Source organism: Perna viridis, chromosome 4, assembly GCF_037379345.1.
Source record: "Perna viridis isolate PV_CMFRI_1.1 ecotype Kerala chromosome 4, ASM3737934v1, whole genome shotgun sequence".
Classification (NCBI taxonomy): Eukaryota; Metazoa; Mollusca; class Bivalvia; order Mytilida; family Mytilidae; genus Perna; species Perna viridis.
In genome coordinates this window covers 34,364,956-34,491,265 of record NC_142448.1, presented here as the reverse complement: position 1 = coordinate 34,491,265, position 126,310 = coordinate 34,364,956, and the positions used below count along the sequence as shown (strand labels likewise).

General features: G+C 32.5%; 2 protein-coding genes across 5 annotated transcripts; both read left to right on the top strand.

Annotated features, from left to right (window-relative positions):
• Nucleotides 1-22,540: 22,540 nt before the first annotated feature.
• LOC148619860 (phosphatidate cytidylyltransferase 2-like) lies at nucleotides 22,541-53,381 on the top strand. Of its 4 annotated transcripts, none has more exons than XM_088580216.1 (11): nucleotides 22,541-22,710; nucleotides 28,227-28,387; nucleotides 32,028-32,124; nucleotides 32,875-33,051; nucleotides 34,071-34,190; nucleotides 34,681-34,763; nucleotides 35,554-35,710; nucleotides 37,059-37,211; nucleotides 40,974-41,108; nucleotides 42,833-42,936; nucleotides 45,317-53,381. In XM_088580216.1, exons 1-11 carry the CDS (start codon nucleotides 22,657-22,659, stop codon nucleotides 45,447-45,449), a joined length of 1,374 nt encoding a protein of 457 aa, XP_088436342.1. In that variant the 5' UTR covers nucleotides 22,541-22,656; the 3' UTR covers nucleotides 45,450-53,381. The 4 variants fall into 4 exon arrangements, with proteins under 4 accessions (XP_088436342.1, XP_088436343.1, XP_088436341.1 ...); XM_088580217.1 differs by lacking the exon at nucleotides 22,541-22,710 and adding an exon at nucleotides 22,757-22,906; XM_088580215.1 differs by lacking the exon at nucleotides 22,541-22,710 and adding an exon at nucleotides 22,932-23,070 and having other exon boundaries at nucleotides 37,059-37,208.
• A 3,526-nt stretch (nucleotides 53,382-56,907) lies between these two features.
• LOC148619859 (calcium uniporter protein, mitochondrial-like) lies at nucleotides 56,908-125,975 on the top strand. The gene is made up of 7 exons (XM_088580210.1): nucleotides 56,908-57,048; nucleotides 68,424-68,478; nucleotides 88,280-88,450; nucleotides 115,892-115,999; nucleotides 119,460-119,620; nucleotides 120,771-120,974; nucleotides 122,492-125,975. Exons 1-7 carry the CDS (start codon nucleotides 56,956-56,958, stop codon nucleotides 122,690-122,692), a joined length of 993 nt encoding a protein of 330 aa, XP_088436336.1. The 5' UTR covers nucleotides 56,908-56,955; the 3' UTR covers nucleotides 122,693-125,975.
• Nucleotides 125,976-126,310: the final 335 nt, after the last annotated feature.

Below are 126,310 nucleotides of genomic sequence, written 5' to 3'. Positions count from 1 at the left end.
CGGACTCCACTAAAAACTGGGAGCATGGACCAGGTGTACCGGTTGGTAAAACATCAAATGAAAAACACAAGCGGCCGAAAAGTGGCCCCTTGGCACTGAACGTAGTATAAAAAAAAGTGGCCCCAAAGTGGCCCGCGGCACAGAGATGGTTAAGGCTTAATGGCCGCAAAGTTGCTTGCTATTCGAGAGGAACCCAGAGGAACTATTTCAAAACTATGGAGAAGTTCAACGTCGCAAAGGCTTCGAAGTCAGACACGCACAGCGAAGCTATTTTGTAGTCGCTTCAACAAAAGAGAAATATTCTACTGTACATCAACGAGAAAATTGTAGATGCAGTTTCTGAAGATGAAGTAGTTGAGGTAATTCAAATTTGATTTGAGTACATGCTTGATTTAGATCCTATGATACAAAAAATACAAAAAGTTTTTTTTTCCTCAGCATCGTCAGAGTCAAGTTCTAATACACATCATCGTCCGTCATCTAAGTGAACTACGTGTAGCTACAAGTTGCAAAAACTTACTCTTCCTACATTCGACGAACAGATATTGACGTGGCAGTCATTTTGGATCAGCCGTTCACATAAACCCTTCACTCACCGATGTCCAAAAATTTTGTTATTTGAGAGCACAGTTGTCAGACCCAGCACAACAAACTATTATAGACGATTTGCTCTATCCAATGGAGGATACCAGGAGGTTATTCGTTTAATAACTGAGCGTTACGGACAAGCGCATACGATTACAAATACCCTAATACAAGCTCTAGTAGATATGCCAGCATCAAAAACCATGTTAACAGCATACGGTATTTTTTTACGATAAATTAGGAACTTAAATCAGAATTTAAAAGCACACGGTATACCAACTGATGCTTTCGGGGCATTACTCATTCAAATAATGCTCGGGAAGTTACCAGTAGAGGTTAAAATGAACTTAACACTGCTGAATGTTAGTGATTTGTGAAATTAAGTAACATTAAGAAAATGCATTATAAAAGAAGTACTGAAACAGTCCTGAAACCGGGGAGCCCATACAACCACAGAATAAGTTGGTCTCGTACTCGACTCAAGGTACAAAGGAAATGATGCCACCGTTATGAAGTACATCATCATGTAAAGACGCCAAACATCGTTTGAAAGACAGATCTTGTGTGTTTTGTGGAGAAGTACATGACCCGTCGCACAGCACAACCATAGTACAAAACGACCAATGACTATCTATAGTAGATAACAGGAGACTTTGTCAAAATTGTTTTAATACTCATCAAATAGAAACTTGCAGATCCAAATTCAATTGCTGCCACTGCAACCAGAGACATCATAGCAGTTTATGTATAAACAGTTTAACCCTTTGAGTGCCAAGGCTTTCCCTTTATTTTGCCAAGGAAGAATTTGAAGATTCAAATTCAACTGTCCTACTTATGACGTCGATAATAACCTAACGTCACAAGAAAGAGCACAACGGCAGGGTGATCGAACGCAGAAAGAAATAGACATAAAACAGACGTTCGTTCGCAGTGGAATAGTTCAATGAATAAGATAACGCAATATCTTATGTTTAGTAATGTCTGTGTAATGTATAGCTAATGCGTTCATTCTTTTGTTGTGATAAGTCAGTATTTTCATTTTATATTAACTTTTTGCACCCAGAGTATGTTGAGAATATATATAGCTACACAACGTGAGGACATGTACATCTACGTTATTTTCACGTATTGTTGCGTTTATGTATGTGACGTTTATTACGCTTTTCCATTCGCAATTCAAACATTGACACGTTAACTTCGTTCTTTCCTTTTCGCTTCTACAACTATGAACAAAAAGTTAGTAAATAGGAAAAACAATCCGAACTATATTTGTATTTGCGAAAGGGACAAACGCAGCCCGGTTTAAATTATCCTGCGAAGCTTCCATCGTGAAACAATACAGATACAATCCATTATTCGGATAGACGTGGGGTAAAGTGGTATTAAAAATAAAAATCCATGGTTTTTTCATGTTTTCCTTTCCTCTGCTCGGGACGCGACATTTCACGAGTAACTCTGCAGGGTTTCTAGAAATGGAGAGGACGCTTACCGTACCGGTGCACCTGGTCCATATTTTTTAGCCCGGGTTGTTCATTTTCTTTTCCTTAATTACTGTGTGAGTTTTATGTTGATTATTTAGTGATCTTTGTTGTTTGTGTCTATTTCCCTTGTCTAATCGTTGCCTTTGAATTGTTACCTTTCAAGTCCTGGCTCCTTTGATTTCCCAAATATACTCTTATTAATTTTGTAAGAGCGAGATGATTTTTTTTTTGGTTTGATTATCTTTGATGATAATTTCTCTCGAACTGTTTACATAATTGAACAACATACTTAGTTTAAATATAATATTTAATCATAACAAAACATAACATTAATATGCTAAATATGATATATAGGAAACAGTCTAAAAATACTCTTTAAAAATGTCCTTTTGTAACTGTTCTTTTATTCTTTCTTCTTACTAAAAAATAAGGACATCATTCTTGAGAGAAGCCCTCGTGGAGACGGACATGTGCATTCGGATTTCTTTTCAATCGCGTCATCCGTGCCAATCAGTTCTGTCGCAAATTGTTCTAGTGAGGTCCTAGTTCGAAAAGCCTTTCGGAACGTCGTCACATCTCTTCACTTTTTCGGCATGCTCCGGTTGCTCTGGTTTAGAACAGGATCTTCCGCTAGTAACTTTCTCTTCTGTTGTTCTTACCGATTTTCCGACGCTGAAACTCATTGTACACAGGTATGCTTTTTCAAAGGAAAATTAAAATAAGATGATTTCTTGAATAACCAAGTATTTTGTTCAGGAGCATTTATCCCCCAGTCTCCCCACTCCATGTTATTATAGTACCATTTGCCGTGTATATCTTTTGCCACCTTTGCGCCTAAAGGTGTTTTTAATGCCCCCCTTTTCAACTGAAAGTATGGGGCATGCCGTTTTACTCTCGTCGGACCGTACACCCTGCAAGTTTTCGCACGATAATTCATAAACGCTCGCATCAATTAAATTGAAACTTTGATAAAGTGTATATATCTATATCCGTAATGTTAAGATTACTTTGTTTTTTTTTTAAATTCTATTTAAATGAAACTTTTTAAAGTGTAGATCCTTTTCCCAAATTCTTCATATGAAAAGTAAAATTAAAATATTTTCATCTATATCATAATATGGAACGCCTAAACTGTCTGATGAGATACACGTTTATTTATGTGTTGTCAGTTTTATATTACTTGTTGTAGTTTTATAATTACATGTGGTCATTTTGTGTTTACATTATGTAGGAACATCATTACATTATGTCGTTTTGTTATAACATTCTGCCATTTTGTCTTTACATTCAGTCATGTTATTGAAAACGTATATTTACGTTATGTGGATTTATCTTTACGCGCAGTGGTTTTTTTAAAACGTGAGGTCGTTTCGTCTTTACGTTATGTCTATCTCTAAATACTTTATGTTCATCTTTCCTTTCTTTACGTGCAGTGATTTCTTCTTTAAGTGATGTGGTTTCTTCTTCACGTGATGTGGACAAAAATGTAATGATGACGTGTCACCCGGAACTTCTCGATCGTGTAAACTTCAAATCAGACGGTAAAAGGCTAAATAGACGTCACAAAGTGCTGGACGAAATAAACTTGGGAAGTCTATCCATTAACTTGTACAAAATGAAAGAGTAATTCATCGGTGTAAAATGTCAAGAAAATGCAATTGGCCATTAACTACTTCCAATGAACAAGCCACAGTAATTTGTTTTTGTGGTGAAAAGTGAAAAAATGAAGAAAAATCTAATATATACTTACGATTTCACTTTATTTTTTTCACTCCCCCCCCCCCCAGTTAAACGTCAAATTACTGTGTACAAGCGCTCCTGTTTTACACGGGTTTTGAAAGGGAGTACATAGAATTACAAAGCATCGACATGCATCAAGATTCCAACAACAGCTAGCGAAAACTACAAGCGAAAACTACAAAGGAAAGTGAGTCAAGATCAACACACTCAAACATCATAGCCACCCATACCCGGTTCAAACTCAAGCATTTTTGTATTTTGTTGCTACTTTTTATACCTTGTTGAGACCAAAATTATTTTTTATGTTTTTTTTTATCCTTCGAATTTCACCTTTTTTTCTACATAACGAAGTAAATTTACATATGTTTAAATTAACACGTATCCCAATGTCTCAGCTTTACAATGGTACCCAAGAATGTTGCGGTAACGCTTAAAGTATTGGAGTAAAATGAATGAAAAAAATGTACCCCTGCTCCACAGAAAAATCGCTTAAATTGACATATTTTTCAATGTCAAAACACCTAGAGTATTTATTCTTTAGTAAAAAAAAATGGCTTATTTGGTATTTCCTGTTCAGTATTATCACAAATAATACTTCTGAGTTCTTTTGATGAATTTTGGCGATTTTCATAGTTAGAATTTATCAAAAATGCAAAAAAAAAAATGGATTTTCGATTTTTCCGTAAAAAGACATATAAAATCAACTCTACAAGTTATTGCTCGACTAAAATATCTCAAATTTGAGTTCATTCGATAGATAATTTAATTTTTACACCAACCAACCACAAAAAACTAATTTTCAAGCAAAATTTCATAAAATGTTAAAAATATTACCCAACCCCTAGAAAACTGGTCTCAGCATCAAACAGAATTCTCATTCACAGCATAATGACAATGTAGAACTCATAATTTAGGCATTCACAATTAGGATAATGATGTACTCAACATATCTGACCAATTCAGGCGCTTAGATTTTCCTTTTCGTGTGGCAGTTGCTATAAAATCGAAAAAAGGGAATTTTCAGAATTTCAGAATTTCTTCTATATCACCGGCTATTGTCATTTTTTTTTTCATAATACCGTAGTTGAAACAAGTTTAAACAAGATTTCGTGTTATACGGTATCTTAATACAGTGTCTTAGCATACAAATGGGACTAAGTTATAAATATTTGAACTTTTCCAAGTGAATTTATGTGGAAAATGACTACCCCTACCCATGACAATAATACCTAAATATGAACTGAAATGTTAATTTTTGACATATAAACAGTGTACAATAAACGTATTGGGTACTATTGTTTTAATTATCGGTTTATCCAACAAAATATATCTTCTCATTTTAGGCGCATATTTTTCAGTTTCAATGTGACAATAATCAGTTTTTCATAAAAAGGGAATTTTCGGAATTACATTTTTTCTTCCATTACACCTATAATTTGCAACATTTTTCAGAATACCGTACTCCAAACAAGCTTTTGTATATTCAAATATAATTACAATGTGGTTTGTATATTGTGTCTTAGCTATCTAATGAGCCCGAGTAATAAATATTTGAATTTTTCCAAGTCCAATTAGGTGAAAAATTGCAACTCCTACCCATGAAAAAAGTACCTCAACATGAACTATAATGTTACTTTTTTGCATATAATCGATGTAAAAAAACAATTTGGGTACCAGTGTTTTAATTATCGATGTATTCAACATACCCGCTCATTTTGGGCGCGTATTTTTCATTTTCAATATGACAATGAGTTTTTCATAAACATGGGAATTATCGGAATTTCATACTATCTTCCATTTCACCTGCAATTGGCATTTTTTTTCAAGTACCCTATTTCAAATAAGCTTTTGCATATCTAAACACATCTATTAAGCATCTAGGCTTCCTATTGAGCCAAAGCATGCACACGTAAACGTATTCTAGGCCATTTAGATGAAAGAATGTGTACCCCATACTCACTAAATTCTCCGTGAATACCCACAATTCGTATGCGATAGATTAGCATTTTTAAATGGTATTGGATACTGTAGTTGCTTCTTTGAAACCTTATATGTATAAAAATAATGATAGTAAACAAAATCAAATCATATTAAAACTGTGATATTTTAAACAAAAATATACAGTTTACGTGCGAAAAAACGTGATAATCTGTTTTCTTTAATTTACCTTTATATCAATTTAGATCGAAGATCGGAATTGATATAGCAGTCGCCAGAGCCTTTAGACTTGTAAAGCCTGATAGCATCCGCAATTATCGTACTCTACCGCAGAAAATAGTCCCTTAGGCATATCCCACTAAGGTTCAAATGCAGATAGTTAGGTCCACTTTATAGGTACTTCTAATATATAAAATTTGATTATATATTTTACGCCAATAAACAAACCCAACTAACTGCGAACTAAATATGCTGATTAATTTGGTTTGTATTAACCACGATCCAATTGAAAAATAGTTCACCCCTATACTCTTTTCACTACCTGTTCATTTCTATGCATTTACCCGAATAAACCAGTCGTTCAATGTCGATACATTCAGGTTGCCTATTCATTTATAGAAGCATCAAAAAACATCAGATGCTTAGCTAGAAATGAAAACCCTGCGATTTTATAAATAGTCATCAATCATATATTTTGAAATATAAAGATAAATGCTGAGCTGAGTACCAACTGGAAGAGCTGTCTTCAGATATTTCATGCAGGCCCTGGTGGATAAAAGGGGCAGTGCTTACGATCAAGAAATGTGTATAAATAAAGGGGTTTCAGGCTATAATTTGCCACTTATCTTTTGTCCATTTTTTTTACAAAAAGGTGGCATGAATTCTAGTCATAATGGCACTTGGTCAAAATGGCACCTGGTTAAAATCGCGCTTGGTCAAAACGGTACCTGTATATAGTTAAATCGGCACCCATCATAAATGTATGGTTAATCATATAATGATATAAACACAAATCCTCTAATATAATTAATAGTCTTCATGGTATTTTTTTTTTTAGGTTTTTATTATTTTGGATAGATACAAAATTAAAGTCTATTTGCAAGACATATCATGCATTAATTGGGATGAAAAATGTTTTATAATTTCACCTGAATATTTTTTTCTTTTACAATATAAATATGTTCACACACTTTATTTATCATTTTCACTGAATTATTTATAAAAATGGGAAAATATATAACGCAATAAAAATACTCTGTGAATTTAAATGAAATACCCCCCAAAAATAAGGTGTGAATTATATCACAAATAAAAACTAGATAAAAATACAGAAGTGAATATCACATTTATTACTTTGTAAATAATCTTATAAAACTTATAAATTTTACAAAAGTAATGTGGATATCAGGACATATCAAGATGGTAATTGAAGTAGTGAAACCATCTAATTAAATAATCAGAATAATACCTGTATCACCTATTAGACATGCATAGCCATAAATTAAAGGTAATTAGAAAAGCCATAAACCATAATCCAATTCCCAAACTAATTTGCTTAATGAATTTGCAATCAAAACTTGAATGATATTTCATTTTCTTAATTAAATTAGCTCTTTAAAATAAATAATTAATAAATAAATAATAAAAAATATTTTATTGGTAATATTTATGACTAAATATGTGTGTGTATGTGAATCCATATAAAATAAACATTTATTCTATCATTGGTCATTTTTTTCAGCTACACTTCAGTTGATTGTGTTCATTGCTTGTTCTGTTTATTCTATACAGCATTTAACAAGATAAGAAATGTCATGATCAGTCATTTTTTTTCATTAAAAAAAAATTAACCAAATAAGTGCCATTTTAACTATTTACACACGTGCCATTTTGACCAAGTGCCATTTTAACTAGCACTCGGTAGCATGACCCCCAAAACCATCCTGACGTATTTTTATTACGATTACCGCCTCGTGACATCAGAAGCCCTGATCTGACAAATAAAAATGAAACTTTGCATAGACGATGCCATAGAAATTTCGATTGTGCATTTCTCTTGAATTGTGTCATTTTTTTTTGTCTGTTGTTATTGGTTTTTGCAAATTTATAATCATTCTATGTGGCTATTTTGGCCATGTGTATCTTATTGTAATAGAGATGTAGGTGCTCCATGGCCCTAAAAGTGCATGGCAAATGTTTCCTGCACTAACCACGATTGGTTAAAACATATTAAAAGACTTTATCGTTAATGTTAATGTATGAGTCTCTGAAACTAGGTGCCCAGAAACTAAGTGCATTTACAAATAGGCGTCTATGGACTAACTTTTAGAACTTGAATATAAAGGTTATCAACCGAGAAATGTAGCTAGTTTAGAAGAACATGTATCTAAGGATAATATGATTTATTTCGATGTTTGTGGCTTAATTTTGAATGACTTAACAGACAGTTTCGACCTGGAGGTCAATAAATTGAATATATTTCGACCTGAAAATTTAAAGACTGTGAATGGCCAACTAGTAGTGTGTAGTTCAAAAATGTACTATGTCGGAGAACTTTGAGTACATTCATCTAGGTGCTCCATGGAAACCGCTATAGAACTTGAATGTTACGCAAAGTGGCGCACTGCTACGATGCATCATGAATTTTGGCGTGTGTGTGCGTGTGATTTTTAAATGTCATTTGTAAAGAATGGTGAAATTAAAAATAAAAGCAAAGAGTTCAATATTAACCATTTATAACAATAAGCTTGTGTTATGATACACTTGAATTCGATCCTCGTACTTTCCAGTTATCCCATATTTTGCAATTTGACGATTATTTGAGGTGTAAAAATTCAAACGATCGATATAAAATGATTCAGTACATGAGTACTTCGATTTAACATTTTGTTGTCTTCGGGACAATTAAAGCATATTTGCTTGACAATATGATTGATACAATAAGATCTTCATAATAAATGCCAGACATTGTGCACAGTTCGTGTATGCTATAGACACATTGGGGCAGATTTTAGTGGGAAGGTGTTACCATTCTTTCGTCCAAATGGTCTGGAATACGTTTATTCGTGCATTGCATTTGGCTCCCCATTTTATGAACAACTCATTACTGTCACTTTGAAACTGAAAAATACATGAAATGAGAAGATATGTTGAATACATCGACATAAAAACATAAGTACCCAACATGTCTTTCTTACATCAATTATATGCCAAAATGAACATATTGGTTCATGTTGAGGTATTCTTTTCATGGTTGTGGTGGCAATTTTTTTCTTTTTTTCTTTTTCTTCTTCTTCTCTTTTTTTTTTTTTTTTTTTTTTTGGACTTGGAAACGTTTAAATATTTGTTACTCGGGCTCATTAGAAAGCTACGATACTATATAATCGTATTTGAATATCCAAAATCTTGTTTGAAGTACGGTATTTTGGGAAACAGATGTCAATTATAGGTGAAATGGAAGAAAATATGAAATTCCGAAAATTCCTTTTTTTATGTAAAACTCATAATTGACATATTGAAACTAAAAAATACGCACCTAAAATGAGAGGATATGTTGGCTATATCGATAATTAAAACAATAGTACCAAACATGTCTATTGTATACCGTTTATATGTCAAAAATTAACATTTTAGTTCAAGTTGAGGTATTTTTTTCATGAGATGAGGTGGCAATTTTTCACCTAACTTGACTTGGAAAATTTAAGTATTCATTGCTTGGGCTCATTTGGAATCTAAGACACTATATTAATGTACTCTATCACACAAAAACTTGTTTAATCAACAATATTCTGAAGAAAAAAGAAAGAAATAACGGGTGATATAGAAGAAATTCTGAAAATTCCCATTTTTTTTTCGATTTTATAGTAATTGTCACACCAAAAGGAATATATAAGCGCCTGAATTGATCAGTTATGTTTAGTACATCATTATCTTAATTATGAATGCCTGAAATATGAGTTTTACTGTGGTGGTATGCTGTGAATGAGAATTCTGTCTGATACTTAGACCAATTATCTAGGGGTAGGGGTAATATTTTTAACATGTTATGAAAATTCTTTCATGAATTTTTTTTTTGTGGTTTATTAATGTAAAAAATTAAATCACCAATCGAATGAACCCAAATTTGAGACATTTTAGTTGAGCAGTAACTTGTAGAGTTGAATTTTTGTCTTTTACCGAAAAATCGAAAATCCCATATTTCGCATTTTTGGATAAATTCTGGCTACGAAAATCGCTAAAATTTATCAAAAGAACTCAGATGTATTAATTTTGATAATATTAAACAGAAAATACCAAATAAGCTAGTTTTTTAACTAAAGAATAATAATATAGGGGTTTTGACATTGAAAAATATGTCAATTTATCAATTTAAGCGATTTTTCTGTGGATCAGGGGTACATTGTTTTCATTTCACTCCAAAACCCTAAGTTTTACCGCCACTTTCTTGGTACCATTGTAAAGCTGAAAACATTAGGCTATATACTGATTTGTACGTATGTAAATTTACTTTGTTGTGTAGAAAAAAAATGAAAGTTCGAAGAATAAAAAAACCTAACAAAATTAATTTCTGTCTCAATAAGGTATAAAAAGTAGCCGAAAATACAAAAATGCTTGAGTTTTTTGTTGTTTTTTTTTTTTTTGCGACAAAATGATTCGTAAATAGGAGGTATAAGGAAAGCTGAAAATCATATTTTGGTTGAGAGGGGGTGCACGAGTGTTCTCTCAGCCAACGTACTATTTGTATACCATTCAGGAACATCTGGCACCACTTCTGTTTTTGTGGGAGTTGATTATTGTTTGAACCAAGTATTGGGTGGGTATGATGTTTGAGTGTGTTTATCTTGACTCACTTTCCTTTGTAGTTTTGGCTGTTGGAATATTGATGCATGTCGATGCTTTGTAATTCTATGTACTCCCTTTCAAAACCCGTGTAAAACAGGAGCGCTTGTACACAGTAATTTGACGTTTAACTGGGGGGGAGTGAAAAAAATAAAGTGAAATCGTAAGTATATATTAGATTTTTCTTCATTTTTTCACTTTTCACCACTAAAACTTCAAATTACTGTGGCTTGTTCATTGGAAGTAGTTAATGGCCAATTGCATTTTCTTTACATTTTCCGCCGATAAATTACCCTTTCATTTTGTACAATGAAGTTAATGGATAGACTACCCAAGTTTATTTCGTCCAGCACTTTTTTAATCGGCGTTGTGACGTCTATTTAGCCTTTTACGGTCTGATTTGAAGTTTACACGATCGAAAAAGTCCGGGGTGACACGTCATCATGACATTTTTGTCCACATCACGTAAGAAGAAATCACTGTACGTAAAGAAAAGAAAGATGAACATAAAGTATTTAGAGATCGACATAACGTAAAGACGAAACGACCTCACGTTATAAAAAAAACCACTGCGCGTAAAGATAAATCCACATTACGTAAATATATGTTGACATAACGTAATCAAAAAACGACAGAACGTAAAGACGAAATGGCAGAATGTTAAGACAAAACGACGTAATTTTTTGGTGTTCCTATTTAATGTAAACACAAAATGACCACATGTAATTATAAAACCACAGCAAGTAATATAAAACTGACAACACATAAATAAACGTGTTTCTCATCAGACAGTTTAGGCGTTCCATATATGTGTATGAGTCTTTTTTTTCTCTGAGCTAGTGCATATGTTTATGGACGATTGATAGAAAATATACTCATCTACTCAGCAGTTTAGCAGCTCTGTGAAAAGTGTGTTATTTATTGTATTGCCTAAAGTCAATGGACATATCTTTTATGTGTAGATGGTTGGGGCATCATCTACATGATCTATGTCTCTAAACACTCGAAGATGGTTTAACTTTCTACGGCAGTCCTACTTTTAGTGTTTTAGTTTTAAAGTAGCTGTCTTTGTAAGAATCATGCAAAATCTGAAAAATGTGATACACCCCAAAACAGGCTACAAATTTTTATTATTGTAATAAAGTTGTTTTTGGATCTATGCTATGAAACGTGTAATTATTCATTCAAATCTGCCTGCTCTTAGGAGATAAGCAATATTGAAAATCCAATAAATTCTATTGTATTTGAGGGTCATTTACAGAGTTATTTCCCTTAATTTTGAAATCTACAGTGCATTCAATATAATTTTTATCTGCTATGAATACGGGTTGTATGAAAAACTGAATGTTAATTTCTGTTTACTATGGCAATTCAAACAAGATATGAAAAATAAAAATATTTAGGCTTTTTACCCATGAATCACATTTTGTATAATTGTTTGTGTGTGTGTGTGTGTGTGTTTTTTTTTTTTTTTTTTTTTTTTTTCGCCGAATTCTATTTGCTTATATTTTCATTCAGAAAAATACATGTTCACGTACACTACTGTGCTCGCTTGCTTTTTTGATAGTATACTTGTTTGGTTTGCAGTTGCGTATCCAGGGGTTGTAAGGGGTTAACAACCCTCTATTGAAAAATTTGTCATTTTCACTTGTAAAATTGACAAAAGAAGAGGTTTTCATAGAACCTAAATCGCTCACCTGGCAAACAATGCCCTGTTAACTAAGTAAATAGAGGTACCATGCTTTGTTGCCATATGTGTGACAAAAATTGATGAATGTTGTAAGTTCAACTGAGTACCAAAGGCACTGTAAAATGTTGGAAATGCCTTTAAAGTGTTTTAGAACCTCACGCCCTGTTATTCCACCGGGTCTGAGGAGGCAATAGCACTATATACATTTGCTGAAAAAGAACATAAAATGAAGTTTAACCATGGCTACGGCCAGGTGAGCTAAAAATGGTAAATAATGTTCTAGCACCACCTTTTTTCTCAGCATCCCTGGCTGGCACCCTCCATTTACATTTTCTGAATCCGCGTCTGGTTAGTTTTGGGTTGGGTCGCCTTTTTTTAAGTTATCATTATTTTTTTCTGTTTCTGTTTTAGTATTTGAACTTACTGACCTTTTTGTTCATAAGTAGTTGGATTTATTTTTCCTGGAAAACGACTCCGATCGATTTGCATTGGAAAATGTCTTCCTTTACCATGAACTCATCGATAGTTATAGTTTATCCAACATCACGAGAACAGAGATTTGTTCATATTGTGTCATCGAATTATTTTTTTTTTTTTTTTTTTTGGGGGGGGGGGAGGTTTAAGTCGTTAGTATTGTTAACGACTTCTTGCACTCTTAATTTCAAAACATTATATTCGCATATAATTTGCCTATATATTTATACGCCACGTTATGCTGCAGATCTGTGCCGTGTTTACCGTTCTAGATTCATACGATATATAATATACCTCTTAAATATCATACACGTATGTTCTACGTGTGTTTCTTGCTTGTGTGAGAACGAGAAGTTTAGATGAAATGATCGGTTAGCATTGAACATTACCCAGTTTCCGATTCAGGCACAGGGGCTCGTTACAAGACTATATAGGTCGAAATAGTATGCAGGGCCCGATATCTATGAATATTCTCTACTAGTTGTTTAATCTGGTTCCTAATATGGTTCCCTGGTCAATATCATAAGCGACCCAAAGATCACCACAACGTACCTCTATTAAAAATATTATACAAATGTCTATATGCATTTATTTTTCCTTGTATGATTGATTGATTGTTGGGGTCTAACACCCGAGCACCAACTTTTGCTTGTGTGAGGACGGGAAGTTTACATTAAAGGATGAAATGATCGGTTAGCATTGAACTTTACCCAGCTTCCGACTCAAACACAGGGGCTCGTTGTAATTGACAAAATATAGGTCATTTATATTACCAGTACCCCGATATCTATGTATAGCCATTGCCAATTGTTTAATCTGGTTCCTGGTAATTGAAAACATTCCGGTCTGCACGGTTACGAAAGAGTACGCTATCATATCAAGGGAACCAAGATTTTAGCGGAAGTCACCTGAATTTAGAGTACATCGCATTCGTCTCATTTAGTATGTTGAAAGTAGGCCAAAATCCGTGAAAGAGAATATTTGACGGGTGTCTTCCTCGAATGCCAACATTTGATATGTGACCTATTCCTCGAATGCCATCAAAAATATTTCAATAGATGTTTTTACAAGAATAATAGCTGTTTTTATAACTATTTACCTACAAAAATTAATTAGTAAATCATATTTTTCACCTTTTTTTTTATTAAAAAAACTTATTATTTTTTATATTTTTTTTATGTTTTTGTGCAATAAAAGTTTGAAAAAAAATTAATTAATATGCATTTCATTTTCATAGCTATATTCATCTGCAAAAACTATTCAGTATTTTTATATATATTTTTATTAAATAAGTTTATTTTTGTATTTCTATGCTATAAAATATTTAAAAATTAAAATAAATAAAAATACATGAAATTTAATGATAAATGTCTTTTTCAAGTCCAGACAAAATCAAAGATATTGATTGAAACAATTAACTGAATCTAATCAGTAAATAATAAATTTTTGAACACAAGGAAAAAATACAGAAAATACTTTTCTTCTTTGATCATAAGGGAAAAAATACATAGTATATACATACAAAATATTTTCAACTTGGACCATAAGGGAAAAAAATACAAGGTATATACATACAAAATATTTCAACTTGGACCATAAGGAAAAAAATACAAGGTATATACATACAAAATATTTCAACATGGACCATAAGGATCAATACTAGGAGAAGGAAAAATTCAACTTGGACTACACATAAAATAATCTCTTCAATTCAATTTCGAACACAAGAAAAATGCACAAAATCAGACATGAAATATCACGAAATTACAGTCTTTTCCAGAAAAATATTTATCTACCTGTCATTTATCTGTCTGTCTAAATAGTGTGATTGTTTTTATAAACATTCACTCTTGTTTTTATAACAATTTGTACCTATTCCTCGACACAGTTCACAGACTATATTACCGAAAAGTGGGTCGAAGGACAGCCGCTCGCATCATGGAACCACTACGACAATAATGGTCCAAGAACTACCAACAATGTTGAGGGCTGGCACAGTAAAGTCAACAAACTTTGTCATCATGCACACCCCAATATTTTCCTAGCCATCAAATTGTTTCACAGCATACAGGCATCAAATGAGGCGAAGATTATTCAGATCAGATCAGGTGGTAAGCAGCGTGCCTCTAAAAGAAAATACAGACAAATGGAACACCGACTTCAAATTCTCAAAGAAAGATTTCAACGTGGAGAAATAACATTAATGGAATTTGCAGATAGTGCTTCTCACTTGGTTCACTTAGACTGAATAAACAATTTCACATTGTACTTGTAGTGCTCCTGTATGAACATATTTTTTTAAATGTAATAAATTAAATGTAATAACATGCAGACAATTTTTTTAAATGAATATAGTGCTGATTATAAAAAAATACCAAAAAAATATAAATATATATATATTTATTACTTTTTTCTATCAAACCCCTGCATATTGTAAAAAACCACAACAAATTGACACATTTACCTTGAATAATTATTATAGTCCCCATGGAAGAGGCCCCAATCAATTAAATAATTGCAGTAAAAACAATTGCAAAGTCTCACCTAGCCAACATGAATTTAATTACCTGTAGGTACCTGAAATACAAAATGTTGGCTAAGTGAGAAGACACCCCTCGAATGCCAACAAAATTTTACAGTTAAATTGTCGGAAGATCAAAGGATGTTGGCATTCGAGGAATAAACCATTTGACAATTAGCGATTTGAAGACTTCAGTCTTTTATTTTTTTAGTATGTACATTTCAATTTGCCGCGTTTATATCTATGGGGTTCACTTTAACTCCCTAAACACAGCCTCATTTTGAAATACAAAGTTCAAAAGTTCAAAGTCTTTTATTTTACCAATCATTGGCCCACAAGAGCATTGACAAAACAATATTAATGCACAGATACATTAATGTTGACAATAAGCAGATTTGTTTGTACTATCATGTGCAATTTTAAATCTTATCATCGAAACTTGTATGATAATGTACTTTTTGAGGCAGTAGAGAAATTAAACGGTTTTTAGCAGAAGAAGAGCTTATAAAATTATCAATTTAGTCGTTTATCTGCAAGATGCATCAAGGGACGATGCTTAGTGAAGTAAAATTGTTAATCATGCATTCCTTCTCGTACCTGATGTAGTCACTATCTAAAGTGTAACAGAATAAATCTGCTCAAATCTCTTAATATCAAATTTTCCTCGCATGTCATCAGCCATATAATATAACGAGAATGGAAATGGTGAAAATGTCAAAGCAGTGGCGGATACACAGGGGATTGCATGGGGGTTGTCACTCTTCCCTTTTATTGGAAAATTTGTCATTTTCATGTGTAAAAATTTACAAAAAAAATGACAAATAACGTCCTAGTATCCTCTCCTTTTCGGCTTTTCGGAGGAACCTCGGCTGGCACCCCTTTTCAAAGTGTCTGGATCCAGCCCTGCAAAGAGATTACTTCCCCACCGACTGGAAAATGTCAGGTCTAAAATGAACGACAAGGTAACTCTTTGAGATTGACAAGTCAGATGTTCAGAACATGTCAGTCACAATCTGAGGCCAAGCAAAGAGCAAAGGAATCAAGGCTAGGCTAGTAATGTTGTCCTTGGGTTGTGTTTTTTTCATTACCCTTCGAGTCCTGGTTATCTCGATTTCCATAACATATTTTTGTAAGAGAGGACCTAGTTTTGTTTGTTTGCTTTTTTTTAATTGTAGGTTAAGGATATCTTTTATGCTAATTTCTCCAGAGCTGTTTTCATAATGAAACAACACAATTAGTTTAAATATACAAATGTAATATTTAATCATAACAAAATACTCTAAACAGTAATACGCAGAACATAATTACATGAAACAGTCTCAAATTATTACTCATTTTAACCTAAATCGAACTAAAAAGGTCCTTGTTATTTTATAATTTCTTCTTCCCAAAAAAGAATGCTCTCAATCTTGAAAGAAGCCTTCGTGGAGACGAACATTTACATCCGGATGTCCTTTCAATGTCGTCATCCGTACTAATCAGGTATGTTGTAAAATGTTCCCCGATTGTGTTCCTAGTTTGGAAAGCCGTGGAAAGTAAACTTTTCGGAAAGTCGTCACATCTATTGACCTTTTCGGCATACTTATTGACTATGCTACATTCATTTTTCTCGTTTTTCTCTTCTACTGTCAATTCAGGTACGTCAGCTTGGTGTATACAAGTATTTACACCATTGTTTGTTATCTTTTCCTTGATATCAAACTGCTGCATTAGCATATCTTTCTCTCGTGTGGCATAGGTAGTTCTGCTAGTAACTATCTCTTCTGGTGTTCTCTCATATTTTCCCATGCCATTAACAGTAGTACGGTTTTTCATTGGAAAATTAAAATAAGGGGATTTCGGGTATAACCAAATACTTTGTTCGGGTGAATGCATCTCATGGTCTCCCCACTCCACGTTGTTGTAATACCATTTGTCGTATGTATCTTTTGCCACCATTGCTGATGTGTTCAAATCTTTCATGTTTTCGCTCTGCATATAAGTGCCTAGCCCCGACGTTCTGTTACCTACAGAATGCTTGTAGCCATTGACAACGACGAAACTGACGATGAATACTCCTATTGTGACGTCGCGCGACACACACTGGCTTTTGAGCCGATTGAATCTTTCATTTGCGCCGAATATTGATTTTTTAAACGGCCCTTAACTAAAAATTTGGAAGAATATTGTTTTACCATCATCCACCCGTTCGACCTCCTATCAAGTTTTCGCAAAAAAACCAAAACACTTGCAAAAATTAAATTGGAACTAATACAAAAGGTATACAGGTTACATACAGTTGATAGACGAAGCAAACGGAAGAGGTTTGGCACCGAGGGTAAGGGTCCATAACACGGGAGTGAAGAGGGCTGGATTTGTTTTAATTAGATGTTAAATGAACCTATATTGGACGAAAGACATGAATGATAATTTAAATTAATTCTCTTCGAATATTTTTTTTTAAATTAATCCAAGTGTGTTTTGTATCCCAAATATTGGAAGGAAATGCAATAAATGAACTTTTTGAAATGACCCTCCCCAAATATCGTCACAAGTATCCATAAGTGACTGTTCAAAGGTTTGAAGGTCAATGCAAGGCCGCCATCATTTGCATTTTACCCAAACAAATATGAGAATCATGAAATAAAGGAATAAAAATATTTTTGATCAGAATTCAGTCCATGGTTGCATTATGAATGTGATTCAACAACCAAACATTAAAATAGTCAATTGAATGGCAATTAAGCCGTTATTTGATATATAAGATATCTTATATAATTACATCTTTATTTAAGACTTTTCATATTCTAAATAAGATATATAATATATCGTATTAAATATCTTAATATAAGTTTGTATATAAGATATCTTAATTTTTATATCAGACGTCGTATTTTTGACAAACACTTTAGAAACTGTTATAATGCATATCATTTTGTACCATAGATCAAAATAGGTACAAGCATAGGTGTAGAAACGGTATATACCACCTCTAGTTCCCGCATTCTGATACAAGGGAGGGTGGATAGGGGATGGAGATTCGAGTGTTAATGGGACGGGAATCGTTGGTTGAAGGATGAGGAACGGTGGTGAAGGGAAAGGGGAATGGTTGTGGAGGGGCAAGGAAAGGTGGTTGAAGGTGCGTGGAACGGGGAGTGAAAAACTTCAAGGGCGAGAATTGGAAGTGTATGGGGTGGGAAGTGGGAGTAAAGGGGTAGTAAGCAGGAGTAAAGGGGTGGTAAGTGGGAGCAAAGGAGAGGGAAGTTGGAGTCAAGAGGCGAGAAGTGGGAGTTAGGGTGGCGGGAAGTATAGGAATAACAACCAAACCTGCCCATCCCCGCCATATGTATGTGTGTATATATATATGTGCGTGTGTGTGTGTGTGTGACTTTTGAAAGAGAGGGACTTGTAATTAAGTTTGATAATATATGCATATTCTGATAAATTTGTTTAATCTGAAGAACAGTAACATATCTTGGAAGAGAATTGCCTGTGGTGTAGTCTCTCGATCTGCATGCTTAAGAACTAGAAGTTACTGGTGATTATGCATGGACATTGGTAGCCCATCACGCACAACTGGAAAACTATCTATTAGATTCTGTGGGAGATTAAACTGAAGTACTAAACAACTGTTCAAAGATTCAAGCAAGTCTTCGAATCGTTTATAAATTTATCATCTGGTAGCAACAGAAGTTATTATATTTCAAGGACAATACCGATAATTTCATATGCCTAAATATATGCGTATACTTCACCTATTGCATCCAAAATTTTCTATTCTAAAAGACTATTTCAAAACCTCGAGATTGAGGACTTCAAGGCTAAACCACCTGCCTGTTCTTGCAAAAACCTTTCATTCAAATATGGTCCTTCCGGTCACTTCATTACTGAAGATTTAAGCATCATCGAAAATGAATCTCTGCGTAAGGTCCTTTCTTAAGGTCCAAAGTACCGTGAATTGGAATTATAACTTTAAAGTTCTTTTGGATGCTGTGGAGGACTAAGCAAGAAAATGGATAAAACGAGAACAATAAGACACTGATGCTCTTTCAGAGTGGGCAAAGGTTGTGAGGTCTTTAATTTTGAAACGAATGAAAGTTTTAAGTAGATCAGTGAGTGTCAATGCTACATCACTTTTCAAAAACCCCAATGTAGCAAAAGCATTGTCAACCATGACAAATATGTTGTCGTACCAGCAGACAAAGCCAAAAACAACATTTTTTTTTTGTCTGTAAAACGTATTACATACAATGTTTATTATCAGAGGTAGACGTAGAAAATAATAGCAGTGATAAGACCAATACTGCCACTACACTCTCCAAAGAAGAGATATTTGATAACCATTATTCTGTGCTATCCTCTTTTGGTCTCTCTACCAAAGACGATGATTGTGATTTACCGTCTATGTTTTGGATTCCCGAACTTCATAAGAATCCACATAAAAACGTAACATATCTGGATCTGCAAAATGTACCACCAAAATGCTTTCAAAAACTTATAACTTCTATACTCACAGCTGTCAAAGAAGGTCTCCAGTCATACCACAACATTTGTTACTCCCGTAGGGGTATTAATTCAATGTGGATCCTGAAAAATTCGAAAGATCTTTTGGAAACCCTCAATTCAAAATCAATATCAGAATATAATAGCATTAAAACCTATGATTTTTATAAAACTGTATACTTCTATTCCCCATACTCAGTTAAAATCCCGACCCAAAAAAACATTATACATCGTTGTTTCTCAAGAAAAGATGGTACACCTAAATACAAATACATAATTCTTGGTAATGATTCCTCATACTTTGTAAAAAATAATTCCAAATCATCTTCCAAATATAAAGAAGAAGATGTTTTTAAAATGCTGGAATTTTTGATCGACAAAATATTTGTCCAGTGTGGTAGCTGATCCAGAGGGCCCGTGGGGCCCGCCCCACTTAGAAAATTTCAATATTAAAAATTGTTGAAAAATTGTTCAAGATTTTAGGTTAAATATTTCAAAATTTTCTTTGGGGATATGCCCCACCCCCTAGCAAATTCGGATCATTTCGTGATTCTCACCGGTAATCCTGTCAAGAGTTCCCCCCCTTACCTAAAATTCTGGACAACAAACGGTCAGCATTCCAATGGGAACAAATTGTGCTCCTCTTCTTGCTGACCTATTCCTTCACTCTTTTGAGGCTGATCTTAAAGCTGATCTTATCCGAAGAAAAGAACATCGTTTAACCAGATCCTTTGATCTCAATTTTCGCTACACATATGACGTATTATCGTTAAACAATCTTAGTTTCTGGGATTTGATACATCGCATCTACCCCCAAAGAACTTGAGATAAAGGATAGTACACGCACTGTGAAATCAGCCTCATATTTTGACCTACACCTGGTCGATGGTAAAGGAACTTTACGACAAACGTGATGACTTTCCATTCAGTATTGTCAAGTTTCATTTCATCTATGGCAATATTCAGCACCTGCGTATGGAGTTTTCATATCATAACTCATACGTTTTGCAGGAGCTTGTCGTACCTACGCAAACTTTTTGTATCGCGCAAAACTAATTAAGCTTCTTGAACAGGGTTATGTTGATACAAGACTGTTCAGTCATCACTACAGATGTTTTATGGTCGTCATCATGAACTCGTGGATCGTTACGGTGAATCTATCTACACCATAAAAACTGACTTGTTTAACGTGTCAGTTTTCCTTTCCTGGTCAGAAAAATTTTGACTGGAGTAGAAAGATAGGGTTATACTGAAAAGGGATCCGAGAATATTCTTTGGCGACAAATTGATTCGTAAACGGGAAGTGTAAAGGTACCTAAAAATCACCATAAAGGTTTATTTGTTTGTTTGTTGGGGTTTAACGTGCGAGCAGCAATATTTCAGCTATATTCAGACGATCATCATGGACTAATCTGTTGTACCATGATAAAAATATATATTTAACCACATAGTTGTATATGTTATTTCACAGCATAAACATGGGGTGAATCAACTGGGTGAATTTTTCCCAAATCCATCCAGAAACATTAATGTGTGATATAAATTAGGGGCGCATCCAGGATTTGGGTTTGGGGGGAGGGGGCGTTAATTGAATTAAATGCCGTGCAAAGCAAGGCAAAACATATATTTGGGGTGAAACTTGTGGTGAATTTTTTTTTACCGATTTAAGGGGGGCGTACGCCCGGTACGCCAGTCATTGGATCCGCGCCTGTAAATGTCTCTTACATTTGTCTTGCATTAATATTTTAATACAATTACATTACTCATGATTCTACCTCATTGGTCATCATTTGATGTAGATATTTTTCTTATTATTATATTTTATTTTGCACATTTGCTTAGTTTCTGGTTGGCTGGGTGCCCTCTCTTCCGTGGTCGTAATTTTAAATAGTTGACTCTACAAAGGAGCCAATTTCAGGGGCGTAGCTAGGCCTGTTTTAGTTGTACGCAAAATTACGGCGAGGGGTCTAGGGGGGGGGGTCGCTCAAGGCCCCCAGTGAGTCCGGCAAGGCAAAGCCCTGAGGGAAACTCCTGAATTTTAACGATTTTGGAGTTAGTTTTTCAGAGCCTATACTACGTTCATGGTGTGCATATGTGATGAATAACCTTTATTTCATCTTTAAAATGTGTGTTTTTATTTTTGTTACTTTTTTTCCGAAAGTAGGCAACTGCGTATTATCGTTTTGGCTTCTTGATACTGCTATACAGGGACCATATAATACATTTTTATACGCTCATTTGCATAATTTGTTTAACGCGGCGATATAATGGTACCAGTATCGTATTGCATATCCCTGAGCAGGTGTACGTCAAAACATGGATGCTATAAAAATATAGTGCATTTTCTTTTTTGCCTCTCTACAAACTAATATTTTGTCAAAAGATATGAACAATGACTTATAAAATAGAGCAAACATCACACTGTAAGATGAAGAACTTTTTTAAAAGAAAATCTAACATAATATCATAAAAATGTTCCACTGAAAAGGTTGGTTTGGTGAGTGCAAAACGAAAGTGAAAGTAGGGAAAATGGCTATTTATAGTTTGAGACTACTTTTCTGTCCGATCTTCGTGGACTCACCCTATTTTCTTTGCGGGAAATTATTTTTTCACATGTCCTTAGAAATGCTACATAAGTGAAAGTTTTATTGAATCAATTTACATATTTTTTTAAAAATCCTAAAAATATGCACTTCACTATAGAAGTCTATGGGAAAATTAATACGATACTGAGACCTAATCTTTCTTCTTTAAAGGGAGGTAACTATGCTTTTAAGCTGATCAAAGTCCAATCTCATTACAAACGATATTTACTCGAGACTAGCAGATGATATGCACATAACTAAGTAAAAAGACACTTTTGATCACAATTTTGTGGTTACAGGGACCCGTAGAAACCTCAAAAGATGTCTGAAATAAGGCAAAGGGTTAAAGAAAATGAGAATAATGACTTGAACCAGGTGAGAGAATTACGCACACTCGATTTAAACATAACGTCCCAAAACATGACACCTAGCATTTTAAAATCAAAACATTGGCCGTTTGCGTGTATTTATTGTTTGTATTCGATGTTTATGAGGAAAAGTAGGAGCTTCTGGTGTAAGAAGTGATTGGAATCCATTGAGATTATGGGATCTTGCTTTACATTTACAATTTGTAGGCACATTATCTGAGGTTCAATTGGTATTACATGTACATGTACAATGTACACACTGGTGCCAGTTGTTGGCTGTAACGGAAACATAGCTATGTTTCATCATGTACATGATGTCATTTTGTTGCTTAAGGATATAGCATTTGGTTTTTTGCTTGTAAACATGGTATGAATTTGATACAACTTTTTAAGTAATAGGTGCTTGTTTTCAGCCTTTGGTCGGACAACTGATGCACAATTTACGTGTAATTTTCAAGTAAACTTTGCCTTAATTAGTTCATGCAATAAATGAGTGGCATTACATTAGTTGTTCCTGTCTAAGTTGCTACATACATTAGAATGTACACATCCTCAAACATGTACATTGTACACTTTCTTTTAAGCCCCTGCACAAATTATAACCTGTATTAAAATTTACATGTGCATGTTCATATTCTAAAGACATTATACATGTACATGTACATCATAACTTTTATTTTCACTAATGAAGTTACCAGTGTCAAAGAAAATACTGATTAATGTTTTATATTTCTAATAAAACATCAGTTAGTATTGATAATAACTGTATACATGTACATCTTAACTACATTTTTATTCTGGTTATACTGGTATATGTATGGAAGTTGTTTGACTAGTCCAAAATAGATTTTAAAAATAAAAATCATTAAATATTATTTAAAAAAAAAAAATTTTAGATTTAACAAACATGCTTAAAGTTTTGTTATAATATTTTTCAAAATGAAATATATTTCATTTGCTTGTCTACATTAGAAAAGTTTGCCAAAATTTGTACATACATGTACATTCTGCATCTCCTTTTAAAATATTAGAGTGTGCTATATAAATCTCTAACAACAAGCCCAAGCTAAAAAAAAATTAATAAACTTACATAGCAGTCATTGACATGTTAACCAAATTCTACAACCACACCAGCATTTTTACCAGCCATGGCTGTTGTGCTGGTATCTATTTCCAAGACTGTAATAAACCATAACTTTAATTTACAGAACAATCCTAAATGCTATTTATATGCATTGGTTTTTATTTTGTTGAGAATAAATGGATATAATGAAACAGTCACTATCACATTTTGGATGAGTGTTTGGTCTTAGATTTTATCTATTGAAATATCAATGTTCTACTGTTTACATACATGTATCAAGGAAATTAGTGTTGATTTGTCTAAACAATGTACATGCATGTACATTTCAATGTGACAAGGCATACCCAGTAGATAAACCAGTTTTCAATCAGTGTCATTTCCATCTGTCTCGTGAATTATCTTCAAGTAGAGATCCATTTACATGCAAATAAAAGTCAGGTCCTGCAGTACATGTTACTGTGTTAAGTTAATACTTAATAAAATGTCAACTTTGTCCTGCTGAAATTACATATTGTGTTTTCATGGCCAGTTAGAAACAAAAACAATGCACTTCATAATACAGATCCTGATTTGTGATGAAAGATAAAATTATATGAAAAAATGTGTTTTAAATGGTCTTAAAACTTTCTCTCCAAAGTCTGTATCACACCCTGCCTGGTTCTTACATGGATACATACTTAAAGTATAACAAGAACAGCTGTCTTCAGTGTCATAAGTATGTTTTGATTGTGTATAAAATGATCAGATCTATGATATAATTCTTGATGTTAATTATTCAGATCTTCAAATCAATATTCATAAAATTCTTACGGTTAATCACATTTTTACATGTTTCTATTGTTAGTATTTTCAAAATGCTATGCTCCAAGTATGGACAGTTAATTCTTAATTGGCAGTATATGTTTGTACATTTTTTTTTGTATACATGTAGCTACATGTATAACACCTTCATATACCTAATTTTTGACATGCAGTGTCTGATTTAATTAGCTATTACACAAATTAGATTCCTTAAATAGCTTGATTATTACAAATACATGTATTGTATAATTTACAGGTACATGTATACAACTTAATTATCTTGGTAAACTAAAATTCATCTGCAAGATTTTACTTGTAATTCAAATAGATTAAGTATTAAATATCTCATGTATATAAATAGCCTATAAACAAATAACTATAAATAGCTTATTACAGGGTGCCAGCTAAACATTTTCCACATATACATGATACAGATCATGCTACTAATGTATTTTTAGAAGTGATAGCCAACATTCAACTTATGGGGTATTTTTTTAAATTAAATTCATATACCTGTGTAACACAACTTTGTGTAGACAAAATACATGCAGTTTATTTATGCATGTACTACTATGAAAACAATGGTGTTTAAAAATAAAATGAAATAATTCCTTTTTATCTAATATTGACCTTGACAAGCTAAAGCAATAATTCTTTTAACTTAGTGGTTTTTATATTTTATATCAAATCTAATGCCTTGTACCCAATGAGATGTTGAATCTTACAGCAAGTGTGTTAAGATTTTGGACTTTTGAACCTGTTTTAAATTTGGTATAAAATAAGGTGCAAAGGCAACAAAATAACCAACAAAATGGTTATAGTTCAACAATAATGTTCTATGATATGCTGAATCTCAGTGATCAAACTTGCTAAATGCAAGTTCTAGTAGAAATAAGCGCATTTCCCCTTGCTGAAATTTTACTTGTGGAATAGTCCTTTTTCATCTTTCCAACTTCAGCTTCATGTTTTAAGATTTTTAGCAAAGGGGAGTAACTTTGTACAAATTTGTCATCTGACAGACTGGTTTACTGTCAAATTGGAGCAATGGACAGCAGTAGACTTCAAATTCAAATATTCAATTTATTAGAGCCATGGTAAGTACTTGGATACTTTTAAATAACTTATTTCAAACCATTCAGGTACTGACCAAAGTGAAATAGTTTAAGTTTCCAAGAAAAATGTTTTCTGTTTTCCCTTTCCATCAATGAGACCGGCAACCAGGTTGTCTGGTGTTGGTGGGTTATGTCCCTTTTGAAAAACTTGCTAAAATGGCTTACATTCCGTAAACATGAAAAACAAATTTTCTACTTGTATTGTAAATTCAGTTCAGATAAAACCCAAGAAACTTAGATTTAGTGAATACAAATTTTCAGTACATGCAAAGTTATAATTAGTTAGGGAAAAGATTTATTAAATTCATTCCCTGTGAATAAAATCTTAGATGTTTCAGTTTAAGACCATTACAAGTATATGTGTACAATGTACATGTCCAGTTTAATATATTTTTTTAAAGTTTAACTACAAGCAGTGTACCACATTAATACAAAAAATAAGCATCCTAGTAAATAAAGGGGTAGGACACTTCTTAGCCTTTTAAGCATTGTACATGTAATGAATAACCAGTTTAAGTACATGTACATGTAAATGTCAATCAATGTGGCAGTATTTTAATGAGAAATTTAGATCTAGGAAAAACTCTAAAACGACAAAGATTTGATTCTGATGAACCTGAACTAACAAGACAAATTACTGATTCTATGGTTTATGTCATAATTGTCTAGCTTCTTTCTTGACCAAATCATCTTCAATTCGAAATCCGTTACGTAACATATTTAAACTACATTTCAAATCTAACTTGAAACCAGAACTGTCCGGAACTTTTTTACATAAATTACAGAGAGTTGCAACTTGAATTTCTAAGAATGTTTAATTATATTATATTTGTATCATGATACTGCTCTTGTTTCACAAACAAGTGCCTGAGCTTTTTCTAATAAATTTGTCTTGTCTTTTATTGGCAATAAATTAATCAGTAATTATCAGTATTATACATGTACATGTTGTCAATATCCTTTTATCTCCTGTTATAAATTTATTATACAATCTAACATACATGTATAGTTAAATATTTAGGATGTTTTCTGTTAGATTTTTAGCTCACCTGGCTATAGGCCATGTGAGCTATTGCCATCACTTGGCATCCTACATGTACATCATCGTCATCATTGTTAACAACTTTTCAAAACTCTTCTTCTCTGAAACTACTTGACCAATCAGAACCAAACTTGGTATGAATGTCACATAGGGTGTTCTGCAGAGAACTGATATGGTGATTTTTTGATCTGTTGAAAAACATGGCTGCTGTTACTAAAAATAGAACATAGGTGTCATACAGAAGTTTTTCGCATATACCTCCAAAATTGTAAGGTTTAGCCAAATTTTGACAGATTTTAAGTGTTCAGGATGATGAGATCTATCTATGGTCAAATTTTCATTTTAATCTTTGAAGCCATAATAGAATTATTGCTCTTTTTTAACATTTTTTCCTTATTTTTAATGTTATTTCCTTCAAAAATCTTATCCTCTGTAACTACTTAACCAGACTTGGTATGAATGTTCTTTGGGGTATCCTGCATAGCACTGATAATGAGATTTTTGATCCGTTGAAAAACATGGCCACCATTACTAAAAATAGAACATAGGGGTCAGACAAGTTTTTCGCTTATACCTTACAAAATTCCTACAGGATGATAGTGTTCAGTATAATGAGATCTATCTAAAGTTTAGTTTTCATTTTAATCTTTGAAGCCATGGAGGTATTACCCTTTTTTAACATTTTCCTTATTTTTAATGTTATTTCTTTCAAAAAACTTATGCTCTGAAACTACTTAACCAATCAGAACCAAACTTGGTATGAATGTCCCTTCGGGTGTTCTTCATAGAACTGATTTGGTGATTTTTTTTTTATCTGTCGAAAAGGATGGCTACTTTTATTAAAAATAGAACATAGGGGTCAGATAGAAGTTTTTCGCAGATACCTTCAAAACCTTTAAATTTAGCCAAAGTCTAACAATTACTGAAATGATCCTCATTATAAGGCTGACAAAAATCTGCATTGAGTCTAAGTTATCAGATGAGTCCTTGTTAGAGTTATTGTCCTTGAAAGGTGAAAAAAGATGGGTTTTTTTTTTTTTTTACAGTTTTCAGCCAATATCTTGAAAACTATGATACTCTAACTCCTTATTAGAGTTATTGCCCTTGAAAATTTAACCAGGTGAACTATTCAGGCTCCTGGGAGCCTCTTGTTTGTACTCCAGCAACTAAAAGTTGGAGTTGTTTTACCCTCATCCATCCATCAGTCCCACATGTTTTAGTACAATAACTCAAAAGGGCTTTCACAAATTAAATTGAAACATTGAGAAAGTGTATATACCTACAGTGAGAAGTCCTACTTTTTTAAATCATTGTGAATTTTTTTGTCTGTCTAATGGTCTTCACCAAAACTAGACAGTCCAATCAATGGCTCAGTAAATTTACTTTCTCATGACATGAAATTTATTGCATAGATTATTTATTTATTCTATCACACAATCTGCTTTGACATGTAAATTGTATTATCATTATTATATATTTTAAAGCCTCCTCCCCAAACAAGTCAAGATCCCAGACACAGCAGTCCTGACTCAGAAGAGGATGAGCTACCACCAGGAGCTGACTTGAGCACCACCAGACAGATCTCTCAGGGAACAGACAAAACTACTGAGGCTTTGGATTCAGCATTGAAAGATCTCACTCCAAGGTATTCCAGGTTTAAAACTAATGTTAATCCTCTAGCCCGAGACTAGTATGGGATCATGGAAGCTTCTTTGGCTGTGGTGTGACTGGGTATTGGATTATCGCATGCTTCTTTCATCGTCAAACTCAAGGATCACTGGGGTAGAGCGGATGATTGTAAATATACCGTATATTTTTTGCCTATCCTAGCACATTTATTATTATATTTTTTGATAAAATGCTGCCATACTATCATTTCTTAATTGAGCACTATTAAAGTTTAAAAAAAAAAAAAAAAACTCCTATAAGTGTCAATAATTTAATGATTTTATCTACCTACCATATTTTTTATATGAAACCTTAAACAAACATGTTTTTTTTTCTTGGCCTTAAAACAGAATAATACCTATGTACAATGAAAAGGGGCAGTTGAGGCTTCCATGAATCGCGAACCATTCACTTGAATAAGCTACCAACTAAGTTATATATATTTGCTTCTGTTTGATTCATTTTTCATGTACTATTGTTATATACCTTCTCTATTACATGACGTAAATTATTACAAAATTATAATATGCACCTTTAATATTCCACTTCATTTGATACTGAGATTAACATGTAGTGAACAAAAGAGAGAAAAGGAAGAATTTTTTTAATGATAAATTAAAAAGCACAAAAACTCTCAAACATTAACTTCAACAAGAATAAGTATGATATAGTTTCATCTGTTTTCCCAGTCTATTTTTAGCTATCGATACCACCTAAACTTTTAGATCAAATCAGTAACTATTTTACCCATAACAATATCTTTTACAATATTTTGGTCAATATTTCGTATATCATATCAAATAAACCAGTTACAGTCATCCTGTTAGTAAATCTCCTGTTCTGTTACGTTCACCCCGTTATTAAATCTCTTGTTCTGTTATGGTCATCCTGTTAGTAAATCTCTTGTTCTGTTACGGTCATCCCGTTAGTAAATCTCTTGTTCTGTTTCAGTCATTCTGCCAATATTTTTACTTTGCAATTTCTCAGAAATCATTCATTTCACCCATATGCTTCTGCTTCAAATATCAAGAATTAATGAACGACTGACTATTCAGTGCCTGAAATGGCTGGTCACCCTCTCGCCAAATGTGACCAGTTTTGTATTAGGGCGACTAAAAGTTCCCAAAAGACATGAAGTTGTTAGCCCCCCAAAAAAAGTTCGGGCAACGGCTCCCTCATGCTAGAAAAAAATTTTTTAATTATCATCATTTTCTGTTTTTATTTTTTACTACTTCTGTTGAGAAAGGTAGATAACTTAGGTAAGTGATTAATTCATCTTAGCGTGACTCAAACCATATACAATGTGATTTCACCAACATTATTGTCTGACAAGGTGTGGATATATAATGACCTTCATGATTGGTTAATAGAAATACATTTGAGCAATAGCAACAAGTTAACAAATCAAATCCAAGGTTTATATTAAGGATGGGTGGAGACGGGCCTGAAAGAAGGCTGGAACTTTTTAAGAAGGCAAGGAGGCGGAGCTAAAAACAAACCATCAAAACTCTGAAATTGGGGTGTATAGGGCTATGTACAGAGAAGGACTTGTAGAAGAATGAACAAAATCTTAAAATGAAAATCTTTCTGGTGTTCTTACTTCTAGGATGTGTTAAGTGAGAATACTAAATTGGTTCAAGTACTTATTTGTTCCCTGTATTAATGCAATTTACCTTTGCTTGAATTGTCTTTGTAATTTGAATGATTATTCCTTATTTCATTTTCCCAACTTTCAACTCCTATAAATTATATCCTTTGAATATAGGCACTGCTATTTTTCATATTCATTTTGTAACTCAATAGACAACTTTATTAAAGAAAAACATTCTGACCCAAATGTCCATCCTCCATTCTGGGAATGACCGTACCGACTGTTACGGTCATCCACTTTACCTCAGTGAGGATAGGAAATTCTTCTTTATAGCAGTGGTCTGACTGGGTATTAACTTATCCCAGTGTGCTTGTTTCATGGTCAAACTCCAGGATAGGAATTGATTCTTTGGCATTTGTCTGACTGGGTAGTAAATTATCCCAATGTGCTAGTGCCATTGCCAAAATACAGTATAGGAAATAGCTCTTAGGCAGTGGCCTGACTGGGTATTAGATTATCCTAATGTGCTAGTTTCATCGTCAAGCTTAGGATGGAAATTTTAATGCAGGAATTAATTGTATTTTTTTTTCTTTCTTAAAGGCAGATAAAAAAAATATTATGAGCTACCTTAAACATTTTGTTGGGAATGCAAATGTTCAAAATTTTTGGGCTGCACACCACCAAACCAATTAATGAGAGATGTACTTTTACCGTTACAATGTAGATGTTTGTAAATCGTTTGATGGGATTTCCTGTCAGGATGTGGTAAAATGTTTTAACATGTTACCATTAAATATATTAGTACATGTACTTTGCTGGGAGTAAAATGTTTATTTAGTACCAGTAACATGAAAAAAAGGCAAATTTTCCTTAAATAAATGTATTGCATTGCTTTTTTGGATAAAGGGCATTATTTATTTTTATTCCATATCAGAGAAGAATGATTTATTCTAATTGGTCAATACATGGTCATGTGGTATTCATTAACATATATTAAAATGTCAAGAGGGCATTACCACCAGATAATGCCCAGGGCAATACCACATAATTATGGCCGCTTCAGATTCTACAATAAAATGAACATAATAGTGGCTTATGTATTTGGCATTATGGATAATTTGACTGCCCTTGATATTGCCTACAACTTTGATAATATTCTCACCTGTGGCTCAGGGCATTATCAACATTTCAGGCAATATCACTGTCCTGAAGGCAATCAATTTATCATGATAATGCCCTTCATGTGCAGAATGATAGCCCCACTCAAGGAGTGGGCTGTGTAATGGTATCACATTAGCTCCCACTGTATGAATTGATTTCAAATTTGGTGTGTGGGTTAAATACAAGGGGGTATATATGTTATGCTACCTCATGTTAACACCTGTGACCAGTCATTTTGGAACCTTTTATGGTTCAGTTGCCACATCATCAATGGTTCCAGGGAAAAAAATATCTTAAAAATACACTCCAGTATTCTGCATTGTACACCACAGACTTTAATCAGTCAATTTCTAATCATTTTGGCCATATTGTCTGGTTTGATTCAGTTTCATTAATAATGGAGGATTTGTCACATTGCCTTGTCCAAATTGGTTTCTAAGTAACTACTAACAATACTAGATTCACAAAAATTCATAAGGTTAAAATTTATTGTTAGCTGTGACATCAATTATAGAAAATAGTATTGAAAAGTCATAACTTTCCACTTAATTTGTACTTACAATTTATTCTCCTATTAGTGTTGTCCATTTGTATGTGCCCATATCTTGTACTGGTAAGTTCAACTCCTTAACTGCCTAATGGATTTTAATAAAATTTCATCAAAAGATTAGGCAACATATGTAGATGTACATGTAGATGAATGAATATGATTAATGCCAGGTCACTGCAAGTGGAGATTATCTAACTGTAGGGTTAAACATTATGTAAGTCTATTGTAAGCAGCTGGGTATTGTTTTTATATGTTTGCTTATTGCGCTTTAGTTTGAAATTTCATCTAAAATTGTTACAATGTTTTTTTTTTCAGATGGAGGAATTGGATCATCAGAGGTATATTTTCCTGGGCAATGATCTTTTTCTTTATGCTCATTATTTACCTTGGACCATTGGCTCTAGTCATTGTTGTAAGTACAAAGTTGTTACATAGCATGAGTTCAGTGAAGCTCTGGGTGGTTTTACAAAAATTAGTAAGCACAAAATATAAGTAGTATATAGTGTTATGTCATAATTTTAAAATTAATTTTTCACTGAAATTTCAGTTTATTTTTTTTTAAAAGTTAATCTTCTAGGGCACACATTTAAAAGTAAGCTTAAAGAATCTACAACTGTTATAATGTTTACATTGTATTACAAACTATTTTAAGGGTTTTAAGTGCCGTATGGTGGTTTATTTTGGCGAGTGTAAAATTTGGCGATTATGAAGGAAAAAGGTATACAAAAAATTTTTGACGTTTCAATTTTTTGGCAGACGATAAGTGGTGTACTTTGTACCTAAGCCCAGAGTAAATATTTTGTGAAATTTATTTTGGCCTTTTTTAAACAGAATGCTAAAATATGCTAAAATTAGCACCCCGCAAAAATTACCCGTTATACGATATTTACATCTATGAAAAATTTCAAAATTTTGTGAAAATAATGGCATGAATAAACTCTTTATAACCAATAACAGGACGATCAATGCATGCAATAACTTTCTGAATTTTCAATATTAAAACAGAGGTCGAAATTTAAAGTGAATTTTGAAAACTATCATTAAAATCTGATGGTGGTAAATGTTTGAAATGACCTTTGTTCTATTTTTTTTTTAATTCAAATAAATTGTTTCCTTAGGATTATTACTGTTGGTATGACACTAAACTTTGTTATATTTTCAGACTTTGATGATCCAGATCAAATGCTTCCATGAGATTATTACAATCGGCTATGTTGTTTACAAGTCCTTTAACCTACCGTGGTTCCGTATGCTGAGTTGGTACTTCCTGTTTACATCAAACTATTTCTTCTATGGGGAAAGTTTGATACAATATTTTGGCGTTCTTTTACAGAGGACTGTAAGTTGTATTGCTACACAGGAAAACAAGTTCTATCTTTAAAAAATATAGCCGACACAGTATTTTTTTTCTTTCTTTTGCATATAATTTTCTACATTTCATACAGGAAATATAACAGGTTGCACACAATTTTCGATACATTTTTTTTCGAACGTCACTAAATCATCAGTTTTTGGCCAATCAGGAAACAGAATCGTGATCAAGTGACTTGAGTTGTCATAGAAGAGCATCTTCAGGGTCCAAGACTAAAAAGCGAAACTATACCAACTGCAAAGAAAAAATGCTACTTGAATATTTTGATATGTTCAGTAAGACACCTGACAACATATTTGTCATATGTTTTTTCATATTTTTTGGACCAAAATGAAAAATGTAGTAGTAACATATGTTTAGGACTAACCAATTTAATTATATTATGTATTTCTGTGGGTTTCATTTATAGTGTATTTTGTATGATCAAGAAAAACATGTAATTTGTAATTATAAGCACAAGAACATCTTTTTTTGTATGTTTTATCATTTATGTTGCAATTTTTCAAGTATACAGTGAAACCTGTTGAAACAAGACCCTGAATAAATTGTAATTTATTTAAACCAAAAATATTTGGAAGTCCCAATTTTATCAATTTTAATTCATTTGAACTTGTGTAAAGTGATCATCTGTCTCAACTGAACATTTTTTTCAATTGGTTTATAGCAGAGTTATTTAGATTTTTTGCAAATTAACTGCAGCTTATCAAATCACAATCTAAGAAATGGCATTAGCAAGGAAAATTCTTATTTTAGTTATAGTGTAGGTAAAAGATCTGGCGTCAATTTCACAAAAAGTCGTAAGTGTAAATTTGATCATAAGTTCTGACGTAACAATGCTATTTTCTGTTATGACATCATTAATTACGATGAATTTTACACTTATGACTTTGTATGAAATTGATGCCTGAGGACTGTATCTATCCTTTAACATGTGAGTTGTTTTGATGGATGCTTGTATGAACTGATGATATTATAATTTATTTCAGGAATTTCTTCGTCCATTAGTTTCCTATCATAGATTTATATCCTTTTCATTATACATTGCTGGTTTTGTTGGATTCGTGGTCAGCCTTAAGAAGAAGCATTACTTAAAACAGTTTACCCTGGTATGTTCTATACTACAAGTAGGTTTAAATCAATTTATTGATTGTCAAAGTTAGTGCTTGAAAAATGCAGGTGTCTAGTTTGCAAGGGATCAAATTTTATGTCTATTGCAGATTACTTTGGATTACACTGTTGTAATGGATTACAATCGATTATGATTGCCCCAACCTTGGTGTCTACATAAAAAGCTTCATTTGATTAAATTTTATAAGTTAGTTAAGTAAAGGTTCATCTAAGAATCATGCAAGTAAAGAAAAATGTGAAGATTAAAATTTTATTGCTTTCTTTCTTTACAATCTTAAATCGTTCAGGAGAGTTACATTTATGACAAAGATGACAATAAGAGTTGCATCTAAGTTTGAAAAAAAAGTGAAATTGGGGGAAACATTTTTTTTGTAAATTTTCAAATTCAAACTTCCTGGTTCAACCAGACATTCAAAAATTTGGCAGATATCGACTGTACAGTAACTAAGTATTTTTATCTATTTCCAGTTTGGATGGACACATGTCACATTACTGATAGTTGTCACACAGTCACACTTAATTATACAGAATGTTTTCGAGGGACTTATCTGGTATGTATTTACCCTGTTAGAAAAATAAACAAAATGCAGTTGACCTTTCTTAATTGATCCATGAGTAATACAGAAACCTGTATTAACCAGAAATTCCTTCATATGATGTAATTCATTCTGAACCTGTATTAACTAAACACCAGTCTAAAGTAAGTAATGGGTTCAGTTTAGTATCTTAGATGATTTGTGAAAAGCATTCATGTGCAAAATCAAAAAAAAAATTGATATGTCGGTAATCAATTCAATGTTTGTACATGTATCATATACATGTTTTCACTAGATCTTAAGTAGCACTCTGCATAAGAATCATGCAAAATGTGATTCATGGTTGGAAAGCCTACATATTTTTATTTTTGATATTTTGTTTAAAATGTCATAGTAAACCGAAAGTAACATGTGGCTGTTCATATAACCCTTGTTCATAGAAGATAAAAATCTTATAGAATGTACTGTAGAATTCAAAATTAAGGGGGATAAGTCTGTAAATGACACTATAATACAATAGAAACCATTGGCTTTTTGATGTGGATTATCTCCGACGAACAAACCGGTTGGAATGAATAATTATACATTTAAACATATAAACCTATGAAGCAACTTAATACCAAAAATAAAAAATATGTAGCCTTTTTTTTTTTTGAGGTGTATTAAATTTTACAAAATTTGCATGATTGTTACAAAGACTGCTACTCAATGGATATTTGTTTGGCTATGTCAGTCATATTGTACACAACACAGGCTTAAATTTAAAATCTTTTTAGAATTGATTAAATATGTTTTATATTTGTAGGCTATTGGTCCCTGTCTCTATGATCATCTGTAATGATATCATGGCCTATATGTTTGGTTTCTTCTTTGGTAAGACACCTCTAATCAAGTTGTCACCGAAGAAGACGTGGGAAGGCTTTATTGGTGGTGCTCTTTCTACTATAGTCTTTGGACTGTTGGTAAGTTATAGTATCACTAAACCCCCTGCTTTGAAGTGGGAGGTATAAAGTGATCATGCAATGGTTTTCCAACCCAAGTATTTTGGATCCAAATTTTAGCCTCATTCCATAGAGGAATATGCTCAAAATTTCCCAATTTTCTGCATTGATGTTCTCAGTTTTGAATTTGTACTTTATAAAAATTGAGGTTTGTAAGATGTACAAAAATCCTGTTTGGTCAGTAATGAATCAAATTTGTCATCCAAAGGTCATCTCATGGACTACAAAACAGTGGAAACTGTAGTGGTATGCATCAAGGATTTGATTAGAAATTAATTTTAAAATTACTGATTAAATATCCTTGGTCTAATATACAATAGATAATTTCCAAAAGTCATAATTTTCATGTTATTTTTCCAATTGCCAGGGTCCTGGACTCCTTTCCCAAAACAGTAGGAGAGTCACTGGCTTTCCATTCTTCTGTTTTCACAGTTTTTTTCTGCTACTACTTATCACAGCCTTTTGATGTTTTGACCCAAGCATTATATATATGTACAGCATATCTTTGGATTTGATTTTGGAAGTCAAAAATATTCACTTTATGTTTGACAACTCTGTTTATATTTTTGACCAATCTGGAGTAAGGAGCAAAGGAGCTGGGGTTTTCCTTTTAAGGACATCAGGACCTGGATGTAAAATATTAAATGCCAAATGCTAGGGACTACTGATGACACTGACCAATCATTCAGTTCTAACTAATACATTACCAACATTTTACATTCTTTCTTTCTTCGGATTTTGAGAGATTTTGTAAGTTTCTTGTTTGGTATGAATAGGAACAGACACAGGTTATGAGTATTTGTATTGGTGCAGTTTGATTATTTTTTTGTAGATGTCCTAAGTATTGGTGCAGTTTGATTGTTTTTTTTGTAGATGTCCTACATATTGGTGCAGTTTGATTGTTTTTTTGTAGATGTCCTACGTATTGGTGCAGTTTGATTGTTTTTTGTAGATGTCCTACGTATTGGTGCAGTTTGATTGTTTTTTTTTGTAGATGTCCTACGTATTGGTGCAGTTTGATTGTTTTTTTGTAGATGTCCTACGTATTGGTGCAGTTTGATTGTTTTTTTGTAGATGTCCTACGTATTGGTGCAGTTTGATTGTTTTTTGTAGATGTCCTACGTATTGGTGCAGTTTGATTGTTTTTTTGTAGATGTCCTATGTATTGGTGCAGTTTGATTGTTTTTTGTAGATGTCCTACATATTGGTGCAGTTTGATTGTTTTTTGTAGATGTCCTATGTATTGGTGCAGTTTGATTGTTTTTTGTAGATGTCCTACATATTGGTGCAGTTTGATTGTTTTTTGTAGATGTCCTATGTATTGGTGCAGTTTGATTATTTTGTATGTCCCATCTCTTATGATGATGTCAACAATAAAATTTCTTACGAGTGTGAGCGACACCCTGTGTTCATACTTACAGAGGTCAATCTACCTACAGTTGCACAGAAAATATTTAGTGTAGTGAGTATTTATTAATGAAAATTTATGAAATTAACTAGGTCTATTCAAGATAAATTCCTAGTGGAATTACTCTGCTTGAAATGTTTTTAGCTACTTAGATCTTTTTCAAGGGAACATGCTATAGTCAATTCTTTCTGTTTGCTATTTATTATAGGATATACTATATAGCGGGAAATTTACATGAAGTTTAGGAATTGTGAAAAACAAAGTTTCCCCAAATTTTAGTCAAAAATATTTTTCCTGTAATTTCTATTACATCTGAAGGAACAAATAATAAAGACCAGAACATTTAATAACCCTAGTCATGGAGTAAATTGACACCTTTGAAAACTTCCCACTATATGGTAGAATATCTTTTTCTTATAATATCTCAATACAACATAGAGAAAGCCAAGCTCGCTCTAGGATTTGAATTAGTCAAAGGGTAGTAATGTGAAAGTATTTATATTTGTGGATATCAGTTTTTGTGGTATAGGGGAAAAGCACAAGTTTGTGGATTTTTGAATTCATCGCATAGATGATCCTGTCGTACAATTTGAAGTAAATAATTCTTTTTGTTGGGAATAATTTTTTGTGGTTAACCTTACCCACAAAATCCACGAAAATTGGTACACTATTAACAATTATAGAACTTTTATGGTATCAAATTCTGTTGTTATAAAAGCACTTTGTGTATGCATTAAGTTGTGTTAAAAGGAAATTATGATGGAATCAATAATGCCTTCCCTCCATAATGCATTCGTTGAAAAAAAAACTATACTCAACATTCATCAACTGAATTTGACTTTAAATTGGTGCAAACTTTGTATTTGTAAAGAAGTAAAACCTTATTGATTGTCAAGTTCATTGGTCAAAAGTCAAGGTTACAGAACTGAAATTTTTATGTGGCATGGGGATGTCACACTTTATGCTTCCAATTTTCCAATTTTACCTCCACAAGCCATCTAAACTTGATTCACAATTTACTTGTTTGTAAACAAATCATTTATAAATAGAAACCACAATAGCAACAACAATGCTCCCTATGTTTATGTATGTAAGAAATAAAAAAAATTGCAAACAAACTTTTCATTTTTCATTGTCATTTCATATTTTCACTATACTCATACTGTTAAACATATTCATTTACAGAGTAACTAGTGAGTATGGTACAGCAACACAGTATATTTAACCTGAGGGTCATATAATCTTCCAACTCTATGACTTCAGGGGGTTCAAAAGTATCCTAGGCTATGCCTTAGTGTAGCTTAATTGTTTCAGATCAGAAAGCTTTGTATGGTAACTTGCAGGAAAATTTTAAAATATTTTCCTTAAAAATTGTGATTTTATTATATATTATCAAATTTGTACGAATGTAATTGCTTTGTTGTCAAATGTTAGCTTAAAATTCGAAGTTCATTTTGGGAAAGTTTAAAAAAAAATTGAAGAGGTAGACAAACTTGCATATTAAATGGACAAGAAATCTTGACCCATTGTAAGAATTGAGTACTGATGAAACTGTATCAAACAAGAAATACACTCAATATTCCTGTTGTTGCTCTAACAACTAAGTAAAAGGAGTACTCCATTGGTGTAGCAGATGGAGCATAGTACTTTTACCTATTAGTGGAAGCCACTGCTACACTTTTCTCACCTCAAGAGTCAATTTACCACATTGACAATCTGTAGCTCAAGTCATTTTACCTTAAGGAGGTAAAAAATACAACAGTACTAGGAAAGAATCTTGCCTAAGCAATGGAGCTGGTTTTCTTACAGGGAGAGGAAGCCCCTGCTAAACAACAAAGCAAGCTTTAACATGAGAAAGGAATATGAGTATCTTTAGATTTGTCAAAATTAACCTTTCTAGATCATAAATAAGAAAAAATATGTCTTCTGCAAGTTACCATTTAAGACACCTTTAAAAAAGATTCTGCTTTTCATCTTTAGCACCTGAAATGTATTGCATTTTTGCACTTTGTCAGATTTCATTTATAATTATGATTTGTAAAGGTGACACTACTTTTTACCAAGGAAATTTGAGCTTCCATAGAATGGGTTAGATAAGTCCTCTCTGACCATTAGAATAAAAGTAGGGAATAACTTTAAGGTCAACTGGCTATGTTCAAACAGACCCTTACCTGGGACTGAAGAATTTGTAAAGGTCTAATTGTATAGGTAATTATTTAGTTGATGGGATGACAGAGGCCATTGCACCATATATCATATTCCAGTTGAAAATTTTTAATCGATATCATTCATTTTTACTCAAATATTTAAGAATGGCCCATTAAAATTATAAAGTTCAATTAAAAATAGCCTATCTTTAAAATTGAAAATCCCAACCTCTGATGTAGATAAGAAAGAACTGTGTATATCTTTTGATAGAGTTTTCTATTTCTGGTAATAATAATGTAAGTAAAATGAAATTTGAAGATAAAAGTCCATATTAACAAAAAAATCAAAACATTAAAATATCATAATGAATTTCAACTTAAATCAGTCATTTTTAAAATTTTGACAATGTCTTATTCTTTGTCTTGTTATAGTTCATACTTTATGTTAGAAGTACATATTTGGTAACATTTTACCTAAGTTGATGCACAAAAAATTTCATTTAATACAATGCACAATTTGACTACTTTTATAAAATGCATGTTTCTTAACAGAAAAATTGGATTTATTCTCATGCCATTCCAATACACTATTTCTTATAAACAGAACAAGCTTGTAGCTCAGATTTTTGTGTAAGTCTAACCCTGACTTCACAGATCTAGGCAGTTAGTTTGTGTAAAGTTCTATACAGGAAAAATTGCAACATATATTTTTATATGTTTCATAACATATGGAAATATATCTATTTTTGCCCATGAACTCATGAACTGCTTATTTTGCCCCAATTCAAACGAAAACATATGCCTTCATTGAGATAAATCAATGGAGAAACATTTGTTTACCTATTAATATTTTGATGAGAGAGTGTTATTTATTTATATTTTTATTGAAAATGTGTTGTCATGTGTTTTGTTTTGTTTTTTTTTTTTTTGGTGGTTCTAAACATATGAAAAACACATGTAATACAATTTTTTTCATGTTTTATAAACATATGGTGCAATTTTTCTTGTGTATGTAACAAAATTAAGGAAAAAAATAAAAGCATTACTGTTAATGTATCAACTTTCACAGTTCAAAAAATGATTAGTGTTTTAAATTGTTCAAAATCAATTTTGCTGGTACATGTACTTTTTGCCAGTACATGTACTTTTTTCGCTTTAACCCATCCTCAGCAAAAATAGCAAAAATTATTAGATTTATATAGTATATGGATTTCATAAAAAATTTTGAACTTGAGATATATTTGTCAGTTCTTCAATTTCAAGCAAGCTATCACTTTTAGATTGTTTTTAAAACTTTGTCTTGATCACTTTATTTCTGCCAGTCTACAATTAAAATGTTTTATTTATTTCTGAATTCTCTGAACTATCTAGAAATCTAACATATACAAACCCTCTTTCTAACATAACAAAAGAAAAAATAAATTAATATTTAAAACAATCTAGGTGAATTTACACTGAGGTTGAAATGATATTAGTTTGAATAATTGCAGTGGAAATTATAAACTTATTTGAAATTCATATGAAACATATTTGTAACAAGTTGTATTGATATTGAGGTTATGGAGAATAAGAAAGGTAAGTTACCTCTGCTTTCTTGGCAATTTTCAATTTAAGCCCGTTTGGGTAAGAGGAAATTGTAAGTTAATTCTGACATCTTTATATTTTTCAGTTTGGGATACCGTGGAAAACAATAATGCTGTACCCATTTATGTTACATTCAATATCTATGTCCGTATTTGCCTCAGTCATCGGACCATTTGGTGGGTTCTTTGCCAGCGGGTTCAAAAGAGCATTCAAAATCAAGGTGAGTTCAGATTTCTGGGAGACGATGACTGTCATTTCTTTCTCGTGTTCTAAATATTTGATTTTGAAACCAAAAGATTGACATGTTTAAAGAACAGTTATTATTTTTATGATCAAGGAAAACACCACTCTAATATTTATGATATTTATGTGTAAAATTTTGGATAAAAACAAGAGAAAGTTAATTTTTTGTATTCACAGACATCTGAAGCATTAAAACAATATAAAGTTTCTATTTTCTAAGATAAAAAATATCATAACTTGTAACGTACACCTCAATCAAACTTGACCTGTATTTTGTATTTATCATTCTTAAGATTTAGTTGAGCAGTTCTAAATATTTGATTTTGAAACCAAAAGATTGACATGTTTAAAGAACAGTTATTATTTTTATGATCAAGGAAAACACCACTCTAATATTTATGATATCTATTGAGTAAAAGCAATATATCTATTGTGAAAGTACTATTGTTTGTGGTTTTCATGGGTAGGTCAAAATTTGGTTCCCAACCAACAGGAGATTATCATTAATGTGTATACTGAAAACCTCAAAACCATGAACTCAAGAATCTACCAACTTGTGTTTGTTCCCTAATCCACAAAAATACTTTCACAGTATAATGAATTTTTCAATGAGATTTTGTTAATGTTTGATTTCTAAGTACTTATTCTTGAAGAGTCCATTGTTTTGGACTAATAGTGATTCACACATCTCCACATGTCCATTACGCTTTGGTTTTTGGCTGAATTCACATAGTGAAAATCAGGTAGATATAATGTGGTGAATTTTGGATGGGCAGAAAAATTACTTTTGTAACAGTTTTCTCAGCATCTGCTAATCGCACCCTTTTGATATTTGGTATCCAGCATCAGGTACAGGTCCAATAATGTGGGATCTGCTTTCAGACCTGTCAAACATGTACTTCTTGTCCAAAGAAATTTGGCTTTCTCTGTCTGACCTATTTTATGAAAGATACCCTGTAATCCTAGTACCACTCTAGTTGAATATACCAGTTTTTATATTTTATTTGTAATATAAAAAAAAATTATTTGGACTGAAGTACCACTCTACCAAATGTTTTCAGAGTTTTGGGAAAAAAGACAGTTTAGATGAGGTTTACATGTATATTACATTAATTAAGTTCTTTTCCATGTTCAAAATTCTTTTGTTAATCTACTTGCTGTTGATTGACATCTTAAACACACATTTTATGGAGTTTTTCTTTAAAGAACTATAATCTGTTTTGATTACTGTGTAAGTACAATTGTTCATGGGGTACCAATTTTCATGGTTTTTGTAGGTAGGTCAAATTATGTAATTAGGTTCCCAATGAATAGGCAATTTCCATTCATGTGTATTCTGAATTCCTCAAAACCACAAATTTAAGAATCCACGAACTTTTGTTTCTTCCCTGATCCACAAAAATTTGTATCCACAAATTAAAGTACTTTCACAGTATAGTCTATGTGTTCAGTGGCTGAATCTTGGTCAGTGATATGCTGTGACCATTATAGTACCGTGCTGTGTTCTGCTCTGTGGTGCTATCTTTTCATATGGTTAATACTGTTTTTCTTCATCTTATTTTGGTAGGAAAGATTTGGAGCACTTATCTTTTTGTGGTAGGAAAACCATGGAGTTCTGACATATCATATGTAATCAAATTTTAAAGAAAACTGTGAAATAACAAAATTTCCAAGTATGTAATTAAAATGTGATGTTTGTAGGACTTTGGAGACACAATACCAGGTCATGGAGGTATCATGGACAGATTTGATTGTCAGTTCCTCATGGCTACATTTGTACATGTCTATTACACAAGTTTTATCAGGTTAGTATGTTTATATGTTAGTATGCTTGAAACTTCTCTTGGCTATATTTTAACATCATATTAAATGTTATCAATTTACTTTCCATTTCGACCATTTTAAAAAGTTAGGTGATTTAGAAAGGAAATGTCCCATTTGTCTGTTTGTCTGTCTGTCTGTATGCTTGTTCCTCTGTCCTGATATCTTTATGATCAGTTTGAAATGAAATTTTACAACAGAATGGCAAGCTGTACAAGATCCATACCTTAAATGTCTTAAAGAGACAAAAATGGCCGTGGTGGTTGTGAGTTCAATCCCCAGCCATGTCATACCAAAAACTTTCAAATTGGTAGTTGTGGCTTCTTTAAGTATATAGTATTTAAGGGGATAGAGCGACAACTGGTTGTCTTGGAGTCAGAATAATGTGTCTGAGTGGAGTGGCATGCAGGCTGTTGCTTCAGTGGACTAGCATGATAAAGATCTGGCTTAGCATGTTGGACTTGTATAAAGCAGGGTCAGTTCTACCTGGTCAATTGTTCATGTCCTGAAATGCATGAAATATCTGTCATAGGACATATAACCATATTCAATCAATCAATCAATCATTAAAGGGTCAATTTTTTTATCTATCAGTCTAAGTGTTGTAACATATGGTTTGGAGATACAAAGATTGTTGTCTATTTTCATGTGAAACAAAAGATAATTGAGAAACATATGTTTTTGATAACAACAAGTTTAATTGACTATTATGAATCATTAAATTTTGATTTTTTTAAAAATTTTAACAGATATCTGTCATGAATAAAAATGATATTGATATCCTGAGAAAAATAGTGTTTAAAAAGCATTATTGAGTACTTTTTTCATGTTCCTATTGAGTAATACATTTAGGTGTGACAATAACATGTACTGTTACTGCTGTAAACATAGAAATCTTTGTATTTGGGGGGATGGTTATGTTTTCACCAACTCAAGGCCATGAAATAGACATAAAAATGACTCACATGAAAGTCTCCTTGTTTAATGTTTTTGAGACATTAAAACCTCTGACCAATTAATTTACACCCACTTAAAAAGTTTTACCTGGTAAATTGTTCAAATAACACCTCCACAAGATGTTAACACATTTACAAAGGTCTCACTAACCACTTCTAAAGTTTCCATTACTTTACATGTTAAAAAAGTAATTTTCAAAGTCTCACTGTGAATTCCCAGGACAAATGACATCTTAAAGTTGCATACCGTTGCGAAGCTTGGAAAATAAGGCTTCCAAAATCATTATGCTAATGGTACGATGATAGTAGAAATTCTTCACAAAATTGACTTGAATAAATAATACTGAAAATCCACATTTTTACCTGTTCTGCTAACTGACAGCATGGAGGCAAATTACTCACACATGTAAACAATATTCATACACTTTAGTAGTCATTTTGACTACTTTTAATCATGATACACACAAATAATGCACTTACAATGCATATGTCTAGGTTCAGTGTGTTTTTAGTACTACATAGGGGGGTGGCCATTTGACGTGGAAGTGGTTAGTGAGACCAAACTTATTTCAAGAGTTATGTCCCTTACCATAGGTCTACCTTCTTTATTGATCATTTACACTATCTGGTAAAGTTAATGTGAAAAACAGTGAAATGAAGTAAATCTTTCATTGCACAACTGTCAACTATCTTCACTTCTTGTTTGTGTGTCTTCTAAATAGTTAAATGAGTTTTGTTGAAACTTTATAGAAAATTGAAGCATCATATATATTAATTGATTGATTGATTGTTGGGGTTTCAGCTATATTCAGGCAATGAACATGAACTGATGATGATGAAATGAGAAAGGGGATGGGACACAAGGTTAATAGGGTCGACTAATTTTGATTGCCACTAGAAAAAGGGGGATGGGTAGTGTCGGACAATTAAGCCTCCTGTGGCAGAGCGCAAAGATTCCTACTCCTATCAAATACCACAGCAGGGTTCTTTAACATGCGAGGAACGTGGCATCTTTCCCAACACGGTGCACCACTATAGGTTTTCTGTATTATAGCCTGACAACCCCAGCATGTAACACGCAAGGGATACCCCAATCCACCACCTGGGGCATACAACCCAGTTGCTCTGTGGGCAGAGCGCCCTAGCCCCCAGCTAGGGTTCTGAGCACTATTTAGTCACCTTTTACGACTAGCTTAGCACTTTTGCCACCTGGACCTGCACTGGGCATCATATATAAATATAAATGAAGAAAGGTTATTATTGTTGGATGCTTGGGAGGGGAGATAATCAGATTTAATGGTTTTACAGTTTTAAGTGTTAAAGTAGAGGGGTTTTAATTTGTGAACCTTCTCATAGCATTTTTATCTACCTATTAAATCTTAATAATTAAAATACTATTTATTTTTAGAGCACCAAATCCTCAGAAAATATTACAGAGCATTTGGCTGCTGACAACTGAAGAACAGTTAGAGATATATAATACTTTGCGAGAGAAATTGACTCTTCGTGGACTTGTCTTAGATAAAGCTGTACAATCGTAACTGGGATTTATATGTGTAATGTATGTGTTAGAGTAGCATGTGATAGATATGTAGACTGACAGAAATGGGAGAGCTATTTGTATGTGTATATGTACTCATTACTCTTGAGAGACTGTCCATGTAAAAATCAGGCAGATCCTGTGATATGGTTGGCACAGGGTAAATTTTATCCCACTGAATTTTTTTTTCAATGTAATGTTTATATCATTTATGTATCAGATAGTAAAAAGATATTTTTAAATTAACAGTGAATGGCTCAGAAAACGATTTTTAAGTTCTTGAACAAAGCAACCTAATTTTCCACCAAATTAATGAGTTATCTTCCTTTTTTTCAATGAATTTCAATGTTCTCTGTGATTTTTATCTCTTTAACAGTTGCAGTTAATCAAAAACCAACATCCACCTTTGAGAAGTGATATAAAATGGATGGACATTTTTTTAAAACAAAATTGTTCATGTGCAACCCACTGCCTGGTTTTTGCATGGACACCCTCTTTATGTAGAAGTTGTGGTGATTTACTTATTTTTGCTATTTTCCATGTGGACAAAAAAGCACAAAAAAAAATGTCATTGCAAATGGCATTTCTTACACAATTTATTACCTCATACTTTAAATACTGCTTCAATGAAATTCTAATGTACTTAGTTTCTTTTTCCAGTTCAACTATTTTGTTATGGTTAAGCAAAACTTTTCTTTGATGGGAACTACATGTATACAATTCATTGGTAACATGATTTTTTTATGATTTTACATTATTCATAAAACCCATGTGTGAATTAATAGTTCTACAGTTATGGCCTTGTATATGTTTTTGGTCTTGTAAAGATGTTGAAAGATTATCATCAAATTTACAGAAGATATAGTCCTATAATGAAGAAATGAAAAGTTTCATGACAACAAACTTTGAAAATTATTATATTAGTTGTAAGTTTCTGAGTTTTTCTGTTATCTACTTGTTCATGAATGTATGTATGTATATAATTGTTAATGTTAAAATACTATTGCTGAATGGGTATTGAATTATATGTTTATAAGACAGTTTTATAGGTCAGGGGATATTTCTTTATGCACAGTATATTTTAATGCATGTTTATCTGACGCAATGAAAAAATTGATAAAGTGCATCAGTTTTCAACTTGAGTGTTGGTGTTTTACCTGTAAATAAGACTGGAAAGGACTGTTTTAAATACATTTTATTTAGTTGTAAAAGCGGCCTGATATTGTATATCATAGTCGTTAAAGTTTTTAAGGTATCACTAACCACTTCTGACGTTTCCAATCCTTTACATGTTAAAAAAGTAATTTTCAAAATTTCACACTGAATTCCTGGGACTAATGACATCTTTAAGTTACATACCATTGCAAAGCTTGGAAAATATGGCTTTCAAAATCATTATGCTAATGGTACAATGATTGTAGAAATTTTTCACAAAATTTACTTGCATAAATAATACGTAAATTCCACATTTTTACCTTTTCTGCTAAATGACAGCATGGAGGCAAATTACTCACACAATATTCATACACTTTGTAGTAAATTACAAATATGATTTTAAAGTATACATTCTCACCTTTATTTTGTCTACTTTTAATCAGAATACACACAGATTATGCACTTGCAATGCATAGGTCTAGGTTCAGTGTGTTTTTAGTACTACATACGTGATGGCCATTTGACCGGAAAATGGTTAGTGAGACCTAAACCTGGGATGTTGGTTCTCTCCCCTTTAAAAATTTTTGAAAATTTTCCTGATTCAAAATATTGTTTGTTTTTGATATGATTTAATTTAATTGCTGAACACTGAATTAGTGTTAAAAAAAAAAAGACCACAAATGAATCGATGGAATTTAAACTTACAAAAGAAGATTTCACCATTATGAAAAACTGTGTTAAGTACTGTAGCATTATAGCTTGTGTGATAGAATATATATGTGATGAACATTCAATAGTACGTGTAAGCAATCCTAGTGATCAAACAGTAAATACAAATTTATGTAAGAAACAGGCAGGTACACTGGTAACAGTAAAACATTTTAATAAAATTGTAAAAAATAATATTTATGATGAAATATGCTCAAATTTACAACGTAAACTTTAGCTAGCTCCTAAACATATTCATTTTATCATAGAGAGTGGAGAAATAGTTTAAATTCAAAAATGGACAAAGGAAGATACTGTTTCTTTTTTTAAAAAATCAGTATAAAGATTGGAAAATTAAAATGGCTCTAAAATTCGTGCAGAAATTAAAATAATTGGTTAAGAATTGAGAAAAGATTTAATCATTTAAACAATTGGCTGAAGTGCACTGCAAAATTTTTCTGCCATTTTTTATTCTTTATATAGGTTGATAAAATTGTCATCTTTCACCACATTTTTTATTGGCAATATTTTTTGCTTTTTGAGTGTTTTTCAGGGGTTTTGAATGTATTTTACCACCTGCTTGGTTCTTACACGGAAATATAATTTAGAATTATTACTTGCAAATGGTGTATTTATGCTTGTTAATTTAAAGATGAATGTATATTTGTATAAATTTGGTGATTGTGTTGTTGTGTTTTTATTTAATTTTATTTTAGGATATCTTTTTTACTACAATCTTTTATGGCCTTAATGTAGCCACCATATTTTGCATTTTAATAATAATGACATTTTATACAAGCTTCAGTCTAACTCTTTCTTAATTGAATTTGATTTAATCACATAATTTCTACTTTTGCATGATTCTTACAAAGAGTGTTACTCAAAAGTCATACACAAAAGATAGACCTCATTTAATTAAGATATTTGTTCATGTAGCTACATGTAATAAGAAAAAAAATAAAGAATAGAATAATTTATTTTCTTCATTTTATTTCATTTTACATTATATCTTATGTTCAAAAAATATATTGATTCTTGTGCATAGTTAATAGTAAAGCAAAGCTTTATGATGTGAGGCAGAATTGTCAGGGATTTCATAATATTTCATTTGTTCTACATTATGAAATCCCTGACAATTCTGCCTCACATAACTGTAGAGATTATTGTCAGACTGAAGGAGGTAGACCTAGGGTAAGGGACATAACTCTTACAAATCATCGGAGCGTTTGTGTAAAGCATTTTATATCAATCAGATCAAAGCATAACTCGGATTGATTTCATTCTATTTCAAATGAATGGTTGATAGGCTATGGTGAAATTGAATATAATACAAACATCAATGATTTCAGGAGTTATGTCCCTTTCCTCAGGTCTACCTCCTTAAATCATTTTGAATGCATGAGATGATATACTTGATGATTTTTTTTCCAAAAGGAAACAAATAAATCAGACAAATTCTCATTGGTAGGCTCTTGAGCAGGGTTTTAGGGGGGTTCAACCTCATCTACCCCCTTTTGGTTGAAAAAAATGTTTAATATATCCTAAACTTTGCCAAAAATGAGTGATAGATAGCCTTGCCCTGCCCTTTATAAATTTTCAAATGGATATGAAGGCTTTCATTGAATGCCATGGTGGATACATGTAATGGTTCTCCTTAATTTGCATGGGTTTAGAATGCAAATGAAAGTAATATGTATTGAAAATGATTTGTTAGAAGTAGGAAAAATATCACTGGTTTAAACAATGTTGGAAAGGGCTTGTTATGGAAGAGTTGTAATAATCTCTGGAGTAACAGTAATTTATTCGGTATATCATGTGTAAGTGTTGTGAGTGTTGTTTGCTGTCAAGAAATACTATAACAAATTATTGCTTGTTTTAAATACAAAAAATTTCCTTTATTGTTAATCCAATTTTTTTGAAAGTTGAATGTGATCCCAGTGGAAGTCTTTAATTGTTACACCCCCAATTTAAAAGTGGGAGGTGTACATTGAACAATGTGTCTGTTCATCAGTTAACTACCTTTTTGTTACTGTTTTTGTCCCTTGCCGCTACTTGGAAGGGTACATAGAAATACCAGTATCCATCTCTCTGTCTGTCACACTTGACTTTGTGAATGCAACTCCTCAGAAGCCACTCAACTTATTTTGTTCAAATTTTGTAGGATCATTAGTTGTCATATGTAGTTGGTGATATTGTGCTACCATTATGATTCGATAATTTTACATCAGTTAAGGGACTTTTGCACTTCAAATTTTTTGCAAGTGGCAATTTTGTCTTTACAATCATTTATCACAGCTACTTGATTTTTTGACACAAGCTATATATGTACGTATGCCATATAATGGGATTACATTTTAGTCTCAAGTGATGTAAACTTCCTTTTTGACAACTTTTTAAATATTTTTACCATACGGCCATAGTGGTGTCCTTACGTAGGCTTAGCTCACAGTTTTTTTTCTAGTTTCTTTTTTTAGATGGTGTTATTGTTATATTTATTCATTGGTCTATAAATCTTTGGCATATGTCATTTTTAACACTAGGCTGATGTGCTGTGAAAATGTGAAAGTTCATTTACATACAATATGAATAAATTGATTTCAATTGAAATTCCCATAAAACAATTGCAATCTATAAAATTAGGACAGATTCACAATGAATGGGAAAAAGATGATATACATGCATTATGAAATAAATAGTACCTTAATTTAATTGTTAGTCTTTGAATGTTCATGTGTTATTCTTTAAATCGTTATTCATTCTAAATTCATTTGGCAACTATTAGATATACTATGGAAGAATTTTTTATGGGTTGAGTACCAATGCACTGTTTTGAATGGGTAATAGTATTTTATATGAATGATTGATTTTATGTTGAATGTGGACAGATCTATTATTTTTAGTCTACAAGAACAGTTTTACTCTTTAACATAATGGCTATATGGTATTAACATGTTTTTATTAGTTTGCTGCTATCTTCAGTCTGGCATGCAAAAATGAATATTAATAAACAGTTGTTTTTGCTCTGTTCCTTCTGGGTAAAAGAAAACCAGTGGAAAGGAAAGACAACTCCTACAAATGAGATGTAATTGTAATTTGCTTAGAATGGCATATTTATTAATTATTTGTGTATCCATTGAGTTTTTTGAATTAAATTAATTGTTTATGTAGCATGTTTATTTAGAATGATATATATTTTTTTGCTTCAGATCATTGTACCAGTAGTTGATTTCTCATAAGTAATGACATCATAACTAAAAATAGTATTGTGATGCCATATCTTATAATCAATTTTATGTAAAATTGACCTCTGTTATTGACTGTACGTTTTTCATAACTGTTTTGAGCTCACCTGGCAAAACGCCATGTGAGCTATTGCCATCACTTGGTGTCCGTTGTCGTTGTTAACAATTTTTCAAAACTCTTCTTCTCTGACACTACTTTACCAATTGGAACCGAATTTTGTATGAATGTTCCTTGGGATATCCTGCATAGGACTGATGTGAGCATTTTTGATCCTTGGAAAAACATGGCTGCTGTCACTAAAAATAGAATATAGGGATCAGACAGTAGTGTTTCGCATATTCGCATATATCTTCAAGACTGTTTAGTTTAGCCAAATTCTTTCAGTTGCTGAAATAATCCTCATAAGGCATACAAAAGTCTCCAGGGATCAAAGTTGTCAGACGACTCCTTGTTAGAGTTATTGCCCATAAAGGTGAAAAATGACAAGTTTATATTTTAAAGTTTTCAGCCAATATCTTGAAAACTTAAAGAGATTTTCAATTGGTGAAATGATCCTTTTGATAGTCCTACCAAAGTCTTCTTGAGTCAAAATTTTTGGTCAACTCCTGGTTGAAGTGATTGCCCTTGAAAGGTAAAATTAACCAAGTGAGCGATTCAGGCTTCTGGGAGCCTGTTCTTTCATATATATATATATATATATATATATATCTTTATTTCATCAAAATTGTTGCCATTTCACAAAAATAATTATATTTCTTTCATGATTTAATAAACCGGTAACAATTCACCTGTCTCATTGTATAAAGTTCTTCTAGTTAAAGGTGAGGGTTTGAAATGTCAAGTTGAAAAATCTAGGTCAGAAGTCATAATGGTTGATTTTGGTGTTTGTAAAACCCCAATATATACATTTAAGTGAGGGAGGGTATAAATTAAATGCTGTAAAGGAGTTTTGGGTATGGTTTGTGCGAGCCCCAAAAGGGTAGTCAAGGACATTAAAAATCTTTTCGGCTGTGAGTTTGTAATGGTTCCACTGAAGGAATAACATTATCTGAGATTACTTCATATATGTCATGAACATGTAAAACATTCAGTTGATGAATTCCAAGGTTAAAGGTCAGATTCCCACTTATTTCATGAACTCTTGTGTTGAAGTAATGCCTAGTCACTCTTATGTATATAAGTGAAATTAAAATGTGGGGCATGTTTTGTTATGTGTAAAAGGTTTGTGTAGCATGTAAATCCTGAATACAATCTGTTCAGATTAAACACTGACTTTCAGCAAATGCTACTGTAGAACTATTTTCCATGGCAACAAGGATTAAGACTCAATAGTACACAATATTTGAAGGAAAATGCACAAGCCTTAATGGTTTCTTTTTGCTATTATATGTATTTAACGAACTTGATCTATAAGTAGTGGATTAATATTTTGCTCAGAGAGTGGATGCTTGATATGGACTGATTGTTACTGTTGGTAAATATTTCACATTTGTAAAAAGTTATATGGGTATACTATCATACTATTTATTTTTTATGTATACTGTACTTTATGATCGGGAAATATTCTTTCATTTTATTAGTTGTTCACACTATGTAAATTCTGAATTACATTTTGTATCAGTATTTGCTTATCAGATACAGTAATAATTATAGTATTGTAAAATGGCAAGACATTTTTTCCTTCTTTCCTGAGGTCATGACAAAACAATTTCTAGATAATCATCTCTTTTTTCTTCTTTCATCAATCTTTTTTATGAGACTTTTGTATGCTCAGCATAATGTTTTTAAATGCAATCTTCGAAATTCTATTTTTTTATTATTATTTCTGGTCATTAATTAGCTCAAGAAAAGCTGATTGATTTAAAACATGAAGTGAGATAAAATATTTTTAGCACTTTCAACTCATTCTCTTAGAGGTCTATCCTCATGTATTTGGTTTTAGTCAGCTAGCCATATGTTCACTCACATGGCTTTTTTTTTCCTATAATAATATTTTTCAAAGCCAGAATAGATGTAATCTAGAATGTTTGTTTTGTATATGGCCTCATATGACAATCATAGCTCCTGTCATAATATAAGCATTGATGTCATTTATTGTAAATTTTCAAACAATTATATTCAGATTTGTTAACTCTTGCTGCTTGAAATCAGAGTCTAAATGCTAGGCTCTGTCAATACAGCATTTTTGCAGTGTACCAATCTTCTGCATTTATATATACAAAGTACTCATTTGACAGAATCTGCACAGATTGATATATTTACAATATAATCCTTGAGAGATTAGATGGATTGATGAAAAGTTATTTTTTCTGCAAATTCTGCTGAGCAAAATTGAAATACTCTTGATCATCAAGTAATGAATGAAAGATAACTCTGCTACAGAAACACAGAAATATTGTAGTGATAGAAAATTCAATAAAGTATTGTTTTTAAGTAAAAGCAGTAGTTTGGGTTTCATAAAATCATTTGAAATTGTCATAAGATACTGGTATTTAACAAAAGCCAAATTAATCTTAATATTCAATTACTGTTTAACTAGGCAAGGCACTTACTAGCACTATTTATTAATTTCCGCTAAGTTCACATATTATTAATTCATGATCCTTCATTTGCACTTTTAATTGCAGGGAAAATTTATGTAATACTCTTTTTTTACATCATTTGTATCAGCTTCCTTTCCTGTGTTCAGAAAAAAAGTCAATGTCATTTCTGTGTTTTAGCACCAGATCAATGTCATTTCTGTATTTTAGCACCAGATTCTAGTTTAGAATTACTTTACTTTTAGATGTTTTACAATCTGTCTTAAATAAAACATAAATGATTTGAACTATGTGTTTGATTTCTTCTTCATGATTTAGCACTAGTACTTCAAAACATGAAGAATGGTCCTTCATTTTAAGTAGATGGACCTTAGTTCTACATGATTTTGGTCTATACTGTTTTGACTTTGCTTTGTTTTGATGAAAGATGCTGACATCTCCATTCAAATATTTTTACTTTGATTGAGGATTGGTCATGGTTTGTGTCCTATGACAAATATTTCATGCATTTCATTTTGAAAATATTTGAGGGATCCAACAAACCCTGACATGAAATTTTACAGTGTATTCAGATCAGGATTTATTGCGTTCTAGTGATAGTTATGTCATGCATTTTGGGATTTAATATTGGCAAAATATAAGGACAAATCAGACAGTCAAATTACAAATACATGTTGAAAACAGAAAACTGAAACAATCTACATACATAATGTAGATGACATTAAAATAGAATAACATATAATACTAATATAAGAAGCAAAACAGGGACAGATCCAGAACACTTTGAAGAGGGAGGTGACAGCTGACATTCCTCTAAAAATACAGGGGATGCTAGGACATTATATTTGCCATTTTTTTCAAGTTTGCACATAAAAATGCAGCTAGTGCAGGTTCTGAAATGGAGAATTTGTCAAATATATACTAACAAACACTAGGAGTACAACATATATATATATAAAAAACACGTCATAGGTCACTAAAAGCCAAGGTAAGGCACCGACCAATTTTATACTGAGGGAGGGGGCTAGAATATTTATGTATTAATTTGGCCAACATCCATGAACAAAATTCCCCCGTATTTCAAAGACAAATCAATACCAATAATTCAATATTCCTAAAGGAAAACTATTGACCAAACTATACGACAGACGCGATGACTTTTCATTCCGTATTGTCAACATTCCTTTCATTTGTGCCAACATCACTTCAGCACCTGCGTATGGTTTTCTTATCACAACTCATATGTTACGCCAGAGCTTGCCGTAACTACGCAGATTTTTTGTATCGCGCTAGACTACTTATACTTTGGCTTCTGGAACATTTAGGGTTATGTTGTAACAAGATTGAAGTCATCACTACAGAAGTTTTATAATCGTCATCATGAACTCGTGGATCGTTACGGGGTATCCGCCTGCATCATGAAAACTGATTTGTTCAGTGTGTAATATTTTCCTTTCCTCTTTCGTCTACCCTGGACTTGACTTTTTATGAGCAATTCTGTGGGTTTTCTAGAAAAGCAGAGGACGCTTACCCTACCGGTACACCTGGTCCATGCTCCCAGTTTTTAGTGGAGTCCGAGTTGCTCATTTGCTTTTGTTACTTTGTATGTATTACTCTATGTTTTTTCTTGTGCATGACTGTTTTCTATGTCTGGTCTTTGTCCCTGAATTACATTCTTTTGATTTCTGTTCTCAGCCATGGACAGAAAAACATCTTTCTTCCACTACTGTCCCGTGTAGGTCCGGGTGTCAAAAGAATGGGCCTGTAGCAGCGCTAAGCTTGTCGTAAAAGGCGACTAAATAGTGCTCAGAACCCTAGCCGGAGGCTAGGGCGCTCTGCCCACATAGCATCTGGGATGTGTGCCTCAGGTGGTGGAATGGGGTACCCCTGGCGTGTTACATGCTGGGGTTGTCAGGCTGTAATACGGAAAACCTGACCGCAAACCATAGTGGTTCACCGTGTTGGGAAAGATGCCACATTCCTCGCACGTTAAAGAACCCTACTGTGGTATTCTCCCGGAGTAGGAACCATAGGGCTCCGCTACAGGAGGCTAAATTGCCCGACCCTATCCACCTCTCCCTATTTCCAGTGCAAATCAAAATGTGTTGACCCCACTGTCCTTGTGTCCCATCCCTTTTTCATTTCATCATCATTTTCATGTTCATTTTATCATCAATTTCATGTTCATCGTCTGAATATAGCTGAAATATTGCTGCTCGGACGTTAAACCCCAACAAACAAACAAACAAAACCAATCCTAAAGCGTCCTCGTTATAATGATGCCATGAACTTTATTGGAAAAGCGATAAAAATGGTGACTGTTTAAAGAGATTTTTGTTTTTGATATAGACATGGTCATTCCGACAATTTCAAGATTTTTACACAGTGAATAGAATAACTCCGAAACTATCGAACCACGACTTGCACAAAAAAGCAACTAAGGCACATGCTATCTTGAAATATACCATGAGGGCATATCCTTTACAAAAAACTCATAATACACCTTCCTTTGACTAGGATATATATTGATAAACACTCTTCACGTTGACGTACTCCCAAACAGTTTGAGTGGGAAAACGCTCTCGGACCCACGTGGGGTCTGGGAGTAGACTAACGCGTCAACACAGCAGCCCAGCCGCTAGTAGGACATACTCTGACCGAGTTCTTCGGTCAAGTATCCCGAAGGCCGGGCTCCGCCACCCAACACCAGTTGGTTCTACTAACCCACTAACATCGACCGTGAGAGGCCTGTATTGGTATTCAAGGTCGTTAAAAACCCCCAATCATCATATTGATATTTCAGAAAAATATTATTCCCTGCCAAACACAAGCTCACTTGTGCAGGTTTGATGTGCACTTTTCCACAACAACATATAACACAAGTGCACTAAAACTTATGTTGGACTTTTTCACTCATTGGTTGAATTAGTGTTTTGTAACCTAAGTACCATAAAGGAAAGTAAGAACTTTCCAAAAAGGTCGAAAAGTATTATTTTCCCTAAAAAATATGTCAAATTGTGAACATATTCCAGCGAATTTATCTTCTTAAAAAATGCACAACAAATTTTATAAATTTGTTTTAGCTGTACGAAGAACTACAAGCAATATTGCTTCAAAATCTGAACTAGGTAGTTTACATTTGGACTCATTCATAAAAATATTAGAAAAAACTCTCTTGACGTTGTTTCCTCTACTCAGGCAAGGACGCGCATTTTTTTCTGAATGAAAAATTCAACGAAGAGGGTGAACACGTATATACTTAGTATAGCTTTGCATCATCTATTAGAAATGCATTTCAACTAGACAAAACTGATTTTGAACACCCTGAAAAGTGTTATAATGAAATCAAGTCTAATAAAAGTTAAAGATAAAAGAAAGGGGTTATTAAAGAAAAAATATGAAGAACTCTTGATACACCACTAAATTATATCTTGATAACAAACTAAAACAGATATTCAACCATCAGAATACTTAAAAATTCAGAAAAAAGCAATGACAAAGTTTCGCAGTAGTGATCATTATCTAGAAATAGAACTTGGTAGGTATAAAAACATGCCCCGTGAGCAGGGACGTTGCAAAAACAATGTCTTAGACGACGAGAAACATTTCTTTTCTTTCCATTTCAATTACCAAATGAACTGACTTTTTGAATCTGATGTCTGATAGATGCTAATAATTGAACCAGCTTGACTCTTCCAATATATTATTTCATATCTTATATTCTGATATATGGATAGATTGTCCGTTATTGTTGATTTTCTAAAGCAACCTCTGAAGTTGCGAAAATAAGCTTGAATTCCGGAGATTTCATAATGTCCGTGATTATATCCGATTTTAGTCACGGAATGCACAAACTTTGCGATGGCTTCCCGAGGACTTTCACTGGTTGTCAGGCGAGTTTTTCTTCACCACAAGAAACAGACAAAGTTTTCTTCTTCACAAAGATTCCAGCAGGTATATATCACTGATTTGCAACCCTTAATGCTACCATTTTCTCCCCGGAATTCATATATAACCGGTCATTGTCATAACGCACAGTGTGACACTTTTGAAAACTATTGTCTTAAAAGTTAAATGTAAAGTATACAAGAGTTATATATTAACTTTGTAACGCGTGAATTTCGTTCTAATAAGTTGACACTCGAAATAAATTACAGTCCTCAATCGCGATTTCATTTGACAATAGGTAGATATTCAATCTATGACTAATACAACACTGCCAACCAAGCCTGTGACGGGTTGTGTAAAAATTGTAAAAATTTACAGAATTTTTAATACAGATATCTAATTGCAAAAGGAACTTTTTTTCTTTCTTTTTGATTAACTTAAATGAGTTGTGACATACTTTGCAGGTCAAATTGTAAATATATACATGTTATATGCATAAATGTAAAACATACAAGTTGAAGGTCTCATTATGCATTGTACACGGACAAGTCATGTATATGTACCACATTTTCATTGGTTTCATATATTAAAACTGTTAGCATTCTTAAACAATGATGCAAAAATAAAAAAAAGCCTTTGTTTGATCAAATTTCTTTTAAACTAATTTATTATTTTATTAGTAAGTGGTTAAAATCTTAATTATATTCTTGATAATGTATTTGATATTATAATTGTGATTAAATGGTATTCATAATTGAATACTTAAAAAAAAACCCATGGCTTTCAGTTTATTGTCAATGCATTTAAGAAATATCAGAATGGTTTTGCAATTTTATGGGAAAAAATAATTGTAATAAGATTTGGTATGGTGAATATGTCATAGAGACAACAACCCCATGGGGATGAAAATTATCAACTTAAGGCAACCCATGGGTCTTCAATGAATGACAAGGTAAGCCTGATACCCCAGGGCAAACAGCAGCTGGCCCCAAAACAGCATTATGCATGGGTATAGCAAAATAGTTGCCCCTATATACTCCAGCAACATAAAAGTAAACTGAAAGTGAAAACGAAACAAGACATATAGAGGTAAGAAATTCCTGATTTGGAACAGGTGCAAAAAGTGTTGCAGGGTTAAAATATTATTGTACTTGTATAAGGAAGCAAATGTGAAAAAAAAAAAAAAATAAACAGCAACGGTTGATTCCATCTCATTCTTGTTCAGTTCAGTCACTGCATGTAGTGAACAGATAGAAGTATTTGCTTATGCACATGTATTAACACTTGTATCAGCCACTGCAGAAAATACTCTTTCTTGATTTTTTGTACTGAATTCTTCCTTAACTAAAAGATTATTGACGTCAATTAAAACTAGCATCAAAAGGCCAATTTGAGTAAAGTGTCAATTGCGAAGTCAAGTACTGGTACTGATTTTATTTTTATCTGGAACTAGAAATTTTCAGACAAAAAGTATGGAATATATGTACAAATCTATCTGCTAAACATACATAGTATTTTGTCTTTCATTTTATACTAATTTGTACCGTGGACCATATATATGTATCAACATAGATTCCAGGCTAAATATAATTAAGCATCTACATGTACCATTTGTAATTGCTATCTGTTAGGAAATAAGTTTGTTATATATACAGATCTGGTTAAAATCAGCAATCAATTGTAAAACTAATTGAGTTCTGTGATTAATATAATTGATAAAGTAATATTATTGTATTTATCAGCAAAACTATAATAATACAATGTATATATTAAACTTTTTTTTAAGATTTAGATTTTGTGGTCAAATTGTTTCATACTTGCCAAAACATTTTGAAACTGAAATTCTCCAAGTCTCCAGTGTTTCTAAGGGGAGGCTAAATTTTTCTCAGTTTAATGGATCTTACAGAAAAAAATATACTAATAAAGTTTTTGGTCTTGCTACATGTGCACTGAGCTGTTCACTAAATTACTTATACCATGAAAAGATCAAGTTGTAAAACATGTATGATAGTCACTATTTTACCATATATGTACATGTACAAAAGTGTACGAAATGTATACAGTAATACATGTACCAAAGCATTTTGGTTTTGCACACTACATTTCACTCTACCAAGATCTTGCCCCTCAGTCAGTGGCTCCAATACATAAAAACTACCTGTCATATCTTGAGTATTGACATTTACATGTACACATGCTGTTTATAAAAGCCCATCAAACAAGGAAGAAAACAAGGTTTTAAGGACAAATATAGACTTTAATCTCAAAGAAAAATACACATACATGTATCTAGATAGTCTCTGCTGATACAGAATGCAGTGATTACAGAACATGTATATGTATACAGGAAGATTTAGAAACTTAATAATTGTAAATCTCCTTGATGTACATGTGCATGTATACATGTATGAGAGTTAAAAAAAATTGCTGAGTTAGTCTGAGTGACTTACAATACAGAAAGAGACTTACAATGTACCGTGACTGATCACTGACATGGTGGTACACCACTCTGTTAGTGGTAACCCACAATTTGTTTATACAAATAGATAGTTCCTATTTTTTAATGGTAGGCAATGACCAACATCTTTCAAAAAGAATTTGCAAGAAACCTTAAGTAATAATAATGTTATTGACTACCACACTAAGAGTGGTGTACCACTGTGTCAGTGATCAGTCACAGTATGTCTCTTTCTGTACTGTATATAACAAGACTGATGTACCAAATGCATGTGTTTTAAGTGCCATTTAGAAATCAACCAATTCCAAGCATGTTCATTGTAATGTCATTAGGAATAAAAAAAAAAAAACTAATCTGCAATTAATTTTGATAGGTACATGTATTCAAATTCAATTCAGTTGTTTATCATACAGCTGTATATCCTTATACTGATCATGATATAATTGATGAACTGGTCAAGTATATAAGTACAGTGTAGATTAAACTATATTAAGATCAAAGTAAAGGATCTAAGCCATCCAATAGAGTGCTTAAAGTTTTTCCTTTCAATTGAGCAATTTAAAAGAAAATTATATTTTTTTGTGTGTGTACTTGTTACATGCACATACATTGTACATGTATATTTGATGCAATGTGCAATTTGTATTTTGAAATTAGTGTTTCAGCTTATAATTTTTTATTCAGATTTTTTTTTATCAATTATGCCTTAAAAAGATATTTCATAGGAACCAGAATATATCAATATACAAATCTGGTCATGGTATAAACTAAGCCTTCCATAATGAAAGTTTTGGGAGTAGTTAGATTGAAAGCAAAAGTTCTGAAACTGTTCTCTAGTGAAATTAACACTAATCAGTTTTACAGATGAAGTACATGTACATGTATCTTTTGTTTGATGGAAGGTCCAGATCCTTCTGTATATGTTACATGTACATGAACATCAAACATACATGTAAATGCCATAGGTTTCTTTCATGATAGAGTACATGTAACTCATAGACCATGGACCCCCTCTGCAGTTAAGTAAATTGCACTACTTCTGAAAATAGGTGCAAACTGAATTCTTGCAAAAGTAGAAATTGTCAGCATATATGCCTATTTTACTTAGAGAGTTTAGTTGTAAAATACACAGCTTCATTATACTTAAAATTTGAGGCCATGATTCTGTTGCCATAAAACCCAAAAGTTTTGATGTAAAAAAATATTTTTTAAAACTTTGTACCACATTTTTAAGACCCTCACCACTTGTTTCAGGCCAACCTAATATTTATTTTTACATGTTTCTAAACCTGCTTCAAGGTACATTATTGTACATGCAATCAGAAAACAGACAGTTTACAACTTCATAACTGTATATTTACACTGTAAAGGTCTTTTAAGTATAAGAGGCCACTTCAAAATAACTCTGTAAGTACTGCATGAATGTGCTGATTGATGTTTTTTTTTCAAGTTCATGGTTGAAAAATAACTCTGTAAGTACTGCATGAATGTGCTGATTGATGTTTTTTCAAGTTCATGGTTGAACAATACTGAACTAGCCATTTAAATACTTAGGCCAATCAAAAAAAATTTCTTTGTTCTCAAGATTTCTCATATGTCACCATTTAATTGTGTGTCATTACTATATTTTTTGCTGTACCACTGCAAAAAAAAAATAAAAAAAGCATCTTTCTTGTTACTTTTATTGCTATGAGCATTGTTCAATATAATAGTACTATGGCCAATACTTAAGTTTAGCAAAATGTCTCCTTTTCAAATTGATTTCCATGAAAAATTACAGAAAACCAAAAAAAATACTTGAAATGGCCTCATATATGGTATTTATTTTTCCATTTTATCATTGAACTCAGGTGGGGGAGTAATCACATATCTTGTGTGTTTATGATATACTAGGCTGCATTTAAAACTGGCTGGTTTTAAATCGATATTTCAGGGTGAAGAATAAGACGCGTCACAACAAAATACACACTGTGATGTAATTTGAGTTTTAAAATGACATTTTAAACCTTACTGACGTTTTTCTTTTCACTGAGAGCGATTTAAATTATTGATTTGTAAATTAACATGCATGTACTTGTACCTTTTAGAAACTTTTGCATTATTTATTCCTATTAATTTGAGATAAAGAATGAAAAATGTATTGTATGCATTATACTTGCCTAGAATACCTTATTGATTTTACTATTTTGTAATTAATCAAATAACATTAACTTAAAAGATCCTTAACTTTTGTTAAAAGGGATAATTACATTGTATTTAATGGAAAACAAGTTTTCTCTGCCTTGTTTTTATGATTGATATATTCTCATGGACTGTAAGTTGTTCAATATAAGGTCTCACTAAATAAAAATCTTGTCACTGAAAGTATGTGGGGGATGAAGGGGACGGGGGCTTCATATTTGGACTCCTCCTTTGATCTTTTTATGATAGCATTAATATCTAAAGTATGAAGTAATGGTTCACATACCTGTAATATTACATGTAATACATGTTACAATTTGAACTTTCAACTCACTGCAGGGTCTGACACTAACTGTGGTGCAATATTCCTGTGCCTACCTTATTTTAGGGAGGACAACCATGAAATTTAAATTGGTAGTCCTTTGTGCTTCCTAAATTAATTCTTAAAATTATAGTAGTCTTAAGGAGAGGACTGGAAACAATTTTGATGACCACTTAAATTATCTACCAAATAGTCCTGTGGGCTACCTAGCTAGAAAAGTTGGTGTCTAACCCTATGTAGCACTAACTGATATCCAATTTCATGGAGCTGACTGTTTATAGGTGATCAAAGTCGTATCTGCTGACCATTGTGTTAAAACCATTAGGATTGCATTTCTCAATCGGTTTTTGATCAGATTATCACATCTTTGTTTTACACTGATGCATTATTGTAGTTCAGTTTTCTGAGGTTTATAAAATAAACATTAGTGGTTAGAATTATAAATTGAAATAGGGAGGACTCTCTTTTTGTGTACATATACGTGTATGCAGCTAAATTGTAGGCATATATCTAAAATCTTCAAAATGATGTCTGTATGTGCTAAATATTTTTACGGGATGGATCAGTTGTGAAATAAATTCCCTGAAATTTAGGACCTTGTAATCTAAAGCATTTTGATGTTTCTCATTTCCGAGTTGCTCATTTACTTTTGTTACTTTGTATGTATGATTTTAGTTACTTTATGTTCTTTGTTGTGTATGTCTGTTTTCCATGTCTAGTTTTTGTCCCTGGATTACATTCTTTTGATTACCGCTATGGCCTTGGTTCCCTTGATTACTCTTTCAATGATCAGTGCATTTGATATAGGATTTTACCAGGCAATTTGATGGGGATAGAGTGTCAGCAACATCCAATATATGTAGATGCTCTGAATAGCTCAAAATTATTCAGTCAGAAGTGTCATCTTTCTGAAATGATGTAAGCAGTTAAGAAATGATTGTTTGAACATATTTCAGTGGGTTGAGACATCTGCAATGTAACAACATAGTACTGAATTATGAACAAAGTCAAAGTTATTTAAGTACAAATGGCCATATCCCTCATAGGCTAAGCCTAAAATCATGTTATATGCTGAATATTACATAAGGTATAAAATACAGGGTAAACAATATATGGTATAAATAATCATTTATAATGCATATACAAAAATGTAAACAAACTGTAATTTTATCTAAACATATTATGTAAGGTATGTAATGTGTTCCTTTCAGTTACCATGAAAGTTCTCTTTGTGGGTACCAATTTTTCATGGTTTAAGGAAAAGATGTCAGTTCATATATTCCTGAATTTGTGGATTTGATTTCTCTTACAAATAAATGGGAAATTTCCTTTTTCATTGGGAGCTTATTTTCATGGTATACAAAACTCATGAAACCATGAAAATTGATACCCCACAAACGAAAATACTTTCACAGTATTTGGCATGTTTCTGTTTCCCTATTCAGATTATTTCCAGAATTTCTACTGTCTGTCACTAAACTCTTTATCCTCCAGAATTCCAGGAATGTAACACAAAAGAAATGTTTTATTCCTTATAATACAGTTTTTACAGTGTCCTTCATCCTTGTTTTAAGTTATTTTAAATTATACATGATGTCATTAGTCTAAATTGAACTTTGTTGCAATATTCTGAATATTGAAATTGCTTTCACATAAATTTATATGCCAGTACATATTGAAAGTAAAATCAACGTAGAGTCCAGCCAAGTGACTTTATTTTTTCATAAAATCATTTTAATACTCTATTTTTGTTGTTGTGAACCTTTATTGGCATTTGCTTTTATAACGATCATTGGTACGAGACTCATAGGAATTGTCAAAGATGATGAAACAGCATCATTGTCGACCTAACAATTCTATAACTTTATGTCCCTACATACATATACTACAGATATTGACTTGTATAGGTGAACAACTGTGATGTATATAATTATGTGCTTAATGATGATTTTAACAATAACACAAACTGGTTTATTCAATCTATTTCTGTGAATATAATTTGATATAAAAGTTATGGTTTATTTACTAGCAATCAATAAACTGTCTGTTATTTTCATTATTCATAGAAATGCCTGCATTACTTTATCAATTATTAAGGTATTTTTTTGCTTTTTTTCCTCACAGTCAAGTGTTTTGCTTATCAAAAATATCATTGGCAACATGGAATAAAGTTTTTTTTTTCTTTCATCAGTTATTACTTTCTGTGACCTTAGTTAGTATCAAGGTGTTAAAATATCCCATAAAGAAAGCCATATACATGTACATGTAGTAGACAATTTATTTTTACACAGATTTTTGTGCAGCATTTTGATTGTACAGTGAAACAAACCCCTTTTGGATTATAAAACTTACATTTGGTTAAGGCAGGTGTTCAAATATACAGGTTCTAAATACACTTAAACTGACATAATAGGACTTCAAAAGTTGTTTGTTTTAGACAGGTTTTGATATATTTTTTAAACTTTTAAAAACTGTACACTGGAGATATGGGGAAATGGACCAGTGTGTGTTCCTGGTATACTAAGGCAAATGATAAAATTTCTTTCTCATTGTTCAAAGTTTTTTTTTCCTTTTACATATGTGTAGTTTTCTGGAAATGCAAATGAGTGTGTATCTCTCTGGCCCAGGTTAGAAAGCTAGTCTTCTTGGATATTGGTTGCGAACTTCTAGTAATGCTGATGTATTGTACAATATACAGGCATATTTTATCAGTTATGTCTTCACTGTATCAGCATCTCTGATAGATTATATTTTGCACCAATCCATTCTGTAAATCTTGGCACCATTACTGATACTAATTACTTGTTTTCTGATGCATACATGTACATGTAAATGTTTTAAGTCCGTGTGATGAAGCTTATGCCATTGATTGATTGATTGAAGGTTAGCATCCATTGACATATATGTCATACATTTCATGATGGGGGGATTAATAAGTTTTTATTCCCCACCACACGAAGTGGTAAGGTATTATGTGATACCCTTCAAAAAGTTGCGTGTCTGTCTGTTTCCCCCCATGGTTTCCAGATGGTAACTTGAAAACTAATTAATGAATATTTTTAAAACTTTGTACAGTTGTTAAGTAGCATAAAATACAAGTTAAGTTCAATTTTCAGCAAAATCAAAAGGGAAGTTTTCGAGTCATGCCATTTTGAAAATTTTGCCGTCTCCCTTTTATCACAATTATATGTCATAGTACTTCTATATATCAAAATGAGATATATCATGGACCATTAGGGTGGATTACCCACGTTTCCTTACCCCATTAAACCATATATCATGAACCGTTACGGTGGATTACCCACCTTTCCTTACCCCACTAAACCATCATTTAAATTTCAGTGCACTTCTTCTACCCTTTCATATTGTGAATAGATACTTGTTTAAATCCTATTTATATGTGTATGTACGTGGTTTTTGAACAACTTCCTTAATTAACAGTTAAAATGTAAGATGTGTCTAATACAAGCATTAGGATCTTATTGAAACTTCATAGAAAATAAAAGTAATCTAATAAGTTCAAATTTGAGCAAAAAGGAAATAAAAAAAAATATTAGTGTGCTTCAGGTGTTTGCTCAGCATTGATATATACTTACTGTCTACTTATAAGGTAAATTTAATTGAAATTTGTAAAGGATAAATGTTTGTCCTCAGGTGATTGTACTTGTCTTCTACAATACAGGCAAGGTGGTATATGCTGTTTTCACTCATCAACCATGACACTGAGGCCTGGGCCTCATAAAGAATCTCAAATTGAGATTTTCCTTAAATGCTTTAGTTCTACATATTTTCAATTTCAGGTGATTTGATTGGTTGAAATTTAAGTTTCACAGTTCGTAGTAAAAATGGACAATTTTATTTTCACAGAATATAATTTTAGCAATCTCGAAATAAACATTATATTTCATGAGGAGGAATAAATCTAAATTTTGAGGGTAACTATTCATTTGTTTTTATTTCACATCTTGACATGTACCATGATTATAGCAAAAATTAAATCACCATGAAAATATTAAACCAGTTCTACAGTAACTTGTAAGAATGTCTCCTCAATATTATGGTACAATGTAGGCTTGAGGAACTCGAATTTTTCTTGTCTTTTACCTACTATGATAATGGTATATAGGAAAGATATATACTGTTATTGTGTCAAGTATTTTTCTGAATTTAATATCCTGGTGATAAGCATACATCTTACATATATCAGAACTGTCATAAAATATCACATTTCTAAACCCACTGTGACAAGTGGAAAAACAAACCCAAATGAGCTATATTGTATTTGAACATATTTTGTCAAGTTCATTTGGTACAGTGGAAACAAATAGATGGAGATGACTGCATCCAATAACTTGTGATAATATGGTTAACTTCAAACATTATTTTTGATGACATCATTTCTGTGATATCTCTATTAACTCACTATATGGTGTTTATCAACCATTAACATTTCCTGCATTTAAGTACCATTCTGTGTAAGAATCAGGCAGTGTACATCATTTTTCTCAATTTGGTCTTTTTTTTGCCCCAGATATATTCAATACATCTAGTTAACAACTGAAAAGCTGTTTAAATTTATCCTGAAGCATCTGTGACATTGATATTTTTAACTGGTAATTTAGGGGAAAAGTGTGGGAAAATTTTCCCGCCACTTTCCATAATGCATGTCAACTAAATTTGACCTATCGGTATCATATAAAGGCAAACTTTACAAACACTTTGATGGTTAGTTAGTACATGTCTGGTTTGCTTGTCTTCAAAATTTCTTTGGTATTGTAGAAGAATGTGACATTTGAAGCATAGTTTATGATACTGAAAAATTCATATCATGAAAAATATGAATGCAGTACCATTAAATTGAGTATCTTTAGTTTAGTATTAGATGGTTTCTCAAATTCTTAATTTTTATTGTACAAACTTCAACTCAGTGCTAAAAAATGGGTGTCAGTCAGGTGTCAGTCTATGTGCTCTTTATTCCAACTTGCATTGAAATCTTTGTTGACATTTTTTTATATGACAGCAAAAAATATCTAGGCCAGCTTATATATTTTTGATGTGTTTCAATAGATGGCTTCGTTACTTAGTTTGAATTTAAATTTTGTACCAACATTTTGCCCGTTGATCCATAAAAATTTGTAAAAAATTCATTGAAAATTCATTATGTAACAGATTTTGATCAATCTGATATTAAGGATGTGTTTTGATGCGCTTTAGACGAAGTTCAGAAGTGGTTAAGAGTTGTTTCCCTTATCAATTTTGAATTATTCAGGTTTTTTGTCCGTGGCAAATAGATCCATTTCCAAAGTATCACTTATTGAAATGAATATCATAGTAGGACAAGGAAACACTGTTTCTTCAATTTGTATAAAGTATAGCTATAATGATTTCTAGGCATCAATTCTACTCATGACTTATGTCATCATTATAGGCCCATTGAAGCTGAAAATTGCCCTTAAAAGTTACAGGAATTTATTAAGAATACTAAAAAATCAATATCTTTAACATTAAAAATGACCCTTTTGAAAAAAAAAATCTTTGTGACTACTTCCTAGAAAAGATATGAATAAATCATAAAAACTTTTATTCAAGACTTTGAACCATGGCAGAACAAGTCTATAACAGCTGAATGTTCCTCTTTGAAGATGTTATTAATGTTATAATAGCCTATGTCTGGCTTGTGTCCTTGTGCACTTTGTATCCACTATAAATACAGAATTGTATAATTTCAATACAAGGATTTGTATCATGGTAGCAATTCTGTTCACAATTTAAAAGAGATTGATGATTCATTATCTAAGTGTTATGTTCAGAGATACATTAGTTACTAAAAGCTTGACTGTGATTCTTTCAATAAAGTTATGTAACTTGACTTAATAATGAGATCTAACTGCCAAAACATTAGCATTTTTTTGTTGTGCTATGGGTGCATAATTGGATAAGATAAACACTGATAATTAGAGACGTGGGAAGATGCCCACAAGACAATTTTTGACCTTGACCATCGCTATAAAACTGATGAAAAAAATGCAGGTGAGAAATTATACAGTCAAAAATACAGAGTGCATTCAAAATTTACAAGTTGAAAATGGCCATAAATCCTGAACAGAACAAGTTGAAATGGGCCATAATTCTTGAATGGTAAATTAGGTACACAATATTATAGAACTTGGACTGTATTTTTGATCCAATTCATTATGTTACAGTTCAAAAAAATGAATCTTGTACGTACGTTTATTTATCATCAGGAGACCCTTAGTGTGACCAATAAGCTGATAGACGAACATATGGATCACTTTATTCCCATCTACCTTTCAAACAGATGGACAGACATTAGAATCACTATTTTCTCCCCAACTTTTAAGCAGGAGTATAGAAAAGTGCAGTGTCCAGTTTTGAAAAAAATACTTGAAGGTATAACAAAGAAAATAATGTACATATATGAGATATAAGCTAATAATTTCTGTTTTTTTTCTATTTCAGTTTGAGCCTTTATGTCCATGTAGTCTATACTGCACCACAGCTCTTTATCAAAGTGGTATGTAATCTACCAATTTTAAACCATGAGTTTATTTGGTTCTTGTACGAAATGGATAACTGTACTCTGCAATTAAATTAGCTTGAGCTTTTTGTATGATGAAAATTTAGTATAAAAAAGACTTGCACAGAAAAAACAAATACATTTAAAATTTTTTTTCTTAAGTGTTACACCCTCAATTTTGGTAAAATAAAAAGACTTCATGTATTTCCCAATGGAAAAAAGTTAGATTTTCTTCCTCAGCCTTGAAACAAAAGTCACTATACATTAGTGCTTCAAATTTTGACTCAAGTCTAGGCAGTTTAACCATTTGATAAGAGAGGATTACTGCTTGATGTTTTAAACTTTTGCCTTCATTTTATTTCTGAAAGATCTCTTCAGATACAAAAGTTGAACTTTTCAGTTGACACCTCAGAGCAACTGGGATGTGTGCCCCAGGTGGTGGAATGGGGTACCCCTGGCATGTTACATGCTGGGGTTGTCAGGCTATAATATGGAAAACCTGACAACAAACCATAGTGGTGCACCATGTTGGGAAAGATACCACATTCCTCTCACGTTAAAGAACCCTGCTGTGGTATTTGATAGGAGTTGGAACCTTTGCACTCTGTCACAGGAGGCTAAATTGCCTGACCTTACCCATCCCTCCCTTTTATCTTGTGGCAATCAAAATTTGTCGACCCTATTATCCTTGTGTCCCATCCCTTTTTTCATTTCATCTTCATTTTATCATCCCTTTCATGTTCATCGCCTGAATATAGCTGAAATATTGCTGCTCGGGTGTTAAACCCCAACAATCAATCAATCAGTTGACACCTTTTGACACCAAATTTCTAAGCAGTTATAGTACATGTATTTGATGTATGCAAAGTTTGGCATATAGGTATAAACATTCAGTGCAACCATTTGGTTGTGTATTTTATATTTCTCAAGTGTGGATCCAAGGACAAAATTGCTGGGCAACTCCCCCCCAACCCCACAACAATTTTTGAAAAAATGTTTGCCTGAAATCTTGATTTTATCCCTTAATTTTCTTTGGCTTGCTCTGCTCAGCATTTAATACTGTTCACACACCCAAGCCATGAATCTTGGTTCTGCCCCTGTTTATTTTTATTACTTATGTCTGTCGAAGATTTAAAATTTTGATTTTAAGAACAATTGCACAATCAGTTGACAGGTGTAAAATTTGTGAATGATTTGAAAAATAGTTACCTCTTGCTACACTTAAAAATTAGATCATGGTCATGTTTTAAGTTGCTTCTTTTGTTATTATTAAAAGTTCAAACTATTTTCTACAGGTCAAGAGGAGGGTATGTATTAAGACAGTATGTTTTAAACATGAAAATGTTTGCATTTTAAGCAGTTGTGATCATGTTAACAAGCTTTTTTCAGTAAACAAAATAATTAAGCACAGCACTTGAGTTCTGACTACAAGATCAATTTTTGTATAAGATATACAAAGTGTATGTTTTTTTTTCAATGAAAATGAAAAAAAAATTAAAAGGTTGAATAATTTAATTGCAACATACTAAAATTATTGACCTTTGAATTGTTACCCTCCCCCTGCACCTTAAGCCAATCCACACAGTTTAATTTGTTGTACATGTATATGATTTGTCTAATTTGACATTGTACTGTGTATACATGCTAACTACACAACTTATATTTTTTCGTCATTGTGATTTGTCGTACTACTAATTCATTTAGGACTTCATGTGGGTAACCTTTCGGAGTAAATAATCAAATATGAATGCATTGGTTCACTTCAAGTTCAATTTAACATGTAGCAAACAAATTGTAGTGTGTGTACCGCATATACCTCAAAAATCAAATAATGTTTTATTAAAGTATTAAAATCACTTACAACAACAAATCACGCAGTATGTACCAGGCTTAAGATCTAAAAATAATTCTGTATTTCCTTTGGTTTTTTGTAGGTACAGTGTTTTTCGCCTTTTTTTTCAGTCTTCAGTAAGTAGACCCACTTTACTAGAAATGGAGAGACTGAAAAATTATTAAGAGTTAAAAATTGTTTATACTGTCAAACATTATGAGCAATTCTTCCAAAAAAATTAGAAGAGGAAATAAAGTCATATTGCATAAATTCTTTACTCAGTAAAATGGTTCCAACCAACAAAAAATATACCATATAGGAGTAATATTTGCTGGGTGGTAATTTTTGTGTATTTTCGCAGTCTGTCTAAAAACACCAAAATAAATTCTCCAAAATATTTACTCTGGGCTTAAAGTACTTAGTTTACCTCTTATCATCTGCCAAAATTAGAAACACCAAATTTTGTATTTTTGTATACCTTTTTGATTTGAGAAGAGCCAAATTTTATATCCGTGAAAATAATCCACCCTATGGTATCATATCTAAGCACTAGTAAATCTCTACAATTTATAATCTAAAGTATTTATATTATTTGTTTCACAATCTGTTAATAAGACATTTATGTCTCTCATTATCTCCTTAAATATTATATCATTATCTGTGTAAGAGGAAATTATTCCTTATTCCACTTTTCTTTGGAGTTAAAACTATAAAGACTTGATTTTTCTACCAACTCTAAACTTAAGTCTATCACATTTTTCTTAATGGGAGAAGTTATGAGATATATGGATTGTAAGTGTTTTTTTACACCAGAAATTTTATTGGTTGTCCTTTAATTCCTTGGAGTAAATGTTGTCTGTGAAAAAGATTATTAGTTAACCTCTAGAAATTCATCATTTTGTCTGGCAGAAGCACTTATATGGATGGTTACAGCGCATACAACGATGATGTTCAGGGGAAAGATTTGGTTTTTTTCCTTTAATAAATGGCAATCTCTTGATTTAAGAAAAATTTGTGGTCGTACAAGCACAAATTTCTTTTGTCTTCTAGAAATGACTTCTGTAATATATTAAATAATCATGAAAAAAAGTGATAGTGAGATGACTTAGTTTACTTTCGTAAGTGAAAGATAATACATGTATAAGTATCATTGTTCTGTTTAGTGTGTAAATACTTTTTCATTGGCTATTAATATTCCCCCCCCCCTTTTCCACATTTCTTGAAAGCACAACTCCTCTTAATCCGCTCGGCCAGCACTCCACAGTTCAGTTTCGCACTTTTGGCTAGGGATGAAAAATGACATAAATGGAAACCGGTGGTTGCTATAGTGATTAAAAATGAAGAATCTATTGTTGATAAAACATTTTTTGAAAAAAGGGGACTTTTAAAAGTATTTTGCAATGTTTTATATATTTTCAATGTTGGAGGAGCTTTTTTTCAATGACAATTTGACTTCATTGTGGAAAATGAAAGTAAGTCAATTTCTTACCATGCTAAATTTAATAAGTAGATTACAAAGTGAAATAGCTCAAAATCTAACCGGCGATGCCCTTATGAGGAAGGGGTTTTCGAAGGAAAAAGTTTGAACAGTTTCAGGGGATGAAATAAAAATTTCAGATATTTTGCGGGAAATTTGATATTTCTAAACCTGATTTTATGAACTTTTTTTGCAAATTTTCGCATATTTTTGCATGGTTTCTATGGTAACCCTATATGCTGTTGGTAATTTATTTCCTGAAGGCCTTGGCTTGAGCTATTTCTGGGTACATAGATTTACAGATGCTTGACAATTTTTTGAAGTGATAAAGGTTACAAAGCACCAGATTACAAGACCAAAATTAGGTAGTTCTACTGTGGAGTGCTGGCTTAAAGGGAGCTGCCTGTACCCCTACACATTTAAAAAATTGCTTTACATCTTAGAAACTAGTGTTTTTATGCTATGCTTTGATACAAGGGTTAAAAAAATGTAACTTATGGTATGGACCTATGTTGTTGTTAGCTAAGAAGTCCCTAGCAACCAATTCTGCAGATTTTTTGCAAAGTTAACAGAACAATCATTGAACTGATTCATGTTTGAATATGGCTCTTGCCATCACAAAGAATGAAATATATTTTTAAAAGCTAAATATTTGCACAGGTTACATGTAAAATAGTTAACCGGGCAACTTTTAAGTGAACAATAAGCAAAGGTTTAATAACCTTAGACCTGGAGTGGACTTTTTAGTATTTGGTTTTCAGTTCATTCAGATTTCTGTGATTTTTCATGCGATGAGCTTCAAATGCACTATTTTGGCATAAAACCTGTGTTAAAAGCTTACGAAACCCCAAATTTAGGGTTTATAAGTACATATGGGTTGTGATTTCGTATGTTTTAAGTGGAAATTTTTATTTAAAAGATGAATTATAGCAAAACAGTGAAATGCATATCTGCATTTAGGTATAAGGAAAATTCTCCACTAATGAAGAGGAGATAGCGTAGTATGAGGATGCCTCTAAAATTGTTATCAGTTGTCCAATTATGATAAATTTGGTATCATTTTACTCGTAAGAAGGTAAGCTTTCAAGAAATAACTAGAAAATTACAATATTTAATATTGCATTCTGCTTAAAGGGAGCTGCCTATACCCCTACACATTTAAAAAATTGCTTTACTTCTTAGAAACTAGTGTTTTTATGCTATGCTTTGATACAAGGGTTAAAAAAATGTAACTTATGGTATGGACCTATGTTGTTGTTAGCTAAGAAGTCCCTAGCAACCAATTATGCAGATTTTTTGCAAAGTTAACAGAACAATCATTGAACTGATTCATGTTTGAATATGGCTCTTGCCATCACAAAGAATGAAATATATTTTTAAAAGCTAAATATTTGCACAGGTTACATGTAAAATAGTTAACCAGGCAACTTTTAAGTGCACAATAAGCAAAGGTTTAACAACCTTAGACCTGGAGTAGGCTTTTTAGTATTTGGTTTTCAGTTCATTCAGATTTCTGTGATTTTTCATGCCATGAGCTTTATATGCACTATTTTGGCATAAAACCTGTGTTAAAAGCTTACAAAACCCCAAATTTAGGGTTTATAAGTACATATGGGTTGTGATTTTGTATGTTTTAAGTGGAAATTTTCATTTAAAAGATGAATTATAGCAAAACAGTGAAATGCATATCTGCATTTAGGTATAAGGAAAATTCTCCACTAATGAAGAGGAGATAGCGTAGTATGAGGATGCCTCTAAAATTGTTATCAATTGTCCAATAATGATAAATTTGGTATCATTTTACTTGTAAAAAGGTAAGCTTTCAAGAAATAACTAGAAAATTACAATATTTAATATTGCATTCTGTTTAAGCCAGCACTCCACAGTTTAGTTTCGCACATTTGGCTAGGGATGAAAAATGACATAAATGGAAACTGGTGGTTGCTATAGTGATTAAAAATGAAGAATCTATTGTTGATAAAACATTTTCTGAAAAAGGGGACTTTTAAAAGTATTTTGCAATGTTTTATATATTTTCAATGTTGAAGGGGCTTTTTTTCAATGACAATTTGACTTCATTGTGAAAGTGAAAGTAAGTCAATTTTTAACATGCTAAATTTAATAAGTGGATTACAAAGTGAAATAGCTCAAAATCTAACCGGCGATGCCCATATGAGGAAGAGGTTTTCGAAGGAAAAAGTTTGAACAGTTTCAAGGGATGAAATAAAAATTTCAGATATTTTGCGGGAAATTTGATATTTCTAAACCTGATTTTATGAACTTTTTTTGCAAATTTTCGCATATTTTTGCATGGTTTCTATGGTAACCCTATTTGCTGTGGGTAATTTTTTTCCAGAAAATTTTTACTGCATCCTGAAGGCCTTGGCTTGAGCTATTTCTAGGTATATAGATTTACAGATGCTTGACAATTTTTTAAAGTGATAAAGGTTACAAAGAATCAGATTACAAGACCAAAATTAGACAGTTCTACAATACTGTGGAGTGCTGGCTCAAGGAATTTGGATAAAATTTTATAGGAAGGTTGGGTATCATATAAAGGAATATAATTACTGTTGGACAACTGGAAAGGGAGATAACTGAAAATAAGGTTTTAAAAGTGCAACTTCTTCTAAACCACTCAAAGGATTTTGATGAAATTTTATAGGAAGATTGGGCATCAAATACGGATTTGCATGCAGGAATATGATTACTGTTAGATGACTCCAAAGGGAGATAATCCAAAAAGTGTTTTACATTCTGGTACACCATTTGGAGCCTGGGGTACTCTCTTTGTGAGCTTGCTCACAGTTTTTCTAGTTTGTTTATTTTCATGGGAGTTTATGGTAATTCTTGATTCGCAGATTTATACACATTACTAACATATGTGTCACTGGTTTAAGAGAAATGTTCAATTAACTACTTCATTCATGTTTGTTTTATCATCCTTTTCATGTTCATCGCCTGAATATAGCTGAAATATTGCTGCTCAGGCATTAAACCCCAATAATCAATCAATTAATCAATCAATTAACTATTAATATTAAAATGACTGATTTGGACCCTAAGCCACAAAAAATTGTCACCCTCAGAAAACCAGACACCCCCTTTTCCATGGATTTGAGATATTATGATACACAATTTGAATTTTCAGTCACCAGCACCTATCAAAATACACCATATCAATTTAGTATTACAATATGGCAGAGTGCATAGCGAAGCATTAAAATGACTTTATATTTGTCATTATCTTCTGTCACAGTGCTGTAGGAGCTTGCTAAAACCATAAACAAGAATCTTTATTAATGATTTATTGATTTTATGAATAATTAACAAGTTTTCTTGATGTTTTGAATTGTTTTAATTGAAAGAATAGTTTTGAACATCAGATAATTGTGTGTAATAGTAGAGCACATTGCATTTGACTAAATTGCTATAAATACCAGCAGAGAATCATTCCCAAGGCTTCTGACAAGTGACTTAAAAATGAACTGTCTTCATATGTTCATATATCCTTTTGTATCTGTATATACTTTGTGGGAGGGTTAGAACAACTCCTGTATGACTGGTTACTAGGTTTTACTGAAACTTTGTAGGATGGTGTAGTTCTACATGTGTACATGTACTTTAATCATCTCGCACAGCCATCTTGATATTGACAAAGTTTCCAGGTGTTAGTTAACTTCAGGGAGTAGAGTTGGTCTTCTCTTGATAAAGTTACCAGAACCCAATGAACTGCCTTTGAAAGTGAAAGGAAATTTTAACTTTTTATTAGATAAAATATTTAAATTTCCTCATCAGCTGTCCAGTTAACTTCTTAAGGTAAATTAAACCTAATACACAAAGCATTATTTTCTGTCATCATGCAAAAACCTTATACAGAAGTATGTATGTTCAATGAGTAAATAGTTTTTGAAAAGATGCCAAAAAAAATATTAAAAAAAAGAATTTTTGTGATAAACCAATATATGATAAAATTACATTAATTTTATATGATAAATTGCATTAATTTTATAAATCCTCTTTCAAGGGGGAGATACAGTGTATGTTCCATATGAATGTATGAGTTCAGTGACCCCAATTTTCTTTTTGAAATATGAAATATGTCAGGTGGGTGTTCTTTATACAAATTTTAAAGAGGTTTTACCCACCAGTTTTTTTTTGCTCACCTGGACTGAAAGGCCATGTGAGCTATACTCATCACTTAGAGTCTGTTATCATTGTCGTTGTTGTCATTTGTTGTCCTAATTTAACTTTTCTTAAAAATCTTCTCCTCTGAAACCACAGAACTTCTTGTAGTCATGGTTCTTGAAAGTGATAAAATGTTCAGTATTTGAATATTTATTTTTTGTACAAATTTCAGAAAAAATTGTTGACTCTCCATTAAGTTAGTGCTCTTGAAAGTGTCATTTTTAGCTCACCTGGCTGAAGGCCCTGTGATCTATTGCCATTACTTGGCTTCCATTGATGTCGTCGATGTCGTTGTTAGTTGTCATGAACAATTTTTCAAACTCTTCTCCACTGACACTACATGACCAACTGGAACCATGGAAAGGTACATGAGATAACCATCCAGGAAGTCTTAGTCAAATAAAACAGACAAGAGAGTACAATTTGTCTGCTATAGTCATTGGCAGTTGTAACGTGTACCTGCTGTAGTCATTGGCAGTTGTAACCTGTACCTGCTGTAGTCATTGGCAATAGTAGCCTGAACCTGCTGTGTTCACCGGCAATAGTAGCCTGTACCTGCTGTGTTCACTGGCAGTAGTAGCCTGTACCTGCTGTGTTCACTGGCAGTAGTAACCGGTACCTGCTGTGTTCACTGGCAGTAGTAAACCTGCACTTGCTGTATTCACTGGCAGTAGTAGCCTGTACCTGCTGTGTTCACTGGCAATAGTAGCCTGTACCTGCTGTGTTCACTGGCAGTAGTAACCTGTACCTGCTGTGTTCACTGGCAGTAGTAGCCTGTACCTGCTGTGTTCACTGGCAGTAGTAGTATGTACCTGCTGTGTTCACTGGCAGTAGTAACCTGTACCTGCTGTATTCACTGGCAGTAGTAACCTGTACCTGCTGTTTTCAATTAGTGTTTGTTTTCCCTTGGTGATACTTGATCCCATGGTTGTTGCTCTCGATTTCACTCTTATTTGTTTATTGTTCTCAGAAAACAATGAACTCTTCTAAACTACTTTTGAAAGCATTGTGATGTAAAATTGGCAGTATCTATTCCTTATCCTCTAGACTCTATTTACCCTGGTTGTTTACTCAATAGATTGAATTACCACCAGTACAAATAATTAATAAGCTCAAAAGATATTTTTACTGTGATTCAAAATCTCTTTTGATGCAGTTGTTATTGTTGATTCAGTGCTGAAACAAATTAAATAATATGTGCTAAGCCGATTCCAACCATAGAGTTCATGTAAAACAGATATTTGTTTGCCAAAGTACAACTGAGGCATATTAAATGTTGACATTCATTTTGAACAGTCAATAACAAATGTGCATTTTTATTTTTTAACTATTACCAGAATTGTCTTGTGGAAATTAAGTAACTGTCTTTGTAAGAATCATGCAAAATCTGAAAAATGTGATACACTACAAAAAAGGCTACATATTTTTATTTTTGTCATTAAGTTGTTTTATGGGTCTATACTATGAAATGTGTAATTATTCATTCAAATCTGCCTGCTCTTAATAGATAATCTACATTGAAAATCCAGTAGATTCTATTGTATTTGAGCCCCTTTACAGAGTTATCTCCCTTAATTTTGAAATCTACAGTGCATTCTATATAATTTTTATCTCCTAAGAGCATGGGTTACATGAAAAGCCACATGTTAATTTCTGTTTAATATGACATTTCAAACAAAATATCAAAAATAAAAATATGTAGGCTTTTTACCCATGAATCGCATTTTGCATGATTCTTAGCTGGAGTGCTACTTAAATTCCTTCCCAAGCTTTAATAGTAGGTGATTGTGGTTTCGATGCTTCATAAACATTTTAAAAGACCATCCAAGTAGAAACCAGGCAGATTATATAGAGAAAATTTTATCCCACCTATGTAATGATGTCAGATAAAACAAATCTATCAAAGGTGGATGACTCAGAATTAATTTTCAAAGTTCTTTAACATGTTAACTGAATTATGAACAGATAAAAGAGTGATTTCTCTTTATTTTAAAGTTTCTAGTGCATTCTATGTTATTAATTTCATTTTTTTCCCATTTTGGTTAATTGCAAACCAACGTTCATTTTTGAAGAAAACATAAGTTTATGGATGAAATTGTTTTAGATATAGAATTTGGTATGCACTAACTGCTGCCACAATGTTCCTCTCTGTAAATTGAGAATCTGTGCTTTGACTGCTATAGTTGTATACTATAATTTGGCCTTTTTGCACTTTCCTGTGTGGTTATTAAGTTACCTATTGTGTCTGCTTTTGATCAGTTGAATTGGTGTCTATTATGAATATTAATCATGTTTATGAAACAAAACACCTAGCTTTAAGACTTTTTTCTAAGTAAATTCAACCAAAACTGAATACATGTAGTTGCAATTAAGTGTCAGTCCCTGTAAGAATCAGGTAGTGGGTGAAACATGGTATGAAAAACCCTTTATTTTGATAGTGTAATTTGACTATTTGCGCTGTCAGAATCAAGGAAAACAGACAAGATTTTCCATATCATTCAGGACCACTGAGTTATAATTTCATAGAAATGCACTGAAATTGAACATTTCAAGGGCAGATAACTCTGTCAAATCCTAATTTTTCTAAGATTCTGTTGAAAAATTTCTGCGCAAAGCCAGTGTCATTCAGGGACAAGTTATGATCTTTTCAAACAGAGAAAGTATCTTTAAGTGATATTACATTGTCAGATCGGTGAGGTTTTGACATGCATGTTTCTGATTTTCCTATTTTGCCCAATTCTTACACTTACACTTAATCGATTTACTAATTTATAATTTGATATTTCATGCATTTCAGGAAGAGAACATTTTTCAATCAAAGTGATGCCGATTTGTGGTAGTACAGCACGCTGAGCTTGATTTTTAGCTCACCTTGCCAAAGGCCATGGGAGCCATTGCCATCACTTTGCGTCCGTTGTCGTCATCGTCTGTCGTCGTCATTAACAATTGTACAAAACTCTTCTCCTCTGAAACTACTTGACAAATTAGAATCAAACTTGGTATAAATGTTCCTTGGTTTGTCCTGCATAGAACTGATGTGGGGATTTTTGTTTTGTCGAAAAACATGGCCACCGTTATTAAAAATAGAACATAGGGGTCAGACTGTAGTTTTTCACAAATATCTCCTAAACCGTTAGGTTTAGCCAAATTCTTTCAGTTGCTGAAATGATCCTTATTGTAAGGCCTGAAAAAGTCTCCAGGGATAAAAGTTGTCCGACAACTCCTTGTAAGAGTTATTGCCCTTGAATGGTGAAAAATTACTAGGTGAGCGATTCAGGCTCCTTCACAGAAGCAATAGCTTGCAGATGGACTTGTCACTTTACAATTTAAAGTCTTTGGTATGACTTGGTTGGGAATCAAACCCATGACCTCCTGCTCAAGGTGAGCATGGTACCTTGAGTCCACAGCTTTGGATAAAACTTGGAATTCAACCTACCTGTGTGAATGCAAAATAGGGAAATCTCAGCCACCCAAAAAGTAAATTTTATAGTTCTCAGCTGAGTTAGTGAACTATTATATCTTATCCAAGGTTGGCAGTGGTTAGACAATCTTGCATGAACAAATCTTGCGTTTGATTCTTTTTCTCACTTCAAGTCTGTCTTCCAATTGAAAGTTTTGATTTGGAAGACCTAAATTTGATAGGTGGCCAATCAATGTGGCCAGTGATACTTCACAACCAGGCATCAATTTCACAAAAAATTGTAAGTGCAGAGTTGGTCGTAAGTAATGACGTCATAACAGAAAATAGCATTGTTACGTCATAACTTACGATCAATTTTACACTTACGCCTTTTTGTGAAATCGACGCCTGGTGTATTACATAAAAACTTCAATACAGTTGCAGGATAAACAAACTACATGGAATAATCAGTCACTGGTTACTTTGGTTAAAATTAATATTTAAAAAAAAATGTTTAAGCCCATATTGGCTGGAAGTGATTGTTCACTAATTCTTTATATGATTTTTTACAGGAAAGTGCACGTTCTTCATCAACCTGTGGTTGAGATAAGGACATTTTACACAGCTAACATTTCCTTGTCTCTTTAGTGAGAAATGTTGTTCTTTATCATAAATGTAATGTCTTCTCCATGAATTTTTTTGTATTTTTAGAACTGCAATTTTTTTTTAAAATGATGTATTACTTGCCTGTAAACAAAGCCAGTTGCATGTATACATGACTTTTCCACTGTCTGCAGCAAATACCAGTGGAATAAATCAGATGGGCTGAAAACACAATCCATTGTATGAGATAACTTTATCAGTATCAGCACAATGTAAAATACATCAATCATAGTTTTCCATTGATATTTACTTAAAATTGTGGTTAATTTCATGGGAGGATGTAGGTGTACAATTGATTGAAAACCATGCACTATCATAGAATATACCAGTATTGTAGTTCAGTGGTTTTGTTGCTCCATTGCAGTCTACTTATCCTAAGAATCATGCAAAATTCTCCCTCTAAATATATTCTCAAAGCTGGAGATTTCCCTCTCAAAATGTGCCCTAAGTCAGAGATCTCCCTCTTAAAATGTACTTGCTGAGGTATTGCGTTCTGATGTTTTTTGTTCATTGCCACTTTAATCCTAAATTTGAGTTCTATTAAATATTGAATTAGGCCTTAAATGTTTACTACAGTAATGATAGTGATTGTCTTCATCACATGTTCCTGATCAATTTGTTTTAACAAGAATTGTAGTAATATATACTGTGTAATAATGATTTTAAGATGAAAAGTTTGGGAGAAAATTCCAGTAGTGGAAGATATAAGATTCCAGCCTTTGTATGGACGCATAGGTGGGAGGTTATTGAATTAGTGATAAAATATTGTAACTTTTTTGCTAAAAGCGGAAGAATTAACACCTATGATCATTAAAATTTCCCCAAGGTATCAATTCATTCCAGACAATTTTTTTCAGTTACAATCCCCCCCCCCCAAAAAAAAAGAAAAATTACAGGTCACTTTTAAAAAGTAGTTACAAACCACTGAGGTTGCAACAAGTCATAGTGTATAGTAATTCTCATGTCTGTCAGTCTGTATTCAGCACTTTTGGATTCCTATTTGATAACTGAAGATTACTGTTACTTGATCACAATGTTGTTAATCATTAAATGCAGGTCCTGAATAATTATATAGAATACTATGAGAATACTTTAGTTCATGGGTACCATTTTCTGTGTTTTAGGGAAAATTTGTTAGTTTGTTGATTGGCAACTGTACCGTACAAATGTATTGTAAATTAACTTTTTGGAGGGAACCAAAGTTTCTGGGTTTACCAAATGCATGAAAACCACTAAAATTAATACCCCTTGAACAATAATACATTGACAGTATTGCATTTACTAGTAAAGGAGTTATAGCCCTTTTGAAGCAGAGTCTGTTTGAATGGTCAATCACCCTGAAAAGCATGAAATATCTCTCATAGGATCAATCAATCTATTTATTATCAGTTGTGAATTAATGAATTTGTTTCACAATTTGGATCTATTTTTTTATTCCAGTCATATTATCAACATTCTATTTGCTTAAAATAGGTAAAAATGAAATGCCAACAAAGCTGAGAATCATGTCAGGTTGATAGACTACCTGTCTGAATGCTAATTTAGCTGTCATTGTCCTTGAATGCATTTCATGATCAGTTGAAGATTACCATTATTATGAATCAGAGAGCTGAAAAACTAATACATTGTACATCAAAAAGCCCTATCAATATCAGTACAATCCGATAAAATATCAATCATGTATTCCCTTTGTTAATCTATCTTACAATGTACGTTACTGCTCAGAATGGTATAATATATGGTGCTAATGGCAATTCTTCTTTTCACTTTAATCAAAACTGCATTGTACTATTGTAGTGGTATAGAATGAGTTGTATGGTAAAATTCTGGGGAGGAATGTTATAATTGGAAGATGTCTGTCTTTTACCCTCTCCATTACTGCTCAGAATGGTACAATAGATGGTGCTAATGGTATTTCATTCTTTTCACTTTAATCAAAACTTCAATACAGTGTACTATTGTAATAGTATATAAGTTGTTGTGTGGTTAAAATGTTGGGCATGTTGTGAGATGTCTTTTTCATTGTAAAGCTTCATTGGGAGAAGGTTATTCTCCTTGGTATGATATATAGAATATGTTGTGGCAGAAAGTATTACCAGTAATTATTTGTTCGGATACTGTATGTAGTATCCAACAACACTCCATACCACATTCTTTTTCGATGACCTTTTTGACCAGCTAATCAGGTTTCAGCTTTCATGATTGTGAAAGCATTGTTAAAGGGAGCATCAAAGGTTCTGAAAAGAGAGATAGAGTGTTGTTAGTTCCTGCATGCAGTGATGGTAGGTTGAGATTGACTTTTGGTTCTTTTATGACAAAACAACCTCAAATATCCAACATTGTTGTATAATTAACAAAAATGTAAGAAAAGACCCAACTATTTAGTAAATTAACTTGTCCCATTTTGCAGTATATCAAGCAAAGTTCAACTTTGACAGTTTGTAGCAAAGAAAGAGTTCAACTCTACCAGTTTGAAGTGAAGATGGAAGAAAGAGCTCAACTCTGCCAGTTCGAAGTGAAGATAGAAGAAAGAGCTTAACTCTGCCAGTTTGAAGTGAAGATAGGAGAAAGAGGTCAACTCTGCCAGTTTAAAATGAAGATAGAAGAAAGAGCTCAACTCTGCCAGTTTGAAGTAAAGAAAGAGCTCAACTCTGCCAGTTTGAAGTGAAGAAAGAGCTCAACGCTGCCAGTTTGAAGTGAAGATAGAAGAAAGAGGTCAACTCTGCCAGTAAATGGCAAATCACAATAGTAACTGCATATTCAAGTTTGGAATTGTTTTCCACTTCTATGGTTCATTCTTATGGAGAAGTTTATTAGAGAATTCCAGACATTCCTTTCAGCAAGGGAAATAGTTATAGAATTTCTTTATGATGGAAAAAACACTTTGGGCAATACATTTACAAAAGCCATGCTACTTAGTTGACTGAAGAATCTATTGATGTATGGAATGGTATTATTAGTGTGAAAAGGGAAATGAACTGTTTGTTGTGAGTAACTAATGAAGCTAGAAGTTTCTATCATTTTAATGAATGGGGCTTATTTCAAGCTGTAGTAGGAGTTTGGGGAGTGGAGATTTGCTTGATGAAGAAAAGTCTAAATTAGATTCAACTGAACATTAGAGACTAATACAAAATGTACTTCATAACCTGTCTAAACTGAACCCCTATTTTAATGAAGATATGTGGGAATTAAACAGGTGGTTGCTTTATAGATGGTTTTTTCATATGTTGAAAGAAATTGCATTTTGATCTCTTTTAAGACTGAGTAAGACTGGTTTATTTGTATACGCCTGCCTGTCCATTCATTTATTGTATACACATTGTGCAATAAATCAAATATAGGCAAAAAATACTGTGAGCATCAATGAAAATGCTGCCACCAATTTTTATGAAGCCTTGGTAAGTTCTTTCTATGAAGTGAGCTCCCTTTTGACCTTTTCCATAAATTTCCTAATATTAAGGAGGTAGACCTAGGGTAAGGGACATACCTCATGAAATCAATGATATGTTTGTATTGGATTCAATTTCACCAATGTCTAACAATACAAACATTCCAATTATTTGTAAGAGTTGTGTCCCTTACCGTAGGTCTACCTCCTTAAGTGCTCTGTTAGGGCATGGATTTGCAAATTTTTAATTTGATATTTATTTTTTTTAATTCCTTCATAGCTTTAGGTAGAGAAAAAATATAGAAAAATTGCAAAAAAATTGATTTGTTATTTACTTAATGTTAGTTTAATAACAAATAGCTGGATTTACATTGAATTGACATGATGTTCATGTGATGAATCTGAAAATTATTTCTCACTGAGCTTTTCAAAGGAAATTTCATGTAAAATTCGCATGATTTCCTCTGAAATCTGCTGGAAAATTGATCCAAAACATCATAATGATAGAACCACATCTTTCCTGCATGTTTGTAGAACATGCATTGAATAGGGTATGGATTGTAGAATGGGGTATGAATTGAATAATTTTCTCCATCATGATTTCTAATGTGAATCTTAAAAAGAGATTTCTCATAGAGATTTTGATGTGTTTCTGTAATAAATTGGTCTCCAAAGCAATCAAGTTATGTCATGATCTTTTAATGGGAGTTGACTCCATTGTATTGTCTGCTTTTCTATGTACTAGAAAGGGACCTCAGACTAATAAAATTTGATTGAAGCTGTTGAATAGGGAAAATGTCTGTGGTAGACTCTCAATTGGAAAACAATTTTCACTGATCTGATTTTTTATATGCTCTCTGAGCACTTAAAGTTTTGAAATAAGAGCATTCGGAAAGTCAACAAGAACTTTTATTTTGATTGTTGGGGAAAATTCTAAAGGACCTGGTACATTAAGGGCCATATTTTCTATATCTATTTTACGAATACATAAGTTGTATTTTTTTTTCATATGATTTTATATATTCACCTTGTATACAGTTATTTTGGGTCATGTTGGTAGAGACAATAAAAAATATGACCAAATGTTCCATAAAATGTCAAATTTTGTCATGTATGATAAAAAATTTGCATGTTTACCAAATTTGGGACATCATATTTTCAGTCATTGCTAGATGATATGCTTATAGAGTGATATTGTTGGCCATAAATTACCTCAAAAATAAGGCTGTTTCCCTCTAGTAAAAGTTTTCCAATTTGTCCAATGAATAGCTCAAAAATAATCCCTAGCTTGATAAATTATTTCCAAATTTTGAATGAAAGGCGAAGTGCAGAATATGGTATTTCTGTTTAAAGTTATGCTTATATTTTGTTTATGAGTTGTCTTTTCTTGTCCTTTATAACATTAATTTTTCTAACTACATATTTAAGGTTTTGTACCATTATTCCATATTTGGCTAAACCACCTGACTGTTCTTGCCAAAGCTCTCCATTCAAATATGGTCCTTCTGGTCACGTTGTTACGGGAGATTTAACCATTATCGAAAACCAATCTCTACGTAATATCCTTTCTAAAGGTCCCAAGTACTGTGAACCATGCTCCATAAGTTGAAATTATAACTTTAAAGTTCTTATGGATGCCGTCGAGGACTATGCAAGAAAATGGATAAAACGAGAACAAGAAGACATTGATTTTCTGTCAGAGTGGTTAAAGGACGTGAGGTCTTTAATTTTGAAACGAATGAAAGTTTTAAGTAGGTCAATGAGTGCCAAGGCTACATCTGTTTTCAAAGACCCCGATGTAGCAAAAACATTGTCTACTGTACATGACAAATATGTTGTTGTATTAGCAGACAAAGCCCAAAACAACATTGTTTTTGTCTGCAAAATGTTTTATATCCAATGTTTATTATCAGAGGTAGATGTAGAAAATAATAGCAGTGATAAGACCTATACTGCTACCACTCTCTCCAAAGAAGAGATTGTGGAAAACCATAAATCTGTGCTATCCTCTTTTGGACTCTTTACCAAGGACGATGATTATGATTTACCATCTATGTACTGGATTCCTAAACTTCACAAGAATCCATACAAATAACATTTCAAAGCTGGATCTGCAAAACGTACCACCAAATCTCTTTCAAAACTTTTAACTTCTATACTCACAACTGTCAAAGAGGGTGTGCAGTCCTGCCACAACACTTGTTACTCCCATAGTGGTATTAATTCAATGTGGATCCTGAAAAATTCGAAAGATCTTTTGGAGACAATCAGTTCAAGACTATTATCTGAATATAATAGCATTAAAACCTATGATTTTTCAACACTGTATACTTCTATTCCCCATACTCAGTTAAAATCTTGACTTAAAAACATTTTACACCGTTGTTTTTCCAAAAAAGATGGTACACCTAGATACAAATATATAGTTCTTGGTAGAGATTCGTCATACTTTGTAAGAAATAATTCCAAATCATCTGCCATATATACAGAGGAAGATGTTTACAAAATGCTGGAATTTTTAATCGGCAACATATTTGTCCAGTGTGGTGGACGGGTTTTTCAACAAACGGTCGGCATTCCAATGGGAACAAATTGTGCTCCTTTACTTGCTGACCTATTTCTTCACTCTTATGAGGCTGACTTTATAGTTGATTTGATCAGAAAGAAAGAATATCGTTTGGCTAGATCCTTCAATCTCAGTTTCCGCTATATAGATGACGTATTATCTTTAAACAATCCTAATTTCGGGGATTTGATACATCGCATCTACCCAAAAGAACTTGAGATAAAGGATACTACAGACACTGTGAAGTCAGCCTCATATCTTGACCTACACTTAGAAATCGATGGTAAAGGAAAACTATTGACCAAACTTTACGACAAACGTGATGACTTTTCATTCAGAATTGTCAACTTTCCTTTCATCTGTGGCAACATCCCTTCGGCTCCTGCATATGGAGTGTTCATATCACATCTCATACGTTATGCCAGAGCTTGCCTACCGGTGCACCTGGTCCATGCTCCCACTTTTTAGTGGAGTCTGAGTTGCTCATTTACTTTTGTTACTTTGTATGTATGATTTTAGTTACTTTATGTTCTTTGTTGTGTGTGTCTGTTTTTCATATCTGGTCTTTGTCCCTGAATTACATTCTTTTGATTACCGCTATAACCTTGGTTCCCTTGATTACTCTTTCAAATTTAAAAAGATTAAAAGAGGAAAAAAGCCATCAGTATTACTATTATAAATGTAGTTGAATATGATAAATCATCATTTCACTTTCTTAACAACAGAAAAAAAACTCCATATCATATTTCAAATTTCCAGTCATGCAGGGGGCCAAATATGGTCTTTATTGTATCTAATCCTTTCATAGCTGGAACATACATGGCTCAGGGGAAAAAAATCAAGAGTGAGACTTTGGTAAATTAAAAAATGTTTCCTGGAAAAGTAATCAAGGGAACCAAGATTCTAGTGGAAATCAAAAGAATGTAATCCATCCAGGAACAAAGACCAGACATAGAAAACAGACAAACACAACAAAGAACATTAAATAACTAAAATATAAAGTAACAAAAGCAAATGAGCAACTCGGACTCCACAAAAAAACTGGGAGCATGGAGGAGGTGCTCTGGTAGGCTAAGTGTCCTCAGCTCTCCTAGAAACACTCGCCGAGTTGCTCATAAAAAAGTCAAGTTCAGGGTAGACAAAAGAGGAAAGGAAAACTATGACATGTTGAACAAATCAGTTTACATGGTGCAGATGGATACACAGTAACAATCCAAGCTTTTAGGGATATGTTTGGTTTTTCCCCTGGAAATAATATTCAAGTTAATATAATTATAGTGTAATACCTAAAAAATGAATTTTATAAATATTTGGATTTCTGACACTTCAGTAAAACTTTATGGCACTTCTATAAAGGAAGTATTTGCCACTTGTTGACAAGCTTTTCAATAGTTTTGAATAGAAAAAACTACTTTCGAACTTCTCAATGTAAGAAAAAAAAGAAATGAAAATGGAAAAGAAACAATCATTTATTATGACATTTTAAATTTGACATGTTAATGGTGTAATAGGTAGTATCTCTTTCATGTCTGGGTATAGTTATCTTTTTAACATTGAAATACTTTATTTTAATGGGCAAGCTGGAATTTGTGCTAAAATATGATGGAAACTGAAGCTTCTCAGATGTAATATTTCATTTTGTAGTCATTTCTCATTAATTATGATGTCATATTATAACAGTATTGTGACATTATTACTTAAGTCCATTTTTATTCTTACAAATTTTTGTGAAATCAGTTGATATTATAAAGAAACAACAATAAAACAATGGCAGGCAATTATGTTTGATTGGTCATGAACAAAAATAAAGAACTGTATAAAGATTTCTTGTTGGTCATATTGTGTGACCTTGCTCATCTCATTATTGAAAAGACCATTTACAGAAATACGTTCATTTCTTCCAGTCTCCAGGGCTTTTTCTGCATCTTTAATTGGCTGTGACAGATAACCCTTTCAAAATAACTTATATTAAATTCATCATTTTACTTGCAGGAATTTACCTGTGTATAAGAGGGTACCAGTACATGCAGTACTTGCAATTTTCATTTGTAATTACTTAAGTGAACAATTTTAAAAGCAAATGTTGTGATACTTTTCTTGACATTGGAAATATATTGAGAAGAAATATGTGCTCACTCTGTACCTGTCTTAACAGAGAGTAATCATTAAAGGATCTATTAAAAATGAACATAGTATTGCAAGAAATCATTTTTTTAAAAACCCAAACAATGAAACTAGAATTTAATTAGAACAATTTAAATTTTATTGTATAATTCTTTTTGCAGAAGCTACAGTAGTTTACAGAGATGGTTTGCCAGTGTTTTCAGTGCCTTTACCTTCAAGACGCCATAATTGTGAGTTCACCCTCAAGCCCGTCACCCACACAGTCGGAAAATTCCTTTCCTTTTTGAAAGAAGAAGATGGAGGCATCGACAGAGCAGCTATATTCACAGATGGTATTTATTGAAATTTTAAAAGACATTATTGTTATATTGCTTTGATGGTGAAATGTCCTCAAAATTATTTGCACCCTCAGGCAGCATGTTAAATTTATGGTAGATTGACCTGTCCTTTGGCCATTTATGGTAGACTGACCTGTCCATTGGCCAGTCCTGATAGAACTTTGGCTTTGCTGATATTTTAGAGAAGCTCATACAAATTTCTTTTAGAGATGTCCCACATGGCATAACATTCAAGGTCTGGTTCTGAGAATGACTATCAATTTATTGGCAAGTTTTCGGGAAGTCTAGACTAATGCCCACTGTCTATTAGTACATGAAATACACCAGAACTCTAATGACTTCCATGAAAATTACATGTTATCTTGTTTTTGTTGTCTATGAAAGCTTACAGATGGTTAATGCTGACTCATTGTTAGAATAGTGATTTATTTCATGTCTGTAGTCATTTCTTAATATGAAAATTATCCAGAGCAAAGTTGAACAGTCAGACATATTAGCATAGAAACCGAGATAGTTGTATTTTCTACCTTGTTATTATGGCCTGTGAACAGGTGTATTGTGACGGCACTTTGATTCATGTGTACTGTTAACCGTGAATTTTTTTAGGTACTTTTATTTTAGCTTGTTTGCTGTAAGAGTGTTATGTGAAAACTAATGGTCATGAATTTTATCTTTGAAGAACAATGTATTACTTTTTGAGTGATAGAGAATTTTAGACTTGGCAAAAGTAGGCTGATCACAGTTGCATGAAAAAAGACTGAGAAAATGTCCAAGTGTTTTGTTTTCTCAAAATTTTCCAGTTTGTGGAGTTTGTTTTTAAATTTGGGAATGGTAGATCAACCTCTTAGTTTTCAATGAGAATTTAACATCATGTTTAGAATTTGAATTTGTGGTTTGACTGAACCACTAATAACCATGATAATCAGTACCACAAAAAATGTTTCAATTATTTTTTTTTTTTCTATACCAGACTTTTTTAAAAATAAAAACAAAACAAAAATTATATTTGCCAGTCTGATCAAGTTTTTGCCCATAGATACAGAAAAGCAGTAATTTTTTGAGAGGTGCTAATTTAAGCGTACTTTAGGGGTCTGCGTTACAAGGCCAAAATAAATTCTGTGAAAAGTTTTCACTGGAACTGAGCTTAAGTATTAAGTATACTACTTAGCATTTGCCGAAATTAGAATCTGCAAAATTTTTCATATACTTTTTGCATTTGCCATACAGTTTTGCATTGTCTATCATATAGAGCATATATACTCTCATGTTCTCATGGTACATATATGTATGTAATTTTACACTTTTGAAGAGTGGAAATGTTCAAGGAATGTTCCATACGAGTAAATTAAGATAGCTGTTAGTTTATACCTATATTATAAGTTATAAGCTCCCAGGTGACCATCTATGATTATTTAGACAGTTGATTTGTTGGAGGGTGAGGCATTAGCTGAACCTCTCCAACAAATCTACTGACTGTCTGAATAATAACAGACAGTTTGATTGATAGAGCTATATCAGTCTCAGCGTCATTCTGCAATTTTTGTTATCATTGGTGGATGAATTTTCCTTTAATGATCATTTGCCTATTTCATTTTCATCTCTGGCGGGTGGATTTTCCTTAATTTGCATATGGCTGCTTCGGATATTTGGACAAACGGTTTTATCCAATAACAAGTGGTCAACTCGAAGCAAAATCATACAATACATGTGTTAATGGATACCATTTTCTCAAGAATGAACATCTCAGCATGCCTGCATGGGTTGGGAAGGCAAGGGACCATGAGCCATTTGCCCGTTTTACCAGAATATTGTCCATTCAAATAGAAGAAATTACAAATAGCCCCTTCAAATTTAGAATATCTTTCCAAAAACCTGATAAAGGCCCCCTCTCAAAATTTTCTTCCAACCACTGTTCATGATTCCTATAAATGGTAAATCTCAGCCATTGAATACTTGATTTTTTGTCAGTTTTGATTTTTACATCAAAGTGGTACTTGCATGAAATCAGATTTTATGAAAAAGAATCAGAATTAATAGGTCAATTGTTCCAGAACAATTGAAAGGTCTTTCCCACCAATTCCCTCCCGACAACTGTCATCTTCATGGGAAATGACCTTTGCGTCACGGTTAATGGCTTATTGTGGTTTAGCTTGTAGAAACGGTTCGATCAACATTATTTATTTCTTGTATATATTTAAAAGGCGAGGTTTTTGACAATTGTTAAAATTTCAAAATAGTTCTGATTCTTATAAGAAAGATGAATTCAGTAGTAACTGTGTTGTAATAAACTATTTTTTCCTGTCAATTTCATAAATACAATTAGTTGAGAACAAAATGAACTTGTGATTTTCATGAAAATAGATAAATTCAAAGGGAGATAATTATAAAGTATTTCAAAGCAAAAGGTCTCAATTGTCACTTCCAGGTCAAATGGCCACCCCTTTATGAAGTACTAAAACACACTTAACCTAGAATTATCCATTGAAAAGGTATTATTTGAGTATGTATTGAACAAATGTGGTCAAAATAAAACTCAGTTTGTAAACTCTAAATTCGTACTTTTAAGTCTCTACAAAAGTATGAGTATTGTGTATAAGTGTGAATAATGTGCCTCCATTGTGTTAATTGGAACAACAATGTCGGAACAAAGTGACTTTACAAAATTACTGTACAATAACTGTTTAAATATTTTGATAACCAAAAAGTCGGTCTCTGTTCTTGCTATTTTAAGGCAACTAAAAGAGTCAATGTAAATTGATTCAGTACATGAGTACTTTGATTTTCTTATTTTAATGACAATTGAAAATAATTAATACATGTTTATTTATCGTGATATTCTCGCTATGCTGTTGTTTAAATGTTAGGCCATACATGGGGTTGTTTTGCATTTAAAGATCGTAAATAGTGGTTTTTTACTGATAAAAAGCTGGACATCCCTGATTTAGGTCCAAGCCACTTTTTGAAAAATGTATTGGAAGTATACTTTTAAAGACAGTTTTAAGAAACGAACATTACGCATGTATTAACATTATTTACTTATTGTCTTTATTCATATGCATTTTTTAGATTATTTTATAAAAAAATTGCATTAATTACGGTAAGTACTGTTGTTTTCAATGTGTGCACCAATTTTCAAAGAGAGAAATGATTTTCAATAACCAAAACTGACAAAGACACCACTATAGGAATTGGTTGTATATGAATATAGTTCTAAATTTCGGTGGAGAGTTTTCCTATATAGATACATATTTAGACCGTAAATACCACGTTAACAGTAGTTATAACTCGTACAATAAAGACTTAAAGAAAAAAACTACAGCAAAAAAGTGCCTAATAGAGATTCGGAAATGACCATACAAATGAGGTAAAATATCTTGTCAAAGTTTGACTATGAACCAAGAAATACAAAAACATACTGCAAATCATTTAAGATCAACAGTGAAGGTCCCAAGTCTATACGACTTATGGTTTAAAAGTTTAGTGACCAACCGAACAATTTCATTTTAGGTCGTGAAATTGCGTAACCAGGGAAACCTCAAATCTTTTGGAAACTTTGTCAAATAGTACTGCCCCGGGTTTTATAACTCTGGATCGAGAAATGATCACGTCTTGTCAGATTGCAAAAGATTGTCAAAATCTTGTCGTGAGATGTTCAGCCAAAACTTTGGCAAAATGCCTGGCGGAAAAAAAAGAATAATAATGATAATCCGAAGAAATACAAGAAGGTCTTCCCATTGAAATGGGAAAGACCTTAAATGTCATTGGGGGTGGGGAGAATAGGCATTTAAGTGTACTTAACCAGAAGCAAAACTGTTCAACTAATTACAACTTTGCATCACAGATGTGGTGCCCTGTAGGTTTCACTATCTCAGACTCTCTGTGTAGGACTAGTTCAAAGGAGGGTCTGTTTGAGTCCAGAAATACATGGAATATCCGCATGAAGAATACAGCCAATCGTTTAATCTTACTTAGACTTTCAGATACACAATAGTGCTTCTATTAACCATTAACAATATACAATAATTCACAGGAGCCTACAAAGTCACATCCTTATTTTTAAGATAAAACCTAGTTTCTTTAGGTAGGTTGGCCATAAAGACTGATTATTTCTCCCACTTCCTCGTAATTCCTTCATTACAACATAATCTCCTGTCTGTCTTCTTGTAATGTTGTAAAATACTGCTTTTCTTAATGGCTGTTCATATTGTGTTGACACATTTTTATGTATCTACTTGTTGTATCCTTAACAGCTTTGTAGTTCTCATTGCCAGACATTGACTTTAGTGCCTTGCTGTTTTATATCGCGCATTTCAGGACTCTAGTCATTACAGGCTTCTTTTGGCCTTGCTGTGAAGTTGAGAAATAAAATAATTAGACTCATTAAGGGCTACATAATTTCTTACTATGAAAATGACAAATAAATCGACTGCTGGTTTAAATTACAATAGACCCTTTTGTGCTAATTATCTGAGCAGGCTCAGTTAGTACTTGCGCGAGGTAAATTTGACAGTTTCTTTAATAAAAAAGGGTCTATTTGCAAATTACAATGAACTCATTCCTTGATCATGTTTTCCTTTCTCAACAGCTAAGATATAAGACATTTTACCATAAATAGTGATTATATCTCCCACAACATTGCAGTTCCTATCATATTGCTGTTGTAAATTCCACTTAAGCCTAATTGTAGTTCATTGGATTTTCATGTAATTTACGTAACATTGTATCTACTCTATATCACAACTTGTTATTCATTATCTTTAGAATGTTATATTTTTTTTTACTATTTAGGTTTTCTGTTTAATCCTCATGAAAGAAGTTCTTTTGAAACTTGTAGAAGCATTGTCAATAGATCAAGTATACCAACACAAATATAGTAATTATGGTACTATTGATACTCCTCACTTACAAAGTGGGGGTATATAGTGATAGGGGTGTCTGTCCTTACAAAGTGGGGGTATATAGTGATAGGGGTGTCTGTCCTTACAAAGTGGGTGCATATAGTGATAGGGGTGTCTGTCCTTTCAAAGTGGGGGTATATAGTGACTGGGGTGTCTGTCCTTTCAAAGTGGGGTATATAGTGATAGGGGTGTCTGTCCTTTCAAAGTGGGTGCATATAGTGATAGGGGTGTCTGTCCTTACAAAGTGGGGGTATATAGTGATAGGGGTGTCTGTCCTTTCACAGTGGGGGTATATAGTGACTAGGGTGTCTGTCCTTTCAAAGTGGGGGTATATAGTGACTGGGGTGTCTGTCCTTTCAAAGTGGGGGTATATAGTGATAGGGGTGTCTGTCCATTCAAAGTGGGCGCATATAGTGACTGGGGTGTCTGTCCTTTCAAAGTGGGGGTATATAGTGACTGGGTTGTCTGTCCTTTCAAAGTGGGCGCATATAGTGATAGGGGTGTCTGTCCTTTCAGTGGGGGTATATAGTGATAGGGGTATCTGTCCTTTCAAAGTGGGGGTATATAGTGATAGGGGTGTCTGTCCTTTCAAAGTTGGGGTATATAGTGACTGGGGTGTCTGTCCTTTCAAAGTGGGGGTATATAGTGATAGGGGTATCCGTCCTTTCAAAGTGGGGATATATAGTGACTGGGGTGTCTGTCCTTTCAAAGTGGGGTATATAGTGATAGGGGTATCTGTCCTTTCAAAGTGGGAGTATATAGTGACTGGGGTATCTGTCCTTTCAAATTGGGGGTATATAGTGATAGAATGTCTGCCCTTTCTTCTGTCCATACTTTCTTTCTCCCTTCCTTCCCTTTTCTTTCCATTACACAGAGGGGAACTCATCTCTCAGATCCTCCTACATCACAGAATGGAATTTAATGAAACTTTCATAGAGTTAGATATTCCTATTAGGCACCTCATATTTTATCTTCATTAATGTGGGGTTTGACTTTCACTTACCGGAAGCAAAATATGGGTTTTTTGTTCATTAGTGAATATGGGGACATGGGGGTGCGTCTCTTATCTTTTACTCTTCATACACAGCTGAATGGATTTTAATAAAACTTCCACAGAATCTTTATTACATATTCTCATTGTGCACCTTCTATTTTAGATTTTAATGAGAATCAATTAAAGGATTTCATATAGCAAAACATTGACTTTGTCATTAATGATAATCGGGAACTGGAAGCAACCCACTCTTATCCATTACATCATTCTACACCTCTGAATGAAATTTAATGAAACTAGCAAAAGAATCTTTATTACATATTCCTATTTAGCACCTTTTATTAAATGAAATGGGGGGTTTCACATAGCGAAATATGGACTTTGTCATTTGTTGATATGGGGACATCCAGGGGGCCCTGGCATCTCTGAACCATTACTCCTCCTGCATTTCTTAATAATTTTCATGAAACTTTCACAGTATCTATTACATATCCGTTGTGCACCTCCAAGTTAAGGTTTTGATCCAAATCTATATTGAAGTCAAAAGCTGCATGTTATAAAATGGGGGAGTAGGGTATCATTTTAGTGATCATTGCTCAGTTCTTAATGTAAATTATTTGGATAAATTTAGCAAGTTCTTAAAATCTGCACTTGCTAAATCTAAGTTTCTTGGGTTAATTCTAAACTGAACTTGAAATATATAAGGGAGAAATAATTTCTACTAGCAAAATTGAATTTTAACTTTGCATTTAGCAAGTATTTAACTTGAATTTGATCACTGATTGGGTGTACTAAATCTCAAGCGTAGCTGCCAATGGATCCTTGCAGTGATAACAATTTTTATGTTGATCCTGAAATGTTTGCATTGTTTTACATGAATTACCGGTATTAGAGTAGGTGTCCTGATAAAATTGTAATCAAAACATTAGAAAAATTATAGCATTTTAATAGACAGTGTGCCAAAGTGAGTTAAAAAAAAAATGTTTGAACATCTATGTTCCGTGGTAAAACTTTATTGAATTCTAAATACTATTTTATTATCAGAACTGGTCTTTGGAATTGCAGGATTTGATTGGTGCATCACTCCAAGTATTAAAATCCTAAAAATTATCTATGTATCCAATGATTGTACTAATTAGTGAATCTTACGAATTTTGTTAATTTTACCCAGTACTTTTCTGTGAAAAAAGGCTACGTATGTCCACAATAAATCATACCAGAAATTTACAAGTAAAACAGGAAATGATTGACAGGATTTGGAAATAAAAACCTGTGAGGACATCAATTTCCTTTCTGGTGATTGACAGGAAATTGAGGATTACTTCTGAAATGAAACACATCATCTTTTCAGCATAACTATTAATTTGGTTGATTTCCTGCTAAAAGTCCTGTAATTTTTCCCTCCACAACCAAAGTTCAGAGAATATATCGCTAAAAATATCCCCTTGTTTCTCAGTCAAGGCCATCTATTAGTTCCCAAGAATGAGGATTTTCAACCCTCACACCAATGAGCTGGCTACAGCTTGCCCAAAACAACATTATGATATGTATGTAGCTAGGGTTTTTGTAATTACGTGTATAACCAGATGCTTACAAGGGAATATAGTCCAATCTCAAAGGTTTTGCTATTGTAAGCAAGATGTATCCCTCTATGGAATACCTCACAGTTGACAGCTCTAACAAGATGATTTGAGAACATTTTCAAGTTTTGTGCCCAGTTTCGTAAAAAATCTCAGATTGAGATTTTCCTCAAATCCTTCCTCAATTCAAATTTTGACCAATCTGAAGATTTGAGGGAAAACTCAAGATTTGAGGAAGTTCTTAATGAAGACTTGATGTAGAATAAAAAAAAAATCCTTTTAAGATTGCAAATGAAAAGAGAGTGCTTTAATATCATAATACTTTAAAAGTGCTATTGTTATTTTTTTTAAAAGAACCAGTCAAATAGTATGCTTTATTTTGAATTTAATTCATATGTAAATTTTTTTGCTTATTTTATCTTTTGATTCTATAATGCCCGTCAAAAAATCCTTTTTTGTTCAGGTTTAAAGGCTCCTAATTTGTACATCACAAAATATTCTGCTTTAGTTTAAATATGATACTCTTAGACTCCTAAAAGAAAATATTGTAACCTATATATGGTCTGTGAGGGTGTCTATTTCCTGCCAAGTGATTGATAGGAAATTGACGATCACTTTGAAATTGATCACATTAATTTGACTCATTTATCAGGCTTACCATGATGTTGGCTAGTCTTTTGTTTCCAAACTTATTAGCTTTGCTGGAAAAAAGTCATAGATATTTTCTTTGATGATAAGAAATCTTAAGCCTGACTTAGTGGAATAAAAGATAATTTAATTAAAAAAAGAGCTTACTAGATTGGTAAAACAGATATATACCTCTGATCTGATGACAAGAGCTTTGATTCATGTGTTAATGTCATGAAATAGTTTTTAGACAGCCTTCTCACTTTCTACAATGCAGAATGACTTCATTTTCTTTATTTTTGTTGTGTCTTCTCTTATATTCAGTTTATTAAGATACAACTTTCTGTTTTACAGGAGTATTACTTTATTAAAATATCATGTTTGACTGGAATGCTTTATACATCTACTTTAAAATCAGGAATTATTGTGTGCATTCATTATTCATTTTAGGGCTTTTGTGTTACAATTATTGTGACATCAATACAATTCATGCTGAATTTGGCTAACTTGTGTTTAACATTTTGAAATGTGAGGTCTGAACGATTGAAATGGAAATCAAGGGAACCAGGACAAAATGTTCATAAAAAAAAAAGAATAGAATCAAAGGATATTGACTAGACAAAGACATTAGACACAAACAACAAAGAACATGATAAAAAAAAAACCTAAATAACAGGCACATATAAAAAAAATAGTGTACAAGAAACCTGGAATCCACTAAAAACTGTGAGCTTGGACCAGCTGGAATTGTAGGGCAAATGCCATCTGCTTTTCTAGAATACCTGTTGCATTACACAATAAGACTTTCTTATTTGCCACACAGCTTTTAGATGATGTGTTGTAGTTTTTTTCCTGAATTCCTGTTTTAAATTAAGATTTAAAAAAAATTACTTTTTGAGCGATCTCTTGTACTTTCACTTTAGGGAATGTTCACAACTTTTTCATGTAGAATTTTAGCAATTACTACAGTAGTTGTAATTTTGCTTATATCTGAAGGAAAGTCACATGATTTCTGTTGTCAGTAAATTCCTATGTAAAGTTGTGCACTGTAAATGATCTATTTTTGCCAGATACTTCTGTGAAGTTGTATTTTAAATGATTCTACTGATTGCAGTATTTAAACATTATGTCTGTAATTCTCTGTTGTATTTCAATATAATACATGTACATGCATCTATTACCAAGCATTTCTCTAGAGTATCATAAGGTTAGAAATGTCTCCCACTCAGAAACCAAAGTATTTTTATTCTTGTAAAATTGATCTTATTCTAAATCTCCATATGCAGAAATTACTCACAGAATTAAAAATTGAGAAATTTCATATCTATGCATGAAGCTGCATTGAAATATTGTATTGAAGTCTTTTCTGTATAAAGTTGTTGAATTATTCAGATATTTAGTGGAATGATTATTTATCTCTGTTGTTGTACAAATTCTATTAGAATTCTGGTCACATTTATATAAGTTAGCTACGATTGGAATCGCTGAAGTAGATGTGAAATCGGAAATTTCATGTCACTTCTCTGCAATTATCACATAGTCCTGTAGTGACATATGTAATATTGGATTCAATCTAAAACTGATTTGGTATTCTATGAAAAACTCACGTCAGTTTGTAAATTTTGTTAAAGCTAGAATGAGTTCTGTTTAAATTGTTCTATGTTTTATTTGAGCTGATCGTGATGTTAAATAGAAATAACCCATAAATGAAAAGGGTAAATTTTCTGGATGATGGCATGTTATTATTTTGACATTTCTCAGTTTAGATGTTAGCTAAAGTTTAGATAGGTTTGACTTTTAATTGGATTGAGAACCTGTTAAACATCTTTCCAACTGAATTTTATTTTCCGTTTCACTATTACATTCACACTGGTTTGAAATGCAATAATCCTTTTTCATATTCTCTTCTTTCCATTAGTTTTTTTTATTTAAATCTAGAGCAAAGGGAGGGAACTTTCCAATCTGACAAACTGGTTTACTGTCCTGTTGGAACAATTAATGAACAGTAGTAGACTTCAAATTCAAAGTTTCAATTTATTGGAACTGCAGTAAAAAGTTGAATACTTTTATATAAATTATTTCAAACCAGTAAGGTACTAACTGAAGTGAAAATAATTAAAGTTTCTAACAAAATGTTTGGTTGGTTAGGCCAGGTTTCCTGTTTATTCAGTGTTTGGTTTAGACAGGTTTCATTATATAAAATATTTAAACACAGCTGATTCTTATGTAGAAAATTACTGACCAGGTCTGCAAAATTTATTTGGCCTAGAAGGACTTGTTTCGAAGAAAACAGACGTAAACCCCTCAAAAAAAGAATACAGATATGTAGTCAGATCATCAATAGGAGGATCTAAGGGATACCTGGGTCCCCCATAAGCTCTAAGGGTGGTTAATTATATTAAAAAACTTGAAAATACTTGAGCAGGCCCCCTTTAAGAATATCTGGATCTTCCACTATCCCCTAATTGATCCCCAGGTGAAAATGAACTAATTTTACAAAGTATCAACATTTAACAAATCAAAATCAGTATCTTAAAAATATTGATGAACCCAAGAAGGATACTTAATAAGGATTCAGCTTTGGACTTCCAATTTATTCTCGATGGGACTAATTCTTGTTAATTTGTTTTAAGCGTGATTTCCATCATACTTATTTTTCCTTTTATTAGTGTCTGGTAAATACGATAAGGAATAGAAGAAATATCATCATTACCTTACATTCTGTTTCAGGCCATAGAAAGTAAATTTTTAGGTTGTCATTATTTCCTTATTAAAATGTTGGGGAGATGTTTTTAATTTACATTTTAAATTTGATTTTCACTGTTCGAGAAAGATGTACGATTTCATCACTGTGAATTTATATTGGATTCTTAAGTATTACTCAAGCTAAGAATCATGTAAAATGTGATACATGGTTGGAAAGCCTACATATTTTTATTTTTGATACTTTGTTTAAAATGCTTTAGTAAACAAAAATTAACATTTAGTTTTTCATATAACCTGTGCTCATAGGAGATAAAAATTGTATAGAATGCACTGTAGAATTCAAAATTAAGGGAGATAACTCTGTGAATGACACTCAAATATAACAGAATCTATTGGATTTTCAATGTTGATTATCTCCTAAGAGCAGACAGATTTGAATGAATAATTACACATTTCATTACAAAGACCCATAAAACAACTTGATTACAAAAATAAAAATATGTAGCCTTTTTTGAGGTGTATCATATTTTCCAGATTTTGCATGATTCTTACAAAGACAGCAACTTAAACAAATACAACGAAATATATATTAAACTGGGTTTAAGGTTTAATTTCATTGGATTTTTTTTCTCACAACTGGTAATACATGTAGTAACCTTGTAACTCTGTTTGTCCAAACACTCATTTCAATACTTCTGAATTAACATTCTTTAACCAATTACATTAAAAGCAATACATACAAGTATGTAGCTCTGAGAAATTGATCAACTCCTCTTTAACTGCAAAGTGACATGGTTGACATCCTTTTCCAGTCAATCTTGTTCTCAGAAGTTTTATCTCTGTTGCACTCACACAGCATCAGCTTTTTTTGTTTGTTTAGGGCAAACTATACTACATACAGTTTAGAATTTATGTGATCATTGCCTCATTGGCATTTTTCCTTACAAATTCTTTATTACTACTGACACCCAGTTTATTAAGGATTCCCTTTAATTTAATCATCAGTGATAAGTAGCAGCAACTCTACTTCATCTTCATTTGAATCGATGACAAAAAACGTACAATGAGATACGTTGAGCGTCTTTATTAGCTCACAAACATCTGAATGGAGCTTGTAAGGCTTTGACAATTGCTGATATCTTAAGACAACAAAAGGATGACATTAGGATTTTGTATCCGGAAGTGTTCTGTCTTTGAATGCCAATATATTTTGCTTTGTTCTAGCAAATGACAATAAAGGCTCAACTTGGTAAGGTTTATTGAGGTGGCTGGGATTATGGTTCATGAATATTCATTAGAAGTCTGATTGGTAGTAGAATTTTATCTCTTCCTTACTTATTACATTCGTTATTTTATCTGTATCTGAACTTTGTCCTCCCCATCTTGTAACTGTCCTTTTCATGTATGGTGAAAATTTGATGCATTCTGATGTAAGATGATTTTAGGTACATGTCCAGTCATTAGTTCCTTCTTCAATACTAACTTCTTTCAACATTTGCCATTAATGTCGAACCTGATGGAAACTTCTCTTTGGTTTTATACTAGAAAAAGAAATAATTTTGAATTTAAAGAAAACAAGACCAGATAATTGTTATGTGGAAATAGGTCTGAACATAAAAATATCTGAAATGGTATAGACATTTACGATAGAAATGGTGGATTAAATCAGGATTTATAGTTCCTTTCTGTTTCCTCTGTAATACTGTATCATTTAAAATTTGTTTGTAGTAATCTATTCAGATTCATGTCTCCAATTTAAACCCTGTTGACACCAGTTGACTTAGATAATAAGGAAGAATTTTTTCAGAATGGAAGTGAATGTGAAAATTGTCTGTTTGATTTTTCATAGATAAATATATCTCAGTCAGTGTTGACTTACTCCTACTTAGCCTTGCTTTGATCTTAATGGAACAGTTTACAGCAGTTAGACATGGAATGATGTAGAAGAACTATTCTTGATGGGTTACAAATTTTCATCATTTTCCTAGCTCATTTGCAGCATGAATTTGAATTCTTAATGCAATGTAAAACTTTGATAGAAACTCACATGCCCATAGTTATTCACTTAGATAATTCAGGGACTTTTGACTAGCAGTGAAAATTAATACCCCCAATAAAAAGACTTGTACAAGTATGTCCTTTTGAATAAAATTGGCAGAAAACAAAACTTTGAACCACAAAACAAAGGCTTAAAGAAAATTTATGAAAGACATTTTTAGAAGATTTCAATCACTTTCATTCTAATACATCATATGTCATCTTGTACTAGTTACAGTCTTAGAGGATTCCACTTTCCCCCCATCCTGGACATGTGCACTTTGTTTATTATGCCCCACTTTCCATTAGGCAAGTAGAAAACTCAATTTTTGTCCCCCGCCGCAACGCAGAGCGGGAACATAGAAATGCTGGTATCCGTCCGTGCATCCGTAGCTTGTGGACGCAACTCCTCAGAAACCACTGAATGGAATTTGATCAAATTTTGTGGGATTGTTTGTCACCATATGTAGTTGATCATACTTAACCACTATTTTGATTCGACAATTTTTATGGGAGTTATGGGACTTTATTTTTCACGTTCTTTTTTTGTGGTTTTTTTGTTGTTGAAAGCACATAAGTTTTGAATCTGCTATTTATACAAGTGTCAAACATTTGTAATTCAACTCTTTCTACAGCGGCGGGGGACATATGGCTACACGTAGCATTCTTGTTTAAAATGATTTCATAAGTTTGGAAGGCAAACTTCTAGTGTGGGGAAGTTAATCTTCATTTATGATAATTACCATGTACACTTAAATTTTTTTTTAAATACTAGAACACTGAGTAATGTTGTACAGTGAGATTAGATCAATATTAACCAAGGCCAGGGTGCCAGACATGATGTAGGTAGACCTAACATGTTGTTTATGCAGTATTTATGAGCTAGGTGTTACTGAAGTTAATTATTACTACATTAATGAGCAGATAATGTCACTCTAATGACATTAATGCTTAATGTGATTGTATATTATGATCAACTGTAAGTCAATATTAAGGTGCTAATATATCTTGATTATAGCAGTATATAGTTATAAAGCAATACTGCTACAGCTATAGGTATAGTGAGTGAACACATCGTTTTGTTCGTCTGTCAGTCTGTTTTGTTTCTTTCCTTGCAAAACAAAACTGTACATGGTACAAAATATTTAAGCTCACTAGGGGAAAAGATTCCATACATGTTAGCTTATGCAATCTTTATGTCTGACAACTGTAATTGTCTGTGCTTATACTTTAAACATTTCCTCAACTACCTTGACTGATCTTAACCAAACATGACAGAAATAATAAATTTGTCAACCCCTATCAATGAGCCACTATGTATATTTGGCTTATGAAGATAGGCACAAGAGCTTAGTTTACATGCTTTTGATTAGTTGATTTTCAAAGTTCATCTCTTTTGAAACTACTAAAGCAAATACAGGTACAATGCATTTTGAAACTTTTTAGACAGCAACAAAGTTCTTTATTAAGTGTGGCTCAGATGGTTTCTGATGCGCTGTGGCCACTCAAATAGCTATTGTATGAGTTATGCTCACTGTAATGTTAAATGGGTGTACAGATCTGCAATATTATACACATACTGCCTGTAGTAGAGGGTGTTACGCTGTAGTATCACACTAGGTAAATATATCACATGAGACGAAGTTGAAGGTGATATATTTACAGAGTATGATACGAAGTGTAGCACCCTCTACTACAGGCAGTATGTGTTATATTATACTGAATACGAGTGTGTGATATATCATGTCATTGGTGTGATATATCGTGATGTCAGGGGTGATATATCGTGTGATATATTGTTGGCATTGGGGTGATATATCGATCAACCAATCAATGTTCAGTGGGGGCGGGGCAAGTAAGGATGTTAAGGGATTAGACTAAAATAACTCATTACTCATTACCCGATTAGAATTCAAGTTTTTTGTATGAAGTATAATATATGTAGGTAAGGGAGCATGGGTATAATTTATGATATCATATATTTAGATTAAAATATAACTTTTTTGTGTATGCATTATAAGTGTTTGTTTAAACTCTGTATAGTCTACCCTATATCGCATACCCTATATCACATACCCTATATCACACCCCTTGACCTATATCGCATACCCTATATCACATACCCTATATCACACCCCTAGACCTATATCGCATACCCTATATCACATCTCTAGACATATATCACACCCCTTTACAGACCATACCTGAAGTTTTGTTAAAATATATGATATAATGGACATAACATGTCTAAATCTGTATCACATGCTGTATCAACCCTCGACCTATATCACCTCACGAGCCGGTGGCCCTTGGGATGATATAGGAGTCTCTGGTTGATACAGCATGTGATACAGATTTTGACATGTAATATTCTGTATTTATATTCTCTCTGTAATTCTAGTTTTAATTGAAATCTTAGAAAATGTATTTGTATCTGTGACATTATTTTCAGACAATACCCAAAAACATGTTATATTGACATTCCATTATTCTAAATCCTATTCTGTCACTGTCACTTACAGAGGATTGTTTCATTAACTTCAAGGCTACAGATACATGTGGATGAAGATGTATTGTCTGTCGGTAAACATTTCATTCTTTGTAAAAGTCATTGGTTTTTATCAAATCCATTCAGTAACATGTATATGATGAAATAAAATATATGTATATCTATGTGCAGTCAGGGTATGCCACTTGCAGATTTAAATGTAAGTGACCATTCTTTGATCAAATTAGTGGTCTAATTGAGATGTAATGCAGTCTTAGGCATGTCAATAACAGAATTAAATATAAATGACCCCTTTGAATAAACTGGATGTATAAGTATAATCTCCTTGGGACTGGAGGTCATGATTTCAATCTGAGGTCAGGTCAAACCAAGCATACAGGAACAGGAGGCAAATTCTTGCCTCAAAATCCAAATAATTTTTAAACTGGGAAACTGTATTTCCTGTGGTTTGTTGTATCTATGTTATTGAATATTAAAAGTAAGACTCAGTGTTTCCAAAGCACTGTGAAAGTACTATTGTTTGTGGGTCGGGTACCAATTTTCGTGGTTTTCAAGGGAAGGCCAAAACAGGAAATTTGGTTCTCGACAAAAAAGTGATTTCCATTGAAGTGTTTACTGAGAACCTCAAAACCATGAATTCAAGAATCCACAAACTTGTGTTTCTTCCCTTATCCACAAATTGAAGTACTTTCAGAGTAGTTTCCTTCAGGGTAAGTTATCTACAATTTTAGGTAAGAGGCCTTTAGAGGGGCTCAGATTGCCACACTTAGCATGTCAAAAAAATTTGGTGGGCATTTCTTAATTTTTTGCCCTGCACTAGTAGATTTTATAACTTATGGTATTTCTATACTTAAGTTGCACGTGGTTTTCTGATTTTTTACTGTTTCAACTCATGTTGCTTTCACTGTTAAGGTGGGGCACATCTGCTATACTCCTGTCTTAATTCATCCCTGCTTGTGATTCAGCAGACACTGGCCATGCCCCACCTGAGTCACTCCCTGCATTTACTGTGAAAGTATCATTGTTCGTTGGGTACCTATTTTCGAGGTTTTTGTTGGCTGGGTAATCCATGAAATTTTGGTCCTAACGAAAAAGAAATTTCCTATTTGATTGTGTAGTAGAGTTGTCAAATACATGCATTCAAGAATCTACGAACTAATAATTTTTCCCTAAACCACGAAATTTGGTACCCACAAATAAAAGTACTTTCACAGTATTTCACAGTGTTTGGCTCAAATACTGTCTGTTAGGGATTGCACTGGTAGCTATACGTCAGTAATATTTCAACCCCGACTTCTCATAAATTGAGACTGGTAAAACAGTAGTGTAGCCAGTTTTCATTTTAAGAGAGATTGATACTAACCAAACCTGTCAACTGTAGAAATGCCATGAAACTAATGTCACCTTTTCCATCAATGTTCCTCTAGCGGCAGTCATTTCATTAACTCATCATGGTGTATTGTGGGTGTAAATATTTTAATATCCTGGTAGGCAAGCATGCCAATCAAAATGATAATGTAAAGTCAGCTTTAATTGACCTCTGAGAAAACCTTCATTACCCAAAGGCAATGCTCACTGAGGAGAAAATTTGCTTAATTCTGCAAATACAGCATTTGATCTTGTTTTATCGATCATGTTTTATTTCAGGTGCTATTTGAGCCTGTTGTATTGAATTCCAATTAAGTTCATTAGGTACTGGCTTCATTAATTTGCTTCTATTTATTGGTGTATGCATGTTCAACTTCATTACTTTAAAAAGGAATGAACACAGTAAATTTACAAGTATTTAATATGCATCACTTGATTGCTATAAATGAAATGCTATTTATTATATGTGTAAACCCATTCCTTTCAAGGCGGTGCTTATTGCATATACGGTTGATAAACATGTTAAAAATAGATCTGAGTTGAATAAACAGTATTTTTCTTTCTATTATCTATGAATTATTGGGCTGCATCATCTGATAGTTAAAAGGCAAATGTCAAACTTCCAATAGTTTGATATATGCTGTCAGTTGAAAAGATGCGTGTGTACCATATTTTGGTGTGTATTGTGCGCAGTGCAAATTTGAAGGTCTAAACGTGTGAAAAAAAGTTTTTTAGACTTAGGTTGCAGTAAAATTTTGTAAGACAAAAAAATTGATATTTTGCACTTGATCGTTCAACTTATTTACCTTGATGTGGTATTTCCTATGAAAATATGAAGGAAAGAAACTTCTATTGTGACTAAAACATCATGTAACCATCAGTAGCTACCTAAATTGGATAATTTTAATTTCGAAGCATGATAAAATTGACACAGGATATATGAAATAGCTTATAAAACAAAATTGAAAGTCAGGAAAATCGAACATTTCCGGTTTTGGTTGTAACTCAAATTTCACAATTTTTCATTTAAAAACATACTTTTAAGAAAGAAAATTGTAAGAAACAATCAAAATAAGTACCAGAATAATCATTTTCAGCTGTAAAGGCATTTGATATGGAGGGTTGATAGAAAAGGAATTCGTTACTTTTTGGTTTTTAGTTATTTCATATTAATTTCTAACCAGGCCTTATAAGAAGGAAATATTGTACAACCTTTATTTGAAACATGTTATTAAGTCATTTGAACATGATTTGAAGAAAATACCACTAAAAATTTAATACTTAAAGATGTATTTGATGATTAGATAAAACTACTTTCAGTAACATTTCACTTTTGGATTGTTTGTTTACATTACGCAATGTTTTTTCATGTACCAAAATCTTTAATTTCGTGGCCAATTCTTATGTATTGATGTATAATACGCACCTCTATGTTCTGGAAATAATTTCTATGCAAAAATGTGCACATAATTCACACCAAAATACAGTTAATTCATTTTTGTCCAGACATTACACTCAGCTTGGTCATTTTAGACTATTTTTTAATATCATTTGAGATAAAAGTATTCTAATGCTATTTATTCATGGGGTCAGCATACCTAGTATGGTATTTGACACTTGTGTATCAGTTACTTATGGAAAAGAACTGTTTTTATGAGGAAATTAGACCTCTAAACAACTAGTTACCGGGAACCAGATTTAGCAAGAGGCAATGGCTATATATAGATATCGGGGCCCTGATAACTTATATGACCTATGTAGTCAATCATAACGAGCCCCTGTATTTGAATCGGAAACTGGTTAATATTACATATATTCAATGCTAACCAATCAAATTATTTTTTAACGTAAATTTCCCGTTCTCATACAAGCAAAAAACACACATGAACATGTGTATAATATTTTTGAAAAGAGGTACATATTAGCGATCTTTGGGTCACTTATGATATTGACCAGGGAACCAGATTAGGAACCAGATTAAACAACTGGAGTATGACCTATAAGTCTTGTAACAAGCGCATGTGCCTGAATTGGAAACTGGGTAATGTTCAATGCTAACCCATCATTTCATGTAAACTTTCCGTTCTCATACAAGCAAGAAACGCACGTAAAACACACATACATGATATTTAAGAGTTTGATGCTATGGTAGTAAATGACACAGATCTGCAGCATAACATGGAGTAGTAATGTATAATTATGCAAATCATATGCTAATATAAAGTACTGAAATTACGAGTGCAAGAAGTTGCTAACATTATTAAAAACTTAAAAAGAGTTAGGTTATGTGTCTTGCTAGTTTTTAAGCATGACTTTTCATTTAGATTATCATATCAACTGTATTAAAAGGTACACATTCTTGGTAAAGTTTCTTTGATAAATTGTTGTGTATCTCTAAATAATTTCAAACTTGGAATTGATAATGTTTCTATGGGTTGTTTTTACAAAGTAGATACTAATGAAAGACATTTTTGTGTATAGACTTGCCCGTTTGCAATAAAAAAACAAAATTAGTGTAAAGTTCAGATGAAAAAAGGAAAATTATAACTTTGAATTAGAAATTCTCTCAATTTACAAGAATTATTTCAATACTTAAATCATTCGCTAGTGAGAAAACCTTCAAACGAAGGAATGGTATAAGGCTTACTTCAAAAACAGTCAAAACTTTTCCTTAGGATTCATTTTTTTACTCCAGTTGTCAATATTTGTGGACTTGTTAATTAGCTGCATTTGCAATAAGTACTGCTTTGGAAGGAACAGGTTTACCTAGGTGATACTAGTAATATGAATATTTTAAATGTCTGTAATTTGGTGTATTTATGTCTGTCTGACGGTCTACATGTTGTGGGATAGCTCAGAAATTCTTTCTTGGTTTCTCATGTTTTTCCTACTGGTTTTATTAAATTAAGTTTATCTTTATTTTTCATTTTTTACATGAATTATTTTAAAAAGAAAGAACAGGAACATGCATACCCTGCACATTAGTGCAGATGTTTAGTATTCCTGTATTTTTAAGGTAGATGCCATTGGACAGTGTATAAAGTAATATGATATTTTTCTGTGGTTATAAATTTACCACCATATGTCTGTCTTTTGTGAACCTTCTCATTTTAAATGAACTGTGTACCTGATATGTGTAACTAGAATAAAGAAAGTTCAGTACTTTCAAGTCTATATCTGTCTTTATTGGTATTTTAAACTAAATCTGTCTTTATTGGTATTTTAAACGTTTCCATATCAACCGATTTTTAAAGTTTAAGCATTGCCAATTAAATTGCTGGAGGAATTGCACTGTTCTAAGAAAACTTGTAATTTCTGTCTGTTTCTTTTCATCAAACCTTTTTTTTTTTGTTTTTTCCCCTGAAGTTTAAGATTGGTTTTGACATAAGTAGGATTTTATTGGCTCATATTTCTAACAGTGCGGATTTTAGAATGTTACATCACACAATAAATTTTATCTGAGATAGCTTAACACGGATTAGCTTGTTTTTTTTCTTTCTTCTCTGTGTCATATTTTTTTTAGAAATTCGGTCACTAGTCTTTTGGTCATGTGTTCAACTTTTGGATGCAGCAAGAATGATTTTTTTTTAAAACATCAAATTTATAGCACATTTAATTATGATGTTAAAGAGAAAGAGTTGGTTTGATTAAATAATAATTACCTAAAGAATCATTCCTGTCATAGTAAACAGATTAATAATAAATGTCAAATATTGCTGCTTGATTGTGAACAGAAGTTATTTAGAGTGGTATGAACAAAAAAAAATTAATATTTTTTGATAAATTCAGCAAATTTGCAACTTAAGTCTGTATTCAAGCTCTCACAATAGCCTGGTGAACTATTAGTCTGATTACCAATTGTTTGTTTGTTTGTTGGGGTTTAGCGTCCGAGCAGTGATATTTCAGCTATATTCAAACGAAAATTACCAATTGAACACATGACCTTACTACTCTTTGCAGTCTATATAGAAATGCATGCTTGACTGTCAATTGTTTGTCAGAAATCTAGCCATCTCCACTTGAAATAAATATTGAAAAAAGCTAAAATAATTTTCTGGAAATACGAAGGTTTTCAGCTATTCTTATTTGACTTTGCAGAGGAGAGTAGTTTGGTTTTCGATCAAGCCATTGTGTCCACTGAGAATGACAGCTGTCTACCATCAATTGCAGGACGTCGACTGGCATTCTAAGACATAATAGGATATAAATCCAGACTAACTCCCTTGCAAATCAACTTGTCATGTTTCGTGTTAAAACTCAGTGTTAAATTGTAATGGTATTATTAAATGTCTAGTATATTACAAGGATGTTACTCAGAGCTTTAGTTAGCCTTAATGATTGCTTTGTTGTTGAAAAAATTTCCAGACACAAATTCATTTATGATTTTGCATCACCTGACATAAGTTTTCTAAGATCCTTCTTTAGGTGCAATTTCCTGTCTCCATCATGCAATGGTAAATGATTTGTATTCCACTAGTGTTAGATAAGAGGTATGGGAAGAATTGTGAACTTGTTTGCCAATTTTAGCCTTACATTGTGTGGGAGGGTTTTTCAAAGAATATTTAAAAAACTAAAGTTGACCATTTAGAATTTAAAAAAAAAATGGAAACAAAAAAATTGGATTAAGTTCATTTCTAGTCCTTCAGAATAGCTATTTCTGAAAATCTGGCATCCTGATCAATATATAACGTTTTTTTTTTTTCATGATTCATTTATTAAAAAAAACTATATTTTAATGATCAACATGGTTATGATATCCTTTAACTTCTGCATCAGGACCAAGATGTTTTTAAAAAGATGGTACAGTAATTGAATTAGAGCTAAAAGAAGAACAAATGACCACCTTTACTCTTATAAAGCTTTAGAATTATCCTTGATTTAATTTGATTTAGAATTTAAAATGGTTTCTTTTCATTTAGCTTGCACTACCGGTAATATGAAGAGTTTCTATGTCAACTATGTTAGGGTAAACATGGGGAAATACGGACAAAATATTTTGCGAAAGTTTTTTCAAAAAACAAATATAAAATAAATAATAATTTCAGAACGAAATGATTTTTATAGCATCTTTTAAAAATATTTCTTCTGTTGTCTAACGCATAAACAAGAAAATATCACGTGACATTTCCGGCTCAAGGCTGAATACTTCCATTGACATTGAGAATTAAAAATTGCCAAGGCAGGAATTATAAACAATGACAATTTGCACACTAGGTATGATTACTGTTATATATATGAAACCTGATAGGTAAATTTGATAATGTACTTGAAAAAAGCAACATATTCTTAAATCTTTTAAAATCATAGATCGTTTTGATGTATTTTTATTTGTCTGGATTTCCCCATTGAAAAAAAAAAAGATTGGAGAAATCCGGACACATCATACTTATGCTAAAATCTTTCTTAGAATAAAAAATCTGTATATAAACTTAGTGGATTTGCAAAAAAATACCCACGTAATTGTAAGCATTCTTCTGTTCCAATTGGATATTATACAAGACCTGTGGTAGAAGAGGCGCTCTGAATGAAATACGCTGGTTTGTGAAACAGGCAAATTTCTGGTCGTTTCCACATTTATAAATATGTTTGATTTCACGGAATCTCACCACTATGTCTGCAAATAGGCCTTTCATCAAATGAAGAAATCTAAGCCCAATGCATGACTATTGACGGTTTTTTCATCTTTCAATTTTCACATCCGTTCTCAAAGGTATAAATATTGATCGACCATATAAAAGAGTAAACATGAGCACCAAGATTCTAGCGGAAGTCAAAAGTAATCCAGGGACAAAGACCAGTTATGGAAAACAGACATACACATAAAAGAAAATTAACAAACCAGTACAATCCATACAAAGTAACAAAAGTAAATGAGCAACTTGACGGACTCCACTAAAACCTGGAAGCAAAATTCAGCATCTCTTGATTTAGAATCCGTTAAAAGATTCAGAGACTGAGCCTTACGTTTTTTCTCAAAATTTAAGAATGTGTTATTAGAAAGGGTTAAATTATATGGTTTGTAGTTTCTCTCATTCGTTTTAACCAGAATTTGACATCTTATGAGCAACTAGGCGGGTGTTTTTAGAAAAACAATTTTAAGACTCTTATTCTATCACGTCACCTGACACATCCTCATTTTACCTTTATCTTACTGCCGTTTTTCTTTCGACTTTTTGTGAGCCTCTTTTAGTTAATTGATGTATTTTTTGGGGGAATCAAGCTCGTCTTCTCAATTGTTTTTATGACAATGGACACAAGAAAAGTGACAAAGATAAAACAGAAAGCACAGAAAGAATATGTAGCTTAAATATGAAAGACTCGGAACCGCGATGGGACGCAGAGGTACAATGGTTGCGCGGAGGTGCGATGGTAGTACGCCTAAGTGCGTTTATGATCACACTGAACTGTGATGGTTAGACATGATTGTTGACTGCCGATAGCTATGCAGAAATGCGTTGGCCGCTATGAGGAGGTGCAGTTTTTTTTTGTACTTAGCTGAAATGTTTTAACTATCACGAAGATTTTTTCCATTGATACTGTAAATATAAGATTATCTCGAAATTTTACAGATATGATATTAGTTTACATGCAAACAGATTAGAAATTAGAATTTGCAAATACAAATATAATGTAGTATAAGACGGCGCTTTTTTTATTCTGCATGTGTGTCATCCTGTACACTGCTACTAAGGTTATCAAAGAATGATTGATACTACAGATGTCTAGATTTGGTGGATTAACGGATTATACGTAATATGAAGAGAAACGTACCAGTTAAGTTTTGATACTGCATTAAGTACATGTACTGTTAACACTCAAAATTAGTAATGATTCATGCTATGTTTATTTCTACAATATACTCGCTACTTTCATGACTTTCGTTTCAGTTTGTTAGTTTTCTCTGTAATATTGTAGGTGCTTGTACACGTCAAATTTCGTTGAATTGGGTGCAAACGCACTTCCGAGCATTTGCATTAAACATCAAACACGTACTTCAGTGTTGACCATCGCAGATCAGCACAACCATCGCACTTCCAAGTCTTTCAAATATACAGAAAAAAATATTAGTGCACTTTAAAACTGTAAAGGAAATTTTGTTTTGTTGTCCTGTAGAAAAGCTAGATAATTGTTATTTAAAAAAAACAAGATATACTAATGTTTGCTGAAATGATTATGTTTTTGTGAACTGAGTGGCATGTTAAAAATCTCTGAATATTGTTACCATATAAGTTTAAAGGTCATTTAAGATGAAGTTACTCATAGTTCATAATCTCTGGTGTGTTGGAATGCACCACTGGGGGTCATGGAAATTAGTTGTGGGTGCAGGTTACAAACTTATCAGAGAAATAAAAAATTCCAAGGATCCAAATGTCTGTATTTTGGATGGAATCAATATTAGAGCATACTTAAGAAGGGATGATGCCTATGTTTTATCGAAAATTATAGATATAGGTCTGTCGCGTCAGTGGTTGTTAAAACCGAAGGATGAACCCATCGTAAAGAATAGAAGAACATGATCACAACAAAGATGCTCTATTGTTTGCAAGACATCAAGCCCTGAACTTGAAAAAGCTATAAATGTTTTATCCCAATACGGATATTCATTTGAAACTAAAGATTGGTAAATCTTGAATAAAACTATGACTTGGTTCGTTAAAGTTCGTTATATTCAAATCAAACATATAATAAAAATAAATTTCCATCAACGATTTCTTGTGAATTTGATATCCTTAGAGTTTTATTACATAATGCCTCTCATTTTAGACTCAAGTGGGATCAAAGCATAATTGGGTCAACATTACAAAGATTGGATTCACCGTAATACCTACAACATGTATACTTCAAACTAAGAATCATGTGGAACAATAAATAAACTCTTCATTTGGGCTATATAGGTATAGAAACTGTTTATATCTCAAGGAGGACCATAAGGTGCTTTAAAATTCGAATATCTAGTGTAGATCTATTTTGTTTTGTATATGTTTTTTTTTTGTGTCCAGTATTTCGTTATTAAACTTTAAACTGATAAACCATATACAAAAGCAATATGGAGTTACATTCATGTTATGGGTCTTCCTTCTCTTGGCGAGTAAGAATGAGGTGACCAACGCTGACCAAAAGATAAAATTAAAAAAAAAACGTTAGTGAGAATGGTCACATTACCTCACGTGCCCACATTTGCTTTTTTAAGAAATCAAATCTCTATACCTTCCAAAAAAAACAAACAAGCAATCTCCATAAACCAATTAATGTAGAAAACAATCACATCTAATCCTTTATTGCTACTATTCATTCACCACAGTTTTACTGAAATCGGTAAACAAAAATGGAGGTGCAATGAGATGACAACAGAACGGATGAACAGAAATAGAATTTTAATAAATTCAGTATACACCCAAGGGAACCCCTTTTTATTGGAAGATTTGTTATTTCTGTGTGTAAAATTGACATAAAAATAGCGAATAATGTCCTAGCATCCCCTGAGGAACCACGGCTGGCACCCATCCTTTTCAAAGTGTCTGGATCTGCCCCTTCGCCCCGATCTATGATATTTATAGATCTAGACTATGATTATTTCAAAATTTCTATACATATATATTATATATCTAGAATAATTAGTTTTGTGTGTATTTTTCAATCAATACAGTACCAAAACCAAGGATCAAAAGACGTGAAACAGTAAAAAAATGCACTCATTAAACAAGGTATTGTATGCTTCGTTTATTCATGCAGGGTGTCCGTTTTGCCCCATATGTGTGTCCGGCTTTCCCCATCTATGTCAGAATTTGCCAATAGCTGATATATTTTACAAATGGTTCTTGATTCGCTAGCCAATCATAAGCAGGTATATGAAAATAGATATTTTATGTGCGGAAGATCTTCATCTTTCGCATGGAATGATTCATCATCACCCAACGCCTTCCGAATAATAAAATTTGCATGCAGAAGTGACGAATCTGTAAAACGTCTGAATTTCCCCATGTTTACCCTAAATACTTTACTGAACACATTTGTCTTTACAGTAAAACCTGTCTAAAATAAACCCTGTTTGGCATTCATATTTGTTTGGTTTAGACAGGTTTTCTGTTTTTTAAGGGTCAAAATACATTGAAGTGATTTGAATGAACTTGTCTGGTTTAGACAGGTTATCTGTTTACCAAGAGTTAAAATACATTGAGCTGATATGAATGGACTTGTTTGGTTTAGACAGGTTTTTTGTTTATCGAGGGTAAAAAAAAACATTGAACTGATATGAATGGACTTGTCTGGTTTAGACAGGGTTTTGGATTATTCTTGGTTTGGTTTAGACAGTTTTCACTGTATTGATATTTTGTTTTCTTTATCTTATTGGCAATATGCTTTGATAATAGCATGCAAATGCTTTCTAATCACCACTGGTATAATCACGCCCGATGGAAGAGGGAGGTTTAGCCCTCTCTTCGGTTGAAGTGTCTGTACCAAGTCGGGACCATTGCAATACCAGCTGCTCTGGTGGTGTAATATCTATTTTGTGCTGATTTATTTTGGGCTTGACTTTATTATGAATAGGATTAGTGCTTGATAATTTCATTGTTACCCTTATTAGAGGGGTATTAGTCTCCCAGTCTAGGATTAGTGTTTGATAATAAATTTCGTTGTTACCCTTATTAGGGGGGTATAAGTCCCCCAATCTACTTCTGTTGATATACTGCTAAGAAACAAGTCATGCAAAACAGTTGGATTTCTCTGATTATTTTAGCTCCGCTATTGCCATATTTTGGTGTCCTTTGTTGTCGTCATCGTAACAATTTTTCAAAACTCTTCTCCTCTGAAACTAATGGACCAATTGAAACCAAACTTAATATGAATGTTTGTCAGGATATTCTGCATAGAACTGATGTGGAGATTTTTTATCGGTAGAAAAACATGGTCACCATTTCTTAAACTAGAACTTAGGTTTTAGTTGTTCGCACATATATCTTAAATCCTTAGGTATATAAAAATTCTGACCTAGTTTAAGTCATTAGCATGGTGAGATTTATCTGTGATCAATAAGTTGCATAAATCTATTGTACCATGTTGGAGTTATTGCAATTTTTAATGTTATTGCTGTCGAATATTTTCTGCTCAAAAGCTACCTGACAGAATTCAATGAAAATTGATTTGATCGTTCCTTAGGTATTTTTGTTTTTATCCAAGAAAAAAGAAGGCTTTTTTTTGCCAAAAATAGAAGTATGCTTATCAAGCCAGGGGAGTGATTCAGGCTCTTTGGAGCCTCTAGTGTAAGATTTTTGTTGATATAAATATTTTCCTTTTTAGGGCCTGAGTCACCAAGTTAACTACTAGCGGTACAATGCTGATAAAGAACTATATACTGTGAAAGTACTTTAATTCGGGGATACCACTTTTCATGGATCAGGGAAGAAACACAAATTCATGGATTCTTGAATTGGTGGTTTTAATGTTTTCAGTATACACATCAATGGTAATCTCTTATTTATTGGGAACTAAATTTCTTGGTTTGGTCTACCCATGAAAACCATGAAAATTGGTACCTAAATAATAGTACTTTCACAGTAAGTTATGGATTTCTTCAAGTTTAATTTATTTTTCTTTACTTGACAGATGGGGCAAGAGTCACTACACTGCTGAGAAATAAAGCATAATAAATCATGGATTTCTCCTATTTTCTCAGATTTTTGTCCATGTATAAATGTTCTTCTCTTTTCATTACAGAAGGGGCAAGAGTTGCCCAGTCAACTACCATAGATACACTGCTGAGGTACAAAAACTTCCAATTGGTTCTCAATGATCAAAAGTTTGACATTAAACCACCTGCTGTCGGTAAGTTTGTGCCTAAATACATTAAATAACTATAGATACCGTATGGCAGGTTATTTTCGTGGGTGCAAAATTTTGAGATTTTTGGCCAAAAATGTATACAGAAATTTTTTGCATTTCTTATTTTTTGGATGCTTAAGCCTAGAGTTAATGTCTCATGGAATTTATTTTAACAGACCTCTAAAATATCAGAGGTGTTTACTAATACGGATTTTCCATATTTTCTGCAAATTATGTTCTACGGATTGTGAATATCTCCATAGCACTTTGTTAAATATTTAACAAGTTCAGGATTTTACGGATCATTTCCATAGAATACTATGAAATATGCCAAAATTTGCCACACACAAAAATTACATGCTATAAAGTACATGTGTATCAACATTTTCAACTGCTCTAAAACTACAGAACAAAATCTCCTAAAACAAAGTATGTAGTAAGGACACAATATATAGTTGTGCATAATATTTGGAAATTTAAGATCCCTCGAATTTTGTTGCAGTTGTTCCCCTTAGTTTCCAGAAGTACATGACTGAAGCATTTTGTCATTGCAACTCCTCTCAAACTGCTGTTCAGAACTTAATGAAAATTAGTATATAGTACTGACACAATATGCAATACATATACATGTATTATCAGGAAAGTTTGAGCTCTCAAACTTTGTTGGAGTTATGTTCTTTGACAGAGTCAAAGTAGAAAAATTGCTTTGTTTATACATGTATCATCACATTCTTTAAACCTACAGAACTGGTGGAACCATTTCAGTTTGTAATCTGAATTTTGCATATAATGCACTTTAGCCAAATCAGTCTCATTAAAAACCAATCTCTCATTGCATATACATTTTGTATTTTTATCTGTCACATGAGATAGTCTAGATGAGAGCAGGATTGAAGGAGATTGGTTTTTAATTAGATGGATGGAAAATAATTCATTTGATACAATGGCTATTGTTTCATATTAGCAAATGGACTGTTTTCAATTTCTTTTTTGTAAATAGATTTGAAAACATGGGTTTTTTTTTAGCTCACCTGGACCATAGGTCCCAGTTAGCTTACGCCATCAATTTGTGTCTGTCAGCTGTCTCCTGTATACTCTTCACATTTTGCTCAACTTCATGAAAATTCCTGGACCAATTTTCACCAAACTTGGTAGAAAGGATGTATGCAAGAGCTTATACGAAAGATCCACTTTGAGTTCTTTTTGATAAAAAAAGATGGCTTCTAATCGGCCAATTTTCCAAAATCAACTTCCCTGAAACCACATTTGCCAATGTTTTGAAGCTTGCTAGGGTTACCTCAATTCCCTCTACAAATGATCCACTTTTTGTGTAGCTTAGGTGGCTCCGGGGTGGTTTTTGCCATTCAAAGTTACCATTGAATCCTTATGGTGAAACTGAGATTGCCTATATCTGCCTTAACATGGCTCCGGTGTTTTAGTGCCTATATCTCTGCCTTAACATGGCTCAGGTGTTTTAGTGCCTTTATCTCTGCCTCAACATGGCTCAGGTGTTTTAGTGGATGGCAGTAATGATGTAAGTTAAGGGAACTCTCAAATGATCAAATGATACGAACACATGATTTCAAATTTTCAGGTGAGCTATTCAGGCTCTTTAGAGCCTTTAGTTTTTTATTTTCCAGTACACATTTATGTTATATTGGGATAACTATAAATATTTCCAATGAAATTAAACCTTTTATTGTGCTTTCACAGATAGATCTCATCATGCTGAACACTTTTACCCCCATGTCAGAATTTGGCTAAACCTAACAGTTTTGGAGATATGCGAAAAACTACAGTCTGACCCCTATGTTTTATTTTTAGTAACAACGGCCATGTGAGCTATTGCCGTAACTTGGCGTTGTCGTCGTCATCGTCGTTAACAATTTTTCAAAACTCTTCTCCTCTGAAACTACAGGACCAATTGGAACCAAACTTGGTATGAATGTTTCTTGGGGTATCCTGCGTAGAACTTGTTTGGGAATTTTTGATCCGTCGAAAAACATGGCCGTTGTTACTAAAAATAAAACATAGGGGTCAGACTGTAGTTTTTCGCACATCTCCAAAACTGTTAGGTTTAGCCAAACTCTGACATGGGGGTAAAAGTGTTCAGCATGATGAGATCTATCTGTGGTCAAAATTTGGTGAAAATTTGATGACCCATGTTGGAGTTATTGCCCTTTTTGGACATTTTTTGCTGTTTTTAATGTTATTATTTAAAAAAATCTCCTCAGAAACTACTTTACAGAATGTAATGAAAGTACGTTTTGTGTATTTTTGTTTTAAAGGGTATCCTTAACAAAATGATTGTTTGGATTTTTGATCTGTTATAAAGCATGGCTGCTGTTACTAAAAATAGAACATAAGGGTCACACAGTAGAGTTTTGCATATGTCTCCAAAACGGTTAGGTTTAACCAAAATCTGACATGGGGATAAAATTATTCAGCATGAAAAATTCTATCTGTGGTCAAATTTTGGTGAAAATCTGTTGACCCATGTAGGAGTTATTGCCCTTTTTGGAAGTTTTTTTGCTGTTTTTGATGTTATTACTTTAAAAAAGTCTCCTCCTCAGAAACTATTGTGCAAAATTCAATGAAAGTTGGCATTTTTGTTTTATAGGGTATCCTTAATGAAATGACCAATATTTGATCGCTGAAAAAACATGGCTGCCATTTCTAAAAATAGAATAATTGGGTCAGACAGCAGATTTTTGCATACATTTCCAAATCTGTTAGGTTTAGCCAATAGCTTTCAATTACTGATCCTTATTATAAGGCTTACAAATGTGTTCACTGAATCAAATGGAGTCAAAATTGTCTAACAACTCCTTGTTAGAGTTATTGCCCTTGAAAGGCAAAAACTTAACGAGGTAAGCTATTCAGGCTCCTGGGAGCCTCTTGTTTTGCTATTTTTCCATTGGACTAAAAGTGTGAAAGTTAGAATTATCGGAAAATATTTCTTACATATTTATTTTTTTATGATTTTCACATTAATGTGATTTTTACCCAAATGAGGCTAATAATTTTTATACGCGTCCACATGAAATTCTTTAAGTGCTCCTTATAGTTCATATGGATTATATTGGAAGTTCTGTAGAATTTCTATTCGCATGAATTACATGATAAGTTCTTTTCACATGAATTACATGATAAGTTCTTTTCACATGAATTACATGATAAGTTCTTTTCACATAAATTACACGAGAATTTCTGTTCGCATTAATTACATGAGAATTTCTGTTCACATTAATTACATGAGAAATTCTGTTCACATGAACTTCATGTGTACATGGAACATTTTATCGTATTGATGGGGCAAGGAGTAAAATTGTTGAAATAGCAAATTTATCTCTCTGTAGGATATTAAGTAGGATTTTGACATAGTCAGTACAATATGACTTATTTGACTTTTTTTTCAAAATACAATGACGGTACTAATTACAAATATCTTCTTTTTTTGTAGAAACCATGACAAGTGAGAACTTAGCTACAATGGGAGATGTTAAGTCAATGATAGCTCACTTGTACTCCCAACTCAATGTCGACCAGCATCAGTTTGAGCAGGAGAAAATCTTGGTGCAACAGCTTGAAGAACTGAAACTGAAAGTGCAGCCTTATGAAAAAGTAATGAGTAAACATTTAATAAGGGTTGGTAAAATAAGAGTGGGAAATTTCTTCTTTGGGATAGTTTTCGCTACATTTGCGGTCACCAAATAGCCATGAAAATAACCTTTCTGGGAAAATTTATTTGTTTAATTTGTTTATGACTTCAAGGCATCTGACCACAAAATTTACACCCCAACAAATGTTTGAACTCATGTAAATATCATTTGCAGAAGTTTTTAAATATACAGGAATTACTGAAATCCCTGAACGTAAAAAGCTGTATTTCAGAGTTTGTTCATTCCTTTTCAAACTAGAAGTGAGTGATTACTGTCAATTTCTAGTACCAGTTGTAATAAATTGAATCAGGCCAAAGGCCATGGTCAGAAAGAATTACGCTACTTTACTCTGTCATTCCATAACTGTAAATTGTTAAATTATTGCAATAATTGATTGCATTGTAATTGCAATAATTAAAATATGCATTTTGAAATTATTTTCAACAGTACTTATAAGATTTTAATTATTGCAAGCATATAAATTGCATTTTAGATTTAAAAAAGTGCTATGAAAGATGCATACTATAATTTTTGAATCAACCATATCAGAGAAATATATGTTAAAATTATAGTGCTGTTGTTTATATTCTGAATTAACTTTTGCTTTGTTTAGCTTGCCTTTTGCCTCCAAGTTTCTATATTATTAGGAATGTTTTCATTCAGTACATTTCATTTTTTAAATGTTTAAGAAATTATTGAATTGTTTTTATTAAGTAATGAATATAAGGAGTTTTATTATTGCTATCCTAAGGGAAATAATTTAGTCTTACATTTTACAGCAAATAAGATAATTATCTTCAAGGGTTAGATTTGATCTTTTGGTTGGGTTACCATTATCAGATAAACTGCCAAAGGTAGTTAACAAATCAAATGACATGAAGATTTAAACTTTTTACTATTTCATAGATGTTAAAATCTAGGATTGATAGAAAGTATAAATCTTCATAACAGACCAGTTAGCTACCTAAGGCCGTTCATTAGGTAATGATCATTCTATCAAGGGAAGACCAACTATTTCTTCTGAAGTTGTCTGTTTTACTTGCTATAAATGATAAACTTGAATAGATGTATAAGAATTTACTGTAATGAATCTGGTTTGATTTATCTTCCAGATTAAAGCAGATTTAGAAATAAAAGCTGCAAGAAGAACCACTGCTTTGTCATGGGTAGGACTAGGTTTAATGAGTTTACAGTTTGGAGTCCTTGCTCGACTGACATGGTGGGAATACTCTTGGGATATCATGGAACCTGTCACATATTTCATCACATATGGCACATCTACTGCTATGTTTGCTTACTTTGTACTCACAAGACAGGTAGAAATAATATTACAAAGGGGGATGGGATCAACTTTATTTTATTTAAGGAATAATTTTTATGTTATTTGGTCTATGAAGAAATAACCTCGATCACAGTGTACACACTAAATAACCTGCTACACCTTATTTTTAAGTGTGCACCACTGGCATTGAGGTTATTTCAAATAGACCAAAAAAAAGGTATAACAGTCATTTCTTATAATTTAGTATAAGTATCAAAATTGAAGGAATAAATCATTGAAAAAGGTTGATGATGTCACAGTCATATTATGAAGTTTGGTCTATAAGATGAAAATAATTAGGCTTCAAAATGCAATACATGGCTGATCCAATTGTGTAGTGAAAAAAAAAACATATCAAAAAGCTTATTTAGAATTATACCATTTGTTTATCAGTAACCAAAGCAAACCATTAGGAAGATCTGTTTATCTGCTTTGTTGTATGGTAAAAGTTAAAAAAAAAAAATTCTCGTAGAATTTATCATTTTTTCTTATTAATAGTTACTATCAATTATAACTGATAATATGCACATTTCTTTCATAGACATTCTAGACGTTCTTCCAAATTGGGATGTCCAGATATGTTTTGTAATTATATAGCCCTACTTGAAAAAACTGGTACTAAAATAAACATATTCATATAGCAAAACTTTTGTCTGAAACGTTGTTGGTCTTCCAAGAAGATCATAATTTGCACCAATTTTCCTTTTGTAGATAGTAATAGTATCGTTAGGCTTTAGGAATCCATTTTTACATTAAATCTATAAAAATTGCATTCTGGTGAGAAAATCTCGCTTGCTTTTCAATGTGTGACATGCCATTTTACTCTGAATAATCTTTACCAGAAATGGGGGAAAAGTCTAAAATTGGAATATTGTGTATTTACTTGTGTTACATATGTATAAAACAGGAATGTTTTATGGTGTAAGGTGAAGAAATAAGAACATATAACTCAGAAAACAGAATAATATAGCCATTATAGGACATCTTCCTGAAAAATTGAGTTTTCTAGAATAAAATGTTTCTGGAGAAATCTGTGGTGTAAGCATAACTTCTCGGCAGATGATTAGTTGAAATTTCATTGGAATGTGATAAAAAAATTTGCTGAAAATATCACCATTTACTGATTCAAGTTAGAGAAAGCTGATAATCCATTTGTTACTTAAAAGAAGGAGAGTCTACAACTTTAGCTCATTGATTATGAAATTTCTCTGATGAGAAATATCTATAATCGACTCCCAGTCGTAATTTCTATATAAATCATATATTCACACTAAATAACCTTCATAGCAGACAAATAAGTGTGCACCATGGGCATTAAGGTTATTTCAAACAGACAGAACATTCCTTCTTTAATTTTAGTATCAAAATTAAATAAGTAGATCATAAAAAAGAAATTTGATGACATCACAGTCACATACCAAAATTTTTTCCATGAGAAGAAATTTCTTATCGAATTGCTATTGTAATTAAATTGAATTAAAATATGAATCTATACATATTGGAATTTTGTAGGAATACAACTTTGATACAGTTAAAGACAGGCAAACATTGATATCACTTCATAAAAACGCACGCAAGTCCAAGATGGACGTTGAGAAGTACAACCAGCTGAAAGACGAAATAGCCAAGGTTGAATATGACATCAGAAGATTACGAGATCCTCTCCAGTTGAGGGTCCCAATGAGAGAGATTGAATACAAGCCTGAACAATGAAGATGAAATATTATAGGCTAAAGAAGCATTTCATAGATTAATATTATGTTTTATATTAATTCTGTTCATGTTATTGGTAAAATGTCCTTTTTTACTTTATTTTATTTTATCTGTTTAATTTATGGACTTTAGTTCAATTTGCATGTTGGTTATATTTTAGTATTTTGGCATACGACTATCTAAAGCATTATGATGTGGAGCTAGAGATTTTATATAGTGGGTCCCAAATAATCATTTACTGATTTTTGCCAAAATTTTGCACACACAAAAAAGAACAAATTTTCCTGCCAAAGAGGGGGGTTTGAACCCCCTGGCACCCAAACCTCAGGATCTACCATTTTGTATTCAAACACAGATGATAATATTTTCTACTTGTGTACAAGAGAAATTAGATTTCAGGACCCCTCCAGAGTTTGATAATTTTAGACATCCTTCTATTCCACTAAATTAGGCAATTTCTATTCAATGATTCATAAAGTATTTGTTATCATTTTAGAAATTTCAACTGAGGTTCGATACAAGTAGAAAAGGACATTTTACAAAAAAAAAAACAAACAAAAAAAACAATTGATAAACACAATTATGTAGAAACAATAAACCAAATTTTAAAATGTTATATTATGTTGAATTTTAATAACTCATTTTCTTCTTATTTAATTTTTGATTTGAATTGTAGTCTACCAAATTATCTGTTACCTAGGATACCAAATGTTTTTTCCATGAGAATATATCTGGCTAAAGTCATAAGGTGCCTACAGAAATGGCTGCTAATACTCATTTGTTTAAGGGGTACATGTATGTTATTATTTCAATAATGGTAATATGGACAGGTTTAAAAATGTGGAAAGTTAATATTGTTTAACAAGTAAAGGAAGTCTGAAAGAGAAATAGTAATTTGAATATAAGCATGATTTTTTTTTTTTTAGAAAAGAGAGATAATTAGAAACAGGTCATTTCTAAAAACTGTTTTGATTAAGATATCTTCATTGATTGGCCTGTAGACAGCATTTTTGTTAGGAGTCTTTGAATGAGGGTTATTTGGACAAAATTATCTTGACCTTATAGTATTTAACCAGTTTTAAGCTTATATTAACAGCTTTTATCACTTTTTTTTTCAAATCGGGGGTTAAGACCCCAAACCTCCCTCAATATGGGCTTAAAAACAATGTTAAAACAAATCTCTTTTCTCTAAAATTCCAAAAATATTATGTACAATATGCATATATTCCTAAGTATCACTTTTAGAGTTTTATCTAAGTGTGTAACCTTGTATTTTTTTAATTAAGGGTTTTATTTCAGCATGAAAGTTGTCAATTGAAGTTTTATATTCCATGAATTCATTGTGTGAACATACAGGTCAAGTCGGTAAAATTTATACCCATAGAAAATTTTTGTCTCAGTCACCTTTGAATTGAGAGCTCTGAACAAAGTAGTTGACATATTCACAAAAATGTCATGAATAAAGTACATATGTATGAAGCAAGTCATGATGTAACAGTACAATATAAATAAGGACATTACTGTGGTTCATATTAATGGAGCATTAGGTCTGGGACCCTTAATTTTTAACCTAGGACCTTTAAAATTTCATGTTCATAAGTCTGGAATCTTTAATCCATTTCATTGACACTTAATTGAGAACTTTTGGTTTTCCTCAAGTGGCCAACATATGTGAAACTTTAAAGAGTCTGGGACTGTCCAATATTGAACATAAATTTGAACCTCTATATAATGACTAATATTCAAAAGTTCGTTTACAAATTTAGTGGATATAACAACAGCGTGTTTTCTTGTCTCCATCCTTTTTCCCGGTGTAGAAATGACAAATCCATTTACTTTTCAAAACATGTCTACCTCTTGAAAATGCCTTCCATGATTTTTTTGGTTCATTTTCTTGTAGACATTTATTTTCTAAAATGCATGGTTACCCTAATATAATTATTGTAATGTGTTGTGTGGAAATTTAATATAAGGGCAGGTATTTGGAAATATCAGACAATTTCCTTTTTTTTTGTTTTTTTGGAAAAATTTTAAAAATCAATTTGAAAAAAAAACTATTAACTTGTTATATTTTCTTTCACAATGGGCAACTTTTCTTATATTTACTGCTATTTGGACTTTCCTGTCTTGAATAAATTAAAAAGTTTTCAAGAAATTTTCTCAATTTTGACTTAGTTATTTGCCCCTTAATTGTTTACTTTTAAACTATAAAATGTATTGTGATATCTTAGTATATTGTATTGTGAAAAATGCAACTGTTGAGTAATTGTGTAAATTAAGACTCGCACTATTATTTTTAACTGGACAAAAACAATGTATTCCACAATACTGCAAGATTGTAATTACTATTTAATGTGAAACAGTAAAATTGCAATGTTGTATCCTTGCTAACATTTCTGAATTTACTGTACATGTTATTGCTTTGCATTTCAAAGAAATAGCTATAACTCATTTAATTATAAAGCTATTGCAAATCTAGCCTTGAAATCTATGTTTTAATGATACTAAAGATCAAGTTACTTTATCAGAGATATAGGTTTTTTACCCACTGCCTGATTTTTACAGATACTTGAACTGTAAAAGTTCATCTCCTTATATAACTATTTTTTTTCTTGTTTTATTTATACATGTACCTGCATTTTTCCTACAATAATAGTTTTTTTTTGTTTTTGGGGTAGGGTATAGTTAGAAACAATCTTATAGAAGTCATTGATTTCCTGAATACCTTTTCCTATGTTTGTACCCCACTTTGCTTCCATAACTGTATATACCACTTACAAATGATTTTTATTTCCTGTGGTCCGTAGACAACTAATGTATTGCACGATATGATGAAAAAGAACAAATAATGTCATCTGGATATTTAAAATACACAAATAATGATATTCATCAGAAAATTTATAATTCATATCAATAGCCCAAAATCAGTTATACCGTGTACGCAATTCTACAGCATTTGGTTGAAGGTACAAGGTGATCCCTTTAATGATTATTGTCCTTGAACCAACCATACCAATCCATTGCGGATTGCATTTGTGCCATCATATGCATTTAAGACATCAGTTGTTTAGTAATATTCATGAAATGTGTATAACAGAAGGTTTTTTGTGTTATAAGAATTAAGCTCCTTAAATTTGTTTTCGTCTTCTTAAGGAGCTGTTAAGTTAAATGAAGATTTGTTTTAAAGAAACTCAATGTATCTGTAAAAGTATGCAGTGTAAAAGTGAAGTTCACTCAAATTGTTTTTTGTTTTTTTTATTTATTTACTTTTTTTTTTTTTTTTTTTCAAAAAGAGAAAATACAGTTGTATAAGTTCAACATAAATCAAAGTACTGCATACTTAGTAGAACAAGGTTTTCATAGTACAAACGTCTCATTGAATACAACTGGATTACATGTTATGATGAACCTTTTCAACTCATGAAAAAATTGAACAAGTGGTTCTCATTGAATTTCAGTGGAAGTAAAAAGAAGAAATACTTTTATTATGAATAACAAAAAAATCTCATTTTTTTTCTTTAGGAAAATTTTTCCTCTGTTGAAATTCTGTCTATCATTTATTATGAGAAACATACTGTTACAAAAACTTGAGTTACTGTTTTGACATCAACCATTGTT

Bases quoted from the DNA above. Each gene is read 5' to 3' on its own strand.
- LOC148619859 (XM_088580210.1), top strand. From the start codon at position 56,956: ATGGCTTCCCGAGGACTTTCACTGGTTGTCAGGCGAGTTTTTCTTCAC. The intron at 57,049-68,423 runs GTATATATCACT...TTTCTATTTCAG, and splicing joins CTTCACAAAGATTCCAGCAG to TTTGAGCCTTTATGTCCATG. The intron at 119,621-120,770 runs GTAATGAGTAAA...TTTATCTTCCAG, and splicing joins AAGTGCAGCCTTATGAAAAA to ATTAAAGCAGATTTAGAAAT.
- LOC148619860 (XM_088580214.1), top strand. From the start codon at position 22,954: ATGTACACACTGGTGCCAGTTGTTGGCTGTAACGGAAACATAGCTATG. The intron at 37,212-40,973 runs GTGAGTATTTAT...TATATTTTTCAG, and splicing joins CACAGAAAATATTTAGTGTA to TTTGGGATACCGTGGAAAAC. The intron at 42,937-45,316 runs GTTAGTATGTTT...ATTTATTTTTAG, and splicing joins TATTACACAAGTTTTATCAG to AGCACCAAATCCTCAGAAAA.